Source organism: Myotis daubentonii, chromosome 21, assembly GCF_963259705.1.
Source record: "Myotis daubentonii chromosome 21, mMyoDau2.1, whole genome shotgun sequence".
NCBI classification, from domain to species: Eukaryota; Metazoa; Chordata; class Mammalia; order Chiroptera; family Vespertilionidae; genus Myotis; species Myotis daubentonii.
The window spans coordinates 11,178,622-11,319,253 of NC_081860.1; the positions used below are offsets into that span (position 1 = coordinate 11,178,622).

The 140,632-nt window shown below is 53.5% G+C and overlaps 3 protein-coding genes and 1 pseudogene across 8 annotated transcripts; 2 read left to right on the forward strand and 2 right to left on the reverse strand.

Annotated features, from left to right (window-relative positions):
• The first annotated feature begins 14,720 nt into the window (after nt 1-14,720).
• Nucleotides 14,721-33,126, forward strand: MFGE8 (milk fat globule EGF and factor V/VIII domain containing). Of its 4 annotated transcripts, none has more exons than XM_059678369.1 (9): nt 14,722-14,902; nt 17,668-17,790; nt 18,316-18,450; nt 21,049-21,230; nt 21,878-22,033; nt 23,523-23,667; nt 28,330-28,517; nt 32,070-32,225; nt 32,340-33,126. In XM_059678369.1, the coding sequence occupies exons 1-9, from the start codon at nt 14,830-14,832 to the stop codon at nt 32,475-32,477; spliced, it is 1,296 nt and encodes a 431-aa protein (XP_059534352.1). In that variant the 5' UTR covers nt 14,722-14,829; the 3' UTR covers nt 32,478-33,126. The 4 variants fall into 4 exon arrangements, with proteins under 4 accessions (XP_059534354.1, XP_059534355.1, XP_059534352.1 ...); XM_059678370.1 differs by having other exon boundaries at nt 28,333-28,517; XM_059678371.1 differs by lacking the exon at nt 17,668-17,790 and having other exon boundaries at nt 14,721-14,902.
• A 2,464-nt stretch (nt 33,127-35,590) lies between these two features.
• HAPLN3 (hyaluronan and proteoglycan link protein 3) lies at nt 35,591-44,370 on the forward strand. 3 transcript variants are annotated; one of them, XM_059678373.1, is made up of 6 exons: nt 35,591-35,871; nt 37,361-37,480; nt 37,692-37,842; nt 39,300-39,668; nt 41,252-41,554; nt 43,418-44,370. In XM_059678373.1, exons 3-6 carry the CDS (start codon nt 37,722-37,724, stop codon nt 43,705-43,707), a joined length of 1,083 nt encoding a protein of 360 aa, XP_059534356.1. In that variant the 5' UTR covers nt 35,591-35,871; nt 37,361-37,480; nt 37,692-37,721; the 3' UTR covers nt 43,708-44,370. The 3 variants fall into 3 exon arrangements, with proteins under 3 accessions (XP_059534356.1, XP_059534357.1, XP_059534358.1); XM_059678374.1 differs by lacking the exon at nt 37,361-37,480; XM_059678375.1 differs by lacking the exon at nt 37,361-37,480 and having other exon boundaries at nt 35,592-35,760.
• A 1,126-nt stretch (nt 44,371-45,496) lies between these two features.
• Nucleotides 45,497-107,295, reverse strand: ACAN (aggrecan). Its single transcript, XM_059678377.1, has 19 exons — nt 106,941-107,295; nt 81,240-81,316; nt 77,822-78,205; nt 76,210-76,384; nt 75,075-75,202; nt 73,964-74,257; nt 71,686-72,081; nt 70,699-70,873; nt 69,694-69,821; nt 68,617-68,910; nt 65,035-65,250; nt 63,290-63,992; nt 60,423-63,169; nt 54,556-54,669; nt 50,475-50,633; nt 49,530-49,612; nt 48,334-48,478; nt 47,005-47,187; nt 45,497-46,347 (listed from the first exon to the last, which is right to left on the reverse strand). Exons 2-19 carry the CDS (start codon nt 81,307-81,309, stop codon nt 46,271-46,273), a joined length of 6,471 nt encoding a protein of 2,156 aa, XP_059534360.1. The 5' UTR covers nt 81,310-81,316; nt 106,941-107,295; the 3' UTR covers nt 45,497-46,270.
• A 12,643-nt stretch (nt 107,296-119,938) lies between these two features.
• LOC132223156 (U6 spliceosomal RNA) lies at nt 119,939-120,029 on the reverse strand (annotated as a pseudogene).
• Nucleotides 120,030-140,632: the final 20,603 nt, after the last annotated feature.

Consider the following 140,632-nt stretch of genomic DNA (forward strand, 5'->3'; position numbering starts at 1 on the left):
AGCAGACAACGCGCGGGAAACCAGAGCTCCATCACAGAATAGGTAAGAAGCCCCTGTCCAGGTTCTCATTATTTCCAAAACTTGGGCCGTGGAGGAGTCCATCTCAGCGGGTCAGTTCCGCCTGGAGGTTCACGACAAATGAATCTTTCTTCTCGGGGTTCACAACAGAATAAGGTGACTTGAAGGTGAGGGTGCCCAAATGAAGCAGGGAGAGAACAGGCTACAGCCAAGCCTCCAATCAGAGAAATTTTGCTGGAAGAGCAGAAAGAGAGGGGCCTTAGGAGGGGGAGTGGCGGGGTGTGGGGGTGGGGGGAGTAGCCAGGGAAAGGTCAATGGGGGGAAAGGAGACATATGTAATACTTTAAACCAGCGGTTCTCAACCTGTGGGTCGCGACCCCTTTGGGGGGTCAAACGACCCTTTCACAGGGGTCGCCTAAGACCATCGGAAAACACATATATGATTACATATTGTTTTTGTGATTAATCACTATGCTTCAATTATGTTCAATTTGTCACAATGAAAATACATCCTGCATATCAGATATTTACATGACGATTCATAACAGTAGCAACATGACAGTGATGAAGTAGCAACGAAAATAATTTTATGGAAAAGCAAGCAGGAGGCTGTCATTCTAAGGCAGAGGGCTTTGGGGGACCCCCTCTTCCCACATTCATCAGGGAAGTTAGGCAACAAGAGGGCCTCCACTGGCTATGTTATGGGTTGGCTCAGCCAGATAGACCACCAACTCAGAATTTAAATTTAAGAGCCTTTATTAAGCTGGCCAGCTGACCACAGCGCCTATCTCCCCCTCTGGGAGCTTCGGAGCATGTGGCGGAGACCCAGGGTGCAGTATGATCCTTTATAGCAAAACCGTGTTAGAAAAAAATACAAAGCATTTCATTAGCTGTTCCTTAGAAGTTCACAGAAAGTTCATAAGCACAAAGGGGAGGTAAACGGAGTCACACCTGGCTGGAGCATATTATAACCATATTGTTTTTCTAAGACAATCTAGCAATTTTTCTCTGCCACGTTTCCTGACTCTAATACAATCGGTAACCCTTTCTAAAAATATATTTTATTGATTTTTCACAGAGAGGAAGGGAGAGAGATAGAGAGTTGGAAACATCAATGAGAGAAACATCGATCAGCTGCCTCCTGCACATCCCCCACTGGGGATGTGCCCGCAACCCAGGTACATGCCCTTGACCGGAATCGAACCTGGGACCTTTCAGTCCGCAGGCCGATGCTCTATCCACTGAGCCAAACCGGTTTCGGCTGGTAACCCTTTCTAGGCCGCAGTCGCTCCCCTCAACACATTCAGTAAGTTTCTCATGTTTCATTTCCTCCCCCTCACACAGCTACTTCAGGGAGGACATGGGTTTTCAGACTGAGACGCCCGCATTGGAAAGCATGAGTGTTGCCGCAGGAAGGCACAAGCAGAGATGCATGGAGTGTGAGGTATGCAATTCCAGGCGTTTGCACTGTCTCTGAGAGCCAGTGGTCTTAGCTAGAACCCCTCACGGTGCCCTTATCACCTCTGCCTCTTAGCCCCCGGATGAGGTCGCTGCCCTGCTGGGCTTCCAGTGCCTTCTGGTCATGTCACCTGGATGCACCTGTGGCATTCCGCACTAGGGCCTGGCAGATACTAAATGCCCAGCCCGAGTGAGGATGGAGAATTTCATGCATCTCGGTCCATTGCTAACTAGTTAATTGTTAACTCTCCTGTACTTTCCGGGGCCACTTTGCAAGTACAGGTAAGTCATCTGGATTCACTGTGGCTTGGAATTTGAGAGGTGTAATTTGTGGGTTTTTAAAAAAATATATTTTATTGATTTTTTACAGAGAGAAGGGGAGAGGGATAGAGAGTTAGAAACATCGATGAGAGAGAAACATCAGCGATCAGCTGCCTCCTGCACGCACCCTTACTGGGGATGGAGCCTGCAACCAAGGCATGTGCCCTGACCGGGAATTGAACCGGCGACCTCTGGGTTTCTGGGTCAACACTCAACCGCTGAGCCATGTATTTTTGTATACCTTCCCATTTTATTTCCTTTCCCATCCTAGGAGGACAGAGGCCTTCCAGCATAATAACATAGCAAAGTCATGCTCTCAGAGAGGTGATGAGACAGGCCAGCTGCCCTGCTGACTTTCCCCTTGATGAATCTGAAAGGCCTGAGCCTCTTTTTTTTTTTTTAAATATATTTTATTGATTTTTTACAGAGAGGAAGGGAGAGAGATAGAGAGCCAGAAACATCGATGAGAGAGAAACATCGATCAGCTGCCTCCTGCACATCTCCTACTGGGGATATGCCCGCAACCCAGGTACATGCCCTTGACCGGAATCGAACCCGGGACCCTTGAGTCCGCAGGCCGACGCTCTATCCACTGAGCCAAACCGGTTTCGGCATGAGCCTCTTTAAAAAAATAAATTATATATTTTTATTGATTTCAGAGAGGCAGGGAGAGAGTGAGAGAAACATCAATGATGAGAGAAAATCATTGATTGGCTGCCTCCTGCATACCACACACTGGGGATCGAGCCTGTAATCCGGGCATGTGCCCTGACTGGGAATCAAAGTGTGACCTCCTGGTTCATAAGTGGACGCTCAACCACTGAGCCACACAGGCCGGGCTAAAATTCTTAATAATTTTCAAGCAGAAGGACTGGCATTTTCATTTTGCACTGGTCCCCAGATAGGATGTGGGTCCCCGGTGCCCAACTGCAAACATGGGAGAGCCAGGTTGGGTCCCAGTTTGGAGGCCTCAGAACTCCATGGTCTGGCCCTAACCGGTTTGGCCCAGTGGATAGAGCGTCGGCCTGCGGACTGAAGGGTCCCAGGTTCGATTCTGGTCAAGGGCATGTACCTTGGTTGCCGGCACATCCCCAGTAGGGGGTGTGCAGGAAGCAGCTGATTGATGTTTCTCTCTCATCGATGTTTCTAACTCTCTATCCCTCTCTCTTCCTCTCTGTAAAAAATCAATAAAACATATTTAAAAAAAAAGAACTCCATGGTCTTTACAAATCCTAATATTTCCTCTTGGCCAGTAGGCGCTCCCAAGCTGACAAGCTCTGTGTTTGCACTTGCAGGCTCTTAGAAGGTGCCTGGAATACTTAAGGTCAAAGGGCAGGGCTACACTTGACAAGCTCAGGGGAGGGAGGCCTGCATGGTGGGCCTTACAAACACAGAGACTCAAAGTAACCACATAGGATGGTCTGAAATTAAAACTTTCGATCTTATTTTAAAATATATTTTTCTTGATTTCAGAGAGGAAGGGAGAGGGAGATAGAAACTTCATTGATGAGAGAGAATCATTGATTGGCTGCCTCCTGCATGCACCCTACTGGGGATCGAGCCTGCAACTTGGGCACGTGCCCTTGACCAGAATCGAACCAGGGACCCTTCAGTCTGCAGGCCAATGCTCTATCCACTAAGCCAAACCGGCTAGGGCTGAAATTAAAACTTTCTAACTAAGCCGAAACCGGTTTGGCTCAGTGGATAGAGCGTCGGCTTGCGGACTGAAGGGTCCCAGGTTCGATTCCAGTCAAGGGCATGTACCTGGGTTGCGGGCACATCCCCAGTAGGAGATGTGCAGGAGGCAGCTGATTGATGTTTCTCTCTCATCGATGTTTCTAGCTCTCTATCTCTCTCCCTTCCTCTCTGTAAAAAATCAATAAAATATATTTTTTAAAAAAACACACAAAAAAAACTTTCTAACTAAAAGCAAGTCATGCAGGTAGTCACCTCCTAGGCCAGTATTTTCCCTCATAAAGGTCGATCTTTTTTTTTTTCAAATATATATATTTTTCCAAATATATATATATATATATATATATATATATATATATATATATATATATTTTAATATATTTTATGAATTTTTTACAGAGAGGAAGGGAGAGAGATAGAGAGCTAGAAACATCGATGAGAGAGAAACATCGATCAGCTGCCTCCTCCACACCTCCTACTGGGGATGTGCCCGCAACCAAGGTACATGCCCTTGACTGGAATTGAACCTGGGACCTTTCAGTCTGCAGGCCGACGCTCTACCCACTGAGCCAAACCGGTTATGGCTCAAATATATGTTATTGATTTCAGAGAGGAAGGGAGAGGGTGAGAGAGCTAGAAATATCAATGATAAGAGAGAATCATTGATTGGCTGCCTCTGCAGGCCCCACACTGGGGATCCAGCCCTGCAGCCAGGGGATGTGACCTGACCAGGAATTGAACCAGTGACCTCTTGGTTCCTCCACACCAGGCTGGACCTAAAGGTTGATCTTTACCTTAACTGAGCCTATTGTCTTTTTGCATCTAAAATAACTGCCTGGGGAATGTTGAGGTCATTTCCTTTTTCCAGACCCCGCGGGGCAAAATCGCCCACCGGAGGAAAGACTACCAAGCCTCTCATTGTTATGTAGAAGAAGTATCTACTTGTTTTTTTACTTTTTATGCAACCCCCAATTCTTCTCACCACTCCCCCTTGCTCTCTCCCCCCTCCCAAATCTATCTCCAGTGGATATCCTGTAACCCCCTTCTGCTTTCTCTTTTGAGTATAATGTGTAAAATACGCCAGAGAATAGCAATCCGTTAAGATTTTGCTCCCCAGCAATGGTCAGTTTGGTTCAAATGAACTCATCAAGATTCTTACAGGTTTGGAAGTTTTTTTCGCTGGCGGTTCCTTCCTGCCCTTTGACCTTTCAGTAGTCGAGGCAGCGGGGCAGAAGTGAGGGAGGGTGTTAGGGTCACGGAAGGAGGAAGGTGACTCTAAGAGAGGGCACCTTCACGGAGCCTGTAGGTGCAAACACAGTCCTTCTGCCTTCTCCTGGATTATCTACCTATCTGTATGCATCAGCTTGCTCCCACATCTCAACTCTACATCCCCAAACACAAAGATCCCGCGAGAATGTCCGCTCCCCCTCCCCCAGCTAAACAGGGGCCGAGATGGAAAAAGACCCCCGCAGCTAAGAATTGCTAAGAATTTGATCTGGCCTTTACAAGCGGTCATTTCAAAGCTTCCGCCAGTTGTGTGTGTGTGTGTGTGTGTGTGTGTGTGTGTGTGTGTGTGTGTGGCTGAGAGTAGCAGCCTTGAAGGGTCTGGCTGGTTGGGACCCGGTCTGGTGCCTGGCAGGCCCTTGTGGCTGGGGGAGCAGGGTGTGAAGTATGAACTCTGTATCTGATTCAGCAACGCTGAGCTGGGTTATTGGAGAAATGAGGCTTTTCTGCAAGTCAGGAACCTTGCTGGGGAGACTTGGAAGTGTTGTGCCCAGATTTCAAAGTTCCCAAGACCCCCAGGGAGCCAGTCAGTCCGATGCAAAAGCAAAGAGTCATCAATTTCAAACCCGGGTTTGGCTCCCCTGCCACACTCACCGATGCAACGGTAAGCTCCAGTGGCCGAGAGAGAGAGAGAGAGAGAGAGAGAGAGAGAGAGAGAGAGAGAGAGAGAGAGGCCTGATGGGACAGGGGGTTTTAAAGGGGGGTGGAGTGAGGGCAGGAGAGGGGACTGCGGGCCCCGCTGATTGGCCAGGCGCGAGTCGGGTCATCTCTATGGCGCGCACGTCCCTTGATTGTCCTGGGCGTGGCCAGCAGGGGCCTGGGCTTCCGGGAAGAAGGCACTCTCCTGAGCACATGGCTGCCGCCCCCAAAATGGAGGACCCAGGGCAAGATGGAGGGTGCAGTCCTAGCCCCGCCCAGGGCGAGCTGAGCCCGGGCTCCAGGGGCCAGTCCGGTTGCTGGGGGTCCAGTAGATAGACCAGTTCCAGCCCAGGCAGGAAGTCCACGTCCTTCGTCTCGTTCCCGGGGGCGTCGGTGATCGCCTTCTCCTCCATCTCCTCGGGCGAGGGCACACGCCCCGCCCTGCCGCCGCTGCTGCCGCGTGGGTCCGGTCCGGGGGCGGCGGGCGGGTGGCAGCCTGCGCCGGGCTCCCGCCGTGGGCTGGGGAGTCGGTGCCCGAGGCCGCCAGCAGCGTGGTCAGGCCCCGAGACGACTCGCCCTTTCAGAAGGGTCTGGACTTGGTATGCCAAAGCTCCCTGGCCAAAGACCAGCACTGTCTGGCGGAAGCCCCCAGGGCAAGCATGTCAAACTCACAGCCCGCGGGCCACATGCTTATTTGGCCCGTGTTAGCCTTTGAGTTTGACATGCTTGCCCCAGAGCGTTAATCAGCATTCTAGATTCTAGAAAGACAGCTATGGACTCTAGAAACGAAATTCTTAAAAAAAAAACAACAACAAATACCTTCGCCCGGCCGGTGTGGCTCAGTGGTTGCGTGTCGACCTAAGGAGGCTAACAAGCTAATTCCAATGTAACCCTGATATTTGGGGGGCTGGCATTCAGAATCCATGCCAGCCAGCCCAGTGTACATTCTTGATAACCTGCAATTAAGTCATTACTTCTTTTCCAGAAACTGGTCTTGCAGAACCTGTTGCAGAGGCCATAAAACTGTGAACAAAGGGAGGGTTATTAACGCTGGCGCCAGGCCAAACCATCAGATATGGCCTGGAGACTCCCAACACCTGGGGGCTTTCTTGCAAGGCTGGAAAAAAGGATCAAAAGCATAATCCATATATATACATATTTTTAATATATTCCACTGATCCTTTACAGAGAGGAAGGGAGAGAGACAGAGAGCTAGAAACATTGATGAGAGAGAAACATCGATCAGCCGCCTCCTGCACATCTCCCACTGGGGATGTGCCCGCAACCCAGGTACATGCCCCCCACCGGAATCGAACCTGCGACCTTTCAGTCCGCAGGCCGACGCTCCATCCACTGAGCCAAACCGGCTTCGGCAAGCATAATCCATATTTGTGGGACAAAGACCACAGGGAGATATAAAGAGAAGCCCCCTGCATGTTACTTTACTCCGATTTGGAAAGCTTTTCCCTGAGTCCGCTGGCGTATTAAAGTGTCCCTCCTTTTCTTTAAAAGCGTCGCTTGGGTTTTCTTTGGTCTTCCGCAACAGACATGTGAACCAAGGGGTCACAATTTGATTCCCGGTCAGGGCACACGCCTGGGTTGCAGGCTGGATCCCCAGTAGGAGGCGTGCAGGAGGCAGCCGATCAGGGATTCTCATCATTGATCTTCCTATCTCTCTCGCCCTCTCCCTGTGGATGTGCTGAGGAAGGAGTGGATTCTGGCTGAAGGCCCCTGTCCCAGGGAATTCCTCTGCTGAGGTTGGTAGAACCTTGGGCAGCACAGCGGGGAGCAAGGCTGGGAAAGGAGATGTTAATGTTAAAAACTATTGAAACCTGTAAAGAATTTTTGTGAGTTTATTTGAGCCAAACTGTCGACCTATGCTGGGAAGCAGAAGCTCAATGGATTGAGATAATACTCCGGAGAATGGTGGGTTACATCTGTATTTGTACCTTGCAATCAAAGGAAAGGGACGTAGGTGGGTGACATGAAATCCACTAGTGATAGATTAAGGAAGTGGGAGAAAGCCAAGGGGGGGGAACCCCTGGGATTGGATAAAAAGGGAAATGATGGACAGATGCTTCTTTTACATAGATGGATAGAGGATAGTTTAACATAATTAACAATTGATAACAATAACCATGAGGGAATGTCGTGGTGCCCTTTGTTGGGCCCTGTGGGGTCCGGAAAAAGGGAAGTTACAAGTTACCCAGACATCTAGCAGATATGTTATCTTAGAGGCAAAAAGACAATGGGCTCAGTATAGGTCTAAATCAGCCGTGGGCAAACTACGGCCCGCGGGCTGGATCCGGCCCATTTGAAATGAATAAAACTATTGGAAAAAAAAAAGACCATACCCTTTTATGTAATGATGTTTACTTTGAATTTATATTAGTTCACACAAACACTCCATCCATGCTTTTGTTCCGGCCCTCTGGGTCCATTGTGGCCCTGGAGTCAAAAATTTGCCCACCCCTGGTCTAAATTGATCTTTGTCAGGGAAAATACTGGCCTAGGACATGACTACCCACTATAACCTGTTTGTAGTTAAATATTTAATTTTCAGACCATCCTTTGTGGTGACTTTAGGTCTCTGAGTTGGCAAGACCGCCATGCAGGCCTCCCCTGAGCTGGTCAGGTTAGCATGTGGCCCCTTTTGTCCACAGAGACCCCCCCAAGGGTCCCGTGAGAAGGGTTTCATGTCTTAGGGTCAAAAGGTTGGGAATGCTAGGTGAGGTCATTAGGGGCTCCAGGCCCTGCTCAGAACTGGAGGGTAAAACAAGATTTAGTACAAAGCATTGTTGGGAAGGAAGAATAAAAACATTTTCTCTACCCTCTTGGGTTCTGTATCTGAGCGCCTGTGAATTACATTTACAAAAGACAGATTAACAAGAGAGTAGACTTGATTTACACACAGGCTTGCTCAATGATGACTAACTCCAAGTTGGGGTGAGAATTAGGGGCTTATCTGTCTAATTTAGCCGGGGAAAGGGAAGGGAAATAAAAAGCTTCTATGGGCCCTGGCCGGTGTGGCTCACTGGGTAGAGCCTCGGCCTGCGGACTGAAGGGTCCAGGGTTCGATTCCGGTCAAAGGCACATACCTCGGTTGCAGGCTCCTCTCTGGCCTCGGCCCTGGTCGGGGCTCCTGTAGGAGGCAACCAATCGATATGTTCCTCTCGCATAGATATTTCTATCTGTCCCTCCCTCTCTCTTCTATTCTCTCTAAATAACAATGAAAAAATATCCTCGGGTGAGGATTAAAACAAACAAAAAGCTTTCTGTCTCCTTCAGGGCCATGAAACTACGGACCAGATTTATAGTAGGGTTACTCTCACTCCCTTTCCTGGGAGTAGACCCACCTCGAAGAGGGAATTGATGGCGATCCTAATTTCTCAGAAGTTTCTGTTTGTGGTCAGATAGGTAAGTTTCCAGAGGCTTCTTTTTGTATCTGTTGAATCTCAAATGTCTCCAGCTTAAAATCTTCTTTATACCAACTCTGGGCTTCTAAATGGGTCATCACACTACACAGTTTGGCAGATGCTCAGTGAATTTTTTTTTTAAAAGATATTTTTATTGATTTCAGAGAGGAGAAACATCAATGATGAGAGAGAATCATGGATCGGCTGCCTCCGGCACGCCCCACACCAGGGATCAAGCCCACAACCTGGGCATGTGCCCTTGATGGGATTCGAACCTGGGACCCTTCAGTCCTCAGGCCGACGCTCTATCCACTGAGCCACAGCGGCCAGGGCCCTTCTAGCTTCTTATTACCCTGCCTCACGCACGTCCAGCTGAGGGATGAGAAGAGGGGAGGAACTGGAGAGGCTGGTGCTGGCGATGGTGGTGCTGATGGGGTTAGCCCAGGGGTGGGCAAACTTTTTGACTTGAGGGCCACAATAGGGTCTTAAACTGTACCGGAGGGCCGGAACAAAAGCATGGATGGAGTGTTTGTGTGAACTAATATAAATTCAAAGTAAACATCATTACATAAAAGGGTACGGTCTTTTTTTTTTTTAGTTTTATTCATTTCAAACGGGCCGGATCCGGCCCGCGGGCCGTAGTTTGCCCACAGCTGGGTTAGCCACTGACCAGCTCTCCTGGCCTGGATTTTACTGACAGCTCGCCCGCCACCCTGCCCAGCCTGGGCCCTTGCCCCAGGCCTTCCTGAATTCCACTTCCAGGAAAGGACTTGATGTTCTTCTGGCAATGGCCTTGCTCTGGACTCAGGCGTGAGATGATGGAGTGTCCAGATGTCCAGCTGGCCCAGTTAGAAAGGCTTTGATCAGGGCCTTATAAAAATAGATCTTTCTAAGGCCTTTCTTTCACTTCCTCTCTACTCAGCAGAGCAAGTACCCATCCAACCCAGGTGTGGGCGTGTTTCTTGTCCGCAGCAGATGCAGGCTGCTAGAACCGCTCTGGGCCAGCGGCGAGGCCACTCCCCTTGGTGCCATTAACCCCCTGGGAAGGAAGAAAGGAGACAGACTCTGAAGGAAGAAAATAAAGGCGCCTGCTCGGCCGTTATGACTCAGTGGTTGAGTGTCTAACCATGAACCAGGTGGTCACGGTTCGATTCCCGGTCAGGGCATATGTTAGGGTCACTGAAGGAGGGACACAGGAGGCCAAAAGGGGTAAAGAATTATGCATTTATCAGGTCACCTGGAAAACCAGATGGGCTGAGCCCCAAAATGGCGCCAGCCCCCAAAGAAGGGGAGTCAGAGGTTTTTAAAGGACTCTAGGCAGGCTTTTTTTCTTTAAAAAAAAATACATTTTATTGATTTTTTACAGAGAGGAAGGGAGAGGGATAGAGAGTTAGAAATATCGATCAGCTGCCTCCTGCACTCTCCCTACTGGGGATGTGCCCGCAACCAAGGTACATGCCCTTGGCCGGAATCGAACCTGGGACCCTTGAGTCCCCAGGCCGACGCTCTTTCCACTGAGCCAAACCGGTTAGGGCAGGGGTCCTCAAACTACGGCCCGCGGGCCACATGCGGCCCGCCGAAAACCTTTGTTTTTTTACTTCAAAATAAGATATGTGCAGTGTGCATAGGAATTTGTTCATAGCTTTTTTTTTTTAACTATAGTCTGGCCCTCCAACGGGCTGAGGGACAGTGAACTGGCCCCCCTGTTTAAAAAGTTTGAGGACCCCTGGGTTAGGGCTCTAGACGGACTCTTGTCGGACGGAGAATTCTCTGTGCAGGTCTGGATCCTGGGAAGGTAGAGAGGGGAGAGGTAGTGGCCTTAGCAAGTGGAATGTGGTCTAAGTGAAGGTGGATGTCCGTTGTGAAGTGGCTTAAGGGTCAGTTCCCAGGGGAGGGGTATTGATTCAATTATTTGATCAGACCTAACACCGGGTTGCAGGCTCAATCCTCCGTAGGGGGCTTGCAGGAGGCAGCCGATCAAGGATTCTCTCTCATCATCGATGTTTCTATCTCTCTCTCCCTCTCCCTTTCTTTCTAAAATCAATAAAAATATATTTAAAAAAAAATAAAAAGAAGCCCTAACCAGTTTTGCTCAGTGGATAGAGCATCAGCCTGCTGACTGAAGGGTCCTGGGTTCAATTCCAGTCAAGGGCACATGCCCGGGTTGCGGGCTCGATCCCCAGTAGGGGGTGCTCAGGAGGCAGCAGATCAATGATTTTCTCTTATCATTGATGTTTCTCTCTCTCCCTCTCCCTTCCTCTCTGAAATCAATAAAAAATATATTTTAAAAAGATAAAAAGTAGGTCTAACTGGTTTGGCTCAGTGGATAGAGTGTGGGCCTGAAGGGTCCTGGGTTCAATTCCAGTGAAGCGCACATGCCCGGGTTGCGGGCTCCATCCCAGTAGGGGGTGTTCAGGAGGCAGCCGGTCAATGATTTTCTCTCATCATTGATGTTTCTCTCTCTCTCTCCCTCTCCCTTCCGCTCTGAAATCAATAACAAAAATATATTTTTAAAAAAGTAGAAAGTAAATAAAAAGAAAGGAGGGAGCCTGAGGAGCAGCTGGGCAGGGGTCATCAGACAGGTAAGACGTGAAGCGGGGGCTTGGATCCAGCTCTAATTCTTGTGCAGCGGCCGGTGGGTGAGAAGATACGTCTGGAAGCCGCTCAGCTGTGAAGAGGGGACCTTTGGCTGGTTCTGAGTGTCCGGCTTCAGGCGTCAGAGGAGGGGAAATTAGGGGGGGGTAGTCGCCAGAGACATCAGGGAGGACAGTGGTTAATTGAAGCCCCAGACGAAGCAAGAAAATTCCCATAAAGGGACCTCAGAATGCCACCCACCTTTCTGGTTTCAGCCAGAAAACACTTTTGCGTTTTTGAAACTGAGAGTGTATTTATTCCCCAGCACTAGCCCCTGGCCCTTGGCCTTCGGCTTGGCAACAAAAGCGGGTTGTTTGGTCCCTGGGCAGGGATGTTTGCTCACAGAGCATGGGTGCGCCGAGCAGCGGCTTTGGGAAGGAGGGTGTGTGTTTGCAGGCCGCGAGTGTCAAGGCCGCGAGTGTGGGGCCGCTGTGCTATTCTGCTCAAGCGCATGTGATGTCTGCGCTCCCAAATGCTGGAAAGCAGAGGGGGAGGGGCGGCCGGCAGCCTTTTCTCTCCTTTTTACATTGATGGAGTTGGACAGTGTTGACCAATAATTGTAAACCAGCCTCTTAGAGATAGTTTTTTTTTTAATATATATTTTATTGATTTTTTTACAGAGAGGAAGGGAGAGGGATAGAGAGTTAGAAACATCGATGAGAGAGAAACATCGATCAGCTGCCTCCTGCACACCTCCTACTGGGGATGTGCCCGCAACCAAGGTACACGCCCTTGACTGGAATCGAACCTGGGACCTTTCAGTATGCAGGCTGATGCTCTATCCACTGAGCCAAACCGGTTAGGGCGAGATAGTTTTTTTTTTTTTTTTTAAAGTATATATTTTTATTGATTTCAGAGAGGAAGAGAAAGATAGAAACATCAATGATGAGAGAGAACCATGGATCAGCTGCCTCCTGCAGGTCCCCTACTGGGGATTGAGCCCACAACCCAGGCATGTGCCCTTGACCAGAATCGAACCTGGGACCCTTCAGTCCGCAGGCCGACGCTCTATCCACTGAGCCAAACCGGCCAGCGCTGGAATAGTTCTTTCTACCACGGTGCACTCTGAGGACACTGGTGAAAGGCTTCCATCTCCAGAAATGAAACTGCAGGTAGAGTTATTTTTGTTGTCCAGCCCCGAGACCCTTTTCCGGTTGGCTGTTGGCTGTATTCCATAAAATGCTTGATTTCATGAACTCTGAGCAGGTGCTAGCAAACACTACACATTTGCAAGTAGCTGGCTGCAGCCAGCACATCAATATTTTCTGTGTTAATTGCCAGAGTGGCCGTGTAAGCATATTCTAGAAGGGGGATAAAACCAGTAACTGTAACAAGATGCAAATCAAACACATTCTTTTTTTTTTCTTTTTTTATTTATTTTTCACAGAGAAGAAGGGAGAGAGATAGAGAGCCAGAAACATTGATCAGCTGCCTCCTGCACATCTCCCACTGGAGATGTGCCGGCAACCCAGGTACATGCCCTTGACCGGAATCGAACCTGGGACCTTTCAGTCCCCAGGCTGATGCTCCATCCACTGAGCCAAACCGGTTTCGACTCAAACACATTCTTTAAAATATATATATATATATATATATATATATATATATATATGTATATATATATATATATATATATATATATATATATATATATATATATTGATTTCAGAGAGGAAGGGAGAGGGAGTTAGAAACAGTGGTGAGAATCATTGATCAGCTGCCTCTTGCACGCCCCTTACTGGGGATCGAGCCCAGAACCCGGGCATGTGCCCCTGATCGGAATCGAACCCGGGACCTTTCAGTCCGCAGGCCCGATGCTCTATCCATCGAGCCAAACCAGCTCGGTCTCCAACACATTCTTGTCCTCATCCTCTGCTTGGCTTACAAGTCTGGTGCGGAGAAAAAAAATCACGGCAAACTGCTAGTACCTGGCAAATTTTGTCCTGGACACGAATGGTGCGATCACAGACAATGGCCATCATTTCGCAGCAGCTTAGCTTTCGAAGCATTTTCTCACTGCGGGAAGAAGAGCTACTGAGTGTATGTTTCCTCACCCATCGTTTCCTTCCTCTTCTGCCGATGCTCTTCAAGGATGCAATGCATCGGAAACGGCCTGCGGGCGGCGCTGCGGGGACCGGAGGCCTGGTGCGTGGCGCCTCGCAGCAGCCAGGTGCCCGCGAGCCGAGCCGGGAGCGTGCGGGGGTGGCGGGGGGCGGGCGCCCGTGGCGCTCGGGGCAGCCTTAGGAGAGGAGCGAGGGAACGGGCCGTTGGGGCCGGTTCGCCGTGGGTAGGCGGCCGTGGAGGCAGCGCAGCGACCGCTCGTGTTTTCCTGGCGTGGAGGGGTGTGGGGGGGAGGTCAGGGGGAGGGGGGCGCAAGGGGAGGGGAAGGGAGGTTGGGAGAGGGCCGCCGCCTATCAACTCTATGTCAAAGGATGCTGCTAGGATGTGCTGTTTCCTTTGAATACACATCATGTGAGTTTCTTTTTTATTTATTCTTTTTCCGATATATTTTTATTGACTTCAGAGAGGAAGGGAGAGGGAGACAGAGATGGAAACCTCAACGATGAGGGAGAATCAGGGATGGGCTGCCTCCTGCACGCCCCCTACTGGGGACCCAGCCGGCAACCGGGGCACCTGCCCCTGACCGGAACCCAACCCGGACCTTGCAGTCCGCAGGCGGGGGCTCTATCCACTGAGCCACACCAGCCAGGGCCACCTGCGTAGGATGGATTCCTCCACGTGGAATTGCTAAGCCTCTTGGGCTCCGCGCCTGTCACTTTGACAGGGATTACCCGGTCGCTCCCTGGGGAAGCTGAACCAATTGGCACGCCCTCCGACAGTGCCTGCTGGGGCCTGTTCGCCACAGCCTGCTGCTGACAGGGGCTCCTCACCTCCTCCTTGCCATTGCCAATCTGATAAGTGAAGCTGGTATTCAGTGTGCTTGCAACTTTCCTTAGTATGATGCATAGGGTTTAGCTATTTAAGTCTAAAGTAAAAAAAAAAAAAATACAGCTAAAACCCAAACAACTCCATCTGCGCTCTGGCCTGTCCAGTCTATTTAGACCGGGCGCCAGGTCACACCAGCCCCAATCCAGAGGCCGGGCGGGCGTGGCCGGGCAGGAGATGGGAGGCGAGGACCCCTTGGGTTCCCCTCACCACCACCACCACCCCCATCCCGCCCTCACTCCCTGCTGCGGAGCTCCGCCCCGAGTCCGCCCCTGGCCGGCCTGGGCGGAGCTCGCGGGCCAGTGGGAGGTGCAGCGCTGCCTGATTTATTCCGGTCCTGGAGCAGGAGTGAGAGCCCGCGCTCTGTCTGCACGTCCCGATCTTCAGTCCGGCGCCGGGTCCCCCACTTGTGCGCAGCATGCCGGGCCCCCGCCTGCTGGCCGCGCTCTGCGGCGCGCTGCTCTGCGCCTCCGGCCTCTTCGCCGGCTCTGGTGAGTGATCGCGCCGCCCTCGCCCCTCCTCTCCGCTCGGAAGTTCGGCGCGGCGCCCTCCCTCCACCTCCACTGTTGACAAACTTGGGCTGGGAGCCTTCGCGGGGCCGAGGGGCGACCTCCCCCCGGCTGCGCCTCCGCTGGCGGCCGCGCTGCGCTCGGCCTCTCCCGGCGTCTCCGCACCGGGGAATTTTGGTCGGCGAGAGAGGCTGGGGCGCCGGGCGGTGGCTCGGGACACGGGGTGACAGCCCAGCCATCCCCGGGGAGGTGGCTGCAACACAACAAAGGAATCCGCTGTGGAGGGCCTCTCTTTCCCCATCTGTATCATGAGGCCATTGCACTGTGACCGCCCTGCGCGCGCGCCTTGCAACTGCAAGTTTCTCGGACTCCGGTCCTGATCAGTCTCCGGCCAACTAACTTCCCTCCCGGGCAGCGAACTCCCTCCCAAGCTCTGGCCGCAGGTCCGATCCTTGGAGATTTCCGCCCGCGCGCGCGCGCGCGCGTGGCGTGGCGCGGCGCTCACCAGCGATAAGAGGAGGGAGGGCGGGGAAGTGGGTGGGATGCCTGGGCTCTAGAGGATTCCCAGGCTGGGGAAGGCCTCGGAAAAGGGCTGCATCCTGCTGCGGCCGGCCAGGCTGGCTTCCTGTCCGGACTCCTTCCGTGGCCTTGGTCTGCTGTTGTATCTCCCCTGGTCCTCCTCCCCAGCCCAGGAGGCCTCCCTCCACCAAACGGGCCTCCCGCAGGCGGGTCCTGGGATGCCCTATCCCCTTGGCTGCGGGGCCCCGCAGTCCTCCTCCTCCAGGACCCGGGAAAGGAGGTGGGTGGGCAACCCCTTCAGGCGGGGCGCCCCCTCCATCACTTCCACGACTGACTGAAGCCAGGGGGTGGGCGGGTCACAGAAGAGGCCTGGCTCTGCCATCCGTGACAGTCTGACCCCTGACCCCGCGCCTGCGGCAAGAAGCCTTTGAGGGCATGCCAGGCTCCCACGCACTGGGGAGCTGGTGGCTCCCCTCAGTAACCCTTAGAGACCTGGGTCTTGTCCCTTCCCGTTCCTCTCAGTCCCCGCAGCCTGGAGAAATGTACCAAAAGGGCAGGACCCTGAAATCCCAAAGGTGGTTAAGTTAGTCGGGGTGGGGTGTGTGTGTGGGGGGGTGATCTGGCTTTTCCTGGGACGGGGAAGTCCCCAGGCTGCTGTGCCCCAGGTGAGTCAGTCTTGGGCCTCCAGGGGAAGGAGGCACCCTGTCCCCATCTTTTCCCTTTTCCCCCCCTGGACCACGTGGCCGGGCAGCCACCTGGGAGGGCGAGGAAGCGCAGTTGGACTTTGCTGGGACCGGAGCCCAGGACTCTGGCCATTACCAAGGCCCTGTCTGTGCCCGAGCCGCCAGCCGCCGCCCGCCAGGTCAGGGGAGGGGATTAACCTGCTATTTAAAGCCAGTGACTAATAGCGCGTGGGGAGCCGCCTAAGCTCCAGAGAAGGCCTGTGCAAAGGTGGAGTTCTGAGGGCTCCGTAGCTCATTAACGGTATTCCCTTCCCTGCAGCCCGGCCCGGCTCGCGGGGATTTTGGGGTTCCAGGAGGAGGGCCCTCCAGCCTGGCATGGCCAGACTTTCGGGGAGGAACAAATGTTTCTCGTGTCTTACCCGGAACAGGTGTGGGGCCCGGGGGAGCCCCCCGGGAACGCTAAGGTCAGAAGCCCCTCCTCCAGGCCTGGCTCACCCCGTTCACCAGGGTAATCGTGCACATCGGCCACCCAGGCAGGCCCCCAGCGGAGGCTGTGATGTCCTCACCAGCCCTCCTCCCGCGTCTGAGGTCCTGGTCCAGTGTGTCTCACATCCGCCTGCCCTCCTCACCCCCTCTGCCTTCCTTTCTCACCTGGAGGCCTGGGGCAGCGACCCCGATGCTCTCCTGGTCCCCTAGATCCCCGATCCTGTCACCTGTCCACCCAGCAGCCGGAGGGATCTTTGTGTCACTCCCAAGTGCCTCCCCAGCCCAGGCGAGGCCAGCCCAGCTCGGCAGATCACAGTTCCCTTCTCGGAATTGGAACCAGGGTCCCCATCCCCCTGTCCCAAGTGAGGATCTCTGGTTTGCTTATTTCCGGTGGGGCATGGTAGGGAGGCTGAAGGAAGGTGATGAGCCCTAGGTGTGCAAGTAGAAAAGTCTAAAGTTGCCATTCATACTGTCCCTTCCAGTCTGGTCCCAGCCCACCTGGTTAGCTGTCTTACTGGTCTCCCAGTGTACCCGGCTCTCTGTGCTTCTACCTTTTTGTTTTTTGTTTTAATAAATAGATTTTTATTGATTTCAGAGAGGAAGGGAGAAGGAGAGAGAGAGAAACATCAATGATGAGAATCATGGATCGGCTGCCTCCTGTATTGCCCCCCTTGGGGATTGAGCCTGCCACCCGGGCATGTGCCCTGACTGGGAATCGAACCATGACCTCCTGGTTCATAGCTCAGTGCTCAATCACTGAGCCATGCCAGCCGGGCCTGCCTTTCTTTAGCATGTCCTCTCCTCATTCCCCTGCTTGGTGCACCCCTCACCCCGTCTTTTAGAACCGCAGTCTCCCTGGCAGAAATCACTGGAAAGTGGCCCCTTGTGTAGGCTCACGGGGCCCGTCACCCCCATTCACTGGTCCCCTTGACGCCTTGAGGCCCGGGCTACGCCTGATTTCTCTGTCTCGGGGGCCCAGCACTTACGTACATGGTAGTGGGCCCCCCAAGCATTTACTGTGCGAAGGAATTTGTTCCTGAGCTGGAGCTGCCGCTGCAGGTGACTTCTGTGACTCCATCGAGTGCCTGAACGGTGGGACCTGCCTGTCACAGGACGAGCTCCCCTTCTATTGCCTCTGCCCAGAAGGCTTTACGGGGCCCATTTGCAACGAGACTGAGAAAGGTACCTGCCTCCCTCCACCTCCCCTCGCTCCCAGTCGCAGTCCAGGCTGCTGGGGTGAGCCGGTCCGCCTCCCTCCGCCTCCCCTCGCTCCCAGTCGCAGCCCAGGCTGCTGGGGTGAGCCGGGTCCGTGTTGCAGTGGGCAGTGTCCCCCACACCTGTCGGTTGTCAGGCAGCATTTCCCTGGAACCCGCCCCGTCCCCCGTCCCCAGTCCCCCGTCCCCGCGAGCCCCTTGCAAAAGCTGGGTGCTTCCTTGATTTGGGCTGATCCACCCACACAGGACCCTCCTTGGCCCCAGGCTGGCTCTGGCCCCACCAGGCAGGGTGTGGGGGGGGGAGGAAGGGAAGGCCTGGGAGAGGGAGGTGGGCAGTGGGCGGAGCTTAGGCAGAGGGTCCCTTTGGGCTAGGTCCAATGGTTGCTGTCTGTCTCTTTGCTGTCTGCCTCCGCCAACCCCCTGTCCACCCCCCCCCGTCCCCTCCCCCTCTTTCCTGATCACCTGCCCATCTGACCTGCCTCCTCCTACCCAGGTCCCTGTTTCCCAAACCCCTGCCGCAATGATGCCGAATGCCAGGCGCTTGATGAGGAGGCACTCCGTGGCGATGTCTTCCAACAGTATGTCTGTGAGTGCCAGCAAGGCTACACGGGCGTCCATTGTGAGAGCAGTGAGTATCTGGGGCCTGCCCCGTCGGGGGGAGCGGTGGGGGGGTGGTGGTGACCCTGAGCCACAGTCCTGGCAGCCAGGCCATGTCTGGTGTCATTAGCCCCTGTGTCAGGGCCTCCTCTGGGTAGATTGAGGGTAGGTCAGAGCCTATGTGAGGCCATAGGTTGGGGGCGGGGTTTGGTTGCTCCTCTCCTGGCTTCTTTCCTGGGGCTGCAGGCCAGGCCAGATGTCCCTGCAGGGGGAGTGAGGGGGGATGGTGGCCCCTGAATCGTGCGAGCGCCGTTTCCTGGGTCCCCATGAACCAGATAAAGAGCATCAGGGTTAAGTGTTGGGGGTTTTCTTTCTTTTTTGTTTTGTTTTTGTTTATAGACTTTTATTGATTTCAGAGGGGAAGGGAGAGGGAGAGAGGGATGGAAGCATCAATGATGAGAGAGAATGATTGATTGGCTGCCTCCTGCACACTCCCTGCTGGGGATCGAGCCCTGAACCCAGGCATGGGCCCTTGACCGGAACCCAACCTGGGACCCTTCAGTCTGCAGGCCGATGGTCTAACCACTGAGCAACCCGGCTCGGGCAAATGTTGGGGTTTTTCTACCAAGAGGGGAAAACAAACACATTTTTCATCTTTTGGAGCCCGGGAGGTCAGTCAATGAAGCTTGGGCCTCAGGGCCTGACAGCTCCTGGCCCATGTTTGACCTTCGGCCTCATTATGGAGGTGAGGAGGGCGGGGCCTGGGGAGGCTGGGCTGGCCCTTTACATCAGCGGTTCTCAACCTGTGGGTCGCGACCCCTTTGGCGGCCGAACGACCCTTTCCCAGGGGTCGCCTAAGACCATCCTGCCTATCAGATATTTACAGGACGATTCATCACAGTAGCAACATGACAGTGATGAAGCAGCCACGAAAATAATGTTATGGTTGGGTCACCACGTGAGGAACTGCATTTAAAGGGCCAGAAGGTTGAGAACCACTGCCTTACAGTCAGAGGCCCAGCATAGCCGGGCACATGCAGAAAGCCGGCCTGCTTGCTTACCCGGCAGAATGGCCCTGGGTGGGCCCAGCTGACACCGCCCGCCGTGGCTCTCCTGGCCTCCCTCCTGGTCAGGTGTGAAAAGTCCACGCCCAGGCCCAGGGGTGGGTGCGGGGGTGGGGCGGACTTCTGCAGTCCTTTGTGTCTGTCCCTGAGCATCCTGGGCAGGGGGCAGGAGGTGGTCCTCAGACAGACGAGGGGACACGGCCCTGTCGGGGGAGCCGGTTAAATGATGCCCTTCACCTCACAGGCATGGGCCCTGGGCTGAGGCCAATGTGTTTGACATCCTGGGTGCAGGAATGTGTGGGGAGTGTGTGTGTGTGGGGGTGAGGGGGGGCTCGCCACGCAGACAGCCGTGGGTGGGGGACAGGTGGGCCCACTAATTACTGTGCTGGGCGCCGAGGTAACCATGGGTGTGTGCCTGAGTTGGAATTACCCACCTAGCCTCCTGTGCCTTCTGGCCTGGGGTCTGCCCTAGACGGGTGGCACCTGGGCGAGGCAGGAGGCGTCTACAGAGGCCGAGCAGCCCCCCCCCCCCTTTTTTTTTTTGTTAATCCTCACCCGAGGCTATTTTTCCATTGATTTTAGAGAGAGTGGAAGAGAGAGGGAAAGACAGAAACATCGATGTGAGAGAAACACATGGATTGGTTGCCTCTTGCTTGTGCCCTGACCAGGGCCCGGGCCAGGGGAGGAGCCTGCAACCAAGGTACATGCCCTTGACTGGAATCGAACCCGGGACCTTTTGGTCCGCAGGCCGATGCTCTATCCATTGAGCTAAACCGGCTAGGGCTGCAGCCCCCCCTCCTTGTTATGTGCTATGTTTCCTGGGAGCCTACAAGGATCCCACAAGCCTCAAGAACGCATGTTTGAGCCCTTAAGGGGGCAGGCACATGGGGTGTGAGGATAGGCTCAGCCACTGGCGGCTCTGACCCTGGGGCCCCACTTTGAACCCCATTCTCCCTGCGTGAGCCTGGGGTGCGGCGGTGTAGGGCGGCCTGAACCTGGATTCTCTGCTGGGAGCCAGGAGAACGGCTCACCCCTTGACCACTTCGCTGGGGTGATGGTGAAGGCATGGGGCCTCGGCCAGGGGCGGTTGGGCAGGTGGCTGGGGCAGGACCAGCAGTTGGAAAGGGCAGAGGGTCCGAGAGAAATCAGAACGGCCTTCAGGTCCCACCAGAAAACTCGTGCCATATGGGGTTCTAGAAGACTCCACACGCATTTGCTTATGGGTGTGCTTATTGCTTTATGGGCAGCCCACTGCCATCTGAGGTGCCCCTTCTCCCAAAGCCGTCCTGGGGGGGCCAGGGGCGGGGCTGGGTGCAGTGGTCCTCCTGATAGGACCCTCCAGCTGTCAATCACGGCAGCCTCACGCGTACAGACCTGGGTGCTGTGCTTGCGTCCTCACCGCGCACTGCGCACCCTTTCCCGGTACCTCCTCTTGGGCCTCCTTGTCCCCTGTGGTCTCTGTTCTGGGTCGTTGGCAGAGGCCACGCCGTCTGCCTTCCTATTCTCTCGTCCTCTGGGTCCCGCCTGCGAGGGTGGCCACCCGACTGCCGTCTCCCTCCCTGCAGGGTGCGCCATGCCCCTGGGCATGGAGACAGGGGCCATCGCTGACCGGCAGATCTCCGCCTCGTCCGTGCACTGGGGCTTCATGGCTTTGCAGCGCTGGGCCCCGGAGCTGGCCCGCCTGCACCGCTCGGGCATCGTCAACGCCTGGACAGCCAGCAACTACGATCGGAAACCCTGGATCCAGGTATGGAAGCGGGGGGCTGGGGGGGGGGCATGATGGGAGGAGAAAAGGTGAGATGAGTGTGCCTGCATTTGGGGGTCACTGTGGGAGGGTTCATCAGGGGGTCCAGGTATCAAGGTAGCAGGTTCTTCCAGATCAGTGGTCGGCAAACTGCGGCTCGCGAGCCACATGCGGCTCTTTGGCCCCTGGAGTGTGGCTCTTCCACAAAAATACCGACTTCTGCGCATGGGCCACGAAGTTTCAATCGCGCTGTCCGTGTGCGCCCGCATGTGGTATTTTGTGGAAGAGCCACACTACAGGGGCCAAAGAGCCGCATGTGGCTCACGAGCCGCAGTTTGCCGACCACTGCTCCAGATGAAGTGCCTGTAATGGAGGGCAGCCTTGGGGGGCTTGGAGTAGGTGGGCGGGGGGAGGGGGAGCCGAGCCCAGGCTGTGGAGGGGCTGTTTGCACTGGATGAGGTCTCTGGGGGCCTTGTCCATCCTCTGGGCTTCCCAGAGCACTGGGTCCCCAGTCCTGAGAGGGTGGGACGAGAGAGACTCCATCCACCACTTATCCTGCTTGCACTGCCCCTGCTCTGGGTGGGGGGAGAGGAGGAGGTAGAAGGGACGCGGGAGTTTTAAGTGTCCCGTCCTGCCCACCCTGGGTCCAGGTGAACCTGCTACGGAGAATGCAGGTGTCGGGCGTGGTGACGCAGGGCGCCAGCCGCGCAGGCAGAGCCGAGTACGTGAAGGTGTTCAAGGTGGCGTACAGCCTCGATGGGAAAAAGTTCAGGTTCATCCAGGACGACGCGAACTCAGGAGACAAGGTGAGGAGGCCTGGGCCGTAAGGAGGGCTGTGGTCAGCACCCGGGGCCCCCACTGAGGCGAGGGTAGCCTGGGTGATTGGCCACGAGGGGACCGGGGTCTTCCAGGTCATCTTTGCTGCCAGAAATTGGAAACCCAGATTATTCCCATGTTTTGTGGTTACAAGTAAATCGCCTCACTTTATTTATTATCATTATTATTTTTTTTTCTTATCCTTTGGATATATACCCAGAAGTGGGATTGATGGAGCGTATGATAGTTCTATTTCTAATTTTTTTAAAGGTTTTTATTTTGGTGTTGTTGTTAATTCTCACTCAAGGATATTTGTCCATTGATATTTTAAAAAATATATATTTTATTGATTTCAGAGAGGAAGGGAGAGGGAGAGAGAAACATTAATGATGAGAGAGAATCATGGATCGGCTGCCTCCTGCACGCCCCACACTGGGGATGGAGCCCGCAACCCAGGCATGTGCCCTGACCGGGAATCGAACCATGACTTTCTGGTTCCACACCTGCTGGGCTCCATTGATTTTTTTTTTTTTTTTTTTTTTTTTAGAGAGAGTGGAAGGGAGTGGGAGAGACAGTGAGAGAGAAACATTGATGAGAGAGAGAGAGAGAGAGGCAGAGACACATTGATTGGTTGCCTCTGGGGCCAAGGATTGAGCCTGCAACCTAGGTACGTGCCCTTGACCAGAATGGAATCTGGGACCCTTCAGTCCATAGGCCGATGCTCTATCCACTGAGCCAAACCAGCCAGGGCAATAGCCCCACTTTATAGATGAGAATAGTGAGACTCAACAGTGACCTGTTGCGGGGGGTGGGGGGATGCTGGGGGGTAGGGGAGCTGGGGTGCACTCTGAGCCTTCAGCGCCACCACATACAGCCGTGCAGGTGTCAGGCTCAAGGATATCACTAGCAGGTGAGCCCATTCACCACGGGGACATATGTTTGTGTGCTTCCACCTGTGGGAAAACTGTTACAATAAAACGGCTTGAGAAAGGAGTGTCTTTTCCGAACTCGCACAGGCACCCTGTAGATTGATAGGTGGCCCTGTGTGCAAGACGGGGGTTCGTGCCCGGGCACCGGGATGACCAAGGAAGGTGCGACAAGGGGGATCTTGAGGGCGTGGCCAGGGGAAGGGCCGAGTCCCTGCTAAGCCCACCTGCCCACCCCCTAGGCCCTAGGAGGAAAGGGGCAATCCCAGGAAGGGGGCCTGCCCCCATTGACCGTCCCTCTACTCCAGCGGTTCTCAACCTTCTGGCCCTTTAAATACAGTTCCCCATGTTGTGACCCAGCCATAACATTATTTTCGTGGCTACTTCACAACTGTCATGTTGCTACTGTGATGAACCGTCAAGTAAATATCTGATATGCAGGATGGTCTTAGGCGATCCCTGGGAAAGGGTCGTTCGACCGCCAAAGGGGTCGCGACCCACAGGTTGAGAACCGCTGCTCTACTCTGTGTGTGTGTCTCTCTCTCTCTCCTAGGTATTTACGGGGAACGTGGACAACAATGGCCTGAAGGTCAACATGTTTGACGTCCCTCAAGAGTTGCAGTACGTGAGGCTGATGCCCGTTGGCTGCCACCGGGGCTGCACCCTGCGCTTTGAGCTCCTTGGCTGCGAGGTGAATGGTGAGTGCTGGCTGCTGGGGTCCGTCCCAGGGGCTGGCCTCTCTTCTCAGCCAAGCTGAGCTGGGCAGGGCTGCAGCAAGGCCCAAGGCCCCGGCTCACTCAGCAGAGGCACACGAGAGGGGTCACCCGGCCGTCAGCAGCCCTGCCCGGGTATGATCCTCTCTGTGCCAACCCATGGCATTCTGGTGGGGAGAGGACAAAAGAGACGCCACTTCCGTTCTCACAGTATTGTTACTGAATTCTGATTTGTCCACTGCTTGATTCCCAGTGCCTAGAACGGTGCCTGGATAAATACTTGATGAAGGAGTGAATGAATGAGGAAAGTGAGGCCCAGATAAATTGTTAGTGTTTTTTAAAAAATATATTCTTATTTATTTCAGAGAGGAAGAGAGAGGGAGAGAGAGTTAGAAACATCCATGATGAGAGAGAATCATGGATCGGCTGCCTCCTGCACGCCCCACACTGGGGATCGAGCCTGCAACCCGGGCCTGTGCCCTGACCGGGACTCGAACCGTGGCCTCCTGGTTCATAGGTCGATGCTCAACCACTGAGCCACGCCGGCTGGGCAAATTATTAGTATTTTTAAAAAATATATTCTTATTTATTTCAGAGAGGAAGAGAGAGGGAGAGAGAGTTAAAAATATCAATGATGAGAGAGAATCATGGACTGGCTGCCTCACTGCATGCCCTTGACTGGAATCCAACCAGGACCCTTCAGCCTGCAGGCTGATGCTCTATCCATTGAGCCAAATGGGCTAGGGCCCAGATAAATTATTTATCAGGGGCACACAGCTGGCAGGCATTAAAACTTGATCTAGATCCCTGGGTTTCTGGCATCTACCCATCCAGTACTTTTACTCTCCACACCCCCCGCCCCTCCCACCCTGCAAAAAACTCCAGTTTGTCTGCATTTAAGAGAAACAGAAGCTTCTAGGGTAGCTGGTGCTTCCTGCTGCCATTTCCAGAGACAGTCCCAGACAGAGGAATGGGGGACAAGAAAGGGACGGGTTTCCTCTGAGCCAGGAAAAAACCGCGCCATTGGGGGAGGTCAGGGTGCAGGGGGCTGGGCCGCCTAGCTTCCCTGTCTCAGCTCAGCTGTTTTCTCTGAGATCCAGGTAGCGGGTCCCGCTTTTTTGCAACCACAGTGCCACCTGCTGGCCACTGGCGGAACTGCAGGGCTTGTAAGGCCGATTGCCTTTCTCGTGTTACCCCAAGACCCACCCTTTGCGCCCCCTTTCCCTTCCGTGGCACTTCTTCCTGTGACCCCCATTTCAGATACCACCCAGTACCATTCAGAGCTGACGTCTGTGTGCCTGGCTGGGTTTAGTTTTTTGTTTTTTTTTTAAATATATTTTATTGATTTTTTACAGAGAGGAAGGGAGAGGGATAGAGAGTTAGAAACATCGATGAGAGAGAAACATCGACCAGCTGCCTCCTGCACACCCCCCACTGGGGATGTGCCCGCAACCAAGGTACATGCCCTTGACCGGAATCGAACCCGGGACCCTTCAGTCCGCAGGCCGACGCTCTATCCATGGAGCCAAACCGGCCAGGGCTAGTTTCTTTGTTGTTTTTTTTTAAAGTGTGAACTTAAGTCTGTGTTCCCAGGGCCACTTCCTTTTGAGCCTAATTGTGTAAGTGGGGAGTTAACGAATTGCCTTCTGGGTGCAAAAGGTGAAGGGATTAAGTTAAAAAGAAAACTAAACAAAACACTCCTCGACACAGACAACAGTATGGTGATTACCGGCGTGAGAGGGGGGTGGGCAGAGGGAGAGGAGGGTGAAGGGGGGATAGACGGGGATGGGAGGAGACTGGGCTGTGGTTGGTGAACATACAACACGATATGCAGATGCTGTGTTACAGGATCGTACACTTGCAACCTAATTTTATTAACCAGCGTCACCCCAACACATTCAATACAAATTATTTTTTTTTTAAAATATATTTTATTGATTTTTCACAGAGAGGAAGGGAGAGAGATAGAGAGTTAGAAACATCGATGAGAGAGAAACATCGATTAGCTGCCTCTTGCACATCTCCTACTGGGGATGTGCCCGCAACCCAGGTACATGCCCTTGACCGGAATCGAACCTGGGACCTTTCAGTCCGCAGGCCGACGCCCTATCCACTGAGCCAAACCGGTTTCGGCCATTCAATACAAATTAAAAGAGAAAAAGACGTTGCCTTCTGCCCAAAGGAAAGCTGGCCGTCGGTAAAGGGCAGAGGCAGTTTCTGGGGGTCCCGACTCTGGGTCCCGTCCTTGGAGTCCCTTCCTACTCACTGTTCTAGTCTGAAGCCTTAGGCCAGCGGTTCCCCGCGTGGGGCACACGCCCACAGGGGGGCAATCTGATTTTTAAGGGGGGGGCAATTCCAGAATGAGTTTTTTTTTAAAATATATTTTTATTGATTTTAGAGAGGAAGGGAGAGGGATAGAGAGATAGAAACATCAATGATGAGAGAGAGTCATTGATTGGCTGCCTCCTGCACACCCTCCCCCCCCCCCCATGGGGGATCAAGCCCACAACCCAGGCACGTGCCCTTGGCCGGAATCGAAACTGGGACCCTTCAGTCCGCAGGCCGACGCTCTATCCACTGAGCCAAACCAGCCAGGGCCGAGAATGAGTTATTAACAGTGAATGTTTTGCATTTCCTCTGGTTCTAGGGGCCTCATAGACAGTCTATAAATAGATATGGTGGCATATTTATGCATTTCAGTTCTCTATTCTATACTTTGAAACTGTATTTGCTGTTTTTTCCTATCACTTCCTATTACTATTTTTTTAAACAATTTCTTAGTGATTTCTTCCTCCGTCCTTCCACTGTCCTTTCGTTCTTTTATCTTTCTATCTCATGGATGCCATGTTCTTTGGAAGCTTGTTTAGACCAAGTTCATGGCCTTTGAGGCTTCCTCCACGTACATAGGAGCTCACTTTTTGAATAATAAGAATTACAGGTCCTGGGGGGCATAGGATGTTAGAGATGCTAAGGTGGGGCAGGGCCACAGAGAGGTTGGGAAGCACTGCCTTAGCGGTTTCAGTTGCCTGTTCGGTCCTGTCCCAGCCGGCTCCCTTCCAGGCCGAGACAGGCTGAGCCTGGCGAGCCGAACAAGCGAGGGTGCCCTGTCTCCTTCCCTGAGGGCTGGGCCATCTCCTTGCCCTGCCAGCCATTCCAGTCGGCTGGCTCTCCAGGCCCACTGCCCCCCCCTCCCCCCCAGTTACCCCAAGGGAGACCAGCTGTGGACTGGGGATCCCGCCAGATGTGAGACACACCCATCCCTCCCCTGGGAGCCTTCAGCTATTCTGAAGGCCACCTGAAGGTGCACGTGACTAGTAGAAAACAGCCCGGCACATGCCTGAGTGTTTGGGGCAGGCCTGATTGAAACCCAGGCCCCTTCCCGAGGCCCGCCCTCACAGGCCTGTCGGACAGTATGCCAGCTGTCGGGTGTGGAATCTTCTAGACCAGTGATGGCGGACCTTTTGAGCTCGGCGTGTCAGCATTTTGAAAAACCCCCACTTAACTCTGGTGCCGTGTCACATAGAGAAATTTTTTGATCTTTGCAACCCTAGTAAAACAAAGACTTCTATTTTTGATATTTATTTTATATATTTAAATGCCATTTAACAAAGAAAAATCCACCCAAAAAATGAGTTCGCGTGTCACCTCTGACACGCGTGTCATAGGTTTTCGCCATCACTGATCTAGACGCCGACAGAGGGTCTGCTGGGCAAGGATCAAGGTTGGTCCCTGAGCCCCAGGAGTTCTGACTTTCTCCGGCTGGCAGTCCTGTTCACGGCTCTGGGTGGGTGTGTGGATGGTGGAGACGATGTCACAGCGTGGCGTGGCAATCAGGGGTTTGTGTGTGTGGCTTAGCACAGTGTTTGTCTCTCGGCCTCAGTTTTCTCGCCTGTCAAATGGGGTGGCTAATATCTTCAGGTTTCTGTGTGGGAGATGAATTGACCGAAGTGAGCACTGAATCAGTGAGATGGCTGTTACTCGTGTCCTGGATGATCATCCCAGGACTCAGCAGTACTGTAGGAGTGATATAGGAAGTGCTGAGAGTCCAGAGGAGGGACAAGTCCTGCCCCAGTGAGGTGGTCAGGGCAGGCTTCTTGGAGGAGGTGTCTCACAGGCAGGCCTTGAAGGAGGGTGGGAAGTGGTGGGTCGATCAGGGCCTGCCCTGGTGCAGAGAAGGAAGAGTAGCAGGTGATCGGTGAAGGGCAAGTCGGGTAGGGGTGGGAGCTGAGGGCAGGTGGCTGAGGGAGGAGTGGGCGGGCGGGCAGTGAGAACGAAGGATGGTTAATTTAATTTTTAAAAATATTTTTATTGATTTCAGAGAGGAAGGGAGAGGGAGAGAAACATCAATGATGAGAGAGAATCATCGATCGGCTGCCTCCCGCACGCTCTATGCTGGGGACCGAGCCCGCACCCCAGCCAGACACACCGATTGGGAATTGAACCCTGACCTCCCAGTTCACAGGTCGATGCTCAACCACTGAGCCACACGGGCTGGGCAGGACGGTTGATTCTAAAAGGCAGGAGGAGCTGCTGTCCCAGAGGATGCCAGGGGCTGGTGGGATCCACACACTTCTCCCCACCTCGTTGCCTGGTGCTCACACCCCTGGGAGCCTGGGGACCCTAGCTCTACCATCCCCCCCTTGTTAGCAGGATGTGATGAACCCCTGGGAATGAAGGACAGAACCATCCCTGACAAGCAGATCACGGCCTCCAGCATCTACAGGACCTGGGGCCTGAGTTCCTTCAGCTGGTACCCCCACTACGCGCGGCTGGACCAGCAGGGCAAGTTCAACGCCTGGACCGCGGAGAAAAACTCTGCCTCCGAGTGGCTGCAGGTGGGCCCGGCTCTGGGGGGGAGGGGGGGGTGCGGAGGGGGCGCTGTCAGGTCTCTGGCGGCGGCCCAGGCTTCCGCTCCCCAAGAGGGAATTTCTGAAAAGTCTTGTTTGTTGGCTGTTTTCTCCTGCCATGTACCCCACCTCCCTCCTGATTCTGTACGATCAGCGGGAGAGCAGGGGAGCTCGCTGCTGCTTCAACGGAGGCCTGCAGCCCTGGGGTAGAAAGGATGTGTGTGTGTATATCTGTGTGTGTGTATCTGTGTGTGTATGTATCTCTGTGTGTGTCTGCGTATATCTGTGTGTGTGTCTGTGTATATCTGTGTGTATGTCTGTGTGTGTCTGTGTGTATGTCTGTGTGTGTCTGTGTGTATCTGTGTGTGTATGTATCTCTGTGTGTGTCTGAGTATATCTGTGTGTGTGTGTATCTGTGTGTATGTCTGTGTGTGTCTGTATATCTGTGTGTGTGTCTGTGTATATCTGTGTGTGTGTATCTGTGTGTGTGTCTGTGTATATCTCTGTGTGTATGTATCTCTGTGTGTGTCTGGGTATATCTGTGTGTGTGTGTATCTGTGTGTGTGTCTGTGTATCTGTGTATGTCTGTGTATATCTGTGTGTGTATGTATCTCTGTGTGTGTCTGTGTATATCTGTGTGTGTGTATCTGTGTGTGTATGTATCTCTGTGTGTGTCTGAGTATATCTGTGTGTGTGTGTATCTGTGTGTATGTCTGTGTGTGTCTGTATATCTGTGTGTGTGTCTGTGTATATCTGTGTGTGTGTATCTGTGTGTGTGTCTGTGTATATCTCTGTGTGTATGTATCTCTGTGTGTGTCTGGGTATATCTGTGTGTGTGTGTATCTGTGTGTATGTCTGTGTGTGTCTGTATATCTGTGTGTGTGTCTGTGTGTGTGTCTGTGTATATCTCTGTGTGTATGTATCTCTGTGTGTGTCTGGGTATATCTGTGTGTGTGTGTATCTGTGTGTGTGTCTGTGTATCTGTGTATGTCTGTGTATATCTGTGTGTGTGTGTATCTGTGTGTGTGTCTGTGTGTGTCTGTTTATCTGTGTATGTCTGTGTGTGTCTGTATATCTGTGTGTGTACCTGCGTGTGTGTATCTGTGTATATCTGTGTGTGTATCTGTGTATATCTGTGTGTGTCTGTGTATATCTCTGTGTGTGTGTGTCTGTGTATCTGTGTGTGTGTGTGTCTGTGTATCTCTGTGTGTGTATCTCTGTGTGTGTCTGTGTATCTCTGTGTGTGTATATCTGTGTGTGTGTATCTCTGTGTGTGTCTGAGTATATCTGTGTGTGTGTGTATCTGTGTGTATGTCTGTGTGTGTCTGTATATCTGTGTGTGTGTCTGTGTATATCTGTGTGTGTGTATCTGTGTGTGTGTCTGTGTATATCTCTGTGTGTATGTATCTCTGTGTGTGTCTGGGTATATCTGTGTGTGTGTGTATCTGTGTGTGTGTCTGTGTATCTGTGTATGTCTGTGTATATCTGTGTGTGTATGTATCTCTGTGTGTGTCTGTGTATATCTGTGTGTGTGTATCTGTGTGTGTATGTATCTCTGTGTGTGTCTGAGTATATCTGTGTGTGTGTGTATCTGTGTGTATGTCTGTGTGTGTCTGTATATCTGTGTGTGTGTCTGTGTATATCTGTGTGTGTGTATCTGTGTGTGTGTCTGTGTATATCTCTGTGTGTATGTATCTCTGTGTGTGTCTGGGTATATCTGTGTGTGTGTGTATCTGTGTGTATGTCTGTGTGTGTCTGTATATCTGTGTGTGTGTCTGTGTGTGTGTCTGTGTATATCTCTGTGTGTATGTATCTCTGTGTGTGTCTGGGTATATCTGTGTGTGTGTGTATCTGTGTGTGTGTCTGTGTATCTGTGTATGTCTGTGTATATCTGTGTGTGTGTGTATCTGTGTGTGTGTCTGTGTGTGTCTGTTTATCTGTGTATGTCTGTGTGTGTCTGTATATCTGTGTGTGTACCTGCGTGTGTGTATCTGTGTATATCTGTGTGTGTATCTGTGTATATCTGTGTGTGTCTGTGTATATCTCTGTGTGTGTGTGTCTGTGTATCTGTGTGTGTGTGTGTCTGTGTATCTCTGTGTGTGTATCTCTGTGTGTGTCTGTGTATCTCTGTGTGTGTATATCTGTGTGTGTATGTATCTCTGTGTGTGTCTGAGTATATCTGTGTGTGTGTGTATCTGTGTGTATGTCTGTGTGTGTCTGTATATCTGTGTGTGTGTCTGTGTGTGTGTCTGTGTATATCTCTGTGTGTATGTATCTCTGTGTGTGTCTGGGTATATCTGTGTGTGTGTGTATCTGTGTGTGTGTCTGTGTATCTGTGTATGTCTGTGTATATCTGTGTGTGTGTGTATCTGTGTGTGTGTCTGTGTGTGTCTGTTTATCTGTGTATGTCTGTGTGTGTCTGTATATCTGTGTGTGTACCTGCGTGTGTGTATCTGTGTATATCTGTGTGTGTATCTGTGTATATCTGTGTGTGTCTGTGTATATCTCTGTGTGTGTGTGTCTGTGTATCTGTGTGTGTGTGTGTCTGTGTATCTCTGTGTGTGTATCTCTGTGTGTGTCTGTGTATCTCTGTGTGTGTATATCTGTGTGTGTGTATCTCTGTGTATGTCTGTGTGTGTCTATATATCTCTCTGTGTGTGTGTCTGTGTATATCTCTGTGTGTCTGTGTATATCTCTGTGTGTCTGTGTATATATATGTGCGTGTCTGTCTATCTGTGTGTGTGTATATCTGTGTGTGTGTATATTTGTGTGTGTGTATATATCTCTGTGTGTGTATATCTGTGTGTGTGTATCTCTGTGTGTATGTCTGTGTGTGTCTATATATCTCTCTGTGTGTGTGTCTGTGTATATCTCTGTGTGTCTGTGTATATCTCTGTGTGTCTGTGTATATATATGTGCGTGTCTGTATATCTGTGTGTGTGTATATTTGTGTGTGTGTGTATATCTCTGTGTGTGTGTGTCTGTGTATATCTGTGTGTCTGTATAAGTGAGTGTATGTGTACGTGTCCCGGGAGCACTTCATGCTGAGGGGTTAGCCGGGGCCCCGACTCTGAAATGTGAGTTCCGTTGCAGTGAATTGCCTCATTGTGTCTGACAAAGTTGGTGGTACTTACTTTTTATTTTTTATATTTTTATTGATTTCTGAGAGGAATGGAGAGAGAGAGAGAGAGATAGAAACCTCAATGATGAGAGAGAATCATGGATCGGCTTCCTTCTGCACATCCCACACTGGGAATCGAGCCCGCAACCCGGGCACGTACCCTGACTGGGAATCAAACCGTGACCTCCCAGTTCATAGGTCGACGCTCAACCACTGAGCCACGCCGGCCGGGCATATTTATGCCCATTTTACAGATGAGGAAACTGAGGCTGTGAGGCCAACATCCTCCCTGACAAGCGGCTTTCCCCAAACTGCACTTCCTGTCTCAGCGTGTCTGCCTTTTCCCACTTTACCGGAAAGGGTGCAAGCGAAGACAATGTGGTTGATTTTATTTTGTGGTTTTTTTTCCCCCCCTGTAGATCGACTTGGGCTCTCAGAAACAGGTGACCGGCATCATCACGCAGGGGGCCCGAGACTTCGGCACCATCCAGTACGTGGCGGCCTACAAGGTGGCCCACAGTAACGATGGCCTGAAATGGACCGAGTATAAGGACCCGGGGGCTGAGGGCAGCAAGGTGAGTGTCAGCCGCCCGCCCCTGGCCACTCCACGGTGCGGTGCCCTGCGCGTTGGGCCTCTGAGGGGAGGGGGGCCAGCCCGGTGGCCTTCCTGACACCGTCTCTGTCTCTAGATCTTCCCAGGCAACTTTGACAATAATTCCCACAAGAGGAACGTGTTCGAGACGCCCTTCATGGCTCGCTTTGTGCGCGTCCTGCCCGTGGCCTGGCACAACCGCATCACCCTCCGGGTGGAGCTGCTGGGATGCTAGCTGATGGGACCGGATGGCCTGTTCTCCTGACCTCCTGTGGTCCTGCCGCCTCCTCCACCCACCGCCCGCCTGATTGTAGTGCCGTGGGGGGGCGGGGAGGGGGGGGGTGAAGATGTCAGTCACCTCTCCCTCCCTCTGTCCTCCTCACACCTCACCTCCCACACGCCCGCCCCACCTCCCACCTGCCTCTGGCGCCCAACCCTCATGCCAGGTGAGCCGCAGGCAATTCCTGGCCCTGCCAGGACTCCCTCTTCTACACTTGATCTTGCCAAAAGGCCGAGAACCATGTTCTTAGGCGCTGTGGGAGTTGAGCAGGTCTGGGATTCCAGCCTCTGTCGCCAATAGCCCGCCTCCCACCCCCCACATTCCCATGGCCCTGGAGGAAGGGCCCCCAGGCGCCAGGCTGGAATAACAGATGCCTGCTGCTCAGCCTGGAGCCATGATGCAGCCATTCCCGATGCCGCCACCAGCCCTCTGACACTCCCACCCACAACCTCCCTGGAGACCCCTCTTGACCCTTGAGCTGCAGCCTAGAAAGACAGCAGGGGCTGGGGTGGGTCCATGGACAGACGGGGAGGAGGTGGGCGGGCCTGGGCGGCCCCCCAAATGCACAGGCAACTTCCAAAATATATTTATGTCACTGCCTGGAGCTCTTGCTGCGTGGTTCTTCGTCCTCGTGCCGGTCCCCACCCTCAGCCTCAGTTTCCCCAGAGCCTCAGCGTGCTCCCCGCCTGCCCGACTCCGCGCTGCTTCCCAGCCAGAGGGAGGAGGAGGCTGCTGGGGGCCCACAGGGGGCCAGGACACTGCCAAGTGGGCACAGGGCCTCCTGGCTGAGCGCACTGGTTTCTGGGAGGCGCTGGCGCATCGGCTCCCTGGGCAGGGGCCATCAGGAAGTGGCCAGTGGGGGCAGCGCAGGCCAGCGCCTGGCGATCTGGGAAAGGGGCGGGCCACAGAGGAGGGAGGGACTGGGCTGGATGGAAACGGGGGGGTGGATGAAACCACCCTAGTTTTGGAGGCCTCGGGGCACAGGAGGAATTTTCCAGTGCAAAATTGGGGAGCCAGGCCGCGATCCACAGAGGAGGCGCCTCGCCCCTGGGCGGCAGGTCTGACCACACGGCTGCCAGAGGGAGGGTGTGGCTGTGCTGGGGCCTCACCAGGGAAATTCGTCTGGAAGTGGCTCCTTCCTCGGAACCGGCCTCGCTGGGGCTCGTTGGCTGGGCAGGGACAGAATAAGGGGCACAGGCCGAGGGCTCCAGATGAACGGGGTTGTGGGGCTCCCCTCTGCTGGGGGTCCCCTGGCCCACCCACTCCTTCCTGTGTCACTCTCGGATTGGGTTTGGGGCCATTGATTTCAGAGAAGAGGGAGGGGGAGAGAGACAATCATCAGTGATAAGAGAGAATCATGGATGGGCTGCCCCCTGCACACTCCCCACTGGGGATCGAGCCCGCAACCCGGGCATGTGCCCTGACCGGGAATCAAACCCTGACCTCCTGGTTCATGGGCCGACACTCAACTTCAGAGCCACCCCAGCTGGCCTGGAGCCAGTCTTTCCTCATGGTTGCTGGCCACGGGACTCCCTCCAGGGAGCATTTCCTGCCCCCAGCTCCCACCTGCTGCTCAGCCCTGCCCCTCCCGGGGGCATTAAACTCACTTTGCTGTCACCAAGCTGGCCTTCCCTGTGGTCCATCCCTCTCCCCACACCTGTGGCCGTCAGCACCCGGGCCTGTGGGCCTGCCTCTCCCAGGAGTCCGGTCTCCTTTATGGTCCTCCTTTATGTTTATGTTATTTATTTTTTTGTTATTCCTCACCTGAGGATATTTTTCCATTGACCTTTTAGAGAGAGTGGAAGGGAGAGGGAGAGACAGACAGAAACATCCACGTGAGAGAGACGCATCGAGTGGTTGCCTCCTCCTGCACCTGCCCCGACCGGGGGCCAGAGCCCGCAACCAAAGTACGTGCCCTTGACCGGAATCGAACCCGGGACCCTTCAGTTCACAGGCCGATGCTCTATCCACTGAGCCACACCGGCCAGGGCGGGTCCTTGTTTAAACGTAATGAAGTGATGAGGAGCCTCAGGTCTGAGGTTGGACAGCCTGGCCCCGAGGAACGATCAATAATGAAATCTCTGGGCCTTAGCAATAAGAGGGCCGACTCCATGGCCTCCTGGGGACTAAGGGAGGGGGGGGTACCCATGCAAAGTGGGGCCCATGGGAGGCCTCAGACCCTGGGCATCCTGGTCAGAGAAGCTTGCAAGAGTGTCCTGATCGGTACCCGTGTTCCACGTATCTCCCCTCCAACCCATCCTGCACACTGTGGTCAGCCATCTCTTCCTCACAGAGGAACCGTCAATGGCTCCCTTTTGCACATCAGGCCTGGCCCTCCCTCCGGTGCAGGCAGCCCCAGTCACTGCAGCTCTGCATCGGCCGTGCTCGTGCTCCCCGCCCTCGTGTGTAACACACACAGGCAGGCATGCACGCGTGTGCACCCAAGCGGGGTCTTGGCGTGTTTAGGAAGAGGCTCTGGGCTCGGAGACCCCGTGGCCCACCCCCGCAGTGGTTCTCAACCTTCCTAATGCCGCGACCCTTTAATACAGTTCCTCCTGTGGTGGCGACCCCCAATTTCATTGTTACCAGTTGAACATAATGAAAGCATATTGATTCATCACAAAAACAATATGTAATTGTATATGTGTTTTCCGATGGTCTTAGGCGACCCCTGTGAAAGGGTCCTTGGGCCCCCAAAGGGGTCGCGACCCCCAGGTTAAGAACCGCTGCGGGCGTAAAGGCTTTTCTGCTGAGCAAACTGTCAGCCCACGCCCCCTGCTGGTCGGGACAGGAAGGAAAACACCCTCCCGAAGGTGGGGGCGGCCATAGCCCAAGTGCAGAGGGCTGGGGAGGGGTCCCCCTCCCCGCTTAGTCGCACTGTTCGGGGTAAGCCAGAGCGTCCTCATGGGACCCCCCTCTACAAATGCTCCTCCACCCCCCACTCACCTGCCCCAAGGCCTCCGCTCCGGACACCCCTTCACAGCCCGGCCAGCAGCCCCGCCGCCTGGGGAGGTCCCCAGCGGCGTCTGGAGCGCAGGCCACCTCCTCCCTCTGGGCCCGGCCCTCGGAGGGAAAGGGGCGTGTATTCCTTTAAGGGGCAGGCCCGGCGGGAGCGCGGGGGTTTGCCCGCAGCCGCTTCCTTTCTGGCCGCTCCAGGTCCCCCGATCCGCCTGTGTCCTCGGACCCGGAGAGCCCGCACCCCGCGAGCGCGCGGGCCGTCGAGGAGCCGCGGGGGACGGTGCGTTCCTCCCTCGGGGCTCCGGGGCTCCCGCGGCCCCCACGCGTCCGGGGCCGGGGCCGGGCGGCTGGGCTGTGAACACGCGCGCGGGGCGCTCGGGGCGCCAGGGAGGTGAGAGCGCGCGGGGCGCAGGCCGGCTGCGAGGGACCCGCGTGCGCGCCCCGAAGGGGCACCATCAGGGCGCACCCCGGGGCCTCCGGGACCGCCGCCCGGGCCCAGCCCCCTCCCCGTGGGGGGCCGCCCGACTCCTTCCCACCCCGTCTTGTCGGGGCCCTGCAGCCGCCAGCACAGCGCACCACGCGCCGGGTCAGCCTCGGGGCATCTGCCCCACGCGCGGTGCGGGGCCACGGGAATCCGGGGGTGCGGGTGGAGACACCCCGCGGGCGGGCGGGCGGACCTGCAGCCCCAGGGCAAACGCCAAGGATGCCCGTGGGTTTCAGGCCTCACTTCCCTGGGGTTTCTGCCCTGAGACCCGAAAGGGCAGGGAGGGCGCAGGGGGGAGTCCTGGGTGGGAGATGCGGCGCTCAAGGGGGGGAATTCGGGGCTGGTGAGCGCCCAGGAAGGAAACAGCAGGGGCCTGGGAGTCACCCAGCTCGGTTACCAGCCTGTGACCCCGAGTGGACGGCGGTGGCCAGCGCTGACCCTCGGGCGTGCCCCTGCTCCCTGCCGCATGGGGAGGTGATGGAGAGGCGCCCCGGCTCCCCTCCCGGGCCCTGCACGGGCCCCAGGGCTGGGAAGGCTGGTAGGAATCACTCCCAGCCCCCACTTTCCCGGGCCGCAGGTCTCCAAGGCATTTGCAAGCCTTGTCTGAATTGAGGGGCCACCGAAGTCAGATTCCTCCCGGCGGCGGGATGCTGGAGACCCGCAGGGCAATGCTGCCCCCTGCTGGTGTCTGGGGGACTCGCACTCTGGTGGGCTCCATCTGCGTTCCAAGTCGGGGTTCAGGTTATTCTAGCCTGTGGAGGGGTCCCCAGGCGAGCAGTGCTGGGAAAAAGCCAAGGCTGGGCCGTCAGGAGACCTGAGTTTTTTCCCTGAGCTCTACCTGCTTCCCAAAGATAAAACCCTGGCCTCAGTTTCCCCAGCGGGAAAGAGGGAGGAGAAAGAGCCCCCAAGATAATGTAAGACGTCTCTTTGTCAACCGTTCACAGTAGTCATAATAACCAATATTTTGGGGCACTTCTCCCTGCCAGGCAGTATTCTAGTGCTCTGCCTTAATCTTCTTTTGTTGCTGTTGTTAATCCTCACCCGAGGATATTTTTCCATTGATTTTTATTTTTTATTTATTTTATTAAAGATATTTTTTAAACAGAGAAGAAGGGAGAGGGATAGAAAGTCAGAAACATCCATGAGAGAGAAACATCAAGCAGCCGCCTCCTGCACACCCCCTACTGGGGATGTGCCCGCAACCAAGGTACATGCCCTTGACCGGAATCGAACCCGGGACCATTCAGTCCGCAGGCCGATGCTCTATCCACTGAGCCAAACCAGCCAGGGCTTTCCATTGATTTTTAGAGAGTGGAAGGGAGAGGGAGAGACAGAGAGAAACATTGATGTGAGAGAAACACATCGATTGATTGCCTCCTGCACGCACCCCAACCAGGGCCGGGGCTAGAGAGGAGCCTGCAGCCAAGGAATGTGCCTTTGACTGGAACTGAACCCCGGACCCTCTGGTCCACAGGCCGACGCTCTATCCACCGAGCCAAACTGGCTAGGGCCCCAGGTGAGTTTCACAAACAAGGAAACCTGCCCGGAACCCCACAACCAATAAGACCCAGGCTCTGAGAACAGTGCTCAGTGCGTGGACAATGCTCCTCAAATACCTATTAAGCGGGAGAATGAGTGGGTGCTGGGACCCAGGGGTCCCGGCCCTCTGACGAGGGGCGCCTTTAACTGGCTTGCTTTTCTCTTCTTTCCCATTTGCCTGGCCACAGCCTTGCCCAGGACACGCTGGCGCTGCCGCCATGGGCCGCCTGCTGCTCTTGGTCCTGCTGCTCCCGCTGCCCTGCGTCCCCGGCCTGCCCTTCTACAACGGCTTCTACTACTCCAACAGTGCCCACGGCTGGGACCCGGGCCTCGGCGGAGGTGGGTGGCGTCCTGGGCCCGGCTTTTTGCTTTGAAGGATGAGCAAGACCTCCCCTGGGTTTGCTGGGAAGTGGAGGTTCCAGGCTGGGATGGAGGACTGGGTATGGAGCCGGCAGCCTGGGCCCTTGCAGCCGACCAGCGTTGTTTCTTTCTTTCTTTTATATAAAAAAAAATATTTTTATTGATTTCAGAGAGGAAAGGAGAGGGAGAGAGAGAGAGAGAAACATCAATGATGAGAGAGAATCATTGATGGGCTGTCTCCTGCCTGCCCCCTGCTGGGGATCGAGCCTGCAACCAGGGCATGTGCCCCGACTGGGAATCGAACCGTGGCCTCCTGGTTCATAGGTCAAGGCTCAACCACACAGCCGTGGTGGTTTGGCACCAGCCTCGTTTCTAAGACCAGCAGAAGAGACGGCTCAGTGACTCTGTGCTTGGAGCCCCTTACATGCACTTAAGGACAGTCTCTTCTGCTTTCTGTACTTTCCCAAAGTCCTGCCAATTTGTCAAGATCCAGCTTAAAAAAGGTGACCCCTCCGTCCAACTGCATGGCTCCGTGGTTGGGAATCAACCTATGAACCAGGAGGTCAGGGTTCGATTCCCGGTCAAAGCACAAGCCTGGGTTGCGGGCTCGATCCCCAGTAGGGGGCGTGCAGGAGGCAGCCAATTGGTGATTCTCTCTTATCATGGATGTTTCTCTGTTCCTCTCCCTTCCTCTATGAAAGCAATAAAAATACATTAAAAGAAAAAAGATTCAGTACTTACAATTGCAGTGAGGACTCATCTGGAAAATTCAGTCTAAACCAGCCGTGGGCAAACTACGGCCCGTTTGAAATGAATAAAACTAAAAAAAAAAAAAAAGACCGTACCCTTTTATATAATGATGTTTACTTTGAATTTATATTAGTTCACACAAACACTCCATCCATGCTTTTGTTCCGGCCCCCCGGTCCAGTTTAAGAACCCATTGTGGCCCTTGAGTCAAAAAGTTTGCCCACCCCTGGTCTAAACACACCCGCTTTCTCAAGATCCTTCATGGAATCAATCTGCACAGTTCATGTTGCCGTATAAGGCCACACTCGGGGATTAGGACCTGGATATTTTGGGGAGCCATTCCTTAGCCTACACACCCCTTTTCTCTGGAATTTATTGTGCTGCCCAAGCACTACTTGAATGAGGTTTATGGAAACTTCTGAATCATCACAAACTTAGGGGCTTACGATGCTTATTTTGTTCGTGATTCCACGGGTTGGCAGTTTGGCCTGGATCACTCATGTGCCTGCAAAGCCACAGTGGCTACGGGGAGGGGTGCAGCACTCTGGCTATTCTCGCCATGTGCCACGGAGGGGGGCGGGGTAAGGAGGGGCGGCGGGAGCTGGGACGAGGGTGGGGTGGCCCTTGTGGGGGTTACAGATGATCTGCAGCGGGTCCCCCTCTGCGCCCATCCACCTCTCCCCCAGGCCTCTTCAGCGGCGTGAAGCTGGTGGTGGAGACGCCCGAGGACGCCCTGCTGTCCCACCGGGGGGCCAACGTGACCCTGCCCTGCCGGTACCGCTACGAGCCGGCCCTGGCCTCCCACGGGCCCGTGCGCATCAAGTGGTGGAAGCTGTCGGAGAACGGGGCCCCGGAGCAGGACGTGCTGGTGGCCGTCGGGCCCAGGCACCGCTCCTTCGGGGACTACCGGGGCCGCGTGCACCTGCGGCCCGAGGGGGAGCGGGACGTGTCGCTGGAGATCCGGGACCTGCGGCTGGAGGACTCGGGGCGCTACCGCTGTGAGGTCATCGACGGGCTGGAGGACGAGAGCGGTGTGGTGGAGCTGGAGCTGCGGGGTGAGACCTCCAGTGGGGCTGCGTAATGCGGGGGGAGGGGGGTGAGGGCACTTGAGAAAAAAGCCGGAACTTGGTGCTTTAGGCAGATAAACATTTTTATTTTTTTAAATTTTATTTTATTTCATTTTTTAAAAAATATATTTTATTGATTTTTTACAGAGAGGAAGGGGGAGGGATAGAGAGTTAGAAACATCGATGAGAGAGAAACATCGATCAGCTGCCTCCTGCACACCTCCTACTGGGGTTGTGCCCGCAACGAAGGTACATGCCCTTGACCAGAATCGAACCTGGGACCCTTGAGTCCTTAGGCCGACGCTCTATCCACTGAGCCAAACTGGTTAGGGCAACATTTTTTAAAAAATATATTTTTATTGATATAGAGCAGTGGTTCTCAACCTTCCTAATGCCGCAACCCTTGAATACAGTTCCTCATGTTGTGGTGACCCCCAACCCTAAAATTATTTTCGTTGCTACTTCATCACTGTCATGTTGCTACTGTTATGAATCGTCATGTAAATATCTGATATGCAGGATGTATTTTCAGTGTTACAAACTGAACATAATTAAAGCATAGTGATGAATCACAAAAACAATATGTAATGACATATGTGTTTTCCGATGGTCTTAGGCGACCCCTGTGAAAGGGTCGTTCGACCCCCAAAGGGGTGGCGACCCACAGGTTGGCGACCCACAGGTTGAGAACCGCTGGTATAGAGGAAGGGAGAGGAAGAGAGAAACGTCAAGGATGAGAGAGAATCATGGATCGGCTGCCTCCTGCATGACCCCTACTGGGGATCGAGCCCACAACCCGGGCATGTGCCCTTGACCAGAATCAAAACCGGGACCTTTCAATCCGTAGGCCGACGCTCTACCCACTGAGCCAAACCAGCTAGGGCCAGATAAACATTTTTTAGAAAAATAGATTTTTATTGATTTCAGAGAGGAAGCGAGAGAGAGACATAGAAACATCAATGATGAGAGAGAATCATGGATCATCTGCCTCCTGCACGCCCCCTACTGGGGATCGAGCCCACAACCCGGGCATGTGCCCTGACTGGGAAGCGAACCCTGACCTCCTGCAGGGTTCATAGGTCAACGCTCAACCACTGAGCCATATCGGCCGGGCTAGGCGCCTGATTTTTTAAAAAGTCACTTTGGAGCAAAAAGGGTAGGCAATTACTATTCTTATTAGTAGTAAATCAATCAAAATTATATGTCCTTTGTCAGATCAGTAAAAAATAGAACCTAGTTTTCGGTGTGCCGCAGAAATTTAGTAACTAGTTTATGTGTGCCAGGAGACGGAAAAGGTTGTCAGTGGCTGCTTTAACACACAGTAGGTGCGTGCGGAGAGCCGCTGTTTGCCGGCTGGCTCTGGAAGGAGCTGTCATGTAGCATCTGCCTTGGGCTTGGACAACGACAGGAGGGGACAGCTTTGCTGAGCTTTTCCGAGGGACTGTGTGTGTCCTGGGGGGTGGGGGTGGGGCATCTGTCCCCATGGAGGTGTGGGGGCAGGGGACTGGGTCTCTCTCCAGTGGGCCCGGCCCACCCTCCAAACCCTCCTCCCTCCCTCCCTCCCTCCCCAGGTGTGGTGTTTCCCTACCAGTCCCCCCAGGGGCCCTACCAGCTCAACTTCCAGGAGGCGCAGCAGGCCTGCGAGGCCCAGGAGGCGGCCGTGGCCTCCTTCGAGCAGCTGTTCCGGGCCTGGGAGGAGGGCCTGCACTGGTGCAACGCGGGCTGGCTGCAGGACGCCTCGGTGCAGTACCCCATCACGCTGGCCCGGGGGCCCTGCGGCGGCCTGGGCCTGGCGCCCGGCGTGCGCAGCTACGGGCCCCGTCACCGCCGCCTGCACCGCTATGACGTGTTCTGCTTCGCCGCTGCCCTCAGGGGTGAGTGGGGTGGCCCAGCACAGCCTGTGGGTGGCGGGGAGCAGGGGCACCTCCGCCTGGCGAGAATGGCCACGGTGCTGCACCCCTCCCCGTAGCCACTGTGGCTTTGCAGGCACGTGAGTGATCCAGGCCGAACTGCCAACCCGTGGAATCACAAGCAAAGTAAACATCTTAAGTCCCTAAGTTTGTGATGATTCAGAAGTTTCCTTGAACCTCATTCAAGTAGTGCTTGGGCAGCAACATAGATTCTGGGAGAAAGGGGGTGTGCGGGCTAAGGAATGGCTCCCCAAAACATCCAGGTCCTAACCCCTGAGTGTGGCCTCATATGGCAACATCAACTTTGCAGATGTGACTACATGAAGGATCTTGAGAAAGGGGGTGTGTGTAGACGGGATTTTCCAGACGAGTCCTAATTGTAATTGCAAGTACTGTATCTTTTTAAAAATTTTAATTGATTTCAGAGAGGATGGGAGAGGAAGAGAGAAAGATAGAAACATCAATGATGAGAGGGAATCACTGATCGGCTGCCTCCTGCGTGTCCCCCACAGGGGACGGAGCCTGCAACCTGGGCATGTGCCCTTGACCGAAATTGAACCCGGGACCCTTCAGTCCGCAGGCCGACACTCCATCCACTAAGCCAAACCAGTTAGGGCAGTACTGTATCTTTTTTTTAAAAAAAGTATTTTTATTGCCCTAGCCCGGTGGTCGGCAAACCGCGGCTCTCGAGCCACATGCGGCTCTTTGGCCTCTTGAGTGTGGCTCTTCCACAAAATACCACGTGAGGGCAGGCACGTACAGTGCAATTGAAACTTCGCGGTCCATGCGCAGAAGTTGGTATTTTGTAGAAGAGTCACACTCAAGGGGCCAAAGAGCCACATGTGGCTTGCGAACCACGGTTTGCCAAGCCGCAGTTTGCCAGCCACTGCCCTAGCCTGTTTGGCTCAGTGGATAGAGCATAGGCCTGCTGACTGAAGGGTCCTGGGTTCGATTCCGGTCAAGGTCATATGCCCAGGTTGTGGGCTCGATCCCCAGTGGGGGTCGTGCAGGAGGCAGCCGATCCATGATTCTCTCTCATCATTGATGTTTCTCTCTCTCCCTCTCCCTTCCTCTATATCAATAAAAATATATTTAAAAATGTATTGTTATTGATTTCAGAGAGAAAGGGAGAGAAAAAGAGAGAGAGAAACATCGATGATGAGAGTTTGAGGGCTTTGATGCAGCCGTTCACGCCAATCATTTGTTTATTTATTCATCAAGCACTGCCTGAGTTCCCACAACGGGCTGGGGCCTGGACTAGGCTCTGGGCATCACAGAGTGGTTTGTTTCATGGGAAGACAGCTGACTCAGCGCCATACCCCAGGCATCTAGAAAAGTGCCTGGCACATAGTAGGTGCTCACTAAACAACTGAGCCAGCGAGAGACTCTGAGTAGTCCAGCCCAGGTGGGGTGCCCACCCAGGGTGCAGTTAGGGGAGCGTTGGGGGAGTATAGATATGACAGGAGGGACCCCAGCCCATAGCAGGTGGGGTGAAGCTCTCAGAGAGAGTGAGGACTGGACAGGTGCCCCCCAAAATGTCTAAGTAGATGCCCACAGCAACCGAGGTACAAGCCCTTGACTGGAGCCGAATCCAGGACCCTTCGGTGTGCAGGCTGACGCTCTAACCACTCAGCAACCGGCTAGGACATTGCCAATTTACAGATGAGGAAACTGAGGCACAGAGTGGTCAGAGCCCATGGAGGCTCCCTGGGCTCAGAGAGTAGACAGATCTCTGGGGTCTGGGTAGTGATGTCTGGACTGGTGGGCGGTGCTGCAGGTCCGGCTGTCTCCTCCGCTGCCCGGCCCTCACACCCCACTTTCCCACAGGGCGGGTGTACTACCTGGAGCACCCCGAGAAGCTGACACTCTCAGAGGCCAAGGCGGCCTGCCGGGAAGACGGCGCCCAGATCGCCAAGGTGGGCCAGCTCTTTGCCGCCTGGAAGTTCCGCGGCCTGGACCGCTGCGATGCCGGCTGGCTGGCAGATGGCAGCGCCCGCTACCCCGTGGCTCACCCACGCCCCACCTGCGGGCCCCTGGAGCCCGGGGTCCGGAGCTTCGGCTTCCCAGACCCGCAGAGCCGCAAGTATGGCGTCTACTGTTACCGTCCTCCTCGCTAGAGCCGGCCACAGCTCTGTGCCTGCCTGGCCCTTCCCCCCAACCCCTCACGGCTGTATTTACTAAATGGATCATGTTCCCTATTGCTTTTATACTTCTCAACTTAAATAAAAAAAAATATATATTTTTATTGATTTCAGAGAGGAAGAGAGAGAGAGAGAGAGAAACATGAATGATGAGAGAATCATGGATCGGCTGCCTCCTGCACGCCCCCTACTGGGGACCCAGCCTGCAACCCGGGCATGTGCCCCGACCGGGAATCGAACCAGTGACCTCCTGGTTCCTCGGTCAACACTCAACCAACTGAGCCACACTGGCTGGGCGCAACTTAAATTAAAAAAAAAAAAAAATTACTGTTTTTGTAAAGCCAACAGATCCCCAATCCTCCCTTTGCTCAGGTGGATACCCCAAGGCTCCTGTACCCCTTTTCTCTGGGACATTTGAGGTCCGTGGCTCATGAGGACTCTGATGCCCAGAGTGGGCAGTGACACGGGGACCAGGGCATGGTGGCTGCCGCTCTCCCTCTGCCTCAGCCTGGGGGTTGGGGGGGGCACCCAGGGGCTCTGAGCTGGGCTTTGACCCTTGCAGCCTCCTGTCCCTGTGAGGGGCTAGGGCTGGACGGGGCCCCAGGCTCTTGAGTGAGGTCCCAGGGAAGGGAGCGATGTCCCCCCCCATTTCCCCCCAATTTGGGGTGTGTGTGTGTTTTAAATATATTTTATTGATTTTTTTACAGAGAGGAAGGGAGAGGGATAGAGAGTTAGAAACATCGATGAGAGAGTAACATCGATCAGCTGCCTCCTGCACACCTCCTACTGGGGATGTGCCCGCACACCCAGGTACATGCCCTTGACCGGACTCGAACCCGGGACCTTTCAGTCCGCAGGCCGACGCTCTATCCACTGAGCCAAACCGGTTGGGGCTGGTGTGTGTGTGTTTTTTGGGACAATGAATGGTGCTGACCCCTTCCTCCAGCCCAACCCTCCTCTGTCTTGCTCTGCATCACGGTCTACGCATTCCACCAACCGGCTCCTCCATGGGAGCAAAGTGTGACATCGAAGGACCAACTATGGGCCCGGCCGGTGTGGCTCAGCGGTTGAGCGTCAGCCTATGAACCAGGAGGTCACGGTTCGATTCCCTATCAGGGCACATGCCCGGGTTGGGGACTTGATCCCCTGTGGGGGGCGTGCAGGAGGCAGCCGGTCCATGATTCTCTCTCATCATGGATGTTTTTCTCTCTCCCTCTCCCTTCCTCTCTGAAACCAATAAAAAATAAAAATAAATAAAAATAAATCATTTAAAAAGAAAAATAGGACCCTCTCTCTCTCTCTCTCTCTCTCTCTCTCTCCATCCACTCACCTGTACTCTTGGAAAATTAAAGCACAGCAGGGCGACTGTCCCAGGCTCTCTGAACAGATAGGATTCCCACCCATTTGGGGTTATTTATTTTTAAAAAATATATTTTATTGATTTTTTTTATAGAGAGGAAGGGAGAGGGATAGAGAGTGAGAAACATCGTCGAGAGAAACATCGATCAGCTGCCTCCTGCACACTCCCTACTGGGGATGTGCCCGCAACCAAGGTACATGCCCTTGACCGGAACCGAATCTGGGACCCTTCAGTCCTCAGGCCGACGCTCTATCCACTGAACCACACTGGCTAGGGCCCATTTGGGGTTATTTGATCAAAACCTGTCCCCACGACCACCCGTCCTAAGGCCCCCTTCCGTAGACCCTAGACCACGGTTATCTCTTTAAATTTAAAAAAAAAAAAAAAGAAGGGAAAAGAAATAGATCTCTTCCAATGTCTTTATTATTATAATTATCATAATCTTCAATTTTCAAAAATATAAATAGGTGCGCGGAACCCTGGTGCCTGCACGGTCCCGGTGGGGTGGGGGAGGGAGGGGGAGGGGCGGGGGTGCTCCCACTGGGAAGGAGGTGCCCCCACCCAGCCCTGCCGAGAGAGATGACACCTGCTAGGGTGGCAGACCGGGTGAGGGGACGCCGGCCGGACGGACAGAAGAGGGACCCTTGGAGGGAACCTGACCCCCACGCAGCGGAAGGCTCCTGGTGGGCTCCCCGCAGGTACATTCAACTGTGGCTCCGGGTTCTTCATGCCCTGGGCCTCTGCCCCTCCAGCTCCCCCTGCCCCTCCTCCCTCCTCCCTAACTCTCCCTGGAGGTCAAAGAACCAACGATTGCACTGCTCTTGGATAAAGTCAGCAAACAAAAAATAATCTTCTTTATTTAACTTAACCCCTCCCTGCTCCCTGTCCCTGCACTGGTCCCCGGAAAGGCACAACGGGAGGATAAAGACATGTCCACGGGTTACAATACGTCTGCTTTGCTTTGGCATTTTTTTGGGGGGGCGGGGGGAGTCAAATGCGTTTTTTTTTGGCCGTTTGGGGGTGGGTGGGTGGGGTGCATACACACTGTGGGATTTCCTTTCTTCCTTCTTTAATGGGATTCCTTATATGGCAGAAAGCGACAAGAGGACACCGTCGGAGGGGGCGCGTCAGCCTGCAAGGCTCTGGGCTCAGCATCCTGGGCGCGGCCTGGGGCTCCTCTCAGTGGGCCGTGCCGGGGTGGCTCCTCCGTGGGGCCCGGGAGCTCCGCTTCTGTAGTCTGCGCTTGTAGGTGGCGGCTGGGGGAAGGGAGAGGGGACAGTCTTGGTGAACCCCGGGGTGGGGGGAGGAGCGGGGGAAGGGGCCCAGCCCAGCCCCTCCCTGGCCTGCCTGCCCACTCCCTGCAGAAACCCAGGCTAGTGAAGGCAGCCTGAGGTTTTCTCCACTTTCTGAGTTTTCTTTTTCTTTTTTTAAAAAATATATGTTTATTGATTTCAGAGAGAAAGGGAGAGGGAGAAAGAGATAGAAACATCAATGATGAGAGAGCATCATGGATTGGCTGCCTCCTGCACGCCCCCTACTGGGGATCGAGCCCACAACCTGGGCATGTGCCCTGACTGGGAATCGAACCCGGTACCCTTCAGTCTGCAGGCCGATGCTCTACCCACTGAGCCAAACCAGCTAGGGCCCTTCTGAGTTTCCTTGAACCAACTTGGGCTAAGGGGCTTTGGCTGGGGTTGAAAAGGGGAGCAGGCTGCCTGCTTTCTCCTCTGTCCCTGGGGCTGGGGGGCGAGGGGGGTCAGGGACAGGTGACCTTGCCCACAGATGGTGCTGCCCGTGAGGGTGTGGGGTCCCCAGGAGAGGGCCAGCACCTTGGTGCTCCGGGGCCAGGAAGGGGGACCCGGGGGTGGGCTGCAGCGCGGTGCCCAGCCGGGGGCGGGAGGGGCGGTGCTCACGGTCTGTGCAGGTGATCCGAGGCTCCTCCCAGTGCCCGCTGGGCAGGCACCGGATGGTGGGCAGGTGGCGCTGGACGAAGCCCTCGGCGCACTGATACCGCACCAGCGCGTTGATCTCGTAGCGGTCCTTCTTCTGGCCGAACGTCCTGGCGTGCTCCACCACAGGGGGCTCTCCGCAGGCCACTGGGGGGCAAGCACCCGTCAGAGGGGGACCTCAGGGGGGCTCTGGTTTTTGTTAAATCTTTATTGTTGGAAGTATTACATATGTCCCCCTTTCCCCCCATCGACCCCCTCCCCCACACTCCTCAGGGCCCCATTGTCTGTGTCCATGGGTTATGCATCTATGCATCCAAATTTTTTGATTGATTACCTCCCACCCATCCTCCCTCCCTCGCCTTCCCTCTGAGATTCCGCCCTCTGTTCCATGCTTCCATGTCTCTGGATCCCCTCGGTTCATCAGTTTATTTTACTAATTAGATTCCTCGCACGTGTGAGATCATGGGAAACTTGGCTGTCTCTGACTGGCTTGTTTCACTTAGCGTGATACCCTCCAGGTCTTAGGGGGGGCTCTGGCGAAGACCCCCACCCACGATGAGCCAGCGTGGTCCCCTCTGGCTGTGACGAGACAGCCTGGAGCCCACGGCACACGGCAGGGGTGGAGCCCGCACACCCAGCCTCAAACCCGGAATTGACCCTCTCTGCTAAGGGTGTTTTCATGCAGCGCTCAGAATCTGGCCACCCTCTGGGCTTCCCCGGTGGTTTAGAGCGAGCAGGGAGGGAATAAAAGGAGGGTCTTCAGGGGACGAGGAGAAGACGGAGGGTGGGAGAAAGGGAGAGGAAGAGGGTGAGAGCCGGCAGATCGGCTGGAGCTGTTCATGAAATCATCCGAAACGTTCCCTAGCAGTGGACTCGCTCCTGCCGTTGGCTCTGGGAGGCTGATGCGGGGAGTGGCCCCCAGGACAGTTCCAATCGGGCTGGTGGCGATGAGGTGACAGCAGCAGCCAAGACACAAGGAACCTAAAGTCTTTTTGTTGTTGTTAATCCTCACCCGAGGATATTTTCCCATTGATTTTTAGAGAGAGTGGGAGGGAGGGGGAGACACACAGAGAGAGAAACATCGATGTGAGAGAGACACATCGATTGGCTGCCTCCTAAACGCGCCTCGACCAGTCCTGGGGATGGAGGCACCGAGGTCCGTGCCCTTGACCGGAATCGAACCCTGGACCCTTCCGTCTGCAGGCTGACGCTCTATCCACGGAGCCAAACCGGCCAGGGCTGGACCCTGAAGTCCTGCTTCCTCCCGCCCGGGCCCTCCCAGGCCTGGCTTACCTGTGCCCTTCTTACACGTGAAGGGCAGGTGGTAATTGCAGGGCACGTCGTTCCACTCGCCCTTCTCGTGCCAGATCATCACCACGCAGTCCTCTCCGGAGGCAAAGAAGTTGTCGGGCTGGTTGGGGCGCCAGTTCTCAAATTGCTGTGGGTGGGAGCGGGGCAGGGGTGAGGCGGGCACAGGAGCCATGTGGCTTGTCTGGCCTGACCCCTACTTTCTCTCCCATCAGGCCCCAGCGGCCTCTCCTCTCTCTCTCTCTCTTCTTGTTAATCCTCACCCGAGGATATTTTTTCCATTGATTTTTAGAGAGAGTGGAAGGGAGGGGGAGACACAGAGAGAGAAACATTGATGTGAGAGGGACACATCGATTGGTTGCCTCCTGCACGTGTACCAACCAGGGCCCACACCACCTAGGAAGAGCCTGCAACCAAGGTACATGCCCTTGACTGGAATCGAACCCAGGACCCTTTGGTCCACAGGCTGACGCTCCATCCACTGAGCCAAACTGGCTAGGGCTTTAAATAAAAAAAAAAAAAAATATATATATATATTGATTTCAGAGAGGAAGGGAGAGGGAGAGAGGGACAGAAACATCAATGAGAGAATCATGGATCCGCTGCCTCCTGCATGCCCCCTCCTGGGGTTCAAGCCCGCAACCCGGCATGTGCCCTGACCGGGGATCGAACTGTGACCCCCTGGTTCATAGGTTGATGCTCAACCACTGAGCCACGCCAGCCGGGCCGGGAAGCCTTCTGGGACGCCTGAGCAACTTGAGCTCCTAGAGACAGAGCATTTACTATGTGTGTTGTTCATTAGGCGACTATGGCGCTGTCTGTCTGTCTGTGTCCTTGAGTCCACGCCAGCCCTTCGTGGGCCCAGGCGCCCTCTAAAGCTTCCGTACGTCTCTCAGGGTGGTTTGCCTTCATTCATTCATTGCGTCCTCCTTCCCCTCCTTCCCTCACGGGGTCATTCGCTCACCGTGTCCAGCCCTGGGCTGGTGTTGGAAGGCGAGATGAGAGAGACACCAACTCCCCCCCGCCCCTCCCCTCCCCCCCCTCCCCTGCCCTGAGTGCCTGGAGCGGCAGCTGCTCTGGATGTGGCTGGAATGTCTCTCTCTGGCGTCTCTATGCCCCTCCTCGGGGTCGCCCACTCTGCCCGCGACCCCACTCTTGCCGGGGCCCCTGGCAGAGCTCACCAGGGAGTGTCCATCTGACCAGCGGAAGTCGCCTTCGATGCTCCTGTCGTTCAGGCCGATCCACTGGTAGTTCTGAGCATTGTCTGCGGAGAGGACGCGGGTGTTGGGGGGGGACACCCCGGGGATGTCTCAGACACTGGAGCTCACAGAGGCGGAGGGGACAGGTGGGTGGCGGGAGGGGGGTGCGCTCCGAGGAGCACGCCACCTGCTTCTGAGGTCCGGGCAGGGGCACATGCGTGATGGGAGTGCCTGCGCCCACTGCCCCCAGCTGGCACGGGCTGGTGACAGCCACGGGGTTACTCTGGGGCTGACTTATTATTATTATATATTTTCTTGATTTTTTACGGAGAGGAAAGGAGAGGCATAGAGAGTTAGAAACATCGATGGGAGAGAAACATCGATCAGCTGCCTCCTGCACACCCCCCACTGGGGATGTGCCCGCAACCAAGGTACATGCCCTTGACCAGGAATCGAACCTGGGACCCTTCAGTCCGCAGGCTGACGCACTATCCACTGAGCCAAACTGGTTAGGGCTGATTTTTTTTTTAAAGTATATATTTATTGATTTCCAAGAGGAAGGGAGAGAGAGACAGAAACATCAATGATGAGAGAGAATCATTGATCGGCTGCCTCCTGCATGCCCCCTACTGGGGATCGAGCCCACAACCTGGGCATGTGCCCTTGACCAGAATAGAACCTGGGACCCTTCAGTCCGCAGGCCGATGCGCTATCCACTGAGCAACACCGGCCAGGGCAGGGGGCTCATTCTGATAGATGCTGGGCTGTCCTGGGTGCAGCAGGAGCCACTGGCCCCAAAGACCCCTCTCTTCTCTCTCAGGCTGGGGGAAGCCCTTCCCGCCCTCCCTGCCCCACCCCTGCAGCCTCGCCGGGTCCCAGTCTGCCGGCTTCCGGTTCCCCTCCGCCCTGAGACCCCACCGCACTCACTGTTGACGAACTCCTGCTCCTCAGGGGTGAGGATGCTGCTCAGGTGGGACTGGTGCTTCCGGCAGCGGCTCTCGGCGTCCACCCAGCTCTCGCGCTCCGGGAAGTGGCGGTAGCAGTGGCCCTGGAACTTGGTCCAGCCCTCCTCGCACAGCGCCTGGTCTGCAACACAGGTGGGGAGGGGGTGGCTTGACGGGAGGGGCCGAGGCAGCCAGCCTCGTGGTACTGACTCCTTGTGTTGGCCCTGCCTTCCATGTCACCCCCTCCAACGAGGGGGAGGCCCAGCTGGGTGGGGCTCAGGGTGGAAGCCAGGGAGGCCTGGCCCTGGCCCCTGGATGCAGGTTCCCACCCTCCAAGAAAAGCCCGGGACCCTTCCCTCTTTCGCCCCCCCCCTCCGTCTCCCCAGCTTCTCTCCTGTCTCTGCCTGCTCTGGGGGAGGTGGGAAGGTGGGAGGCGGGAAGCTTTGAGGCTCTGAGGGTCTCTAGGGGGAGAGGGGGTTGCGGGGAGGGTGTGAAGGCGGCAGCAGCAGGAGGCAGAGTTGGGGGCAGGAAGGACCCTGGGGTGGGGACAGAGGAGCAGAAATAAGTCTGCTTTGGGTCCAAAGAGGACGCAGAGCTGCAAGTCCGTCCGTCTGTCCATCTGTCCGAGCTGGCTCTAGTTCAGTGCACCGTGTCTCCCTCTTAAAGGGCCAAGCAGCCAAGACGGGGGTCCTGGCTTTTGATTTTCTCTCTCGGTGGCAGGTGAGGAGCGGGGAGGAGTGTCCCTCCCCACAAAGCTCTATGGGTCCCGGGTTCTGAGTTCGGAGGAGGGGCTGGGCATGGGGCTCCTGGTGCAGGAGTGGAGCTCCTGGGGCAGCCTGGGGGGATGGCCAGGCCGGGTGGGGGGCACTGACGCTGGCTCTCAGGCATGGGTGGGAGGGCCCTGATGTGTGTGTCCTCCCAACTCTGCCTCCGGCCATCACAGCGGCAGCTTGCAATGGGCCCGGGTGGGAGCACGCTCCCTCGGAAACGGGCGGCTGCTGCACGTGAGGGCTCCCCCTTCGGCTCCGAGAGCCCAGCCCGCTGTTAAACATTTGCGGGCACAGCGCTGGGCGGAGGGAATTCTGAGACCCCTTCTTTCCTTCTGCCCGGGGGGGCCCGCCAGGCGCAGGTGCCCCAGGGCCCTGGGCAGCCTCCCAGGGGGAGAGGACCAGTTGGGAGGGGAAGGAACTCGGGCTGGAGGGGTGCAGGCGTGGCCGATGGGAGGAGCGGGGAGAGCGGGAGGCCAGCAGGCTGAGAGGAAAGAGGCAGAGCAGGCAGGGGGGCCGAGGAGGGTGGGCAATGCCTTCGGGCAAAGGTCTGGAAAGCAGGCGGGAGGCCTCAGAGCTGGTGCGGCACCCAGGCCACCCGGGGGCTGGCTGTGCGGTCCATTCTTGGGTCACCTCAGTGTCTGAGGGCCCAGCTGGAGCAGGCAGCTGCTGCGGGAGAGGCAGGGCCATGCATGCAGGATGGAGGCCTGGGGCGGGGAGGGGGGGGGGGAGGGAGAGGAGGGAGTAGCCACAGCATTCCAGGGGAGCTGGGAGTGGGAGAAGCAGGGGGACCAGGGCCCAGGCAGGAGGGCCTGGGGGTGATGAGAGCTCAGGATGGGACGGGAGAGGAGATGCAGCCCTGCTTAGCTGGGTGCCCATGCCCAGGGCCCAGCGGGGCGGCTCTGGCTCCATCCAATGTCCCGCCTCCATGCCCACAGGACATCCCCACTCCCAGCCTGGTGCCCGGGAGCTGTGGTCCGTACGGACCTTCCAGACCCTTCTCTCCCATGACAAATATGTTGGCATCCTGTGGAGAAAATGCTTATACCTCTGTCCTCCCACCCCAGCCAGGACCCCATGCACCGAAGTCCTGGGGACTTGGGGTGAGAGTGGAGGATGGGAGGCTGCAGGGAGGAGGAGGAGGAGGAGGAGGAGGAGCACTTGGGCCCTTGCTTGCAGGCGCCTGAAGTTCCCCAGCCAGCCTGTGACCTTGGCAATGCCTCCAGGAACATTCGATCCTCCTGCCTCCCACACTGCTTAGGACCAAAGGGGGACTGCCCAGGAGTTCCCACTGCTTTCTGCAAGTTTCTGGGATGTTCAGCCTGAGACTGCATTACAAGTCGTTTTTGCCTGGCTGGTGTGGCTCAGTGGTTGGGCGTCGACCTATGAACCGGGAGGTTACTGCTCGATTCCCGGTCAAGGGCACGTGCCCGGGTTGCAGGCTTAATCCCCAGTAGGGGGCGTGCAGGAGGCAGCCGATCCATGATTCTTTCTCATCATTGGTGTTTCTTTCTCTCCCTCTCCTTTCCTCTCTGAAATCAATAAAAATATATTAGAAAAGATGGTTTTGCCCTAACCGGTTTGGCTCAGTGGATAGAGCGTCGGCCTGCGGACTGAAAGGTCCCGGGTTCGATTCTGGTCAAGGGCATGTACCTGGGTTGTGGGCACATCCCCAGTAGGAGGTGTGCAGGAGGCAGCTGATGGATGTTTCTCTCTCATCGATATTTCTAACTCTCTATATCTCTCCCTTCCTCTCTGTAAAAAATCAATAAAAGATATTTAAAAAATAAAATAAAATTAAAAAGATGGTTTTAAGCCCTTGAACACTTCCAGTTCTCTATGGGCTGTTGCTACTAGCAACCGTAATTCTTATCTCCCCCACTCTGAGCTGGGATGGCCCTGAGAGCCAGGACATGAGGGAGCGGGGGGCTCGGCCTGGCATGCGCCGCTGCCCTGGGAGAGCCTGGCACACAGCTGCCCTGCAGAGCCTGGCTCAGGTGCAGCAGCAGAGGGACAGGCAAGGCCCAAGAGAAGAAACTCAGCCCTTGCCCCTTGCACTGAGGCCCTGTTCTCTCTAGCCAGCCCTCTGCCTTGCACGGGGGAGGGAGAAAGGAAGTGTGGGCCGGAGTGGCATGGTCATGGCATCGGTCACCCTGGTGAAGAGGAGAGGGTGACATGCAGCCGTCCCTGCTCATGCATGACCGGGGCATGCGGGTGACGCGGGAGCTCTCAGGCAGGCAAACCGCAGCTCTGGCCAGAGGAGAAGGGGAAGGCAGCTTGGGCTGGGAGGCACAGTGGCTCCCAGTGCCACGGAGGGGCCGCCGAGGTCCCACGGGCCACAAGCAGCAGACGCACGCTCATGCCCGTGCCCACGCGAGGAAGGTCCCTGGCTGTCAACCCAAGTGAGAGTCAGTTACTCCCGCCCACGGCTTCCTTCAAGGCCAAGGCGCGGAGTCGGCTCTGTCCTCTTAGTCTGACGCGTGCACCGCCCTTGACGGTGGCATCATCCATGGGCCTGGAGGCCCTGAGGAGGTTAGCGTTTTATTTACTTATTATTTATTTAAAACGTATTTTTATTGCTTTCAGAGAGGAAGGGAGAGGGGGAGAGAGAGAAACATCAACGATGAGAGAGAATCATCAATTGGCTGCCTCCTGCATGGCGCCTACCGGGGATCGAGCCTGCAACCCGGGCATGTGTCCCTGCCCGGAATGGAACCTGGGACCCTTCAGTCCGCAGGCTGACGCTCTATCCACTGAGCCAAACCAACTAGGGAAAGATTAGCGTTTTAAAGGTCTCCCAGAGCCCAGCCAGCGTGGCTCAGTGGTTGAGTGTTGACCTATAAACCAGGAGGTCACGGTTCGATTCCCGGTCAGGGCACATGCCCAGGGTGGCAGGCTTGATCCCTAGTGTGGGGCGTGCAGGAGGCAGCCGATGAATGACTCTCTCTCACCACTGATGTTTCTCTCTCTCTCTCCCCCTTCCTCTCTGAAATAAAAATATATTAAAATAAAATATAGGTCACCCAGAGCCCCACATTCCAAAGTGACAGCTGGCTCAGCCTGCACGTCTCCCCTATTCTTAGATCAGCCACTGCCCCGGAAGTGGGACAGCAACAGAAGGAGTGGCGGTGAGTCGGGTGGACTTCTTGCTATGCCTCCGGGGTGGACTTCTCTCTGGATGGACCGCGGGGGGCCCCGGCCAGGGCCCGGAGCCTATGGTTAGCAGGGGAGGGTGAGGGAGGAGGAGGGGGTGCAGCGGTTAGCAACATTAGCTGAAGCCGAGACGGCCGGCCGTACCGATCTCACACAGGTCCCCTCGGTAGCTGGGAAGGCATAAGCATGTGAAAGAGTCGATGGCGTCCACGCAGGTGGCTCCATTCACACAAGGGCTTGAGAGGCACTCATCAATGTCTGCAAGAAACCAAGGGCCACCATTAGGACGCCCGCCGGCGACGCGGCTTCGCGAGCACTGGGGCCTCTTTCCGGGTGGCCGGCCCTGCGGCTCTCCTGAGCCCTGGGAGGGGTGGCTGGGTTTCCTGAGAACTGTTGCTGCTGCTGCTGCTGCCGCCGCCGCCAAACTGGAGCTGAGCCGAAGATGCAGCGAAGGGTCTCCTGGATGCATGTGGTTCTTGATTGGCAAGCTGAGTGAGCGTGGAGCCGATTTCCAAGTGCATGAGAGAGTTGGTGCTTTGAAAGCCAAATGCCTACTGGGGAGAGTGAGCGCGGAGTACCTCCAAGATGCTTTCTCTTGAGACTATTTCAGAAAGCCGTGGGGCCCGGCAGGCGTGGCTCAGTGGTTGAGCGTCGACCTATGAACGAGGAGGTCACGGTTCGATTCCTGGTCAGGGCACATGCCCTGGTTGTGGGCTCGATCTCCAGTGGGGGGCATGCAGGAGGCAGCCGATCCATGATTCTCTCTCATCATTGATGTTTCTCTCTCTCTCTCCCTCTCCCTTTCCTAAAATTAATTAAAAAAAAAAAAAAAGCCATGGGGGTCTGACCTGGCGTTGAGCAAGGACGTTGAAGGTCAAGTTCTTGACGCTTGGCTAAGCTCTTCCTTTTTCCTCTCTTCCTCTGTAGCTGTGCGCCAGGGGCGGAAGGCAAGGCCATGCAACGCTTGAGTGAATAAAAAGGTCTGCAGAGTAGGAAACGATGAAAAAATGGCAGGATGGGACGTGTGCGTGGGAACCACGAACATCTGTGGGTTGCGGACACCGTTCTTGTCTTCAGTAAATAAGTTTTTGGAGCATCTTCTGAAGATGAAGCCAGCATTGTTCTCTTGGGGTGGGGTGGGGGGGGGGGAGAGCCAGAAACCCAGCCCAACCCTCCCGTAGGCAATCTTGTTTGTGTCTAAGGGTTCCGACGACGTGGACAACTCCAGTGAGTCACAACTTCAGAGGGGGTCCCTCCTGGCCGGTGGGAGACCCACGTTTGAAGCCGGTCGGGGAGGCATTTAGTAGGTGGCCGCCCGCCAACACCAGCCGGTGGGACACAGGCAGGCCGCCATCAGCCTCTCCTTCCCAGGCCCTCTCTTCCCTTCCGTTCTTCCGGTTCAAGATGTTCTTTCTGACCCCACTTCTTCGCAGGACTTGAATCGGTACGTCGCTGGCCTTTGCCTCGTGGTTTTCTCCAAGGTGAGCACTGCATCTCCTAATCTCGTCTGTCTGTCTCTTCCTGCTGGTTCTTTCCTGGGCGACTTCCCCTGGGAGCATGTTGCAAGGGACTGCGAAGCTCCTCTTCCCAGGAGATCAATGAAAGTCTGCGATGAATGGGTTCCGCGGGCTCAGGGGGCACCTGGAAACGTGGTTCGGCCTGGGTATGTGCGTCTGTGCTCCAACCTTCAGGACCCGACGTGTCTAGGGGGGGCCTCTCACAAGGGCAGACGACGCCTGACAGCCAGTCCTCCGATTAGAAGGCAAACGCACTTTCTTCTGGATCCTTCTCCCTGCCGTCCAGACGAGGGTTGGGTCTGTGAGGCCAATGGGTGGCCTGCGGGCGTCTGCCTCTTCCCGCGAACTTCTTAACTTCACGTCGGGGGGAGTGCAGGCCGCGGACTAGGCACCGACAGTTCCGAGTCTGGAACTGTTCCAAGCAAAACCCAAATGCATGAGGGACGGACTGCAATCCCAGCATGCACTTGGGTTCCCAGCAGCAGCAGGAGCAGCAATAGGTCAGGCTGGTGGGCCGGCGGAAGCTGGGGGCGACCCCTCTCCTCTGTCCAGTAGCGGCGTCATTGCGGGAGACGGGGAGCACTGGGCGAGGGGGGGGGGATGAAGCAAATGTAGGCGCTAAAGCAGTTGTACAGAGCGGGGTGGGGGGGGCAGGGGGGGCCTGTGGGCGGAGGAGCCAGATGTCAGCCCCGGGGCCTGTGCCCAGACCAGGAGGAGAGGGCGGGAGGGGCAGAGGCCCTGGGGAGGTCCGGCCAGGTGGCTTCCAGGTGTTCCGGCAGCTTCTATCACCACCCCCCCCCCACTCCCCCGCGACACTCCCACATGGCCTGAGGTTTCAGGGAGCAGTTTTGTTTTGTATTCTGTGTGTGGCCAGGACACAACACCTGAGAAAGTGGGGGGGGGGGGGTGGGCGAGGAGGGGGCTGTACAACTCAAGGAGCTGGTTCCAGGGCTCAGAGGGTCTTGTGCAAGGCCCCTGGGTTCACACACGAGGAGGGAAGGAAGGGCAACCGTCCTGGAGTCCAGACAGCCTGTGGGTGTCTCGGGGGGTTCAGGGAGGCTGCGAGTCAGCACCCCGAGCAGGAGGAAGAGGGCTGATGGCCCCGGGCGGGGCTCTTTACGGCCGCCCTGGCCCTGCATGGCCACCTCATTCTGTGAAGGGCAGTTAGGACACTGCTCATCTTCTGGAACCATGAGAAGGAGTGGGGCTGGCCCCGCTGTGACCGAGCGCAGAGAGGGGACCCCAGACAAGGTGGCGGCAGGTGGGGACGGGGAGGGCTGTGGGCAACGGGCAGATGACATGAAGGAAGAGAGGGACCCACGATGTCTCAGGAATCTCCCCTGAGCCACATGCTACGTCTCACACACATGATCCCCCCAACAGGCCCGTGGCAGGAAGGTCACTGCGCCATGTGACCAGGTAAGGGAACAGGTGAAGTGACCAAGCTACTCACAAAGCTGTCTGGGAAGAAAGCCTTTTTAAAAGACATGGTCAGAGACCAGCCAGTGTGGCTTAGCGGGTAGAGCATCGACCTATGAACCAGGAGGTCACGGGTCGATTCCCGGTCAGGGCACATGCCCGGGTGGTGGGCTCCATCCCCAGTCGGGGGCGTGGAGGAGGCAGCCCATCCATGATTCTCTCTCATCATTGATGTTTCTATCTCTCTCTCCTTCTCTCTCTCTCTCTCCTCTCCTGTCCTCTCTGAAATCAATTGAAAAAAAATATATAAAAAAGACGTGATTACAGAAAGGCTGTCCTTATATGAGGTTAGTTAAGGTCCACTGTCACCTATTTCTAATGTCAGGGGCTCGGGGACGCGCGCTGTGACTTCTGATACCAGGGTCACACTTTTGCTTTCAGTATCAGGTTGGGGAAGGGGCTGCTAAGAATGAGCTGCTGGATCACACCTGACCTGAAGCCAGCCGTGAATCCCGGAGCTCGGGGACAAGCTCTGCGTCATTTCCTGCAGGGCATGACGGGGACCCAAACCCCACCCAGACCCACGCATGCAGGGACTTTCGTCGGAGAGGTCTGCCCTCCATGATGCACAATAGCCCTTCTGAGGTCCCTGCAGGGACCGCGGGGCGTGACCGGCGATCCCCAACACACACCCTCCTTCAGCATTTCTTTGAAGTCTCAACTTTTATCTTCAAAATTCAAGCACATGTCCTAGCTGGTTTGGCTCAGCGGATAGAGCATTGGACTGAGGACTGAAGGGTCCCGGGTTCGATTCCGGTCAAGGGCACATGCCCGGGTTGCAAGCCCCATCCCCAGTGTGAGGCATGCAGGAGGCAGCCAGTTAATGATTCTCTCGCATCATTGATGTTTTTCTCTCTCTCCCTCCCTCTCCCTTCCTCTCTAAAATCAATAAAAATATATTTTAATAGGAAAAAAACAATTCAAGTATATTTCGCATTCCACACCTCAAACCACCATCAGCTACACTAACTACTTCTCTGTTTCGTTACTCAGCTTGACTTTTTCCTCCTAAACCGCCTGTAGAACAGATGCCCTAGAACAGTGATGGCGACCCTTTTGAGCTCGGCGTGTCAGCATTTTGAAAAACCCTAACTTAACTCTGGTGCCGTGTCACATATAGAAAGGTTTTGATATTTGCAACCATAGTAAAACAAAGAGTTATATTTTTGATATTTATTTTATATATTTAAATGCCATTTAACAAAGAAAAATCAACCAAAAAAATGAGTTCGCGTGTCACCTCTGACACACGTGTCATAGGTTTGCCATCACTGCCCTAGAAAGACGTGGCTTCTAGTCCCAGGTAGTCTGAGCAGCCTGAGCCCCAGGTGATCTCAGTGGTCCCCACCCTCCCCTGCCTGCATTCCCCGCGCCATGAGGGTCTTACCTACATCGCAGTGCTCGCTAGTGTGGCCAGGGGGGCACAGGCATAGCACGTGTCCCTCCGTCTCCTGGCAGGTCCCAGGGCCACAGGGATCCTCGCCGCAGGACCTGGCTCGGGCTGCACCCCCCGGGGAGAGGCCAAGCACCCAGCAGCCGGCCGCCTGGGGTGCGGCGCAGCCTCCCAGACCCTCAGGTTGGGGCACGAGGTCCCGTAAGCTCACGAGGCTGATTTGGGGTCAGCGTGTTTCTGGGGCGCCTCCTGGACTCCTGGCCCTGGTACCCGGGGCCTGGGCACACAGCGATGTGCAAGGGACCCCAGAACAAAAGTGGGGGGCAGGCTCAGCTGCTGGTGCCCGGTGCTGGGATGCTGCTGAGGTGCGACAGTCACTACAGTCCAGAGGAGTCCCTTGGACTGGGGTCGGGGTGGCGACCCCGGGGCTCAAGTCAGGACTCAGCCCAAATGACACCTCGTCATTCCTTAAATTGTGCTGGTTTGAACCCTGCACAGAAGTAAATATTTGGGGATAAAGGCCACCAGGAGGTTCATTCTCTCATCCTACACTCACTCATGGGAAGGGGCCAGGAGCGCAATTTCCAGCACTATCCAAGCACGTCAAACTTGCTTTAACGAGGCCTGCGGCCCGCCAGCCGCGAGTTTGACATGCTTGACCCATAGTCATCGTCCCCTCTTTCTGTGCCAAAGAGAAATAATCAGGTTCACACATCAATGTTCTCAAGATGTAACTTCACTCTAATGGTAACCATCGCTAATCCTTTTTTGTCGTTGTTAATCCTCACCGGAGGATATTTTCCCATTGATTTTTAGAGAGAGTAGGAGGGAGAGAGAGAGACACACACACAGAGAGAAACATCGATGTGAGAGAGACACATCAATTGGTTGCCTCTGCACATGCTCCAACCAGGGCCGGAGATCAAGCCTGCAACCATCGAGGTACATGCCCTTGACCAGAAGTGAACCTGGGACCCTTCAGTCCGCAGGCCGGCGCGCTATCCACTGAGCCAAACTGGCCAGGGCATAACCACTGATCTCTACGAGTGTGTCCTGTGTGCCTACGCTGATGCTCAGCGCTCGTTTTATACCGACAGTCTTCGGGTTACGTCGTACGTCGTTTCGTGGTTACGTCGCCATCTCCCATTTACTTATATAAAAAAAAGTTCCGTCATTTCGACGTCTGTACATATCTGCTTTATGTTTCTTCTTATTTATTTACCACCAGTAAAGGTCAAGAATTGTTATCTTTCTTAAAAAAATTTTTTTTTTAACTGTTTCACTTCATGACTGCTGTGTCTGTGCTCCCTGTGAGCGACGAAGGTGCTTATGTAGGTGGGTTCCGACTTACGACGAAAATCGCGTTACGTCGCGCCGTAGGAACGGATCTCCAACGTGACCCGAGCGAGGACCTGCTGTATATATTTACATGCTGTTTAATCTTCCCTGGTCCTATTCCCATTTCCCGGGGGAGGCTCAGAGAGGTTAAGAAACTTGCCTGAGGCTGCACAGCTCCTCTCTGGGGGAACTGTGCTCAGAGACTTGAATCTACACCGCCCCCCACTCTGCTACCATCTGAACTAGCCGCACACATGGGAAGGAAAAAGAGATGTCAGCCGTACCTGCAGTGGTGGCCTCCGATCCTTCGGTCCCTTCTGCCGGAGCTGGGATGGAAGCAGCGTCCGTTGGGAAGACGGCTGTTTCGGCCGTTCGGGCCTCTTCTCCCGAGTGCCCGGGGCTTGAGGACTCCACTTCCAGATTCGCCTCTGCAGGGCCCTGCGGCTGCTGGGTCCATTCAAACTCCGGGACGCTGGTGCCCACGACAACACCCAGCCCCGAGGCGTGACCAGACGGGTCCCCGCTGATCCCCGGCCCGTCTCCAGAAGCCCCGGGAGTGGCCGAAGGCCAGCCCCAGGTCTCCGTGGCCACATCGTACGTGGTGGCCGACTCTCCACTCATTCCCGACGGGGTGGAGCCCTCCGTGGGCCCTTCCTGGAAGGTGGAGGGGCGGCCGCTCACTCCCAGGTCCGAGGCTCCCTCCAGGTCAGCTTCGGGGAAGGCGGCGGTGGTTTCCCCCAGATCAGGGGTCCCCGACGCCACCCCGCTGGCCTCAGGAGAGGCAGACGTTTCGCTGCTGGATTCTGGGACCGATGACGCCTCGACCCCAGACCCGGGGACGCTTGGCGTGGCTCCACCGAGGTCCCCCGATGTAGAGGCTTCTCCGCTGGACTCAAAAACCTGGGGGGTGTGTGTCAAAGGGGGTCTCTGGCCGAGTTCCTGGGAAACGGTTGGTTCCGTGACACCCTCCACGAATTCGGAAGTGATCAGAGTGACGTCGGGCAGTCCCGAGGCCTCCCCGCCGGTGCCCGTGGCTGCAGAAGACGCCCCACTGGCATCCGTGGAGCCGTAAAAGTCCCCGCTGAAATACGGGGTGCTCGAAGGCTCGCCGCTGAGCTCCCCCAGCCCGGACTGCAGCCCGCTGAGGTCCGACAGTCCAGAATGGTCTCCGGACACGTCCGGCGCTCCGGAATGGGCGCCGCTGAGTTCTAGAATGCCCGAAGGCCCCTCCCCTGCTTCTTGGGCCGTTGGAGGCTGGGTTACAGATTCCACCAAAGTCCTGTCGACGAGCGAGACGGTGGGGGGGCCCCGTGGGAGTCCACTGCCGTCGTAGGCTCCGGAGGGCAGGCCGCTCCCCACCTCGGCGCCGGAGGCCTCCCCGCTGACCTCGGCGTCTCCGCTGGGCAGGCCGCTGAACTCTGGAGGCTGCGACGGAAACCCGCTGGAGGCAATGGCCCCGGACGGCTGTCCGCTCACGTCCACCGTCCCCGAGGTGCCCGAGAGATCCGTCTCCCCAGAAGGGAGGCCGCTGAGCTCCACGGACCCCAAGCCTTCTTCTTCTTCCCTAAACGGAGTTGGGGTCACCTCCACGAAGGTGCTGTCCACGAACGTAACGCCGGAAGCGTCGCCGCTGCCGCTCGAGGTGCCAGAAACCAGGTCGGGGATCCCCGAGGGGGCCCCGCTGAACCCGGGCCACCCCGAGGCCTGCCCACTGAGGTCAGGGACCCCAGACGTTTCTCCACTCGGGTCGGTCATGCCAAACGGGCGGCCGCTGCCAAGAAGGTCTCCAGAAGCTTCTCCGCTGACACCCGGCTGTCCGGAGGACTGTCCACTGAGCTCGGCCATTCCAGACGTCTCCTCCGGAAACCCCGACGGCTGCCCGCTGAGCTCAAAGAGTCCGGATGTCCCCCCGCCGAGGTCAGGGAATCCTGATGGCTGCCCGCTGACACCGAAGAATCCAGATGTCTCCCCGCTGATGTCGGGGGAACCAGATGGCTGGCCACTGAGTTCAGCTCCCGAAGGGAACCCGCTCGCGCCCCCGCTCACGTCCGACTCGCCGAAGGGCAGCCCGGATACCTCGCCAGCGCCGCTCACGCCGACGGTGCCCCGTCCCTCCAGCTCGCTCGCCGTGGCGGCTGTGACCACTTCCACCAGCGTGGTATCCACCAGGGAGACCGTCGGGAGCCCCGAGGGAAGCCCGCTGAAGTCCGGCGAGCCGGAGGATGGGCCGCTGCCGAGGTCCGTGCCAGAATACTCACCGCTGAATCCGGAGGGAAGGCCACTGGCTTCCGGAGCTTGCCCGCTTCCGAGAGTTCCAGAAGGTATCCCGCCCAGGCCCGCGTCTCCAGAAGCTGACCCGATCAAGTCTTCTTTTCCAGAAGGCAACCCGCTGAGGTCCTCGGGTCCAGAACCAGAGGTCTCCAGACCCTCTCCTCCAGAAGGAAGTCCACCCAGGTCCTCTACTCCAGAGGCAGAAGTTTCTGGAAGACCCTCTCCTCCAGAAGGAAGTCCACCGAGGTCCTCTACTCCAGAGGCAGAAGTTTCTGGAAGACCCTCTCCTCCAGAAGGAAGTCCCCCGAGGTCCTCTATTCCAGAGGCAGAACCTTCTGGATGAGTCTCACCTCCAGAAGGAAGTCTACTCAGGTCTACTCCAGAGGTAGACGTCTCCAGATGAGTCTCACCTCCAGAAGGAAGTCCACCCAGGTCCTCTATTCCAGAGGCAGAACCTTCTGGATGAGTCTCACCTCCAGAAGGAAGTCCACCGAGGTCTACTCCAGAGGTAGACGTCTCCAGATGAGTCTCACCTCCAGAAGGAAGTCCACCCAGGTCCTCTATTCCAGAGGCAGAACCTTCTGGATGAGTCTCACCTCCAGAAGGAAGTCCACTCAGGTCTACTCCAGAGGTAGAACTTTCTGGATGAGTCTCACCTCCAGAAGGAAGTCCACCCAGGTCTACTCCAGAGGTAGACGTCTCCAGATGAGTCTCACCTCCAGAAGTAAGTCCACTGAGGTCCTCTATTCCAGAGGCAGAACTTTCTGGATGACTCTCACCTCCAGAAGGAAGTCCCCTGAAGTCTACTCCAGAGGTAGACGTCTCCAGATGACTCTCACCTCCAGAAGGAAGTCCACCCAGGTCTACTCCAGAGGTAGACGTCTCCAGATGACTCTCACCTCCAGAAGGAAGTCCACCCAGGTCTACTCCAGAGGTAGACGTCTCCAGATGACTCTCACCTCCAGAAGGAAGTCCACCGAGGTCTACTCCAGAGGTAGACGTCTCTAGATGACTCTCATCTCCACTAGGAAGTCCACCCAGGTCCTCTACTCCAGAGGCAGAACCTTCTGGATGAGTCTCACCTCCAGAAGGAAGTCCACCCAGGTCCTCTACCCCGGAGGCAGAGCCTTCTAGACCCTCACCCCCAGAGGGCAGCCCCCCAACGTGAGAAGTGTTGGACCACGTAATTCTATCTTCTTCCCCCGAGGCCAGTCCACTTCCCACGGGCAGGCCTGAGCCCGCTGCCGAGGTGACACCACTGGAGTCAAGGTCTTCCGAGGGCTGCCCACTGGCGTCCGGGTGTCCTGAAGCTTCTCCGCTGGCTGAGAAGTCACCACTGACTTCCGGTGCCCCGGATGCCTCCCCGGAGCCGGGCAGCTCCATCCCACTGGGCACTGGGGGTGAAGGTGTGAACAGCGGCTCCTGGGAGGGGGCTGGCTCCTCTGAGGGGGCTGGCTCCTTCGAGGGGGATGGCTCTTCTGAGGGGGATGGCTCCTCCGAGGCCAAGGGCACTTCTGTGGCAGAAGGGCCTTCTGTGCTCTCCTCTGTGGCTGTGCTCGTGGGAGGCCATGTAGGAGGGACCCCTGGAGGACGAGAGGAAGAAAGACAAGGGGGGGATTTAGTAACTCTGCCCATTTTAAGCTCATGCAGAGAAGCCCAATTCCATTCCCTTCACAGTAACATTCTTCTTTGCCCCGGCTGGTTTGGCTCAGTGGGTAGAGGGTCGGCCTGCGGACCGAAGGGTCCCGGGTTCGATTCCGGTCAAGGGCACGTGCCCGAGTGGCAGGCTTGATCCCTAGTGTGGGGCATGCAGGAGGCAGCCGATCCGTGATTTTCATCACTGATATTTCCATCTCTCTCTCCCCCTCTCCCTAACTCTCTGAAATCAATAAATATATTTTAAAAAAATTTTGTTTTATTTCAAGAGCTCAGAGATGTGTTCAGACATTTTCTAATGGAAGCTTGCACAGTGTCGCTGGAAAGAAAGGAGAAAGGGAGGGAAAGAGGGAGACCAAGAAACTCCCCAGCACCCTCAGGCTGTGCTTTGTGGGATTTTAGGGGGTGCCATCCACACAACCCACTGGGTGTGGGGGCCTGGCTTTGTGAGATTTGCAGCAGTTCTCAACCTGTGGGTCGCGAACCATGAAAACACATCCTACATATCAGATATTTACATTACGATTCATCACAGTAGCAACATTACAGGTATGAAGTAGCAATGAAAATAATGTTATGGTTGGGGGTCACCACAACATGAGGAACTGTATTAAAGGGTCGCGGCATTAGGAAGGTTGAGAACCTTCCTAATTTAGGGGGTGCCATCCACACAACCCACTATGTGTGGGGGCCTGGCTTTCCCGGAGGGCAATCAAGGTCGCCCTTCAAGTACTTGCCCATCCTCATCTCATCATATCTAAACCCATGGTTCTCCAAGTGCGGTGCCTGGACCAGAAGTACCAGCGTCACCGGACAGCTTGGTAGAAAAGCCAATTCTCAGACCCCACCCCAGCCCCACGGAATCAGACTCGGGGGCGGGCCCGGCACCCCCACGATGCTGCTGCTCGATGGGGTGTGAGAATCATTCCTCTGAACCCAGCCCCCCGAGGCCGGGAAGGCCACACAGACCTGGCAGCGGCCAGGTGCCCGCGGGGGAGTAGGCCCGTTCCCATTCCGTGTGGTTTTCCGGCTCCACGGTGAAGTCGGGGACCGCAGTGGTCTCCTCCCCCGAGGGGACAGCAGCCACGCCAGGTCCCACTTGGGGGGTGATCCAGTCCTCCACGTCTGAGGGGGGTGTGGGCGTGCCACCTCGATCTTCTCCGGGAGAGGGCACAGCCGAGACACCTAGAAGAGATGTGGTGGTGAGGGTTCCTTCTCACCAGTGCCCCACCCCAGCTGGCCCTTCTCGAGGGCAACCAGGGGAGTCTGAGGTGAGCCAGGCCTGTGCACACGCCTTTTTGGGCCTCGACACCCCCATCTCCATCTAGCAATCCAGAGAGATCGCTTTAAAAAACACATATTTTCTATTGATTTCAGAGAGGAAAGGAGAGGGAGAGAGAGATAGGAACATCCATGATGAGAGAGAATCATTGATTGGCTGCCTCCTGCACGATCTAGGATCGAGCCTGCAACCCCGGGCGTGTGCCGTGACCGGGAATTGAACCATGACCTCCTGGTTCATAGGTCAATGTTCAACCACTGAGCCCCTGTGGCTGGGCCAGAGAGATCATTTTTGACCTCCTCAATTAATAAGAGCCGTTTTGCAGCAACTACACTCTCAATATGCACATACCACTGGCACTTTATTTCAGGGTGGTATGGGGTATCTCTCCTACAGAATTTATTATACACTAGAGGCCTGGTGCACGATTTGTGCACTGGTGCAGTCCAGTGGGCACGCCCTGATTGGGCCAATTGGGCTGGGCTGGCCAGGGGGAGGGGCCCCGGGCAGTTGGTGGGCCAGCCCCGCCCCCTGGTCGAACTTGGGTTGAATTCCTGGTTGATGGGATAATTTGCATATTACCCTTTTATTATATAGGATGCCAGGCATGGGTTAAAGGTGTTACGCATACCAGAGCATTTTATCCCATAATCACCATAAGAGAGAGATGCTATATGTCACTTACAGATGAGGAAACTAAGACACAGAATTAAGTGACTTGCCCAGAGTCAGTGGCTTTTAAGTGGCAGAAGTTTGAACCCAACCACGTATCTGGCAGCATGCCCTCAGTGTCATGGGTCAATCAAAAGCATGAATTGCTGCCCGGCTGGCGTGGCTCAGTGGTTGAGTGTCCACCTATGAACCAGGGGGGTCACGGTTCGATTCCCGGTCAGGGCACATGCCTGAGTTGTGGGCTCGATCCCCAGTAGAGGGTGTGCAGGAGGCAGCCGATCAATGATTCTCTCTCATCATTGATGTTTCTAGCTCTCTCTCCCTCTCCCTCTCTGAAATCAATGAAAACATATTAAAAAAAACATAAGTTGTTGATATTTAGTCAATAGAATAATTTGACTAAACTCATCATGAATATACTTTCAAGCAGGAGAGAATTTGATTTGTGTACAAATTATTTATGACAGCAAAGCTACCATTTATTGAGCATTTACTATGTCCCAGGCACTCTGTCAAGTGTTTTCTGTGCACTATCTCAGTTAATCCTCAGCCATATCATGATTTTATAGATGAAACAGAGAAACTGAGAAGTTAAGTGACTTGCCCAGAGTCACACAGCTACTAAGCAGCAGAACCATAATTAAAATTCAGGTCTGGCCAGAACCGGTTTGGCTCAGTGGATAGAGCGTCGGCCTGCGGACTCAAGAGTCCCGGGTTCGATTCTGGTCAGGGGCATGTCCTTGGTTGCAGGCACATCCCCAGTGGGGGGCGTGCAGGAGGCAGCTGATCAATGTTTCTCTCTCATTGATGTTTCCGGCTCTCTATCCCTCTGTCTTCCTCTCTGTAAAAAATCAATAAAATATATTAAAAACAAATAAAATTCAGGTCTGCCTGAATTCAGAGCCCAGGTTCTTACTGACTTCTCTCTCCTTATTTCTGGGAAACCTTAGAGCAAGCATGTCAAACTCGTGGCCCTCGGGCCGCATGCGGCCGACAGCAAATATTTTTGCGGCCTAGTCAATAGGACGGTATATAAGAAACGTTTTAATATAAGGTTTGTAACTTAATTTTTACAATATCCCGTTATACGTAATTATTAATAATGAACTACAACGTTCACTAACGAGTGATTACTATCAGAGTGTTGCATTCATTTCCCTCATGTGCCTTACACGCAGGCGCACCATTTCTCTCCACTAATACCAGCAGCGAATAGTTTAGCAGCCGATGGCCACGTCATTAGTCTTGTACTGATTTGTTTGGTGTGCGCAACAGGAAATATTTTGCTTTCGGAGAACAATAAAAATAGGTTTATTTGCGTTACACTTATTCATCTGTGCAGTTATTCAGTGTCTGGTACGTTAATGTTCAAGAAAAAATATTAATTTTTATTAAAATGTTCTATTATTTTATGTTAACAATGACTCATTTGTTTCAGCCCTTTGTATTCAGCATGTCTCTATCGAAATAAACCTACGTTTCTATGAAAATGGAAGCTTTTGCTGTTTTGTGGCCCACGTACACATAAACCATGTTTATCTGGCCCGTGTGAGCCTGTGAGTTTGACATGCTTGCCTTAGCACAGTGGTTCTCAACCTTCCTAATGCCGCGACCCTTTCATACAGTTCCTCATGTTGTGGTGACCCCTAATTTCATTGTTACAAATTGAACATAATTAACACTAGAAAGACAGAAATTTAGTATATACCTATATTGCCCAAAAGCAGTCAAAATGACTGCATCGTGAAAGAATAATATCGGAGCACTCTTCACTTATGTTCCTTAGCTTTTCCAATAACTCACTTCTATTCGACATTTCTTTCATGAATTTAGGGTGCAAAAGAAATACAATAAACAACTTATTAGAACAAGTATCACTGCATAAAGATTCGAATAACAAGTACTAGTTTAGCTAATTGAGCAACTGCAACTTATCAAGTATTGACAATTTATCATGTACTTGTATGTTATCATGTGACGGTAATCGAAAAAAAAAAAGAAAACTGTTATTTCAATACAGAGCCGACCTGGTCATATAAGAAATTTACTCAATTCAATAATAAGAGTCATAATTTCCCCAAGCAGTCAAAATGACTGCTTTTGGGCAATATAGGTATAACACATATATATATACCGGAAATGAAGGAGGGGGAGGTAACTACAGTTGTTAATAAACGCATTCATATGTTGTAAAAAAAAGTCACAAAATTCTAAGACATTGTGTCCTTATATACATAATTGTTTTTCTAATTGAAATTAAAAAACAGTCAAAATGACTTCCTTGGGCAATCTAGTGTTAAAGCATAGTGATGAATCACAAAAACAGTATGTAATTACATTATGTTTTCCCGATGGTCTTAGGCGACCCCGGTGAAAGGGTCGTTCGACCCCCAGGTTGAGAACCGCTGCAGGATGCATTTGCCTTGGGGTCAAAGCCCAAGGTCATGCTAGCTCCACAGCTGCCCCTCCCCCAGACAGACTGCCGTTTTCTTGTTTAGATGGACAGGGGGAGTGGACAGGGGCCAGGAGGGCTCAGCCCCGGGGCGTCACCCCCCCCAGGCAGAAGTGGGGGCTGGAGGAGCGGGGAGAACACCTACCGCGGAAGCAGAAGGCGTGGTGCCGGGACAGTGGGTCCAGGAGGCCTGTCTGGTTGGGGTAGAGGTAGACGGTCCTCACGCCTGGCTTGTCCCCGCCACAGGCCGGCCGAGGGGTGACGATGGGGTAGCGGAGGCTGCTGTCGGCCAGCCAGCCGGCGTAGCACTTGTCCAGGCCGAGGCTCCAGGCGGCGTAGAGCTGGCCGGTGGAGGCGAGCGTGGCGTTGTGGGATTCACAGAACGCCAGGGCTTCCTGGAAGGTGAACTGCTCGGGGCGCGTGACGAAGAACACCTCCCCTGGGAGCAGAGGCAGGGGCCAGGGTGACCCTTCACGCCCACAGCCAGGGCGGGCCCTGCTCACCCACGGGCGGGGCTCCCTCTGCCCACACCCGCCCCGCAGCAGGGGCGGGACACCTGCCATGGCAGGCACCGGTTAAACACCCCGTCCAGTCCAAATTTTTGACCACTCCCCCCTTAGATCTCCCGGGACACTGGGGAACAGGGTGACCACTGGGGTGTCCTAGGAGTTGGGGACTTTCAGTGCTGAAACCGGCAAAGTTGCAGCCAAACTGGGAAGGGTTGGCCACTTACATTCCCTCCGGGCCTCCTTCCTAGCTTGCTTATGCATGTATTTTTTTAAAATATATCTTTATCGATTTCAGAGAGGAAGGGAGAGGGAGAGATAGAAACATCCATGATGAGAGAGAATCATGGATCGGCTGCCTCCTGCACGCCCCTGACTGGGGATCAAGCCCACAACCCGGGCATGTGCCCTTGACCGGATCGAACCCGGGACCCTTCAGTCCGCACAGGCTGACGCTCTATCCACTGAGCCACACCAGCCAGGGTCTTTTTTTTTGTTGTTATTTTTTTCACTGCAGGACTTCTCAGAGCCTTTGATTTGGTCGTGGGCATTGGGACTCTCCAGGAGGCAGATGGTAGGTAGATATTTTAAAAAATGGATTTATTTATCCACAAATGTGGGGGTGGGGGGGTGATGGCTTTCCCCCTCCTTTTTTGTGTCTCCCCAACAGCCCCTCTGCCCATCTGGGGCCCAAAATGTGAGAACGAGGCCTGTACCTTCGAGCTTGTCCACGTAGCAGTAGACATCATAGGTTTCTGACGGTGGGCGCACACCGTAGGTCCGGACCCCCGGGCTGCTGTCCTTGTCACCCACACACGGGGTCCTGGGGCTCACAATGGGGTATCTGCAAAGGAGGGTGCGAGGGGCAGATGAGGGCCTGTTCAGGGTTGGGGGCTGCTGGGTGAGGCTGGCTGGGGACTTGGGCAGGGAGGGTCTTTGGAGGGATTCAAACCATGAAGAAGCCCCTTATACTAGGTGCAAGGTTTAGGGACCTCTGGCGGATTCCTGGCTTCAGAGGGAGCCCACTGCATGGAATAGCATTGGGTCAAGCTGGAAGGGACTGGGGGGCTTGAGGATGGGGGAAATGACCTAGGACAGAGGTCGGCAAACTGCAGGTCACGAGCCACATGTGGCTCTTTGGCCCCTTGGGTGTGGCTCTTCCACAAAATACCGACTTCTGCGCATGGGCCACAAAGTTTCGATCACACTGTACATGCGCGCCCGCACGTGGTATTTTGTGGAAGAGCCACCCTCAAGGGGCCAAAGAGCCGCATGTGGCTCGCGAGCCGCGGTTTGCCGACCACTGACCTAGGACTTTAAAAAAAATATATTTTTGATTTCAGAGAGGAAGGGAGAGGGAGAGAGACATAGAAACATCAATGATGAGAGTGAATCACTGATCAGCTGCCTCCTGCACGCCCCCTACTGGGGATCAAGCCTGCAACCCAGGCATGTGCCCCGACCAGGAGGAATCGAACCCAGGACCCTTCAGTCCCCAGGCTGATGCTGACCTAGGACTTAATGCCACCCTCTCTGAATATGCTTCGATCCTGGGGGGAGTCATTAAGGGAGCAGCCAGGAGTCACTGATTAATTAATTAAGTAACCTGCCGTGAAGCAGGTGCCCTCTCTGCCCTGGGTGCAGGGCCAGGCTCTGGCTCCCCTAGCCTGACCTCTGCAGGTGGGGTAGGGGCTGGGAGGGGAGCCCGGCCGGGCCTTCACCTGACGGTCTGGTCCTGCAGCCAGCCGGCGTCACACTGCTCATAGCCTGCTTCGTAGGCGGCCTGGAGCTGCTCGGGAGAGGCGATGACCGCCCCGGTGCGCAGGCAGGCCTGCTGTGCCTCCTCGAAGGTCAGCGAGTAGCGGGCAGAGCCGGGGCGGTAGTGAAACACGACCCCTGGGCGGGGAGGACAGGGAGAGAGGGAGAGACAGAGCGGGCTCAGGGCGTGGGCCGGGTGCCACAACGCCGGTGCCCACGGTGCCTGGTTCTCAAGGCTTTGTGGGCGTGGAGGGAACCCTGGCTTCTTGAGGAAGGGCCTCCCTTCACCCCTGCCTTCCTTCCCTCCTTCCGATCCTATGCCCAGGCCATGTGGACAGTGAAATTCAAATTCTATTTTATTTTTATTTAAAAAAATATTTTTATTGATTTCAGAGAGGAAGGGAGAGGGAGAGAGAGAAACCTCAATGATGAGAGAAAATCATTGATCGGCTGCCTCCTGCACGCCCCCTACTGGGGATTGAGTCCTCAACCCGGGCATGTGCCCTTGAATCGAACCCAGGGCCCTTCAGTCCACAGGCTAATGCTCTATCCCCTGAGCCAAACCGGCTAGGGCTGGCCTATTTCTTTCTTTCTTTTTTAAAATATATTTTATTGATTTTTAACAGAGAGGAAGGGAGAGGGATAGAGAGTTAGAAACATCGATGAGAGAGAAACATGGATCAGCTGCCTCCTGCACATCTCCTACTGGGGATGTGCCCACAACCCAGTTACATGCCCTTGGCTGGAATCGAACCTGGGACCTTGCAGTCCGCAGGCTGATGTTCTATCCACTGAGCCAAACCAGTTTTGGCCTATTTCTTTATCTGACACATAAGAAGGACCGAATCATAGAGGAGAGGCTTGTCCCAGGTCCCGTTGAAGGCAGACACCCCCAGGCCAAGTTCTTTCCACCTGGCCCCCCTCCAGCCCCCTGAGGAGTGGGCACTTACCCCCTGGCAATCGCGGCTGCCCGGGGACCTGGGTTTCACCCGGGGCTGCGGTCACCTGCACCACCAGGTCCTCGCCGGTAAAGGGGCCCAGGCCAGGCGTGGACGCCCCGGGAATGGCCCAGGGCCTGGTGGCCTCTCCAGTCCCGTTCTCAGCCTCAGGCAAGGCGGTGGCCTCGATGTCGGGGGCCAAGGTGAGGGGTTCCTCGGGCTCCAGGGCCGTGGGGGAGCCGCCGAAAATGGGCTTCACTGTGAGGATCACGTTGCCGCGGGCTTCGCCCTCCGTCATGTTCCGGGGCAAGGGCAGCTCCACGTCGGGCCAGGTCACCGTCTGCACGGTGATGTCCTCCTCGCCACCCACCCCGAAGAAGTTTTCTGGGATATCGATAAAGTCTTCACCTGGGCACAGGGACAAAGGCAAGCGTTAGCCGCTCATCCTGGGCCTGAGAGGTGGGAGGTGAGCGTCGGCGCCACCTCCTTCTCCGCTAGGGAAGGCAAGCACCCACTGTGTGCCTGGCACCTTGCTGGGCCCATTTTGGGGTCCTTGTCTATGTGACTACTCATGACTAGAGGCCCAGTGCACGAATTCGTGCACAGGTAGGGTCCCTCAGCCTGGCCCGCGATCAGGGCCCATGGGGGTCAGTGGGTTGGGGAGGGTGGTGGGAGGTTGGCTGTCAGCCAGGGAGGGATCCCAGGAGGGCTCCAGGGCATGTCTGGCCCTCTCACCCAGTCCTGATTGGCAGGATCCCAGCAGCAAGCTACCCTACAGGTTGGAGCATCTGCCCCCTAGTGGTCAGTGCACATCATAGCCACTGGTTGAGCTGTTGACCAAACGGTCAGACACTTAGCATATTACGCTTTCATTATAGAGGATAGGAGGCCAACAGTTTCCAGATTGCGAAAGAATGCAAAGCTGTCATAGCACAAGATATTAACCAATCATCTCACAGCTCCAGCATCTCTTCCGGGTCAATGCCAGCCGCCTGCTCACCTACTGGCTGAGCACCTTGCTGACCAGCCAATGGGGACAACGTAAATCTGCTACAAAGGGAAACTGGGAAATCTCGCGGAAGATGCGGGAGCTCGTGAAAAAGGGATGAGACACGGAGAACGACTGCTTCTGGCAGCAACGAGCCAGCTAATCATTCATGAAGAGACCACCCATGAGCGTGCGGCGACTTCGAGAAGGGTGGTCAGGATATGGAAAGGTCGAGAGAGGCTTTGGGGGAGACCCTAACCATTTTTGCAAGACTAATGCTTTTCATGGAAGACTGGGCTGTGGAAGGCAACACGAAAAGAGCTATGTCACTGTTGCCATAAAATGGATGCAACTCTGTATTATTCATTTTTTTCTGTCCCTCCAAGAATTAGCGTTTAGTGGTAATTACCTAGATTATGTACAATATAAGATAAAAAAATTTTTGTCTAAATTTTCTTTTGAAAAAAAAAAAGATTTTTTTTTTCAAAAGATATTTTATTGTTTTTTTTACAGAGAGGAAGGGAGAGGGATAGAGAGCCAGAAACATCGATGAGAGAGAAACATCGATCAGCCGCCTCCTGCACACTCCCTACTGGGGATGTGCTCGCAACCCAGGTACATGCCCTTGACCGGAATCGAACCTGGGACCCTTGAGTCCACAGGCCGGCACTCTATCCACTGAACCAAACTGGTTAGGGCTTGTCTCAATTTTCAAAATATAGCGCCTGCCAAACTTTCCCCCACTCTTTTTTGTTGACACAATCCATTTATTTTTCCCCTTTTTATTGAATTTATTGAGGGAGATACTGGATCCCCCCCCACTTTTCAGTAACACGTTGACACTCCTTTTAAGTGAATCCCATTGCAAAGGCAGATAACAGTGCCCCCCGGTGGGGACACGGTCTCAATGTCAGGCCCCACCACCTTCCATGTGGTGCCACCATCTCCCCATTAGACGGATGAGAAAACTGAGGCTCAAGGCCTTGGCTTTCCCACAGTGGCACAGTAGCAGGTGGCAGAGCTGAGATTCAAACCTGAGGAAACGCAGACTCTAAAACCCATGCTTTTAACCCATTCTGGGCTCATGAGACAGGCCGGATACCCCGCAGCCTCTAGCCACTGTACCTTCGCTCTCCTAGGAGCCCGTGGAAATGGGCGCTGCTAAACCATGAGGTTCAGGTGCCCAGTGACCCCTTGAAGGGGTAAAAACCAACCCCCCTGTTCCCAGATCTCTTCCTCTGGGCCCCGCTTTTGCTGGCATGACCCCCCCTCCCGGCCCTCGGCCCCCAGCCCCCGCCGCACCTGTGTAGCAGATGGCGTCGTAGCGGGATGAGGGGTCGGGGTAGCCCGTCTGGTTGGCGTGCAGGTACACGGTCCTCACGCCCAGGAGGTTGCCGCCACAGTTGGGCCTGGCCTTGGAGATGGGGTAGCGCACGCTGCGGTCGGCCAGCCAGCCGGCGCTGCACATGTCCATGCCGCCCTGCCAGGCCAGGTACAGCTGGCCTGTGGTGGCCAGCCGGGCGCCCAGCCGTCGGCACTCGTTGGCAGCCTCCTGGAAGGTGAACTTCTCTGGAGACGTCGAATAGAAGACCTCGCCTGTGAAGGACACAGAGGCAGGGTGAGGACCTCCCTCCCACCCCTGGCCCATGGCCCCAGGGCAGTCCACGTGGTGCCTCCAGGTCTTCAGAGCATCCTTTTATTTTTTTTTTAAAATATATTTTATTGATTTTTTACAGAGAGGAAGGGAGAGATAGAGAGTTAGAAACATCGATGAGAGAGAAACATCGATCAGCTGCCTCCTGCACATCTCCCACTGGGGATGTGCCCGCAACCCAGGTACATGCCCTTGACCGGAATCGAACCCGGGACCCTTCAGTCCACAGGCCGACGCTCTATCCACTAAGCCAAACCAGTTTTGGCCCCTTTTTTTTTTTTAAATACATTTTTTATTGATTCAGAGAGGAAGGGAAAGGGAGAGAGAGATAGAAACATAAATGATGAGAGAGAATCATGGATGGGCTGCCTCCTGCACGCCCTACATTGGGGATGGAGCCCACAACCCAGGCATGTGCCCTGACTGGGAATCGAACCGTGATCTCCTGGTTCATAGGTGGACGCTCAACCACTGAGCCACGCCGGACAGTGGTGGCTGGTCAGAGCAGCGAGGGGCCTGGCTGGGAGGGGAAGTCCCAGGTGAGGGATCAGCGACAACCACTCTTTGGCTCAGGGGTGGCACCAGTTAGCAGGAGCCTGGGGTGACTGAGGCCTGGAGTCCCCCTTCTCCCCTCCCCCTTCCTCTATTCCCCATGGCAGAGGGGGTCAAGTGGGGGGTGCCCTGGGTGAGACCCCGAGTGTCAGCAGGGTGGAGGGGGGACAGGATGGGGGCCCCTGGGAAGGGGGCAGGCGGCCTCACCCTCCATCTCCTCGGCGAAGCAGTACACGTCATACGTCTCGTTGGTGTCGCGGATGCCATAGGTTCTCACGCCGGGAAACTCGTCCTTGTCCCCGTAGCAGCCTTCCCGGGGAACGTGGATGGGGTACCTGCCAGGAGCCCAAAGTGGGGTGATTCACTAGGGGACAGAGGGGGGCTGTGCCCTTGTAGGCTCCTCCCGTGAGGGAGGGAGTGGTGACTCATTGAGGCGTGCGCCCGTGTCCGCCCTGGATGTGTGGACTATTTGTTTTTATAGGTTTTTCGTCCGCTTAACCGAACTGTGTATTTTCATAGCTATTGGTGATTAGGTTCAGCCCCTTTACTGAATACTTGTGGACACCAAACACATTCTATCAGGGGCCTGCAAACCTTTTCTGTAAAAGGCCAGAGAGCAAATATTTTAAATTAAAAAAAAAGTTATTTCATTTTATTATTTTTTTAAAATATATTTTTATCAATTTCAGAGAGGAAGAGAGAGGGAGAGAGACATAGAAACATCAATGATGAGAGAGAATCATTGATTGGCTGCCTCCTGCATGCCCCACACTGGGGATCGAGCCCGCAACCCGGGGCACGTGCCCTTGACCGGAATCGAACCCGGGACCCGTCAGTCCGCAGGCTGACGCTCTGGCCACTGAGCCAAAGCAGCCAGGGCATAAAAAAATACTTTGATTGATTTTAGAGAGAGAGGAAGGGAGAAAGACAGAAACATCGACTGGTTGCCTCCTGCACGCCCCCTACTGGGGATCAAGCCAGCAACCTGGGCATGTGTCCTGACCAGCAATCGAGCCGGTGACCTCTCGGTTCATGCATGGTTCAGTGCTCCACACTGAGCCACACCGGCTGGGCCAAACAGTTTAAGTTTTGGGGGGGATGACGATGTGCATGTCATTTGCCTGGAGAGAATGCTGCTATAGGACAGAGCTGCTCGCAGCCACTCCCTCCGTGCAGGACACAATAACGAAGACCCAGGGCTGATCATGGGCTGCTTGCTGTAGACTTGGCCAAGGCACCCCCACTCCCTCGGCTGGTCATGGTGTTGCACCGGCACCAGCTCGGGGCTGGCCGCTGTTCCAGGCCATCGTCCACCCCACTCCGCCGGCCGCCGGGGGCTCACCTGACAGTCTGGTCGGCCAGCCAGCCAGCGTCGCACTGGTGGAAGCCGTCCTCGTAGGCGGCCTGCAGCTGCTCGGGCGTGGCGATGATGGCGCTGTTCTGCAGGCAGGCCCGCTGCGCCCTGTCGAAGTCCAGGGTGTAGCGCGTGGAGATGGCTCTGTAATGGAACACGATGCCTGCGGGACAGACGGGGGCCGGAGAGCAGGTCAGGCACAGCTTCCCCCGGAACCGAAGCCCTCCAGGACGGCCGTGGTCACAGGGGCCTCACAGTCAGCTGGTCGAGCCTCTAGCTCAGTGATCGGCAAACTGCGCCTCGCGAGCCACGTGCGGCTCTTTGGCCCCTGGAGTGTGGCTCTTCCACAAAATACCACGTGCGGGCGCGCACGTACAGTGCGATTGAAACTTCGTGGCCCGTGTGCAGAAGTCGGTATTTTGTGGAAGAGCCACACTCAAGGGGCCAAAGAGCCGCATGTGGCTCGCAAGCCGCAGTTTGCCGGCCACTGCTCTAGCTGATGCGTCACTCCCCTTTCCACATGTGGTCTTTCTGCCTCTGCTGGGACTCCCCCAGCCACGGGGAACTCACTACCTCACACCTATGAACACTTACGAAAATTCTGATCATCAGAAAGTTCTTTGTTTACAATTTTTATTTTATTTTATTCTTTAAAAGTATTTTTTTATGTAACTTTAATTTCTGAGGGAAAATACTTTTTTTCCTTTCAACTCCCATAACAAAATACAGAGCTATCAGATACCCCTTAAAAAACACCTATAATATACATATATTTCTATAGCATTATATCATATAGATGATACATATGCAAAAATGTGAAGACTTTATAGAAAGGGATCATCTAAAAGGCACTGCACAATGGAGTTAAGATCACTTACATTTTATGGACACATACACACTTTAGTCTGCTTAAGCTGACTAGTGAAGTCATCTAGAAGGTTCTTTATATGAAACTATAAAAGCTGTCTTCTTATATCCCCCACCCCCTCGCCCCACATTTGCTTTGGGGAAAAGGCCCTTAGGGCCCAGCTACCCTCAGCCCAGCAGATTCCTGGTGGGAACCCTGTGTGTGACACCCCCCGGGAGTGGACTGTCTTTGACTGGGCCTCCCAACAGGAAAAACCTGGTGCCAATCAAAGCCAACCAAGGACACGACCATGCTTCCTGGGCCACGGAGAGACAGGGCACCTGGGCGTCTTCAACCCTTTCTTTGGCTTCTGGGACTGAGAGTGGGGGTTTGGGGGGGAGGTGGGGGAGGAAAAAAGACAGCTGGATGAAGAGCCAGGAGGCTGCTCCGGCTCACGTCCAGGGAGACATGAAGCAAGTCTCTCAGCCTCAGTTAGCCTGTCTGTACAATGGGTATGCTCCCACGGCCCACGGAATCGCAGGATCGCGGCAAAGCACCACTTCCATGAGACGGTAGCCAGGAAGTAGCGACTCCCCTCCAAGTCCAGTTGACTGAGGTGCAAACGGGCGGGGGGAGGAGCTGGGGTTTGAGAGCCACCCTGTCTGGGTCCACACGGGGAGGACAGTATTTGGTTCTTTTTGCAGGTGAACCAGGATCCCTGGGAGGGAGCCTGGGGGAAGGGGGGACTCTCACCTTTCACCATGACCTCCACAGTGGCCTCGCTGTCCTCGATGCCATGTATGACCTCACAGCGGTAGATCCCGGAGTCGTTGGAGCGCAGGTTCTGAATTTCCAAGGTGGCGTCGCTGGGAATGGCCGGGTAGTTGGGCAGCGAGACCTTGTCCTGGTAGGCGCTGTTGACCCGCACCTGCCCGTCCGTGGCCACCAGCAGCACCATCTCCTTCTCCTTGGAGACGCGGCTCCATTTGATTCTCGGGGTGAGGGGGGCGGTGGCGGGGGCGGTGGTCACGGGGTGCATGGGGTCAATGAAGTAGCAGGGGATGGTGAGGGAGGTCCCCAGGAGGGCCCGCAGAGGGGACGGCTCGGGGATGCTGACACTCAGCGAGTTGTCAGGGTCTGTGGGGGAGACAGGCCGGTTAGTGCCCCGAGAGGACCACCCAGCCTCCCCTGGCAGAACCCAGTGAGCCCGCGTGTCCGTGTTGGGACACACCTGTGCCATATGGGACTCCCAGAAATCCTTGCAACACCCCTCCCAGAGCAGCATTCCTCAAGACCCCTGGTGTCTGCACCTCAGGACAGGATCCATGGAGCCAGAAAAGGGGGTGCCGAGGAGGGCACGGGGGGACTTCAGGGTCAAGACCACGTCTCTGGCCCTGGCTGGTTTGGCCCAGTGGACAGAGCGTCGGACTGTGGACCAAAGGGTCCCAGGTTCGATTCCCGTCAAGGGCACGTGCCCGGGTTGCGGGCTTGATCCCCAGTGTGGGGCGTGCAGGAGGCAGCTGATCCATGATTCTCTCTCATCATTGATGTTTCTCTCTCTCTCCCTTCCTCTCTGAAATCAACAAAAATATATTAAAAAAAAAAAAAGGACCACCTCTCTGTTTCTCAAACTAAGGTGCCTTAGGGGATGCCAAGCCACCAGATAAACAGGAACCAACTTCCTGGAGTGACAGCTTGACTCCAAGACTTGGGGAAAAGTTATCTGGGGGTAGAAACATCGTTATGGGGAAGAAAAAAAAAATCCACAAAACTTCAGAGATGTGCCTCCCAGGATGAGGTCAGCCTCAGGCTTTATCCCGGCTTTGCCGGCGGACAAGTCATTCTCTTCTGCTGTTGGGGAAGCATCAGAGAAGATCAGACATTTAGGTCTGCAAAGAGGCAGGCGGGCGTAGGGGTGAGATATGACCGGACTCCATAAAAAAATCATAGAGCCCTGGACAGTGGGGCTCAGACAGTTGAGCACCATCCCATGTAGCGAGAGGTCGCCGGTTCGATTCCCAGGCAGGGTACAGGCCCGGGTTTCGGGCTCCATCCCCAGTAACGGGCGTGCAGGAGGCAGCGGATTCTCTCTCATCTCTCTCTCTCTCTCTCTCTCTCTGCCCAAAATCAAGAAAAACATATTTTAAAAAAATCATAGAGAGATTTCATAGGGAAGCTGCTGTGGTTCGCCCAATCCTGTTAGAAGTAAAGGTCTCCCTGGAACAGGACAGAAAACAGCTTTCGGGATAACGGCCCCTTTCATGCCGAATTGGAGCTTCAGGGGAGCTTTTCCCCGGGACAGGCTGCAGGTTGAACATAAACATGCTTCAGATGCTTGTGGGTGACAGGCACATGCCAGGGCCAGGCACGGGGCAGCCAGGAATGTCCGGGGTCCAGCCCTAACCTTTGCATGTCCTGGGGAGTCACCACCAGGCCCCTCCGCACAAAACTCCCTTTGAATGCTCCACAGCACAGCGTGGTTTGAGAGGGGAAAGGCCAGGGGGGGGGGGGCGGAGGGAGAGTGGTGCCAGCGCTGCACTTTTTAAAGCTCTCAACCGCCCCCGGGCAACGGGCGTGTGCCTGTGTGGGCACTCCCCCCGCCGAGGGTTCCAGCCAGGGGCTGCGTACCCGTGGGTCTCAGGGCAAGAGGACACGGGGAGACCCTCAGTCTAAATATTTAAGAGTTACAAATCAAGCGGACAGATTGCACAATAGAATATTACGTTCTAGCTTCCTGTGGGGCAGGGGACACCTTTCACAGCGAAAGCCGGGTTCCACTGCAGACTTCCCAGCCTCACACCCCAGCTCTGTCTACACCCCACGCACCAGCTACCCCTTAACCTCTCCCTTGAGCCTCAGGGTGGCTCACTCACACCAAGGGCGTGATCCCCGACAGAGGAGAGACCCAAGTGGTCCCGGAAGTGGCTTGGGTCCACGTGGGCAGGGAATTCTGGGCATCCTGGTACCGAGGGCGTGGCCTACGGGGGGCATCGATCTGGATGACCATGTGTCGATGGCCGGACGGACTCCTCATCCTTTAGGGAGCACTGGGGCTGGGGCAGGGTCATGGGAAGGGGTCACGGGGAGGAGCTCTAAAGTGCATGGCCCAGCCCCTGGCCGGTGAGGCTCAGTGGATAGAGCGTCGGCCTGCAGACCACAGGGTCCCGGGTTCGATTCCGGTCAAGGGCATGCACCTCGGTGGCAGGCTCCTCCCCGGTCCGGGCCCTGGTCAGGGCTCGTGCAGGAGGCAACCCATCGATGCGTTTCTCTCACGTCGATGTCTCTCTCCCACTCTCTCTAAAACAGTGGTTCTCAACCTTCCTAATGCCGCGACCCTTTCATACAGCTCCTCACGCTGTGGTGACCCCCAACCATAAAATTATTTTCGTGGCTACTGCATCACTGTCATGTTGCTCCTGTGATGAATCGTCATGTAAATATCTGATATGCAGGATGGATTTAGGCGACCCCTGTGAAAGGGGTTGAGAACCGCTGCTCTAAAAGATCAAGGTGAGGACTCACAACAACAAAATAAATAAAAAATGAAGAGCAGAGGCCAGTCTGGCGGGGTCTACGCGAGATCCATCTCACTTTGGGGGGAGCCGGTTCCGGGGTCAGTGGACACTTTGTTGACGTGGCTCAGGGCTTGATGATCAGAAACCGACCAGGAACCTGCCACACGCAAGAGACCAGGCGGGGGCGGGGGGGCGGTTTGCCAAGAAAGACAAAGACCTGTGTGATCACCCGGGGCTTCTCCCTGACTGTTTCTCAGGCAGTTTTCTCTGCTGCTCCAGCCAACCCTTCCCTGGCAGCCTTTTCTCTTTGGGCTCCTCTATGCCTGGCCCCGATCCCAAGCTCAGTGTGCAAACCGTTCTAGGTGAGACCCCTGGAGGGGGTCCTGGGAAGGTGGGCACCTGCCTAGCCGCCCCTCCCCGCCTGCTCCCCCATCAGCTGTCCATCCCAGAGGGCACCTGGACGCATGCATGTGCTCACATGTACAGATGCTCTGTCACCGCGGTTAGGCTCAATTTCCACAGGAAAGGGGGAGGGCGGGGGAAAAGGCCAGGACACAGGAGGTTCTATCCCCGGGACCAGCAGCACCGGGTTCAGGACCCAGAGCCCAGGCTCCGGTCCCGCTGGATGCATGAGATCGGCGTGGGAATGTCCTCACCTGAGACTTCTATGGAGACGGTGGCGGCGATGACCCGCAGAGTCACAAACACAAGGAGTAAAGTGGTCATAGTTCACCTGGAAGAGGGGAGGCGGAAGTGTTATTTGGGGGGTTCAGACGCAGGGAGGCCCAGGAGGGTCCCTTGACAAACGACCCAGGATGATCAACTTCACATGTGCCCGAGGCTGCTTGCCGGTCACTCCCTGGCATGGACCTGCATTGATTGCACCTGCCCCGCCCTCCTCTCCAGTCCGTGGACTGTTGGTCTTGGTTTAAGACGTGTTTGCATCACATGCCCTGGCTGGTGTGGCTCAGTGGATAGAGCGTCGGCCTGCGGACTGAAGGGTCCCAGGATCGATTCCAGTCAAGGGCACATGCCCTGGTTGTGGGCTCGATCCCTGGTAGGCGGCGTGCAGGAGGCAGCTGATCAGTGATTCTCTCCCATTATTGATGTTTCTCTCTCCCTCTCTCTTCCTCTCTAAAATCAATAAAAATATATTTTAAAAAAAGACATGTTTGCATCACAGATAATCCACAAGGAAGAGGGAGATGGCGGGTCTGCAACGAAAGACAAGGATGGAGTAAACACTCAGCTGAGCCTGTGGCACCCTGCACCCCCCCCACCCCCTTGAATCTAATGGCCCCGTAAGAATCTAATGGCCCAGTAGGTGTCGCTGTTGGCTCAGCCACTATCCTCTGGGGCTGAGTGGATTCCCATCCAGCTAGGGTTCCCCCATCCCAGGAATATATGGGGAGCAGTGGGCGGAGCCCAGGACTCTGAGGGACCCTCTTGAGTGTCGACCTGTCTGACCTGTTTTTTTTTTTTTTTTTTTTTTTTTTAGTTTTTCAAAATATATTTTTATTGGTTTCAGAGGAAGGGAGAGGAAGGTAGAGGTAGAAACATCAATGATGAGAGAGAATCGGCTACTGGGGATCGAGGCTGCAACCAAGGTACATGCCATTGGCTGGAATAGAATCCGGAACCCTTCAGTCTGCGGGCTGACGCTCTATCCACTGAGCTAAACCGGTTAGGGCTTAAAAAATTTATTTATTGATCTCAGAGAGGAAGGGAGAGGGAGAGAGAGACAGAAACATCCATGATGAGAGAGAATCATTGATTTGTTGTCTCCTGCATGCCCCCTACTGGGGATCGAGCCTGCAACCTGGGCACGTGCCCTGACTGGGAATCAAACCGTGACCTCCTGGTTCATAGGTCCACGCTAACCACTGAGCCACCAGCCAGGCGGGTCTGTCATTTGAGTGATCTTCCCTTCATGCTCTGGGTTCCACGGGGGGTTTGGGGGGCGGCACTGAGATGAATGTGGGAGGTGTGTCTCCCTCACACGGCAGGAAGTCTGGAAAACCCCCAAGGCCTAAGAAACAGCCCCTCGCCTCTCCTGGGGGCTTTATCCCTTAGATCAGTGGTTCTCAACCTGTGGGTCGCGACCCCTTTGGCGGTCGAACGACCCTTTCACAGGGGTCGCCTAAGACCATCCTGAACATCAGATATTTACATGACGATTCATCACAGTAGCAACATGACAGTGATGAAGTAGCCACGACAATAATTTTATGGTTGGGTCACAACATGAGGAACTGTATTTAAAGGGCCAGAAGGTTGAGAACCACTGCCTTAGATGCTGCCCTCAAAAAAAACCAAACACACACAAAAAAACCTGGGGCTCCTCTGGCTCCGTGAGGGGTTGCAGTGGTCTCCTCCAGGCCCAGTGGGACCAGTCACGGCTGGGAAATGGCCCCCCCGGGGGCTCCAAGGGTAGGGCGTCCCCTCCACTCCGGGGAGGGGGCGAGACGTGTGGCTCCCGCCTTCCCCAGGCCTCAGGGATCCGCGTCCAGACACAAGGCCCGCCTGTCCGTCCTCCCTCGGAACACCCTTCCCTGGGCCGTAGCGAGTATGTTTTCGGAGCTACGTTTCCTCCCTGCCTCCGAACAAGCCGGGCATTGTCCGCGATGCCGTGGTTCTCTGGGGGGCTTGGGCCGGCCCTGAGCTCCTCCCCGGTCTCCTGGACCAGCAATGAAAAGGGTGGGGATTTAGGGGGGTGCGGGGGGGGGGAGGTGGGTGGGTGTGGAGTGGGCCGTAAAACTAATTTTATTTATTTATTTTTTAAAGACAAACTTTGGGATCGAAATATCGCCGACAAATAGGCTCCCGGGTTTGTGTGTTTTCTCTTCGCTGCAAAGAAAATAGGGAGACATTCCATTCTGTCTGGGTTCCAAGAGTCCGGGCCTCACTCGGGCTTTTATGGGAGGCGGGGACCCTGCCAGGCCACCAACGGGCAGGCCATTCTCCCAGGGAGGTGGGGAGGGGATGGCGTACCTGGGGCGGAGGAGGGGGGAGAGGGGGCGCCGGAAATGAAGCGAAGGAAGGGCTTGGGGGTCAGGAAGTCAGAATGCTGCTGCATGAAGGCTGGTATATGAGTGAGAGAGAGAGAGAGAGAGAGAGAGAGAGAGAGAGAGAGAGAGAGAGAACCATAGTTAGAAACAGGGAAACCCTTCCCCTCGTCAGTAGACTCTGTGCCATAATTGCCAACCTGGCCCGAGCCTTGGCCTCTACTCCATCAAATTATGGGATTGGCCCTGGCCCGTTTGGCTCAGTGGATAGAGCGTCGGCCCGTGGACTGAAGGGTCCCGGGTTCAATTCTGGTCAAGGGCACGGACCTCGGTGGCAGGCCCCATCTCTGGCCCTGGTCCAGGCGTGTGTGGGAGGCAACCAATAGATGTCTCTCTTTCACATCGATGTTTCTCTCTCTCTCCCCCTCCCTTCTACTATCTCTAAAAAAAAAAATCAATGGAAAAACAAGCAAATAAACAAAGAAATGTATTTATTGTGGATTGTTAAAAATTATGGGACTGAATGGGCGGCTTACCCTCTCGCCTCGAACCCCTCAAAGGGCAAGGGAGACCTCCAGACCTAGTTTTGGCTCAGCCACTCACAGCTTTATTTTTTAAATATATTTTTATTGATTTTGGAGAGAAAAGGAGAGGGAGAGAGAGAGATAGAAACATCAGTGATGAGAGAATCATTGACCGGCTGCCTCCTGCACGCCCCCACGCCCCCGGGGAATGAGCCCGCAACCCAGGCATGTGCCTTGACTGGGAATCGAACCAGGAATCAAACCATGACCTCCTGGTTCATCTGTCAATGCTCAGCCACTGAGCCGTGCCGGTGGGGCCACTCACTGCTGTAATAACACCGGCACCAGCCCCCAAAGGCTGAGTGAGATGCTGGGCCAGGCAGGGGCCCTCTCTGAGGGTAGGGACTGAGTCTGGCTCGGTCCCCAGCATGGGGTCTGGCGCTCAGCAGGCATCCCTCAATGCCGGGTTCCTCCCGCTCCCTGATGGCAGGCCTGGGGGAGCCTCGCCTCTCAGAAGGTGGGGATCATCGGGAGAGAGGTGAGCAGTTGTCCGGAGGTGAGCTTCTTGTCCTGGGGTGAGGGCTGGACTAGGTTCTTTTTAAAAATATATATTTTATTGATTTTTTTACAGAGAAGAAGGGAGAGGGATAGAGAATTAGAAACATCAATGAGAGAGAGAAACATCCATCAGCTGCCTCCTGCACACCCCCCATTGGGGATGTGCCTGCAACCAAGGTACATGCCCTTGACCGGAATCGAACCTGGGACCCTTCAGTCCGCAGGCCGACGCTCTATCCACTGAGCCAAACCGCCTAGGGCCGGACTAGGTTCTTTCCATAAAGAAGCAAACTGCCTTTGTTTCAGAAACATCACCAAATGTCGGGGAAGCAGTGAGCATTAATCACCATAGCCCCCAATCCCTTTCTCCTGCTGCATTCACCTGTGTTTTAAGGAGGTGTCTCCTGCTGGTGTCCCGTTTGCTTTTCCCACATTAACACAGTGGATCAAATGTCTTTTTTTTATTTTTTAAATCCTCAACCGAGGATATTTTTCCATTGACTTTTAGGGAGGGTAGAAGAGAGAGGGAAAGACAGAGAGAAACATCGATGTGAGAGAAACACATCCATTGGTTGCCTCCTACACGAGTCCCTACCAGGACCCGGGCCAGGGAGGAGCCTGCAACCGAGGTACGTGCCCTTGACCGAAATTGAACCCGGGACCCTTTGGTCCGCAGGCCGACGCTCTATCCACTGAACCACACCGGCCAGGGCTAAACGGCTTTTTCTCTGTTCCTTCAGAAGCGATGACTATGGGGTTTTACCGTCACGATCTCCCTGCTAGGGATCCTATCCATGTGGCCGAGGTCTCAGCCTCTGATTGAGAGAAAGGTGTTCATTCCTTCCCAGGGTGGCCCATACCGTGGCTGGGCAGCTCTCACTGTGCTCAAGGTTTTCCAAGATGGCCCGGCCGGCGTGGGTCAGTGGCTGAGCGTCCACCTATGAACCAGGAGGTCACAGTTCAATTCCTGATCAGGGCACATGCCCGGGTTGTGGGCTCCATCCCCAGTAGGAGGCAGCTGATCCATGATTCCCTCTCATCACTGATGTTTCTATCTCTCTCTCTCCCTCTCCCTTGTTCTCTGAATCCCTAAACAGATATTTTAAAATATTAATAAAATAAAATAAAATAAAATAAAACAGGCCCTGGAGAGCCGGTACAAACCAGCCGCCACACACCTCTGGTGCTGGGGACCTGGGAAGGGAGGATCCTGGTTGTCCCATCACGAGGCTGCACATGGACCGTGACCTTCCCACAGTCACATGCGGGGCTGGTGCGCTGGCACGAATCAATATAGCCGTGCAGAGCGTCACGAGCAAGCGGTATACTTGTATCTCTAGCTGAGATGTATTTAATGCAGCACAAGAAGGGGCGACCTCAGCCCAGATGGTGTGGCTCAGTGGTAAGCTGCATGGTGTGGCTCACCGTACACTGCTGGGAGGAACTAGCACTAAGTAAAGAAACAGCCTGGGGGAAGGGCCCTGGGTACCCCTCTTTTTCTGCCCGATGCAGCCTCACTTCCCAGTGGCCGTGTTGTCCTACACGAGTCCCAGGGGTCACTGAAGCTGACCCTGAAACCAAGGCCGGTTTGCTAGTCTCAGAGCCGGGCAGGGCAGGGCAGGGCGGGGCCATGTTCGTCTCCACATGACGCACGGGCCCGGCAGTGCAGACGCAGCCAATGTTTGCTGGGAAGAGAACTGAAGCGCCCCCCTGCCCTGACCCTGCAGGGCTCCTGTGTCCTTAGCAGGTCCTGCCTCTGGGTTCTGACTGCTTCTACCACTGATTGTTGTTTTTTTTTAATATATATTTTCATTGATTTCAGAGAGGAAGGGAGAGGGAGAGAGAGATAGACACATCCATGATGAGAGCGAATCATCGATCGGCTGCCTCTTGCATGCCCCCTACTGGGGATTAAGCCCGTAACCTGGTCATGTGCCCTTGACCAGAATCGAACCCGGGACCCTTCAGTGTGCAGAAGGATGCTCTATCCACTGAGCCAAACCGGCGGTTCTCAACCTTCTGGCCCTTTAAATACAGTTCCTCATGTTGGGACCCAGCCATAAAATTATTTTCATTGCTACTCCATAACTGTAATGTTGCTACTGTGATGAATCGTCATGTAAACATCTGATATGCAGGATGGTATTAGGCGACCTCTGTGAAAGGGTCGTTCGACCGCCAAAGGGGTCGCGACCCACAGGTTGAGAACCGCTGTGCTAGGGCATCTACGGCCTATTGTTTAATATAAGCTAGCTTCACCAGGTGGACATGACCTCCTTACAGCTGAAAGTTAAGCCTTAAGTTGAAGAAAAAACAACAACAAACCCTTCTGTGTTCATTTACATTGAACAAGAACTTGCCAGGAACAACAAAAAATGGTATTAGCCATCTATGCATTGATGAGTGGGTGGATCTTGGAATTGGCCGACCAGTAAGATTTGCCAGTCACCAGTGGCTCTGTGTCCGTGACTTCAGTTTTGGGGGCAGGGATTGGAAAGGACCAGGGTCACCCATTCCCCCAGAGTCAGCCCTCAGCACCATCGCTTCTTCGCAGGTCACGCTCCCAAACGCGCCTTTCCTCTGGTCTCTCAGAGACAAGACCATCCTACATCTGTGCATGAGAGCCGTGGCCTACGCACCCGAGATGGGGTTTGAAATCCAGCACAGGGAAGGGCACCCGGAATCCCACCAAGGGCACAGCTGGCCAGAGTGGCGCCAACTGCACCTGCTAATTTCCCACGTGTTCTCAGCAGGCGTGGGGGGATGGTGTGGAAAGGGGGAGCCAGGCAGCGGATTCCAATCCTCTCTCTGTCCTAACTCACAGGGATACGCATGGAAGCCCTCAGTTTTCCCATCTGTAAACTGGAACCACAATGCAAGCTTCGCCCCCCAAGAAAAGAGTGAAGGTCAGGTCTGTGGATGCCAATCCTCTTTTTCTATCTCCTCCCCCTTTCTCTTCTCTCTCCCTTCCTCCTCTGATCACCCCCTTCTCTCTGTGTCTGTTTTCATATAATCGATTTCCTTACTCCTATTTTATTAATTGCTCCTAGATCTAATTTTTAAAAAATATGTTTTTATTGATTTTTTTTTAGCGAGAGAGCGGAAGGAAGAGGGAGAAAGAGAGAGAAACATCAATGAAAGATAAAAAGGGATTAGGTGCCTCCTGCATGCCCCCTACTGAGGATGGAGCCCGAAACCAGGGCATGTGCCCTGACAGGGATTCGAACTGGTGACCTCTTGGTTCATGGGTCGACACTCAACCACTGAGCCACACCAGTCAGGCTAATTGCTCCTAGATCTAATTTATTATTTTATTTTTTTAAAATATATTTTTATTGATTTTTTACAGAGAGGAAGGGAGAGAGATAGAGAGTCAGAAACATCGATGAGAGAGAAACATCGACCAGCTGCCTTCTGCACACCTCCCACTGGGGATGTGCCCGCAACCAAGGTACATGCCCTTGACCAGAATCGAACCTGGGACCTTTCAGTCCGCAGGCCGACGCTCTATCCACTGAGCCAAACCGGTCTTGGCTAGATCTAATTTATTTATTTAAAAATTATTTACTTATTTATTTGCTAGTTCTTTATCATTGAAAGTATTACATATGTCTCCTTTTCCCCCCATTGACCTCTCCCAGCTGGCTCCAGCACCCCAGCACAGGCCTCACCCCGCAATTGTCCCAATCCATGGGTTATGTATACACATGCCTACAAGTCCTTTGGTTGATCTCGTACCCACCCCCGCTCCTGCCTTCCCTCTGAGGTTTGACCGTCTGTTCGACACTTCTGTGTCTCCTCGATCTAATTTAAATGCTTCCCCCATGGATGGTCATTTGCTCTACAAGAATAGCAAACAACCAGCACCCCCACCTTGGTTAACCTAGGGCTCACTTTGGCATCTGCCCCCCAAGTCTGTGTGTACACAGCCCGTGGGCTCAAACAAAATCGAGGCCTGGAAGGTAAGATCCTAATGATACCCCCTGACCTCTCCAGGGACACCAGGCCTGTCCCTCTCAGAGCATCTCTGTTGTCACTGAGTGGGGACAGCCACCCCCTCTCTACCCTTTGGCAACAATGAGCATCTATCTTACCACCAGAATCAACTTAATACAGTGATTTCATGGACCAGGAGTGGGCAGGATGGGCAGAGCAGGGAGCAGTGGGTAACTCCAGAGTCAGCGTCCAGGGGCAACACAGACGCAGAGCCACGCTGGCCCCTGAGGAAGGATGCAGGTCCAAGGAGCTGGGAGTGAGGTGAGTCCAGGAGCTGGGAAGACGGGCTGACCATGGGTAGCGCTTCCTCAGGGTGTGGTGGCTGTAGCCATCCCTGGCTGGAAGCATCTGCCTGGATGCAGGTGAACACTTGTTAGAATTCAGCTCAAGTCTGGCTGGCGTGGCTCAGTGGTTGAGCGCCGACCTATGAACCTGGAGGTCACAGGTTCGATTCCCAGTCAGGGTATATGCCTGGGTTGCGGGATTGATCCCCAGTGTGGGGTGTGCAGGAGGCAGCTGATCCATGATTCTCTCTCATCACTGATGTTTCTAGCTCTCTCTCCCTCTCCCTTCCTGTCTGAAATAAATAAACTCAATAAAAATATTTTTTTTAAAAAAGAATTCAGCCCTATCTGGTTTGGCTCAGTGGATAGAGTGTTGGCCTGTGAACTGAAGGGTCCTGGGTTCGATTCCGGCCAAAGGGCATGTACCTTGGTTGCGGGCACAACCCCAGTAGGGGGTGTGCAGGAGGCAGCTGATGGATGTTTCTCTCTCATTGATGTTTGTAACTTTTTTTTTTTAAAATATATTTTATTGATTTTTTACAGAGAGGAAGGGAGAGAGATAGAGAGCTAGAAACATTGATGAGAGAGAAACATCGATCAGCCGCCTCCCGCACACCCCCTACTGGGGATGTGCCCACAACCAAGGTACATGCCCTCGACCGGAATCGAACCCGGGACCCTTCAGTCCACAGGCCGACGCTCTATCCACTGAGCCAAACCGGTTATGGCGATGTTTGTAACTCTTTATCTCTCTCCCTTCCTCTCTGTAAAAAATCAATAAAAATATCTTAAAAAAATAAAAAAGAATTCAGCTCAATATCACCAGCCTTTCACCACGAATCCCACCTCTCCCTTCCCTCCATGGCAAATTCCCAGGAAAGCCAGTTTAGAGTGGAGAGATGCGGCCTGGCCAGTGTGGCTCAGTGGTTGAGCGTTGACCTATATGAACCAGGAGGTCATGGTTCGATTCCCGGTTGGGGCTTATGCCAGGGTGGCAGGCTCAATCCCCAGTGTGGGGCGTGCAGGAGGCAGCCGATCCATCATTCTCTCTCATCATGGATGTTTCTAGTTCTCTCTCCCTCTCCCTTCCTCTCTAAAATCAAGAAAAAAATATTAAAATAAAAATAAGTGGAGGGCTACGTGGCACGATGAATGGCTCCTGAGTCACTCACCGGGGACGTTAGCTCTGCCCTGTTCTCTTCGTGGAAAAAACCCTGGTACTGGGACCGGCCCCTTCCTGTTCCCAGCCATCCGTTCCAGCCCGGGCACTTGGAGATTTTCTCGCATTAATTTCAGACGTTGTGTAAATATTGGACCTGGGTATTTGGAAACGGGTGTCTTTCAGCCCAAACTTTCCATCAGGCGCAAGCACCTTTCCTGGGGCGGGGATCTTGGGCCAAGAGCCGAGCTCTCCTACTCGGCGCTGACCGCGGGCCTAGCCGGGCAGAGAGCTTCTTTCTGCAGGGATTTGGGAAGGGGCTAGGGGCCCAGAGGGACTCCTCGGTGGCCTCCCTGGGTGGGAATTGAGCCCAGGCTTCAAAAATGACCTCTGGCGCCCTGGCCCTTTTGGCTCAGTGGATAGAGCATCGGCCTGCAGACTGGAGGGTCCCAGGTTCGATTCCGGTCAAGGGCATGTACCTTGGTTGCGGGCACATCCCCAATAGGGGGTGTGCAGGAGGCAGCTGATTGATGTTTCTCTCTCATTGATGTTTCTAACTCTCTATGCCTCTCCCTTCCTCTCTGTAAAAAAAAAAATCAATAAAAAAAATGACCTTTGGTGCCCTAGCTGGTTTGGCTCAGTGGATAGAGCGCCGGCCCGCAGACTGAAGGGTCCCGGGTTCGATTCCGACCAAGGGCATGTACCTCAGTCTGGGGAGAGGGGTTGATTGGGGAGGAGGCAACCAATCTATGTGTTTTTCTCACATCGATGTTTCTCTCTCTCTCTGCCCCTCCCTTCCACTCTCCCTAAAATAAATTTAAAAACAAAACAAAACAGCCTTTGGCAAAGGTTTCTGGGAGTCAAGAGTCCTGGTGGAAACCACCGTTTGCCAGAAAGGGCCATCGGGTGCTCAGGGTCACAGCTGAATTCCTGGGCCAAGTGGACGAGCCAGGTGCCTGGGATGCAACTGAGAACCAACAAGGGGTGACTGGCCCAATCTCTTACACTTTTGGGGCAGATGGTCAGGTTCTTGGAGTTTAGTCTAGGGCAGGGGTGGGGAACCTATTTTCTGCCAAGGGCCATTAGGCTATTTATAACATCATTTGTGGGTCAAACAATATTATCAAGTTAAAAATTAGCCTGCTATATTTGGTCAAACATTTCATTAACTCACTCCTAATGCCTTTCCAGGACCAGACCAAACGATTTCGAGGGCCTTACATAGCCCACGGGCCAGATGATCCCCACCCCTGGTCTAGGGCCAGTCAAAAGTAACAAAGAAAATGGGTTATTTGGAGTTAAACCTATTTCTTTTTAATATATTTTTATTGATTTCAGAGAGGAAAGGAGAGGGAGAGAGAGAGAAACATCAATGAGGAGAGAGAATCATCGATCGGGTGCCCCCTGCACGCCCCTTACTGGAGATCGAGCCTCCTGGTTCATAGGTCAACACTCAACCACCGAACCACACCCGCCAGGCAATACTGGGCAGTTTTTAGAGGAAGTAGTGTGATGGGTGCTCATGGATAAGGGAGGCCAGGGATGAACAGGCCAACGCACACGAGTGGGTGCAGTCTCCTCGCGGAGGCCGACAGATGCTACGGGCAGTGGGTGCTCCTGCTGTGATGAGGGGGGTGCACGTGCTCGGGACAGGGCACCAGGGGGGCTTCCTGGAGGAGGTGTCAGCTGGCAGCGACAGTGGAGAAGCGGTTTCCTCCAGCCACATACCTCGCGTCATTCCCTGAAGCCAGGAGAGTTTCCCCATCGCCTCGAAAACAAAGCCAGGCTCCTTCGCCTAATCGTGGGGGCCCCTCAGAATCTGGCCCAGCTCTGTGTCTGCCTTTATTGGATCCTACACCGGTTGGACCTGCTCCTTTCTCCCTGCCTCTGTTCATGCGACCCCTTCCTCCTAGAATGCCCAGCATGTCTCTGTCTGCCGAGGCTCAGATCAAATGCCACCCCCTCTTCGAAGCTCTCCCAAGGGCCCCCAGCAGGAGCGATCCTACATCCTCTCGGCTTCGGGAATCCTGTCATGGACAGAGGCCCTCCCTCTTGTGTTGGAGGATTTAGTCACCCATCTCAGCGCCTGTCCCACACCGTGGGCTTCTCCTGATGACAGGCAGTCATTCCTTCCCCACGAAGGCCAGAAGAGAGAGCCCAACAGGGGAGGCCGCGTCCCTGCAGGGTGGCCACGGGGTGAAGAGGTCGTGCCCACCGTCCACTAAGCCGGCACTGAGCCGTCCCGGGCAGGACAAGCTGACCCGAGAGAGCAGGGAGGGGGCCATGTCACCTCCAAGCCCCACCTCTGGCTCAGTCATCTGTGGGACTCACAGAGCTCAGCAAAGCTGCTCCGCTCACCGCTACAGTTCATTACAGTAAAGGGACGCAGCTCAAAATCTGCAAAGGAACGAGGCGCGTAGGGCAGGTCCGAGGGATTCCGGGCCGGGAGCCCCCGGTTCTACTTTCCCAGGGGAGCCCTGAGGACAGCGCTTACTGGTGTGACAGCGCACACAGAGGACTGCCCATCGGGGAAGCTCGCCTGAGCCTTGCAGGCCAGAGTTTTCACGGGGGAGGGGTGGGGGTGGGGGGGAGGGTTACTCACACAGACGTGGCTGACCGCCTCCAGTGCCTCCAGAGGTCAGGTTCCTACCACATGACCCAAGACCCACCCCTCACATGACACTGTTACACAGACCACCCAGCGTGGCCCAGGGCCCCCCAGGTATTAAATAAGGGCTTAGAAGTGACCTCTGGAAGCCGGACCCAGCTCCCATCGGCTCTCAAAGAGGAGCCTGACCCACAAGTTGCTGAGTGGATGTTCTCCGTGACGTCTTTCCCAGATCTGGGATCAGGACATGCAAACGAGGGTCAAAAGCATGAGGTTTGAGCCCGGCCAGTGTGGCTCAGCGGTTGAGCATCCACCTATGAACCAGGAGGTCACGGTTCGATTCCCGGTCAGGGCACATGCCCGGGTTGTGGGCCCGATCCCCAGTGGGGGGTGTGCAGGAGACAACCAATCAATGATGATTCTCTCTCACCATTGATGTTTCTATCTCTCCCTCTCCCTTCCTCTCTGAAATCAATAAAAATATATTTAAAAAAAAAGAATCAACCAATGAATGCATACATGAGTGGAACAACAAATCAATGTTTCTCTCTCTCTCTCTCAAATCAATCAATAAAAAAATAGTGGTAGCCCTAACCGGTTTGGCTCAGTGGATAGAGTGTCGGCCTGCGGACTGAAAGGTCCCAGGTTCGATTCCAGTCAAGGGCATGTACCTTGGTTGCGGGCACATCCCCAGTAGGGGGTGTGCAGGAGGCAGCTGGTCGATGTTTCTCTCTCATTGATGTTTGTAACTCACTATCCCTCTCCCTTCCTCTATGTAAAAAACCAATAAAATATAAAAAAAATAGTGGTAAAATAGACATAACAATATTTACCATCTTATTCCACCCTTGGTTAGCATAAACAGTGACGTAGGGGAGAGAATATATCATTTATTTAATTTGTGTCCCTGACAGAACTTGCTGTATATCTCACAGATGAGGCGTGGGGCTGAGACACAGTAGTAAGTCCACAAAGGGGGTTATGAGTTCAACTGTGTCCCTCACAACAGACGCGTTGAAGCCCTAGCCCCCAGCACCCGTGCCTGGGACCTTAGTGGGAAAAAGGGCTTTCGCAGACGTAATCAAGTGAAGATGAGGCCGTGAGGAGGGGCCCTTAGCTCAGCCTGACCGGCGTCCCTGGGAGAGGGGAAGACAGCCCCGTGAACACATGGACGTGGGGAGAACGCGGGGTGAGGATGGAGGCAGAGGTCAGAGTGAGGCGGCGGCAGCCAGGGGCGCCGAAGACTGACAGCCGCTCCCAGATGCCAGAAGAGACCGAGCTCGATAGAACCCGAGGGGTAGAACTCGAGGTTCCCAAAGTGGTAGACCTTAAGAATAGACATTCATTCCTCAAAGCAGTTGCTCCTCCATGAGGACCCAGTGAAGCACCAGGGGCTATGAAGGGGAGCTGGGCTTGCTGTCCTGGATTATGTGGGGCATCTCTATGTGACCATTCGATCTCGTTGCAGAAATTATTTTTGTATTTATTTATTTACTGACCCAGGGCGCCCCATTTTTAAAAAAATATAATTTTTATTGATTTCAGAGAGGAAGGGAAAGGCAGAGGGAAAGTTAGAAACATCCATGATGAGAGAGAATCATGGATCGGCTGCCTCCTGCATGCCCCCCCACTGGGGATCGAGCCCGCAACCTGGGCATGTGCCCTGACTGGGAATCGTACCGTGACCTCCTGGTTCATAGGTTGACACCCAACCACTGGGCCACACTGGCCGGGCAAAGGTGCCCCATATTTGAATATAAATCCCATTCAATCAAATTCCCAGGGAAAAAGAAAATCGAATCTCAAGATTAAATCTATTTGCAAAGTAAAGTCCAAAGATGTGTCAACCCAAAGGACGCAACATCTGAAATGAAATGAGCTTTGGAAGCCCTGGCCGGGGGCCTCAGCTGGTAAGAGAGCTGCCATGCCATGCCAAGGTATGGGTTCCATTCCCAGGCTGGGCACACACAAGAATCAAGCAATGAATGCATAAATAAGTGGAACAACAAAATTGATGTTTCTCTCTCTTTCTCTCTCTTCTTCTTCTCTTCCTCTCTCTCTCTCTCTCAAAATCAATCAGTAATAATCATAAAAAAGAGAGAGAATGACAAGCTACAAAGAAAATGCAATAAAATGCTGCTGGGCCATGGGCGTTGGGTGTTTATCTTCTTTAAAATTGGGTGGTCAAGAAAGGCCTTCCCCAGGAGGTGACATTTGAACTTTTTAAAAAAATATGTTTTGATTGATTTTAGAGAGAGGAAGGAAGAGGGAAAGAGAGATAGGAATATCCATGACGAAAGAGAATCATCGATCAGCTGCGTCCCAGGAGGTGACATCTGGACCTGAAGGGCCAGAGCGAGCCAGCCATGCGGAGTCCTGTGGGAAGAGCATCCTGGCCGGGGAGGCCCTGAGGCGGTGGGAATGCAGTGGAAAGCCAGTGGCTGAGGGTGGTGGGGGAGGGGAGGGTGGACTGTGGGTGCCCAGGGCAGGGGAGACCAGCTCCTGAGGGCTATGGGCCAACAAAGGGGACAAAGGAGATGGGGCTTTATTCTAAGAGTCCAGGACCTCATCTCTGCAGTCCCAGAGGGCTGAGAAGGGAGATGCAAATGACCTTCATTGACTGCGGTATGCCATAAGCTGGTCATTCTACACAGTTCGTACTTGCAGTGAGAAAGGACAGTGGGACTTAGTTACCATTTCCCAGCCACCAAACTGGTGCCAGAACCTCACCTGGTGTATACAAGTCTTATTAACCCCTGTGGGGGACCCTCCTCCCCCCGGCCCGGCACCCCTGAGGCCCCTTTATGTTACAGGAATCAACCAATGAGTGCATAAATGAGTGGAACAACAAATCAATGTTTCTTATTCTTTCTTAAATCAATCAATAAAAAAAATTGTGGTAAAATAGACATAACAACATTTACCATCTTTTTAAAAAATATATATATTTAATTGATTTTAGAGAGGAAGGGAGAGGGAGAGGAGAATCATTGATCGGCTGCCTCCTGCACACCCCACACTTGGGGATGCAGCCCACAACCCCGGGCATGTGCCCTGACCGGGAAATCGAACCGTGACCTCCTGGTTCATAGGTCGACGCTCAACCACTGAGCCACGCCGGCAGGACAAAATGTACCCTCTTAATCCATGACAGGTGAAGTGACCAGAGAGAAGAGTGGGTGGGAAGACCTAGCTGGGCCAAGGGGGCTGGGGCTCTAAGCCAGGGCTAGGACCTTCCCTGGCTAACGAAGTGGCTTCTACCCCAACCTTGGCTCTACCTAGCTCTCCTCGCCCTCAGGAGTGGGTGTGAAGATGATCTAAGCCAGCGGTTCTCAACCTGTGGGTCGCGACCCTTTTGGCGGTCGAACGACCCTTTCACAGGGGTCGCCTCAGACCATCCCGCATATCAGATATTTACATGACGATTCATCACAGTAGCAACATGACAGTGATGAAGTAGCCACGACAATAATGTTATGGTTGGGTCACAACATGAGGAACTGTATTTAAAGGGCCAGAAGGTTGAGAACCGCTGATCTAAGCGATCGGGTTCCCCATGGCATGGGGACCTGTTCTGCTAAAACATTAATGCAGCAAGTGACAGCAGAAGCCGCTGCAGGGTGGGCTCAGGAAGCGATGGAATCCCCGAGTGAGGCTGCCTGAGGGAGAATGGATGGCCCAAGGGGAGGGATGAAGGAAGTCCCAGGCTGACTGGGTTCACCTCGGGTGGGGGTGATGCCCTGGATGTAGTAGAGAGGAGGGGGCACAGAGACAAGCGTAGACAGGGCACACAGCTCCGAGGGCAGCCTTCGCCCCATAGTGTGCTATTCATAGGGACTTCCAGGGACCAGCGTAAAAAGAGAATATGGGGTCAGGCCCCAGGCCTTCTGCAGGGTGTGGAGGGTTGTGTGGTGGTGGTGGTAGTGGGGTGCAGCCAGGCTTGGAGAGAGAACTTGTCCAGAGGCAGGACTCAGGTGAGTCCCCACCCCCATAAACCACACTGAGTGCTCCACCTCTCCCCACTAAAAAACCATCCAGGAGCCCAGCCGGTGTGGCTCAGTGGTTGAGCATCAGCCTATGAACCTGGAGGTCATGGTTCGATCCCCAGTCAGGGCACATGCCCAGGTTGTGGGCTTGATCCCCAGTAGGGGGTGTGCAGGAGGCAGCCGATCAATGATTCTCTCTTATCACTGACTAGAGGCCTGGTGCACAAAATTCATTCACGGGTAGGGTCCCTAGGCCTGGCCAGCGATTAGGGCCGATTGGGGCCTTCTGGCTGCCTGCCTGGGCCTTCCTTTGATCCGAGTTGCTCCCTGGTGGTCAGCACGTGTCATAGCAAATGATCAAACTCTTGGCCTCCTGGTTGAACTCCTGTGGGGACACTTTGCATATTAGCCTTTTATATATATAGATTACATATATTGATGTTTCTATCTCTCCCTCTCCCTTTCTCTCTGAAATCAATAAAATATAATTTAAAAAAAACTTGAAAAAAGCAATCCAGGAAACAATGGAACACATGGGGTCAGGCCCCAGGCCCTCTGCATCCAGCAGGCCAACCTTGAAAGGGAAGGTGGCAGGTCGGAGGTGGAAAAGGTGCGGCTGGGCCCAGCCTTGCACTGGGAGGGAGAGGGCTTGCTGGGGCAGTGACTGTGCTTGCGATGTGGGGTTTTAAGCCCTTCCTGGTGGGGTCCCTCTTCCCCTGAAGGGCTCACGGGCCCTGGTGCAGAGCCTCCTTCCTGCTGCAGGATCAGGCCTGGCTGATTGCCTCGATCAGCACCTCCATAGGCTCAGGGAGGCCCTCACTCTGCTCTAGGAAGGAGAGTCCCCTTGTCAAGTTCAGTGTGAGACGCCAGATGGAGATGTAGCTATCCATCAGCATCCTGAGACGCCCTGTGGGAAAGGGACCCGTTTTATTCCGTTTAACCCTTGGGGATGAGACCCTTTTGTCATGTCCTGCCTATGGATCCTGTCTTTTCGAGGAATGTCGTGTGGCACCCACGTTGGGGAACCCTGGCCTGGCTTCATCTGCCTCTTGGGACAAGTGCACTTGAATCCAGGGTCAAGGACAAGTCTATGAAGGAAGCAGGAGCCTTGACCTCCTCACTCGCTGAAAAGGACACACGGGTGGCGGCGGCTGCAGTTCTGCTTGCAGAGAAAAGCGGCGAGTGACCCCCAGAGGCAAGGCTGGAGGGAGGGGCTTAGAACCAATCGCACCCAGAGGAACAGCTTTGGGCTTTCAACGAGGGGTTCAGAAACTGAACTGCATCTGAAACACCTGGGGTGCTTCGAATGCCGAGTCCCACCCCTGCCCCCAATCGAGCACCCTGGGGGGCACATTTGGGCTCAGGCACCCCTGTTTTTCAAAAGCTCCTCACATGCTTCTGGTTCTAGGGACTGAAGGGAACCTGTTTAGACGGCCTCTAGGCCCCCTTTTCAGTCTCTGAAAGCTAACAAACATCCACTGGATCCCCGAGTCACCCTAAAATCCAGGTGTTCCCCTGAGCCGCCCAGATAGGAGGTCAAAGTGACGGGATTGGATGGTGGAGGAAGGGAGCACCTGGTTGGGGAAGGAAGTGATGGTGGGAGGTCAGACCAAGGTCTAGGTTTTGCTGGTTAAAAGGCCCAGAGTGGAGGCTGGGACAAGGAAGCCCTAGTTTTCTGAGGGAGATAGACGCTTGGACGTTTTTCTTATAAAGGGATTTCTTATCCAAATCATCCCTGAAACCAGCAAGGAACTGGAAGGAACAGAGCGGGAAGGTGGCCCGGGGGGGGGCGGGGGGGACAGGGGGTGGCCCCAGGAAAAAAATCTGCCCACAGGTGTTCTGATGGGATGGCATCGTTATCTAGTGCGTCCTTTTAAAAAATATATTTTTATTGATTTCAGAGAGGAAGGGAGAGGGAGAGAAACATCAATGATGAGAGAGAATCATGGATCGGCTGCCTCCTGCCTCCCCCGCTGGGGATCAAGCTCGCAACCCAGGCATGTGCCCTGACCGGGAATTGAACCCTGACCTCCTGGTTCATAGATCAACGCTCAACCACTGAGCCACACTGGCCAGGCCTGCTGCCTCCTTTTACTGCTCTGAATGTGACCCTTTCTGCTCCAATGCTTCATGATTCTAAGAAAATTAGAATCAATTTCCCAAATCCACCCCTCTGGCTAGTGGCTTTCAGTTAGGCCTTAATTTATTGTGACTTCAACTCCATGTGATGGAGCAATGGGCCCATTTTACAGATGGGAAAATGGAGGCACTTGAGGATGTGCCTCCATTGAGACAAGTCTCTGGGTTCCTGATCCTGATTTGGTCCTCTTTTCAGCAGCTTGGCCTTCCTTGGTTCTGATCTCCTACCTGTACCTCTTACTCCCCAGGGATCCCACCTTGGGGCTGTCATAACCTAATTGCTGTGTCTGCAGTGACCTGTAGAGGGTGCTGTAACCTGGCCTGGGCATACAGTGGGAACAGAGGTTCTGGCTTCTGGTTTGCTTGTGCTGGAGGAGGGGCAACGTGGAGAACTGCCCATCTGGGTATTGTTGGAACTCTCCTTGTCAAGAATAGAAAGGAATGTATGGTGTGATGGTCCATTCGTTTGTCCATTCATTTGGTCATTCACTCATTCATGACAGAAGAAGCTACCAGAGAAACCATTCATTCATTCATTCATTCTGTATGCCACATACTGGATAAGGTATAGGGCACACAAGATACAAAAGGTCCCTGCTTAGTTTTCATGGATGCCCCCACAAGGCACCTTCCCGGACAATAATTTCCTACTGGATCTAGACCTGTGAGGGCTCACCTTAGCACAGCAGTTCTCAACCTGTGGGTCGCGACCCCTTTGGGGGTCGAATGACCCTTTCACAGGGGTCGCCCAAGACCATCGGAAAACACATCTATAATTACATATTGTTCTTGTGATGAATCACTATGCTTTCATTATGTTCAATTTGTAACAATGAAATTAGGGGTCACCACAACATGAGGAACTGTATTAAAGGGTCGCGGCATTAGGAAGGTTGAGAACCACTGCCTTAGCACCTCCCTCTTACTGCGAAGGAACCCAAGGCTCAGAGAAGTGAAGCAATTTCCCCCAAGTCACACAGCCGTCAGTGCCCCGTTCATGCGGCTCCAAGCCCGGTGCTCCTCCCAGGGCACGCACGTTGAGCAAACCCTTCCCCCTCTTCTCACCCCTTGCTGGGAGCTGTGTGTAGGAGGAGATGCTGACCTGCACCCGCCCAAACAGATGGCATTACTATGGCAACCATGCCCCAAACAGCAGCCTTCTTTGGCCTCGTCATCGCATGTGATCACACCTGCTGATGCTGTAATTTTCCACCGCGAGACCTTGAAAAGCTTCAAAAATAATAATACCTGCTCTTTTATGGTAGCTTTTGCTTTGTCTTGAACCTTCTCAATCATCCCATGAGCCCCATTTTGTACATGAAGAGCCTGAGGTGTAGAGAGGGTAAGGGACTTGCCCAAGAGCTCCCAGCTGGGATTTCAGCCTCTATCTGGGCTGCCAGAGTCCAAGTTCTTCCTACTTGACCATTGTCATGTCAGCTTTTTTCTTTTTTTTTTAAAAAAAAACATTTTTATTGATTTTAGAGAGGAAGGGAGAGGGAGAAAGAGAGAGAGAGAAACATCAATGATGAGAGAGAATCATTGATTGGCTGCCTTCTGCATGCACCTACTGGGGATCCCAGCCCATAACCCCGGCATGTGCCCTTGATCAGAATCACACCCGGGCGCTGCTGAGAGTCCTATCCACTGAACCAACCCAGCCAGGGCAGCTTTTTTCTTTCTTTTCAGGTGGTCCCCTCTTCGCTGCGTGGCCTGGCCCAATAACTAAATGAAAGTTTGAAGCAGGATTTCTCAACTTGGCACTATTGATATTTGGGGCCAAATGATTCTCTAGAGTTGGGGCGGAAGGTGCTGTCCCATGCATTAAAAATATTGAGCAGCAACAACAACAAAAAATAAATAAAATAAATAAAAAATAAAAATATTTAGCAGCATCCCTGGTTTCTGCCCACAAGATGCCAGTAGTATCGCCCCTCGCCCCTGGTGACAATAAAAATATCTCTACACGTGGCCAAATGTTCCTTGAGTGGGAGGAATAGCTCCCCAGTTGAGAATCAGTGCTTTATAGAAATGAGGGGTCAGGGTCAAGTTGATTACAGCCTGTCCCATGAGAGTGGGAACAGCTAAAGGGCAGGAAGAGTGAATTGCTGTATTCACTGCTGTGTTATCCACACCTAGTACAGTGCCTGGCATGTAGCAAGTGTCGCTGACAGTTGAATGAATGAATGAATGAATGAATGAATGGTTTCCATGGACATGGTATGTTTCAGGACGAGGGCCTGAAGGCCTCGGTTCTCATTCAGATCCTCACCGACCTGCTCTGGGCTGGCATGAATCATGCACCTTCTCCTCTCTGGGTCTTGATCCCCTTCGAGCTCTCTTAAATGAGAGTCATCACAGCTCCTGATGGCCGTGGACATCTGTGGCCTGGGAATGGCCATGTTGTACCCCAGAGGCCCAGAGTTTAGGGGCTGAAAAGGGGCTGCCTCCCAGGCCAGACATGGCAGACCTGCCCAGTCCCAACTTTCTCCTTGCTCTTGCCCTTCAAGGCAAGTCACTTGGCCCTAGCAGGTTTGGCTCAGTGGATAGAGCATCGGCCTGGGGACTGAAGGGTCCCGGGGTTCGATTCCGGTCAAAGGCACATGCCCGGGTTGCGGGCTCCATCCCCACCCAGTAGGGGGCGTGCAGGAGGCAGCCGATCAATGGTTCTCTCTCATCATTGATGTTTCTCTCTCTCTCTTCCTCTCTGACATCAATAGAAAAAAAAAAAAACGGCAATGACCGGGAGACAGGCACTCCCCAGAAAAGCAACCCTATGTAGGAGAGGTGGCTTCTTTTTTGGGTGTGTGTGTGTCTTAAAAACATGTAACCTCAAAGGTAACCAAATATCCAAATCGCGATGGCCAGCACCGCACACCCCGAATTCACCTATTCATGAGCCTCACAAAAAAGCTTCTTTGGGATACACTGTAAGGCCATTGAGAGGGAGAAAAGTCACCTCTCACAGGCCCAGGCTAGCCCGCAGGGCCCGCCCTCCCCGCACACACACACTCACACACACACACACACACACACACACACACACACACACACTCTCAGCTGCTTACAAGGAGGCTCTGAGTTTTTAAAAGTAAACTCCACCGTTTCCGTTCTTGCCCTGGATTCAACTTTTGAAGAAAGGAAGCGTTTTACCGTTCCCTACACATTCCTCCCCCCCCCCCCCCTCGCTGGCCCTCCCCTTGCTCCACCTCTCCCAAAGCCCCTTCTCTACAATCTCCACCCAGCTTCGACCATGCCCAGGGGTCCAGACCCCCTCGCAGGGATGGGGGTGTCCTGTGGGGTCCAGGTCTGGGGGATGGAGAGCAACCACCCCCAGGGGAGATGCCACTGAGATAGCATTCAGTGAAACTCCCAGCAGCGCCCAGAGCATGGCCAAGGATAGCCCGTGAGCCTGTCCCCTCCACGCCTCCTCCTTCTTCCCTGCTTCTGTGTCCTCTCCCTCCAGCTCCCCTTTCACTCCCACCCGCAGCTTCCACCCCTCACTGCCTTCCCTCCCAGTCCCAGTGTTGGGACTGTGCCTGCCACCTGGACCCCGGAGACAGGAATTTCTCAGAGACAAACATCACCGGCATCAAGGTCTTTTAAACTTTCTTGACCACAGTGAGAAATACATTATACAAATATCAAGTCTGCATATATCTGTGTAGAGTATATACCTATCCTATATAATAAAACCCTAATATGCAAATTGACCAAACGGCTGAACGACCGGTCGCTTTGACACGCACTGACCAGCAGGGGGAGCGCTGATCAGCCAGAAGCCGGGCTCATGGCTGGTGAGCGCAGCAGCGGTGGCGGGAGCCTCTCCTGCCTCTGCTGCAGGCGGGCGGTAAGTCCCGGACTGTGAGAGGGATGTCTGACTGCCGGCGGACAGACATCCCCCAAGGGGTCCCGGACTGCAAGAGAGCACAGGCTGGGCTGAGGGACAACCCCCCTCCCAGTGCACGAATGTCGTGCACCGGGCCTCTAGTATATTATAAACACACATACATTCACATAGGACTGTAAAATATATAACAAAAATAAGAGTTTCCAGCCCTAGCCAGTTTGGCTCAGTGGACAGAATGTTAGCCTGCAGACCAAAGGGTCCCAGGTTCGATCCCGGTCAAGGGCACGTACCTTGGTTGCAGGCTCCTCCCCAACTGGGGCCCTGGTCGGGGCTCGAGCAGGAGGCAACCAATTGATGTGTTTCCCTCACATCGATGTTTCCCTCTGTCTTTCCTTCTCTCTTTCCCGCTCTCTGAAGGATCAATGGAAAAATATCCTCGTGAGGATTAACAAACAAACAAACAAAAAAGAGTTTCCAGAAACAATATTTATCCTTATATGGGTAGCACTATGAGATTATGCTCTCCTGTGTTGTAAACCCCCACTAAATTGGTTTCACAACCTACAATGGGACAAATCTGGTGTTAGAAGTTACTGGGGGAGCCCTAACCGGTTTGGCTCAGTGGATAGAGTGTCAGCCTGCGGACTGAATGGTCCCAGGTTCGATTCCGGTCAAGGGCATGTACCTTGGTTGCGGGCACATGCCCAATGAGGGTTGTGCAGGAGGCAGCTGATCGATGTTTCTCTCTCATTGATGTTTCTAACTCTCTATCCCTTTCCCTTCCTCTTTGTAAAAAATCAATATATTTTTTTTAAAAAGAAGTTACTGGGGGAGCAGAGATGGTCTAAAACACCCCCCCCCCCAATCAGGGCCCTGCGGGCTTCCCCTGACGCAGCTGTGGTCATACTAGTGCCCAACAAGAAGGGCCCTGGAAGGGACCAGGTCCTAGCAGGCATCATTAAAAAAAATCCACACCAACAGTTAGGACACACAGTCTTTTAATGGGAGAATATTCAAAATTGGCACTATCCTGAATTTACGGTTTGTAACCGCTAGGAGAGGAACCGTTAGAAGACAGGAATTAAGATTTGTGGTTCCTGCTGAGTGCCGGACAAGGCACCCACATTATGTCTTTCAATCCTCCGTTTTCCTTCCCCCCCTTTTTTTAAAAAAAATATTTTTATTGATTTCAGAGAGGAAGGGAGAGGGAGGGAGAGATAGAAACATCAATGATGAGAGAGAATCATTGACCAGCTGCCTCCTGCACACCCCCTACTGGGGATCGAGCCCGCAACCCAGGCCTATGCCCTTGACCAGAATCAAACCCGCGACCCTTTAGTCCGCAGGCCGACCCTCCACCCACTGAGCCAAGCCGGCCAGGGCTCCTCCCCTTTTTAGAGAAGGGGAAACTGAGTCAGATGTAGCTAGGTAACATCATCAAAGTCATGTAGCAGGTAAGTGGCCCAGCTGGGATTCTAACCTGAAGCTGACCTGCCTGGGTCAGCTCCTCTCCCCCAATCCAGGGAGGCGAGTTCTCTCTTGGAGCCCCCTCTCTGACTGGGCAGTTGGACCGGCTGTTCTGGGCATGTGAGGACAGAGATCACCCCATTTTAGCATGCAGGGGTGTGGGCTGCCTGGGACGGTGTGTGTGTGTGTGTGTGTGTGTGTGTGTGTGTGTGTGTGAGAGAGAGAGAGAGAGAGAGAGAGAGAGAGAGAGAGAGAGAGAGACATAGTGAGCAGGGGCAAAATAGGGGGTCAGGTGTGGCTCACACCAAATAGTTTGGATCTCACCGCTCAAGCACACAGAGATTGCCACCAAATAAGTAATAATATTTCCATCACTCCCCACCCGAATCTTAAATCCTCACCTAAGGATACTTTTTTCATTAATTTTTAGAGAGTGGGAGAGAGGGAAAGACAGAGAGAAATAACAACTTGAGAGAAACACATCGATTAGTTGCCTCCTTGCACGTGCCCCAACCCAGGGCCCTGGGCCAGGGAGGAGCCTGCAAGTGAGGTACGTGCCCTTGACCGGAATGGAACCCGGGACCCTTTGGGTCAGCAGGCTGTCGCTCTATCCGCTGAGCCAAACCGGCCAGAGCCATCCCCCAATTCTTTACTCCTGTATTGACCAGAGGGCTTTTAAATACTAAAGAGTCCCAATGTAAGTATGACTTTCATTGAAAATTCTAGGAAAAGAAAATCTTTTAAATAATCATAAATATCAAACAATTATTGAGCACTATGTTAAGTGTTTTGCGTGGGGTCATGTCACAGCTACTGTGGGCCAGCACCGTGCAAGGCCTGGCTCCTAGGTGGCGCTCAGTAGATACGGGAGAATGAATGAACCTACCAGTGTCCCTCTAGAAGAGCGGTTCTCAACCTGTGGGTCGCGACCCCTTTGGGGGGTCGAATGACCCTTTCACAGGGGTCGCCTAAGACCATCGGAAAACACATAGATAATTACATACTGTTTTTGTGATGAATCACTATGCTTTCATTATGTTCAATTTGTAACGACGAAATTGGGGGTCACCACAACATGAGGAACTGTATTAAAGGGTCGCGGCATTAGGAAGGTTGAGAACCACCGCTCGAGAAGCTGCCTATAAAACCATCTCATTTAAACACAACTCAATGCAACTGGAGGAATCCCCACATTTCTCTGAGAGATATTTTCTTCCTTTTGATCATCCCTTCATCCGACACTTTTTAAACTTGAGAGATCTTTTGATCCGTAATTTTTTTCTTTCAGGTTAGAAACATTGTCCCCCATCTCACTCCACTACTCCCGTTCCAGCAAGCGTTTGAGCTTCCTCCCTCATTGCCCTTCCATTCGTGGGCAGTCTCTTCCCCGGCTCAGTGATTCACAGGCCAACACGCCTATAGGGGCGTTCACGGGGCTTCCCAAACCCCTCACCCAGGGGCACAGGCAGCCCGATTGTTCCTTCTCCTTGGCAACCTAGAGAGCAAGGAAAGGAGAGAAGGATTCCAGCCCAGACTGCTGCACTCTCAAATCAGGACTGCCCCTAAGCCACGGGGCGACTGTCACCCAGTCATCGCACATTTCTGGGTTCACTTTCCCTCATCAGGAGACAGATGGGTGCGTTTCCAAGGTCCCGGATCCCTCACACTGTGGGACACCCACCCCCCGCAGCGTCCAGGACCAGAAACCCCACCCTCAACCAATTCAGCTTTGCACTTCCCTTCTTTCCCCCCTGCCAGCCACCCCAACAGGACTGGAATTTACCCATCCACCCAAATTCGGGGACCTGGGAGGAAACGCTAGAAGGATCCCATCAGAATCCCGCTCACGAGGGCGAGGAGGAGAACGATGGAAAAGTTTGGGTTGCATCCTACCTCCCAACAGGAGACAAGCCCACCGCCAGTTTGCTGTGGCCTAGAATGGGGGTGGCGTTGACATTGACCGCCACCCACCCGGCGCCAAAGTTAGCCCAGGGTCCCTGCTCCGCCAGAGATGGAAACACTGCCTTGGGCCCTGTGTTCTCATCTCCCCTCCTCTTCCTGCCGAAATGCACCTTCTTGGGGGCAGCTTTGGCCACTCACAGGTTCGGCCAATTCCTCCCCGCTTTCCAGGTGCCCTGTGGCTCCCGGATTAGGCGAAGTGGCCAAGGAAGTGGGGCAGAAGGGTTCTAGCCGCCTCTCTTAGGCACCTGCTGTATACCTGACCCACCACCCCGGCCCCCTCGTGCATCCCCCAGCCACGTGCGGGGGAGCCCTCTCCCCACCTACGGCGCACGCGCAGGGTCAGGGGCGAAGCCACGTGCCAGGGAGACCCCCTTCCCACTGACGGCGCACGCGCAGGGTCGGGGGCGAAGCCACGTGCCAGGGAGCCCCCTCCCCACTGAGGGTGCGCACGCAGGGTCGGGGCAAAGCCACGCAGCGCCCGCAAGTAACCGCGAGAGTTGACCCCGCGCTTCCCAGTCCGCGAAGCCGGCTCCGCCAGCGATGGCTCCTCTCAGACCCGGGACTAAACACCCGGGACTTGGCGCCCAAGCTCCGTGTTCACGCTCTCTGAACTCTGGGGGCCCGGGGACCAGCGCCCCTCCTCGCGCGCCCCTCCGCCCCACTCGCGCCGAGTCTGCACCCGCCGGAAAGTTTGCTCGACGCCGCAGCGGTGAGGTGGCCGCCCCCGCGCCCCCGGTCCCTGCGGGGAGACTGAGGCAGCGCCGCCGCGAGCGCGGAGCGGCGTCCCGGGCGAGCCCCTCTCCGAGGGCCGGAGACCGTTACCTTGAAGAGTTGGGCTTCCTTCTGCGAGAACTTGGGTCCCGTACACCTGGCGCCGCAGCGGGGCTCCTGGGCCCGGAGGCCCGGGCTCGGGCTCGCGGGGCGGCGCGGCGGGGAGACGCTCTGCGCGGGCGCCGCGCTCCGGCTCCTGCCCGCGTCCTGCCCGCAGGTCCCTCAGGCGGCGGCGCGGCGGCGGCTGGCGGCGGAGTCCCGGTCGGCCGAGGGAAGAAGGGACACGGAAAGGTGCCCGGAGTCCCGTGGCCCCGCGTCAGAAGCTGCCGGCGAGGTGCGGAGAGAGACTGGAGCGGCGCGCGCGTCCTCCGCTCTGCGAGCCCGTCAGGAGCGGCGGGGAGGTAGGTAGGTGGGCGGGCGGGCGGGCATGGCGCGCCGCGACACATATACCCGGGGCGGGAGGGCGGGGAGGGGGCGCGCGCCCGGGGAAACCCCACCCCCGGGGACCCGGCGGGGGAGGGGCGGGCGGAGGCGGCTGGCGCGCGCTGGACCCCGGCTCCGGGCAGGCGGGCGCGTCGCTGGGGAAGCCGCCGGGCGCGCAGGGCGCGGGAGGAGCGCTCCCGCCGCGGCGCCGAGCCGCAGCTCCCGGCCCGCAGGAGGCAGGCGGCGCGGGAAGGGCCGAGGGCCGGTGTCTGCAATGCGGTCGGGCAGCTCCGCAGTCGGAGGGACCCGGGAGGGCTGCACCCGCACCGCTGCCCCGGCGGCCGGCCGGGGTTCCCGGGCGTCCCGCGCGCGGTCTGCCGGCTGCAGCCGGGCAGACGCGGGCCCCTACTCGCGGGCCCCGGTTTGCAGGGACCCCGCTGAAAGTTTGGGAGATGGGGGGCGCCGCCTGGCAGCGGAGAGCGGCGAGAGGAGGAGGTTAGGCGGCCGCGGGAGGTGTCCCGGGGTGGGAACCTCAGGGCTTCAGCCCCCGGGAGAGACCAAGGACACCTCCAAGGAAGCAGGGATTCTCCAGTACAAGGGGAGCTCCGGAGACCACCCTCCTAATTTTGTTTCCGGGCAAAAGAAGAAAAGAACCAACAGCTTTTGAGCGCCTTCTGTGAGCTGGTTGCTTCATGTACATGAATATCTCACTTACTTTTCCCAAAGAGCTCAATGAGGTCAATATATTATAACTAGAGGCCCGATGCATGAAATTCGTGCAAGAGTAAGCCTTCCTTCCCCCGGCTGCTGGCACCGGCTTCCCTATGGCTGCCTGCAAGCACCTGAGATAGGCTTCCCTCGCAGCCCCGGCTTCGTCCGGAAGGTCGTCTGGAAGGACGTCCGGTCTAGTTAGCATATTATGCTTTTATTGTTATAGATTGTTATAGATGCCCCCTCTTCCAAGATGTGGGAACTGAAGCTCAGAGAGTGATGGTGTTACTTACTCAAGGGGGGGGGGGGGGCGATTTCCAAACCCAAGGTCATGCTCTCTGTGCACCGCAGGCTGCTGGCTGAGCCGCAGCACTTTTGGGGGGACCCAGGCCGGCTGGTGGTTTTCAGGGTCCCTGTGGAGGAAGCTGGTGGTGCCCAAGATTTAGTGGCCTTGTTCAGTGTGGTAGAAACTGCTTGACCCCCTCATTGGGTGAGAAACGATGAAGGACAAGAATTGCGTTCTCTGTGGGCTGTGCACTACAGAGAGAATACACCAAGTTTTTCCTTGATGAAAAGGATCTGCAGTGCCTCAGTTTCCCCACGGTGACTTCTCTGGAATTGTGTGGATATTTTACTGGCCAGCTCTGCTAGGGGGCAGGACTCACCCTGGCTCAGTACCCCCCCTCCCCCCAACCGCACCCACCTTCCCTGCACAGGGCAGTGAGGCCTGGGGAGGGCATGGTGCCTACTTCACCTGCCAGGCCCTGGAACTGTGGCTCAGGTGTTCCATTGGTTGGCAGTTCTTGGCTCCACCCCTTTCCTACCTGAGTCTGTTGTTTCTCCTGTCAGGTCTCAAACTTGCAGTGCTGACATGATCAAGCTATAATAATAAAAGCACAGTATGCTAATTAGACCGGGCGTCCTTCCGGACGACCTTCGGATGAAGCCGGGGCTGCGAGGGCTGAGCCCCTTGCACAAATTTTATGCATTGGGCCTCTAGTAGTGACTAAAAGTCCCTTTGGAGGAAACAAGAGTCTTCCCTCTCAGACAAAGAAATGGGAGGAAATCTTATTAGTTCCTGATCCCAATGCTTTGCCCAGGGGAAATGTTCATTCTAGAAAAATAGAATCCTTAACATCCCAACAGGAGGGGTCATGGATTCTCATGCTAGTATGTGCCTGATGCTCTACATGAGAGCAAACCATGGCGTCTGTAAAATGGGATCATATCTGACATACATCCCAGGACATGGGGGATTAGTGAAGGACATTTTTAAAAATTTATTTTTATTTTTTTTAAATATACTTTATCGTTTTTTTACAGAGAGGAAGGGAGAAGGGTAGAGAGCCAGAAACATTGATGAGAGAGAAACATCAATCAGCCGCCTCCTGCACACCCCCTTCTGGGGATGTGCCCACAACCAAGGTACATGCCCTTGACCGGAATCGAACCTGGGACCTTTCAGTCCGCAGGCGGACACTCCATCCACTGAGCCAAACCGGTCAGGGCTAGTGAAGGACATTTAATTCAAGGACAAGAGATTAGTTAGGTAATTGATCTTTGTAATGAAGGGGATGAATGTTTATCGACCACCCATCTAATTTTGTAATGGGGCTAAGAAATACATAACGGGCACCTGTTCTGTGCCAGACACTGCTTGATGCCATTTCCTAGCAGGTGGGTTTTATTCCCATTACACACACTAAGAAAGTGAGTCTGGGAGGCCTCCCAGGTAGTGGTTGAGTGCAGCCAGGTAGACATGACTCCACACCACCTGCCCTTACAGAAAACCCAGGATGAGTGAAAAGTGTTTGGACACTTCAAAGACCAAGTTCAGAGAATCAGTGCGGCACACCCCATCTCCTGAGGAGGTTCCTTGCAAATCGGGTGTGGCGGCCTCAACTGCAGATCCAGGCAGAACACCTGGGAACCCCATCCAGCCGTGGCGGTGGGCCCACTGGGGCAGCTGTGCGGGTGCAGCCCTCCCAGGGCCCTCCGACCGGGTAACATTCTTGGGTGGCACCTGGATGCCACCCTATTCAATGCAGGCAGGAGTCTTGTTTCTTATGTGGAATTTCTTTTTCTTTTAAAAAAATATATTTCTTTATTGATTTCAGAGAGGAAGGGAGAGGGAGAGATAGAAACATCAATGATGAGAGAGAATCATTGATCAGCTGCCTCCTGCACGCCCCCCACTGGGGATGGAGCTCACAACCCTGGCATGTGCCCTTGGCCAGAATTGAACCTGAGACCTTTCAGTCCGCAGGCCGACGCTCTATCCACTGAGCCAAACCGGCTAGGGCCTTATGTGGAATTTCTGATGCTGGCCATCCCTCCTCTGCTCAAAGATTTTACAGTTGCCTAATGCCTTTTCCAAGCTGCCTGACTCGATTTGCTTTCATGGGTAACTTCTAACCTCTTTCTGCTCAGCGTGTGGTCTGCAGGTGAGCAGTGTCATCTGGGAACTTGTTCACAATGCAGAACCTCACGCCCACCCCAGACCTGTCAACTCAGAAACTGCCTTATAATAAGATCCGCCAGGTGTTGCCTATGCCTGCTGAAGTTTGAGAAGCACGGTGCTGGCATCACTCAGCAGGTTCAACCCCTTCTGTCACCAAATTGCGGAAAAGCGGACCTCAGAGCTGGGAAGGGTTCTTAGAGGATAGTGAGAACAACTCTTTCTATAGCATGTCATCCTCTCCCTGACTGGAGAATATCCAGCTCTACTTGGACATGCCCATGGGTTTGACTCCCTTCTGAGGCTGCGTTCCATTTTCATGTGGTTCTGTTTAGGCAGCTCTCAGCTTTGGTAGAAGCTCCTTGCCACCTCCTTGCTGTGTCCTCCCCTGGCTTGTCCTGGAAAAATTGTTTTTTTCTAATCCAAGTGTGGGACTTTATCTTTGCACCTCTTAAAAATTACCCTCATACATTCAACTCGCCACTCCTGACCATCTTGGATCCCGATGCTATCACTACTAGAGGCCCAGTGCACAAAATTTGTGCACAGGTAGGGTCCCTAAGTGGTTGCCAGCTGGGGGCGCCTCCCTTCCCCCTGGGGCCACCGCCGGCCCCGCCCCCTGGTCCAACTCCTGGTCAAGGGGACAATTTGCATATTAGGCTTTTATTATATAGCATATGTGTTTGCTATTCCTCTCAGCAGCAGACCTTTTATCAAACTGACTAGTGTGTTGCTTCTATGTCTTCACTCAGCCTGGGGCTGAGTTCTGTGAGCAGGGTGGTAGAGACAGCCTTCCCAGGGTGCATGGCTCCATATTTTAGTCATTATGCTGAGGTAACACATCACCCCAAAACGTAGTGGCTGAACATGAGTCATTTACTATATCTCATGGTTTTTCTGGGTCAAGAATTTGGGAGTTTGGTCAGCCCGTTGTGGCTTGGGTTAGCTCATGGGGTTGCATTCAGATGTCAGCGACAGCTTCAGTCAGCTGAAGGATTAACTGTGGCTTGAGGATCCAGGTCTCAGGGAACTCACTCACATGGCTGGCAAGTTGGTGTTGGCCGCTGGCCAGTGGCCTCAGTCCTCCACACGGGCCTGCCAGGGGAGCCGCCTCATGACGTGGTGCTGGCTACGGCCACAGCGAGTGATACAAGAGGCCAAGTAGAAGCTACTGTGCTTTCATGGCCTAGCGTTGGAAATCACACACTGTCACCTTCACTAGATGCTATTGGTCATATACAGCCAGCCCTGGATGAGTGTGGGAGGCGACATACAAGGCCATCAGCGGAGGGAGATGGCTGGGGAGCATCTTGGAGGCCGACTTCCATATGGCACTAAACCGACGCTTAGAGGAAGGATGGCCAGTCTCCCAGTCCATCTAATTGTGTCACCACAGTGTGCTTGTTACGGTCCCTTAGGTGGGACACCATGTAAGTGACTTGCTAAGCTTAGTGGAAGGTATTTGCAGAATTCCTCGGAGCATCCATCCAATACCCCTGTATACGCAAGAAGTCTAGCCTGCTCTCTGGGACAACCCTTCTCTCCAAATTTTTTTAAAACTTTATTTATTGTCTAAAGTTTTATATATGTCTCCCTTTTCCCCCAATTGACCCCCCCTCCCCCAGCCATTCACACCTGGGCAAGCCCCCACTGCCCCAGTGTCTGTGTCCATTGGTTATGCTAATTTGCATGCGTACAAGTCCTTTGATTGCTCTCTAAACCCCTACCATTTGTCTCTGGATCTATTCTTGTTCATCAAATGATGTTGATCATTATATCCCACATAGGAGTGAGATCATGTGATATTTATCTTTCTTTGGCTGGCTGATTTCGCTTAGCATAATGCTCTCCAGTTCCATCCATGCTGTTGCAAATGGTAAAAGTTCCTTCTTTTTTTTATAGCGGCATAGTATTCCATTGTGTAGATGTACAACAGTTTTTAATCCACTCATCTGCTGATGGGCACTTAGGCTGTTTTCAAATCTTAGCTCTTGCAAATTGTGCTGCTATGAACATAGGGGTGCACATATCCTTTCTGATTGGTGTTTCTGGTTTCTTGGGATATAGCCCTAGAAGTGTCTCCCAATTTTTATAGAACAGCATTTATTTAGTCTAAGAAGGTTCTCATGTCACCCTTCTGTGTCTCTTGTCACAGTGGAATGCTTGCAGACCCTTCAGGTCTTCCCTCTCACCATGTGGGCATTTGAATCCTACCGATGTGGCCAAAAATTGTTGGGTTTCAGAGCTATATCACACTTTCAGTTGATGTCGAAACTTACGCACAATTCAAGCCATCAGGTTGTTTTCATGACGGCCACCAAGAAAGGCCTTCCTGTCCCTCTCAAGCAATGAAAGATTTGAGCAGGGGGAGGATCCCTCTGTATTCAGTAGCGTGGGAAGTGAACCCCGGTTCTGGCACGGGGACCTTGGGCCAGTGTCTTGGGTCTTGGTTTTCTCACCTGTAAAATGGAGCAATCCGTGGAATGGCTGTGGGAATCGGAGTAAGAGATGGATGTCAGCACCTGGCAAATGATCTGGCTCGAGATGATTAATTGCCTTCCCTCCCCCTTCCACCGCCGTTTGTTGTCTCGGAGCGAGTACATTTTCTTCCGTGTGCTGCTTTCTGGGTTTGTAAAAGAAGCTAAAAATACTCACCTCGTATGAGTGTGGCGATGATAAATACTATATGTAATGTGTGTGGAGAACATTGTGGGCCTCTCTGGTAGCGAAGGGCCATAGAAACAGAATAAAGAAAAGCCTTCTTCTTGCAAAACTGGGCCAGGGAGTGGAGCCTTCTGGGCACGAGTGGAACATTTGAAAAGTGCAGTTTTATTAGCTTAACACTATGCTGGTGACAAACTCAGAGGGAAATGTTCTAATAATAAAGAACGTGGGATAAGTTAATGAAACACTTACAATTCTCCTAGGTCTGTGTGGAATAATGACGTACGCTAATAGGAAGGTACTGTGTCACTTGATAGGTCAAATTTCAGGAAACTCTCATTTCTTTTCTTTCTTTTTTAAAAAATATATTTCATTGAGTTTTTACAGAGAGGAAGGAAGAGGGATAGAGAGAAACATCGATGAGAGAGAAACATCGATCAGCTGCCTCCTGCACACCCCGCACTAGGGATGTGCCCGCAACCAAGGTACATGCCCTTGACCGGAATCGAACCTGGGACCCTGCAGTCTGCAGGCCGACGCTCCATCCACTGAGCCAAACCGGTCAGGGCAAAACTCCCATTTCTTAAAGATGCAGTTTGACTTTCCCCTCTGAGTTCACAGCAGATTCCATTGTCAGTACAACCCTGCCATGTATGAAAGGAAAGATTATGGTAAGCACTTTATTCATGAGTGTTTTTATCACTGAGAATACGGTGGGAATGATGGTGAGTGGGGTGTTACTGGGTTGATGTATATAATCAGCAGCATCACCATCATCACCACTATCACTGTCACCACCATCACAATCACCACCACCACCACTACCACTGCCACCGCCACCATCACCACCATCGCTACCACCATCACCATTACTACCACCATCATCACCATCACCACCACCACCACCACCATCATCATTACCCCCATTACCACCACCACCATCATCACTACCACCATTACCACCACCACCACTACCATCACTACCACCATTACCACCACCACCACTACCACCACCACCACCACCACCACCACCACCACCATCACCACCACCATTACCACCACCACCACCACCATCACCACCACCACCATCACCACCACCATCATCACCACCACCACCATCACCACCACCACCACCACCACCACCACCACCATCACCACCATCACCATCACCACCATCACCACCACCACCACCACCATCACCACCACCACCACCACCATCACCACCACCACCACCATCACCACCACCACCATCACCACCACCACCACCACCACCACCATCACCATCACCATCACCACCACCATCACCATCACCACCACCATCACCATCACCATCACCACCACCATCACCACCACCACCACCACCACCATCACCACCACCACCACCATCACCACCACCATCACCATCACCACCACCATCACCACCACCACCACCACCACCACCACCACCACCACCACCATCACCACCACCACCACCATCACCACCACCACCACCATCACTACCACCACCACCATCACCATCATCACCACCACCATCACCACCACCATCACCATCACCATCACCACCACCATCACCATCACCACCACCATCACCATCACCATCACCACCACCATCACCACCACCATCACCACCATCACCACCACCACCACCATCACCACCATCACCATCACCACCACCACCACCTGTAACATTTCCCAAGCAGGTGTGGAGTAAGAGGAGGGCAGAGGATGCTTCCCAGGCGTCCAAGTCCCTGAGGTTCCTGGGAACCTGCTCACCTCCCTCCCCGACCTTGAATCTTAAGTAGCTGCTTCCCATAACCCGGCCCAGCTGTCCCTCCTCCGCCCCCTGCTGTAGTCCAGCCAGCGGAGTCTTTTGGGATTGAGCACCCACCCTTGTCACATACGCTGGATGTTTTTTATTTTCTTTGAGTGATAAACATTGGATCATTCTGAAAATTTTTCATCCCATATTTTTACACAATGTAGTCTACGTAGACAACACATATGTACAAAATGAACAAATATGTTCTCCCTCAAATGCTTGCTAGAGATGAAGTACAAGATGGATAGACAGCAACTTGGTCATTTGAACATGACTCGCTAAGACATGGCACGACTTTTCACCATAAAACTTGGCCCTTGTTTGATAGCACAGTGGTGGGAAACAGTGATCTTGACATTTTACTTCTTGCTCTTGATCTATTTGGTTTCTTTATGTGTATTCCTTTAAGGGGAGAAAACCCAAACTATAAAAGGGAAATAAGCAGTGTTTAACTAGGTTATCTTTTGTTCTCAGGGCATTTACTTGTTCGTATTCTCATCTTGAAATTGTCATAGAAATAGGCATTATCAAAATGCTGGAGAGTGCCCTGTTTAGTCTCAAAATCTCAGGTTTAAAAAAGTGGAATGTCAGTTTCCTTTGGGCTATTCTTTGGCCGTATTTGCTTGTTTGCTTATTACTGTATAATATACATGCCATAGAATTGATCATCTTATCATTTTAAGTATACAGCTTAGTGTTATTAGGTACATTCACATTGTATCTGGCTTCTTTCAGTCACACTAGAGCAGCCGTGGGCAAACTACGGCCTGCGGGCCGGATCCGGCCCGTTTGAAATGAATAAAACTAAAAAAAAAAAAGACCGTACCCTTTTATGTAATGATGTTTACTTTGAATTTATATTAGTTCACACAAACACTCCATCCATGCTTTTGTTCCGGCCCTCTGGTCCAGTTTAAGAACCCATTGTGGCCCTCGAGTCAAAAAGTTTGCCCACCCCTGGGCTAGAGAGTATATGCCCCACATAAAGGGTAGCTACTTCCCAGATCCAACTGAATGTCGCCATTTAGGAATGCAGGCCCATTGCTGCCGGATCATGTAGTAGTAGTAGTAATAGTAATAGTAATTGTTATTGTTTTCCTTGAGAAGCCAAATATCTGGATTTTTATGTAAGACCAGACGATGACTAATTAAAAAATTTAAAATCTAGGGTGTGCCCACACATTCAGGATAAGCAAAACGCATCTTCGCGTGGAGGGATAAACCATGGTGAATGAATAGAAAGGACGTTTGCAAGGAAGAATCAAAGACACTGGGTCTTATTGAGGCGGGAGAGGAACGAACCAGTGATGGCCTCCGACTTCCGAACCTGGATGGCTGGGAGATGGGGAGTCCCTGTGGCCGTCACAGCCGGGAAGGGGAGAAGAGACATCCGATTTTGTTGTAGACAAATCTGGGTTTTCAGAAGTGGAGGGACGTCCTCGGGGAGGAGGCCAGCAGGCAGACAGAAACGTGGGCCTGGGGCCTGAGGAGATGCTCAGCCTGAGTTCCCACACATCTGGTTTTTGTATAAGAACAGGGAACATTAAATCCTATTCAAAAAAATGCCACCGTCCTCTTTAATTGCACACTCTAATTAAGGGAGAAAATAGAGGGGCAGAAAAGGTGGAGGAAGAGGCTGCTGGATACAGGGATACTAAGAAACAGAGAGAGACCCAGAAATGCAGGAAGGGAATGCCAGAGACCCTGACACACCCACAGAAGAGAGATGCATATCAGGGGGTTCTAGAGAAAAATAAATATAGACAGATGTGAAGCGATGAACTTGAGCTGGCGTTTAACTCTGTGGCAACAGCCTCTTGTGGGTTTTAGGACGTTGTGCCAATAAATACTAATGATTTTTTAAAACTTGCATGTTTGCAGCTATAGGCACAAATGAGGCTCGTTGCTTCTTGGCAATTACCCCTCAGCCCCAGGAAATGAGATAAACAGCAACGCTCATCTTCTAGACACAGGCCCCATCTCACCACTGAACTCCGCCCTCAGGTGCGATTTAGATCCCAGATCGAGTCAGAAATCCAGCCCCCTCAGAGTCACCCCAGCATTCTCGAGGACTCGTGGCTCGATAAGGACCAAGTGTAGTTCGGGCTAGAACGTTCTCTCCAGAGCTGTGTCAGAGCCAGTTTAAGCTTCGGAGGATGAAGGGGGCGAGGAGAAAGGCATGATGAAATCCGTTCACCTTTGGGGCGTGTGGGTTATGCCATTGTTGCTCTTTCTGACTCTCCATTTTCTGCAGTTGAAAGAATAGGACCATCCATTCTCACTGTAGTGTGTGTCGAGAGTAAAATGCTCAGCCAGTTTCTGAGTTGTGTGTCAAAGACATAGTAGCTATCCAAGGAATACTTCCAGTTTAATTAGCAAACAGAACATTGACACATTAGAGTGACTTAAAGCCTTAACAAGCAAAGATGTATATGTGAGAGAAAAATTTAAAGAAATATATTGATTGATTTTGAGAGAGAGAGAGAGAGAGAGAGAGAGAGAGAGAGAAACACTGACTTGTTGTTTCTCTTATTTGTTCATGCATTGGTTCATTCTTGTGTGTGCCCTAGCCGGGGATTGAACCTGCAACCCTGGTGTATTGAGACGATGATGTAACCAACTGAGTTGCCCGGCCAGGGACTATCTGAGAAAATGAATACTCAGTAAAACTCATTGATCAAGAGGTGATAGATGACAGATGCATAGCAGAGAAGGGCTAGAATTGAGTGGGACTAAGCAGGCACGACTAAGGGGATAAGGGAAGACTAGGAATTAATTGGGGGGAATGAATAAAGAGACATTTACACTGGAGGGCAAAAGGGTTTTCTCCCCACGGCACCCCCAAATCTGGGAGCCGGTTCTCCCCTGTGCCCAGGGGCGCTGGGGCCCACTGCCGGTCCCAGTCTCACACCCGTGCGTTTTCTCCCCATCCCCGGCCCCTCCGCAGGCCTCGGTTGGAAACCGTGGCTTTTCCAGAGTCAAAAGCCAGAGCACAAGGCACCTATTCACCCTGCCGGGTTTGAAATTCTCCTCCGAAATTCCTCTAACGGCAGGCAAACGCCTTCTCGCCAGTACACTGTGCATCTTTTCAAATTTCAGACATAAACAGCAGCGTGGCCCCACCTGGCAACCCCCTCTCGCTCCCCTGATAAAAATAGAAAGGGCCGAGGTGGGGAGGGCCAGGGGCACAGTGGGGGGCTTGTGGATGAGCTGTTTGGCATGGGTGTTCCTCACCCTCTCTGCCTATTTTGAGGAGGGGTGTCTCTCCGGGGAGCGTCGAGCTGGATTCTCAAGGGGGTTTGTCATCCCTGGCACCTTGGCCCCTGCCATTCCGGGCCCAGGACACAGCTCTGCGGTTGTGTGTTTAACTCGGTGTCCCGGGGAGAAACACGTTTACCTGCGGTCGTTGGCTTGGGCGTGGGTGTCCAAACTCTGGCGGCGGCGGGGGATGGAAAAAGCGGTGGGGGAGCCGCTCATTTGCAGAGGCCATGGGGCGTGAAGACGTTCGCGGGTCACCCGGTTGCACATGGCGGAGTCCTGGGTGTGGCGTGAGTTGAAATCGAGACGGGCGCCATCCCCCCCCCCCCCCCCCCCCCCCCCCCGTGCGCAGGTGAAGGGTCTTTGGAGGCAACGAGGTGTTACTGGTGAAGGAGCAGGGGTGAGCGAGAAGGACGGGGTCCAACTGGCAAGTCCACTGAGTATGGGCCTGTGAGACCAGCTGGGGTTCCAGAGGCACCATCCACCGGCGATGTGACCCCGGGCCTCAGTTTCCCCCTCAGTAAACGCGGGTCCTGCTGCTGCTTTGCTAACAGCCACCCGGTGCCTTCTGGTCGCACCCAGAACACCCGACTCCCTCACCTCCACCTCCTCCTCTTCCCGCGGGCTCCCTTCCGCTTACCCTTTGAGCTCCATCTCATCTTCAGTTTGCACCTTAATGATCAGAGCGGCCTGTCCCTGAGCACCCCAACTTCTCCGTCTTCCTCTGTCTCTATTACAGCACCTTGTTCCTTTCCTCCCTAGCCCGGTCCACAGCCTGCTGGTGTGTAGTTTTATCTGTTTACTTGTGTACTGTCCACCTCCCTCTCTCACCAGACTGTGAGCTTCTCTCTCTCTCTGCATCCCTACCCTCAACATTACAGTCCTTGGGAAATGCAATATAGAGGGTAGGGACGCCATGTCCAGTTAGCCTGTGATCTTCTGGAAAGAGGGGAGGGCAGCCTCCTCCTTCTGACTCTTCCTCACCAGCTGTGCAGGACCCAGAGGCCCCACTTACGACATGTTTTGGGCCTGAGTCCCCGTGGCTTCCTCATGGCGTTATTCCTCGCCTCCTGGGACCAGATCTTGGAGGCCGCTGAGCTTTCCGAACATGGCCGTGGCCCCGCAGATACAAACGTTCTATCCTGGGACCCCTCGCAGGCTTACCTGCTCGTCTTGTTAGTGGGGAGCTCTGATCGCTCCCCAACGATGATACAAGTGAAGAATGGAGCGTCTCGTGTGGCGAGAGCAAGGACGCAGGGAGGCGTTCCAGGAGCCCACAGGTTCCAGTGACCCCAGTTCATGACAAGTGATACACAAAGAGCCTGCACCCGAGGTACATGCCCTTCACCAAAATCGGTCAGTCTTCTAAATTTTAGTTATTTAAATGTGTGGATAGAGGTACCTCCCTGTGGTTTCAGTTTGCATTTCCCTAATGACTATAACGTTGAACATTTTTTGTTGTCTGTATCAGCCATTTATACGTACAACACCCTAATATTAGCGGAAGATCAGCAAATACAACGAGTCACTTTATTTCTCGAACTATCTAAATAGGAACCGAATTGTATTTAGTGTAAAGTGTAGATCAGTCAGGCGGAAGGTTGTCGACTTACTGACATCCTCCATTTTTATTTTCTTCACTTTTAAGGGTTAAAAACCAAACATAATTCCTCTAATGTTATTGCACAGTTCCTAGCAGCCGAAGTCTTGTCATTGGGAAATACCGAACGCCTCATGAATTCGCATGTCAGCATTGCATAGGGGCTGTGCTAATCTCTGTATCATTCGAGTTTTACTGTATGTACACTGTTAGCCTTTTTTAAATTTTATTTTTAAAGTTTTTAAACTAGGTTTTTATTGGGAGAGGAAAGGAGAGGGGGAGGGAGAGAGAAACATTGATGTGAAGCATTAGGGATCGAGCCCTCAACCCAGGCATGTGCCCTGACGGGGAATCGAACCGTGACCTTCTGGTTCATAGGTCAACACTCAACCACCGAGCCACGCTGGCCGGGCCCAAAAGGCCAGATTTAACAGGTTTGGAGTAAGGCCTCCCCTCCCCCCAAGGTCTTCCCGCAACTAAGGGCTGGTGATTCTTTGCTTAAGAACAGTGGATACATCCCCTCCTTTTCATTCATGTGTTCATTAGACACCAAACAACTGAGTCTTCTAGCGAACAATGAGGTGCACATCTTGAGCAATTGTTTGCTGGAGGCAGAGATGCCCAAACCGGCCATGAGTGGGTACAGCCCCATGTGTGGGTACAGCCCCATGTGTGGGTACAGCCCCATGAGTGGGTACAGCCCCATGTGTGGGTACAGCCCCATGTGTGGGTACAGCCCCATGAGTGGGTACAGCCCCATGTGTGGGTGCAGATGGGGGTCTACAGAGCCTGTGGGAAGAGTGGGTGCATCTGGTGGTCCTGGGTGCCACTGTAGATGCTGCAGTTTGGGGACCTCTCTTTGTCCTACAGTGACACCCCCCCCCCCATGCCGGTTAGAGTCCGAACAAGAGGCTCCTTCTTGAGCTTACGACGTCATGTCACGTTCCCCATGGACGAGGACTCTCTGGCTTTGTCTTGGGGCGGCCACGTCACGCTGTCTCCACACGCCCTGCCCTAGTGGAAAGTTCCGGTCTCTGGAGGTGCAGAGGCAAGGCCACTCCGTTGGCCCCTGTTGGCGCCCCGTGACCGCCAAGCTGTCCGCCTCACTTGGGCTAGGTCCACCCTGCCCTGTTTGTTTGCCGTCTGGGTTGCTCCTCTTCGTCAGACGGACTGTCCCTCCTGCCCAAGTTTCACACCACACCTGAGGCCCTTGGCCTTCCTCCCCTGCCCTCCCCACACCCAAGCAGGGCTCCTGGGGAGGTTGTGCAGCCCGATGGCTCAAGATGTGCAAACCCAGCTAAACGGGCAGGGCAGCCAGGCCCCGGCGACGCTGACCACGCTTGATGCGGTGTCCTCCTGGCCTGCGCGAGAGCCTTGCAGGTCTGCAGGGCAGGAGGACCTGTGTGTCCTTCTCCAGAGCGGGCAGGACGGCTGCCCCTGGACCTGGATACGCTCTGCGTGTTGTGGGGAGGCAGCTGTGCTGGGTCTGGAATGGCTCGAAAGCGGTGGTTCGCAGCTCTGGCTGCCCCCAAGGGTCACCTGCAGGACTTGGAGAGCACCTGGTGCCCAGGCTGCATCCAGACCAGTTCAACCAACATCTCTGGAGGTGGAAACTGGGCAGCGGTATTTTTAAAAATTTTTTAAATATATATATTTTTATTGATTTCAGACAGGAAGGGAGACGGAGAGAGAGGGGGAGAGAGAAACATCAATGATGAGAGAGAATTATGGATTGGCCACCTCCTGCACGCCCCCTACTGGGGATCGAGCCGGCAACCTGGGCATGTGCCCTTGACCGGAATGGAACCCAGGACCCTTGAGTCCACAGGCCAATGCTCTATCCACTGAGCCAAACTGGCTAGGGCAGCAGCGGTATTTTTTAAGTTCCCCAGGTGATTCGTGCATACTCCTATGTGTGAAAGCTGCTGCCCTAAAGAGACCAATACACCTTAGCCAGTTTGGCTCAGTGGATAGAGCGTTGGCCTGCTGACCAAAGGGTCCCGGGTTTGATTCTGGTCAAGGGCATGTACCTTGGTTGCAGGCTTGATCCCCAGCCCTGGGCGTGTGCAGGAGGCAGCCAAATCGATGTGTCTCTCTCACTTTGATGTTTCTACCTCTCTGTCTCTCTCCCTCCCTTCCACGCTCTCTAAAAATCAGTGGAAAAATATCCTCAAAATATCCAACAAAAAGGGACCAATAACCAGTGAGACGAGGTGAGGCCGAGCGCGAGGGTCTGCAACGAACCTGATTCACCTCTCTGGCCAACGCTCTCTGTTCTGTTTTGTTTTTGATGAAAATTATGGGGGTATCACCCCTCTTTCTTGAAATTGCTATTCCGGGCTTGATTCATACTCTCCCAGTGTCCAGTTCTAAGATCACCTTGTGGGTGTAAGACAGACTTTCTCTGGCTGGGGAACAGGGTGCGGAGGATGGAGGAGGGTTTTCCCGGCTGTGGCCTTAGTCACCAGCATGCTGCTGTGAAGTCTCGGGCGGTGATGACGGGCGGGGCAGGGCGGTAAGTTGGACTGAGACTCAGGGGAGCTGGTTCGCCGGGTGGCAGCACTCTCTAGTTTCACCTGTGCCCACCTCACCCACTCACAACCTCATTCTCACCTTGAGCTTGTCATTCCCACAGGTCCCGGAATCAGGCGTCCTGCTCTCAGGCCCCAGGGGCCTCTCCTCCCGTCTACCTTCAGCCCATCTCTACACACCCTCTGGGATCTCCGCCTTTTCCCGCTCCGTCCCTCTTACTCAGCCTGTCATTTCGGCAAACGCTTATGCCAGCCCACTACACTCCTGCGCCCTCACACCATGTTTCACAGAGAAAATGGAAGCCTTCACTGAAATTCTGCAACTCCCAAACCCACCGGCATCCCCTCTCATCCTCTCCTGGGCCTTCTCAATGTTATTGAGGCGCCTCCCTCCCCGTCTTCTCACCTGGGGCACCCATGCCTTCCCCCCACATCTTCTCACGACCTCACACTGCTGATCCCTTCTCTCTTCTGTAGAAGTAGCTCTGGCGGGTTTCACCTGTAGCTCCCGCGTTTCCAAATCTGGTGAATTTTGCGGTCTTCCTGACCTCTCGGCAGCATGGGGCATAGTTGACCACACCCCGCCCTTGGCTGTCTCCAGCTTTCCTTCTGCATCTATGCTCTCTGCCTCTCTACCCCCGTCTCCTTTGTAGAGTTATTCTTTGTTCAGGAACCGTTAACTGTAGACATCCCTAGACTAGGGAGCCAATAACGTTCTTCAACGCTCTGAATATTTCAGCACCGCTTGGGTGGGTTGCCAGTGATGCATTAGTGCGGTGGTTCTCAACCTTCCTCATGCTGCGACCCTTTCATACAGTTCCTCATGTTGTGGTGACCTCCAGTTTCATTGTTACAAATTGAACATAATGAAAGCATAGTGATTCATCACAAAAACAATATGTAATTATAGATGTGTTTTCCGATGGTCTTAGGCGACCCCTGTGAAAAGGTCGTTCAACCTCCAAAGGGGCCGCGACCCACAGGTTGAGAACCGCTGCGTTAGTGTGATTCTGGACAGATACAAGCAGCACGGCGGCCCAGCCACGCCGGCGCATCCCTCCACGTTCAGGGCAGGAGCACAGTTCTGCCGATGAGAGCTCAGCGCAGTTGTCATGGCTGCAGCCGAGTCTTTCACGTGACAAGTGGCCGTATCACGGGGAGTGGCGGCGGCGCTGCTACCTCTCTTACTGAGTGTCCGTCCCTCCAGCAGTGTCAGCTCTACGAGACACGGTTAGTCTCTCAGGGAAGGCAGCCTGATGACTTTGTCAGGTGCGTGTCTGTGGCTTTCTCATTTTTAGTTTGAGGAGCTGTAGCAACCGATTTTTTGGCTTTTTAAGAGCTTTTAATATGTACATTTTAAAATATTTATTTATTTATTTATTTATTTATTTTTGTTAATCGTCATCCGAGGATATATTTTTTTTCCATTGATTTTTAGGGAGAGTGGAAGAGGGAGGCAAAGGCAGAGAGAAACATCGATGTGAGAGAGACACATCAATTGGTTACCTCCTGCAGGTGTCCCAGCCAGGACATGGGTCAGGGAGGAGCCTGCAACCGAGGTACATGCCCTTGACCGGAATCGAACCCGGGACCCTTTGGTCCGCAGGCCGACGCTCTATCCACTGAGCCAAACCAGCTAGGGCATAATGTGTACATTTTATTTTTAAAATATATTTTATTGACTTTAGAGAGGAAGGGAGAGGGGGAAAGAGATAGAAACATCAATGATGAGAGAGAATCATTGATTGGCTGCCTCCCGCACACCCCTTACTGGGGATCGAGCCCGCAACCCCGGCATGTGCCCTTGGCCAGAATCGAACCTGGGACCCTTCAGTCTGCAGGCTGACGCTCTATCCATTTAGCCAAACCAGCTAGGGCAGGGGTGGGCAAACTTTTTGACTCGAGGGCCACAATGGGTTCTTAAACTGGACCGGAGGGCCGGAACAAAAGCATGGATGGAGTGTTTGTGTGAACTAATATAAATTCAAAGTAAACAGCATTACATAAAAGGGTACGGTCTTTTTTTTTTTTTAGTTTTATTCATTTCAAACGTAGTTTGCCCACGGCTGAGCTAGGGCATAATGTGTACCTTTTAAACAGTTGGCTCCTTTTCCTTTAAGAAAGCGCTAGTTAAATGGCCCCATCAAGGGCTGGCAGGGGCGAAACAAGTGCAAAGGGCACAGGATTTAAGGGGGCGCTCACTTCGCCACCCTGAGAGTGAACGCCGCCTTAAATTGGCCCCCTGGATGCCTCCCTTGTCTCCCACTAGTCCTCTGCCTGGGCGCCGTACACCATAGAAACATTTTTTTCCCATAAGACACAATAAGGTAAATAGTTTCTATAAATCCACGAATAAACGAAGAGAGAGACCTGGGCTCTTCAATCCATAGCAGTTGGCAGTGTGGCTCGTTTAAATCGAACTGTGGCCTAAGTACAGAGTGAACACTGCACTTTGAAGACTTAACTGCGTAACAAAAGAACGTAAGGATGTTTTACATTGATCAGATATTAAAATGATGATACTATTCAGTTAAGTAAAATGTACTATTTAATTTAGTTCCACCTATTTCTTTTTACTTTTGAAAAAAAAAATGTTGCCACTAAATTTTTAAAATTTCATAATGTAGTTCACACCCTATTTCTGTTCCACAGAAATCAAGTGGAAGACCTTGAGTTTGGCTGGGAATAGCTTCACCATGAAAGGAGATAAACTGTCCTTTAATCTGTAGCCAGTGCAATTTCAATCACGCGGGGTGTGTGTGTGTGTGTGTTGTGTGCATGTAACTTAGAAAAATCTGTATATATAAAAGCCTAAACGACCGTTATGACTGAACTACTGGAACAACGGGTCGACCAGTCGCTATGATGCTCACTGACCACCAAGGGACAGATGCTCAACACAGGAGCTGCCCCCTGGTGGTCAGTGCGCTCCCATAGCCAAACCCCCCATGGCCCCTCCCCCCTGCCACCTGCCCCCCCCATAAGGCCCTGATTGGGGGGTCAGCCGGCCAACCTCCCGGGGTCCCTCCCTCTGGCCGGCCGGCCCCCCTGATAGGCCTCAACAACCTGCCAGGCCAAGAGACCCCACCTGTGCATGAATTTGTGCACCGGGCCTCTAGTGGTAAAATAAAAGTCTCTGAGATGGGCAGTGTACAGAGGTGAAACCTGAATGCCTAAGAACTTTTTGAAGAGGTACTTTACCTCAATAGACATAAGAAAAGTAATTAAACCAAAAACTCATAGCATTTTATCCTCAAATACTGGCAATTGTTAGCAAGTTGGGTAACATCAAGTGCTGGTAAGATGGCGAGGAACGGGATCCCCGTGTCCTGTTGGTGAAAGCGTGAAGGGGTTACGGGCATTCTGGAAACCAGTTGGAGGTATGGGGTGGAACCAGGTGAGTATCTTGCAGGTCAGCCCAAATCCCAGACCTAGAAGCCCAAGAATTTCTTGCAAAGATCCATGAAAGGATATGTACATGGGTGCCTGTCACTACATTATTGTGGTTGAAAGGAGGAGGAGGCACCCACGTGGCCATCACCAGGCAAACGGACCCGTGTTGTGGGGGTGAGTGTGGGACTGCTGTGCAGGGTCCTGTATAGAAGGGCTGTATGGCAACATGGAGACACCTTCCAAAAAAGTTAGAAATACGTTGAACCTTTCACAGGAGCACGGATACAGGGTATCTCCCCAACATGTATACACACTTTAACAGCTGGTAGCTCAACTTTGAAAATGAATTGTATTTTAATAAACACTGCCTTTACAATTATTCAAAATGTGTGTATACATTTTGAGGGGCACCCTATATAAGTGAAAATCACAGCCCTAGCAGGTGTGGCTCAGTGGATAGAGCACTGGCCTGTGGACTGAAGGGTCCTGGGTTCGATTCCAGTCAAGGGCACATGCCTGGATTGTGGACTCGATCCCTAGCAGGAGGCAGCCGATCCATGATTCTCTTTCATCATTGATGTTTCTCTCTCTCTTTCGCTCTCCCTTCCTCTCTGAAATCAGTAAAAATATATTTTAAAAAAAGAAAATCACATATACTCCCCTTAATACAGTGGTTCTCAACCTTCCTAATGCCGCGACCCTTTAATATAGTTCCTCATGTTGTGGTGACCCCCAATTTCATTGTTACAAATCGAACACAATGAAAGCATCGTGATTAATCACAAAACAATATGTAATTATATATGTGTTTTCTGATGGTCTTAGGCGACCCCTGTGAAAGGGTCATTCGACCCCCAAAGTGGTCACGACCCACAGGTTGAGAACCACTGCCTTCATAGTTTCTCAAAGGAACATGTATGTCGAAGAACGTGTATTAAACACATTTGCGTGTGGTTGTCAATGTGAACGAACAGGAGTGGATTGGGGAGGGAGAGGAAGAGGAGGAGGAGAAGGGGGCCGTGTATGAACAATGCTTTGTATGACCTGTCCTTTGGGGGGACCTGAAATCCAAACATAAAAATAGAATAAAATAAAAGGATAGAGATGTCCTGATCAGTTTGGCTCAGTAGCGTCGGCCTGTGGACTGAAGAGTCCCAGGTTCGATTCCGGTCAAGGGCATGTACCTTGGTTGCGGGTACATCCCCAGTAGGAGATGTGCAGGAGGCAGCTGATGGATGTTTCTCTCTCATCGATGTTTCTAACTCTCTATCCCTCTCCCTTCCTCTCTGTGAAAAATCAATAAAATATATTAAAAAAAAAAAAGATAGAGATTTCACCAAGGTGCCAACATACTTGACTGGATCCAGAACATAGTTCCCTTGTCTTCTGGGGAGACTCCTGAGTACCCCACTTTTTTTTCTTCTTCTCACAAAGAGGTGCTTGCCTGTGGCCTCACAGGGTACCAGGCGTGTGTGAGGCCCTGTGAGCCTGCGTGGGGAGGACAGAACAGACTGAAACCCACTCTCCCCCCCCCCCCCCGCCCGAGGGGGTGGCCCGCTTCCCTGGTCCGGGCCGGGAGGCACCTCGGCCAGGCGGGCCGCTTGCGAGACACAGCGGGGTCTCTGTGCAGGCCCGAGGTAGCCCAACAGGAGCGGGGCGCTCCTCCCGGGCCGGGGAGAATGGGCTTCTCTGTGTGCGCTTGTTTGCTTTGGTTTTGGGCTAAAAAAAAAATGATTTCACACATAATTAGGGCTGTGGCAGCGAGATTGTGTTCGAGGTGCTTTTACTGGAAATATCAAGAGGAGGGACAAGGGAGGGCTGTGTTCCTCTCCCCGCCGCTGGGGCTGGAGGGAGGAGGAGGAGCCCAGCAGCTCCAGGGGCCGGGACAACAGGCAGTGTTCAGGCCAGGGGAGCCGCTCTCAGGCAGCCCGGCCCAGCTGTGCGGGGCTGAGGTTAGCTGTGGAGGTGGGCAGTGTGTGGGGTGTGCATTGGGGGAGGGGGGTGGGGGAGAGGGAGAGGTGGGGACTGCTACCCACGCCTCCCTCCCCTTCTCCCTGTCTCCAGGCGTCCTCAGAGAAAGAAGAGTTGGGGCGGGGGGAGCAGGTAAAGGGTGAAGGAGGAGGCAAGGGGGAGACGTGCAGGCCACAGGGGAGGCTGAGGGCTGAGGGATGCGACGTGGCAGGAGGGAGCCAGCGCACACGTCCACCCATGTCTGTGCGGGGAGCTGGCCCTCGGGAGCAGCCCTCGGCCGGGCCTTGGGGGGACCCGGTTCTAGTCCTGACTCTGGATGTATCCTGGCAGGTCTCTGGGCCTCTCTGGGCCTCATGTTAGAGTCCATGAGACTCGGGCTGTAACAGCAGCCTTTGCAGAATGATACAGTCCAGTGGTCGGCAAACCGCGGCTCGCGAGCCACATGCGGCTCTTTGGCCCCTTGAGTGTGGCTCTTCCACAAAACACCACGTGCGGGCGCGCACGTACAGTGCGAAGTTGACTTAAAACTTTAAAGTTTATGAAGTTAATTTTAGGGAACGCTGTGGAGTGAAAGAAGATGTAGTGTCGAGGATGGAGAAAGGTGTGTGGAGATGGTGTGGACATACAGAGAGGATGAACGGAAGGAGATGGACGAAACAAGTATACAAGCGAGTGTGGATGGGAGAGTTGGAAGGGGTCAGCCTCAGCGAACGTACCTCCATCAGACTGAGGACGTTTTTAGCAAAGGCCGGCTTAGGAGGACCCTAATTAAGTTAATAACAATGTACCTACCTGTATAGTTTCAGTTTAAAGAATTTGGCTCTCAAAAGAAATTTCGATCCTTGTACTGTTGATATTTGGCTCTGTTGACTAACATCGGGGGAAAAAAATAAAAGGTTTGGGGCGCACCAAATACTCTCTCTTCCTCTTGGAGATGCACAGTGCACATTGTATGTGAAAAGGCCGCAGTAAAATCAAAACTCTGTTTTCCTTGGAATTTGGGTAGCGAAATGCGTTCCAAAACATTTAATTACAGGAACAAACCTCCCCCTCCCCTTTTTTGCATAATATCTATTAACACCTTGTGTGTTCCCGGGCGACGGCTGCATAAGAAACCATCCAGAACTCAGTGGCATTAAACAAACATGCTCACAGATTCGCTGGGTCAGACATCCGAACAGGACACAGAGGGGATGGTTTGTCTCCACGGCAAGCTGTTCGGGGCCTCATCTGAAAAGACTTGAAGACTAGGTGGGAGGTGGGGGGCGGCGAGGCGGGGAGGGGGGAGCTCTTTAAGGCTGGAAGCAGTCTTCACGCACGTGCCCGGCAGGTGATGCTGGGTGTGGTTGGGGCCTTAGCTGGGCTGTGAGCTGGCACATCTCCGTGTGGCCTGTCCTTGTGCCTTAGGTTTAGCAGCCTGTGGGTCGTCGGAGTCTTTACCTGGTGGCTCAGGGCTCCAAGGCTGGGTTCCAAGACACCCAGGGAGAAGCTATTATTGGCCTTTTAAAAAAATGTATATTTTTTTTTATTGATTTCAGAGAGGAAGGGAGAGAAATAGAGATGGAAACATCAATGATGAAAGAGAATCATGGATCGGCTGCCTCCTGCACGCCCCACACTGGGGATCGGGCCTGCAACCCGCCCCAACCGGGAATCAAACAGCGACCTCCTGGTTCCTAGGTCAACCGCTCAACCGCTGAGCCACGCCGGATGGGCTGTTATTGGCCTTTTATGACTTAGCTTTGGGTGTCAAAGTCACATGAAGGAGAGCACGTGGGATGGGAGAGATTGTCGTCATTGTTGGACGATACAGTCTGCCACACTCTGAGAAATGGCGTGGTAAGGCTCTGAGGGCGTCTGAAATCTGACATTCCACCAGGACTGCATCCTCTGGGTCCCACACCCCTATTGTCTTTCTCACACTCAGACCCAAACGGCCACTTCCAAGCACCTCCATGCTGCCCCTGGCCTTGCTCCTCCCCGGCCATGCGACCCCCTGCCCCTGTAGAACATCACAGGCTATAGAAACCCAGTAGGACCTGCCATCTCTTTGTTGCTCAGATTCTGAAATCTCTTTGGGTTGACTGTTCCTTTCTTTCTAGGATTGACCAACCTCTTGTCGAAGGTCCGCCTCCTCTCTGCTTTGGGGAGGCCATCTTTCCCTGGCCACCCCTTTGTACTTTACCCAGGTTTCCCCACTTCTAAATGCATGTTCTTTCCCACAGAATTCTCTTGTTCTGAATCCATCAATTCAGATACAGCCTTAGTGATCAGCATCCTTTATGCCGGTTAATTACTTGAGAGAGACTACTGAGCACACGAGAAATCGTCTTCGAGTTGAAGGATGAATAGAGCAGCGGTCGCCCACCTTTCGGACCTCACGGGCCACCGGTAGTCCACGGACCATGATTGGCGACTGCTGGGATAGAGGTTAGCTAGGTGACGGGGAGGCGGTGAAGGGGAGCAACTTCCAAGTGTAGGGAAAGATGCTGAGGTAACAAGGAAGAAGGCGAACTCCAGGCGTTTCCACACGGTCTCAGGTTCGGGGGTGGAGGACTATGGTGCAGAGATGTGAGATGCAGCTCTCGGAATAAACCATTCGGGGTCTTGCGACATGATATTATACATACAAAACCCTAGAGATTCCATCAAAAAGCTACTAGACTTAATACATGAATTTGGCAATGTAGCAGGATACAAAATTAACCCCAAGAAATCTGAGGCATTTCTATACACCAATAGTGAACTTTCAGAAAGAGAGATTATAAAAACAATCCCGTTTACCATTGCACCAAAAAAATTAAGCTACCTAGGAATAAACTTAACTAAAGAGGTAAAAGACCTCTACTCAGAAAACTACAGGACGTTGAAAAAAGACATAGAGGAAGACATAAACAGATGGAAGAACATACCGTGTTCATGGATTGGTAGAATCAACATCATTAAAATGTCCATACTACCCAAAGCAATCTATAATTTCAACGCACTTCCCATTAAAATACCAACAGCATACTTCAGAGATCTAGAACGAACTTTCCAAAAATTCATCTGGAAAAAAAGAAGACCCCGAATAGCTGCAGCAATCCTGAAAAAGAACAAAGTAGGTGGGATCTCAATACCAGATATCAAGTTGTATTACAAAGCCACTGTTCTCAAAACTGCCTGGTACTGGCACAAGAATAGGCATACAGATCAATGGAATAGAATAGAGAGCCCAGAAATCGGCCCGAACCAATATGCTCAATTAATATTTGACAAAGGAGGCAAGAACATACAATGGAGCCAAGATAGTCTCTTCAATAAATGGTGTTGGGAAAATTGGACAGATATATGCAAGAAAATGAAACTAGACCACCAACTTACACCATATACAAAAATAAACTCAAAATGGATAAAGGACTTAAATGTACGACAGGATACCATAAAAATTCTAGAAGAATCCAAAGGCAAGAAAATTTCAGACATATGCCGAAGCAATTTCTTCACTGATACAGCTCCTAGGGCACTTGAAACTAAAGAAAAAATGAACAAATGGGACTACATCAAAATAAAAAGCTTCTGCACAGCAAAAGAAACCATCAACAAAACAACGAGAAAACCCACTGTGTGGGAAAACATATTTGCCAATGACATATCTGATAAGGGCCTAATCTCCAAAATTTATAGGGAACTCATACAACTTAACAAAAGGAAGATAAACAATCCAATCAAAAAATGGGCAAAGGACCTAAATAGACACCTTTCAAAAGAGGACATTCAGAAAGCCAAGAGACATATGAAAACATGCTCAAAGTCGCTAATCATCCGAGAGATGCAAATCAAAACAGCAATGAGGTACCATCTCACACCTGTCAGACTGGCTATCATCAACAAATCAACAAACGACAAGTGCTGGAGAGGTTGTGGAGAAAAAGGAACACTTGTGCACTGCTGGTGGGAATGCAGACTGGTGCAGCCACTATGGAAGACAGTATGGAATTTCCTCAAAAAACTGAAAATGGAACTCCCATTTGACCCTGTGATCCCACTTCTAGGAATATATCCCAAGAAACCAGAAACACCAATCAGAAAGGATATATGCACCCCTATGTTCATAGCAGCACAATTCACCACAGCTAAGATCTGGAAACAGCCTAAGTGCCCATCAGTAGATGAATGGATTAGAAAACTGTGGTACATCTACACGATGGAATACTATGCTGCTGTAAAAAGGAAGGAACTCTTACCATTTGCAACGTCATGGATGGAACTGGAGAGCATTATGCTAAGTGAAATAAGCCAGTCAATAAAGGAAAAATACCACATGATCTCACTCATTCATGGACAATAGAGACCATTATAAACTTTTGAACAATAATAGATACAGAGGCAGAGCTGCCTCAAACAGATTGTCAAACTGCACGGGGAAGGCCGGGGTGGGTTGGGGGGCAGGAGGTAGGGGGGTAAGAGATCAACTAAAGGACTTGTATGCATGCATATAAGCATAACCAATGGACATAAGACACTGGGTGATAGGGGAGGCTAGGGGACTGTCTAGGGCGGGGGGATAAAATGGATACATATGTAATACCCTTTGTAATACTTTAAGCAATAAAAAAACAAACAAACAAAAAAAAAAACAAAAAACCATTCGGGGTCTTGGTTGAAGACTTGGGTCGAATCGTTCTCTCTGAAGCTCTTGGGTTTTATCCTAAGAATAACCAGAAGGAGAGTTTCAGAGAGGAACGGGACTTGATGATGATTTCCAGTTTGAAAAGACACCTCTGTCATAGCTGGCGAGTGGACACGGTGTGAAGAGAGACCGCTGGGAGGTGATCTTGGTGTTGACACAGAGATGGAAACTCACCTTGTCATCCCCGGGGATGGATGGCCTGGGGCAGATAAGTCGCAGACAGGGCCTGGCATTGGCGACGGCACTGTGCTTTCTCCGTCAGAGGGAACCCTGGGGAAGGGCCAGGGTCAGCTACCTCTGAGCCGGTTGTCAAGGAGGCGGTTGGATATAAGGGCCTGGGATTCAGGGAAAAGGCCCAGACCAAATACCTAAGCAGCGCAGTGAGCACCTTGTCAAGGGTGAACAAAAGCTGTGGAGAGGACGGCTTTGCCCAGGGGAAGGGTACAGAGAGAGGAGAAAGGACCGGAGAGTGAGGAGGTTCCCTGTGATTCGTAAGAATTCTAAGTTAACACCTTCTCAGCTTCAGAACCTTTACAAGCCCTGGCCGCTTTGGCTCAGTGGATAGAGCATCGGCCTGCGGACTGAAGGGTTCCGGGTTCGATTCTGGTCAAGGGCACATGCCTGGGTTGCAGGCTCGATCCCCAGTAGGGGATGTGCAGGAGGCAGCTGATCAATGATTCTCTCTCACCATTGATGTTTCTCTCCCTCTCCCTTTGTGTGTGTGTGTGTGTCTCTCTCTCAAATCAATAATAAAAACATATTAAGACAAGTAAAAACATCCATCCAAAAACAAAAAAAAACAAACAGAAATGAGGATTTAGTAGCTCCAACCCTCCCAACAAATTTAATAGTCAACTCTCAATATTCTGTTTTAACCCCGGGTCCTTCCTGCCCCCTGTTTGTTTATGTACCAATTTATTTTATCGGTATGGGCTCTTGAGTTCCTATTTTTCCCAAGGATTTCTAATTCATGACTGTGCTTAATTAATTACTTTGTTGCTCTAGGCTTAGTCAGTGGCTGTCCCTTCAAGCTGGTCCTTATGATTTGTGCCCATCCTTTTTTGAGCACTTACTTCCTGGCGTAGCAAGATGTTCCCGGCTAATCTCGTAGCCAACCAGGCCCCAGGACTGGGACCGTATTTTTCTGTAACCAGTTAACTGCCACGCGTCCAAAACAGAAACCATCCCCACTGCTTCCATATGCGCTGGAATATTTACCAATTTAAGTTACCACGATTTTCTTTACAAGCCCAGAGCTGTCACCAACAAGTCTGATCTTAAATTTGGGCAGCCAGAGTTGATGTGCGAGGTTTGCGGCTATAGATGCGCGTGACGTACAACGGGTTAAGGCACCTTGGTTCCTTTTAGTGAAGAGACCAAACCCTAAGCACTAGGTGCTCATTGCTACTGGGTTGCCTTTGCTTCTTGGAATTGTGGCATATCTAAAGGGTGTCCCAGAATTCACACAAGATTTGAATTTTGCGTGAGCATTAACAACAACAACAAAAAATAAAAGGCTAATTTTACTTGGTTTATTGAATCAGATTCTAATATCTGTTGCCCTTTGATTTCAATCCCTTCAATTTGATAAGCATTACCAAGTACCAATGATGGCCCAGGAGCAGGGACAATGAAGACCAATGAAGACCACAACAGCTTTGCGTATGTGCCAGCAAAGCCGTGGAGGCCATTGACCCGATGTGCTATTCCATACATAACCCTATACTGTATCCTTTATGAAGTAATAAAACATTTACAATTTTTAATTATAAACCTGTGTTTTCTATCAAAATTACTTCTTGTGTGAATTTTGGGACACCCTTTATAATAATAAAAGGGTAATATGCTAATTAGACTGGATGTATTCCAGACGTCCTTCCTGACGAAGCCGGGGCTGGAGGGAAGCCAGCCCAGGTCCTGGTGCCATTGCTGGCAGCTGGGGAAAGGAAGGCCTACTCTTGCACGAATCTTCGTGCGTCGGGCCTCTAGTTTAACATAAAAATACAAAATAGTAGAATTATGCTCTCCACCAAGAATGATGGGGTTATAAGATCGTATTCTCTCATAGTGCTCTGTGGTTTTGTCCGGGGGCATTGAAGCTATGGTCCTCTTCCATCCATCCTGGCAGCGGGTATCTGAGCCTCATTGGGGGAGAATTTCACAGGTCTTCGTTTGAAGCACGTTGTGGTTGTAAAGACCAACCCAGAGGACCCTTGTTGCTGCACCCGAGTTCCCCATGCCAGCCACCTCCTGATGACAGGGTCAGCATTTGAATAGCATGGGTTACACAAGTCCCCCTTCAGCCGCAAATGCCCCGTATTGTTTACCCAAGAACAAGCTCCTCTCTGTGACCTTGTCGCCCCGGCCCGGAGCTGACCAGACACGCTGACCTTCCCCATCTGGTCTCCCAACAGTAGGTCTTTCTTTGGCTCCTTTGAGCTTCTCCCTTTGCCTGTAAACAGTTGTAAAACACACGGCCCCTCCTGAGCTCAGCCCAGTCCGCGCTGGAGAACAGCTCAGATGGGCTTTGATGCTGAAGGTGACCCAAGTCTAGTGTTTGGAGAGAAAACGTTCATGTGTCATCTTGTTATGATTACAGCCTAGATACAGTTTGTAAAGCTGCGGCCTCATTCTCTGACCCGCAGCGCCCTGGCCCTCGGAAGCCTACACATCTTCTGTAGGTTTTCCCCAGGGGAGTGGGCCCCTATGCCCCGGGCTGCCCTGCAGGTCTTACCACTGGGTAGAGGTTGGGTATTGGGTTTTGAGGAATGAGGCGTTGGGGCTCGGGAGGTAGGTATTAAAGCAGCCAGTTACAAGGGGCATCTTTGAGTCAATCAAGAAGTCTTTATTGCCCTAGCTGGATTTGCTCAGTGGATAGAACGTCGGCCTGCGGACTGAAGGGTCCGGGGTTCAATTCTGGTCAAGGGCACATGCCCAGGTTGTGGGCTCAATCCCCATTAGGGGGCGTGCAGGAAGCAGCTGATCAGTGATTCTCTCTCATTATTGATGTTTCTATCTCCTTCTCCCTCCCTCCCTGAAATATACCGTATTTTTCCGTGTATAAGACACTATTTTTTTCTAAAATCATTAGACTGAAAACCAAGGGGCATCTTACACATGGAAGTCAGCCAAGAAGGAGCTGCAAGGGTGCGTAGCTGCCCATACCTTGTCAAACAGGCTTCCTCCAATCACAAGCCTTATTGTTACTGACGTCAGCTGATGCCGCTATTGGAGGTGGAGGTGGAGAGTGTAGATACAACAGGGACCGAGTGTTCTGAGTCCATAAAGGTGTCAAAAAGTAAAAAGATAAATGCTGGTAAGTGATTGCCTTACTCTGCAAAATTCAAACTGAATGTAATGAGCTATGCAATAGAGCATGGAGATAGAGCTGCAGAGAGACAATTTGGACCTCCTCCCATTGAGTGTAGGATCAGACAGCGGAGAAAACAGGAAGAACAACTTCTTAAGATGCCCAAAAAGAAGAAGGCCTTAAAAGGAAAACCAGCAAAATGTTTAAAATATTGATTTCTTAATTTTGGGTTGGAAAAGTGGGGGGCACCTTATACACGGACAAATATGGTATATATATAAAAGAAGCTTTTATTGAGTTACAGCCCTGTGCTGGGAGTAGTGGGAGACAGACTAAGTCCAATTCCAGCCTTAAGGAGCCTTTATTTTATGGGGAAACATGCCCACCAACTGGAATATAATGGGCTGTAGCTTCAGCATACGGAGCAATTGCTCTGTCAATCCGAAGAAGAGAGAAGCTTCATTGACTAGGAGGGGCCTTCCTGGAGGGGGTGGCATGCCCATGGGATCCTGAGGGTGAGGGGAGGACAGAAAGAATGGAGAGGTGAGGTTGAAGGTGGGCTTGGGGAGGCAAGACTCACCTGCATAGACCTGGCTCTTCCCTGAAGGCTCCGTGGCTGGTTTCGGCTGAGGCCGCGAAGGCCGGTGTTAAACGCTGTGGGGGACACAGCAGCCAGATGGCTGTGGGAACCGGCTTCTCTTCATTGTGGGCACTTGCTGGCACCTGGGACAGGGCCTGTGCTCTGGGTGTGCCCACTGCTCAAGGCAGCGATCTTCAAGGCCAAAGCCAGGAGCCCCGAGAAAGCAGTGGCCAGCACTCACCTCTCTGTCGGGCCGGCCTCAGGAGAGGAGCTCTCACATGGACTGAGGGAGCGCAGTCCAGGAGGACATTTCTCCAGGGGGTAAATTTCCAGCCGATCCGGGGCGCGGAGTCATTGCTCAGCCTGTGGAGGGTCGCTACTCTGCTGTACAAACAACTTGTCTTCAGTCCGGTTTTGGAGCAGGGCCCCGTCTAGGACCAGATGCTGGGAATATGACTGTGTTTCTTCTCAACCGTGCTCCCACCTCAGGGCCTTTGCACCTGCTGGTTCCTCTTCCCAGGTCACTGTCTCACCAAATACACACAGATACACACAGCCTCCCTCCCTCCTCCCCTCCAGGTCCTTGCTCATCTGTTACCTTCTCCGCGAGGCTTCCCTGAGTCCCCTGTCCACGCTGCCCATTCCCGCGCTGACATTTCTTCTCCCTCTCTCTGTTTTTCCATTGCACTGAGCGACACTAGGCCAAGCATGTCAAACTCAAAGGCTAACCCGGGCCCAATAAACAAGGTTTAAGTGTATGTGGCCCGCAAAACAACAAAGGCTTCCATTTTCATAGAAACGTAGTTTTATTTTGATAGAGACACGCTGAACACAGGGCTGAGATAAACGAGTCATCATTAACATAAAATAATAGAACATTTGAATACAAATTAATATTTTTTCTTGAACATTAAGGTACCAGACACCGAATAACTGCACAAATGAATAAGCGTCATGCAAATAAACCTATTTTTTCTTGTTCTTTGAAAGCAAAATATTTCCTGTGGCGCACACCAAACAAATCAATCCAGGACGAATGACATGGCCGTCAGCTGCTAAAATATTCGCTGCTAGTATCAGTGGAGAGAAATGGTGTGCCTGCATGTAAAACACGAAAGGAAATGAATGCAACAGGATTATAGTAATAAGTCATTAGCGAATGTTGTAGTTCGTTATTAATAACTACAGGCCTGATGCACGAAATTTGTGCAAGAGTAGGCCTTCCTTCCCCCGGCTGCCGGCACCGGCTTCCCTCTGGCACCCGGGACCTGGGGTTCCCTCGCAGCCCCAGCTTTGTCCAGAAGGTCGTCTGGAAGGACATCTGGTCTAATTAGCATATTACACTTCCATTATTATAGATTATGTATAACAGGATACTGTAAATTAAGTTACTAAATTTTTATTAAAATGTTTCTCACATACCATTATATTTGCTGGTCCACAAAAATATTCGTTGTGGGCCACCTGTGGCCTGCGAGTTAGACATGCTGCAGTAGACACTCTTCCTTCCCCCGTTACACGCATCAGAATGTAAGCTCCATGAGGGAAAGCTCTGCTTTGCAAGAGGTGCCACATGCTGTGTCTACTGGAATAGGGAAAGGGTCATGGGGTACAACGAAGTGCAAGATTTAAAGGAAAAAACACACACTGTAGTTAACATTTGAAAATACCACAGTGGCAATATGCTCATCCCCTAGTAAAATTTCTTTTAAAAATATTTTTATTAATTTCAGAGAGGAAGGGAGAGGAAGAGAGAGATAGAAACATCAGTGATGAGAGAGAATCATTGATTGGCTGCCTTCTACACGCCCCCGACCGGGGATTGAGCCCACAGCCCGTGTATGTGTCCTGACTGGGAAAATCGAACCCATACCTCCTGGTTCATAGGTCCATGCTCAGCCACTGAGCCACACCGGCCGGGCTCCCTAGTAAAAGTTCTTGATTCTATTGATTATAAATTGTGACAACATGGGTTGTGATGAGTCAATCAGCCTGGAGGCAGAATGCTTGAGTTTGAATCCTGGCTCTACTACTTAATTGCTGTGTGACCTGGGACAAGTTACCTACCCTCTCTGTGCCTCATTTTTCTCACGTGTAAAATGCAAATAATAAGAACTGGATTGAGTTGTTATAAGGATTTTTTTTTTCATTTTTCCACCCTTTAGTTTTAAGGATTAAATAACTAAATATATGGAAAGCTGGGAGAACGCAATGAGCTCATAATAAGTGCTCAATTAACATGATTATTGTGGGGCATCAGGCCCTTGGGCTCAGTTGGAGACTTGGAAACCTGCTTGGGAAGATGGTTCACAGCCTGGTGGAGGTTTGAAGTGCTGTCCTGATCGTGTCTGGCTTAGTGCCTCCCCGGGCCTCTGCGTTTATCTCTGAATAGCTGCCATCAGGAGATGAAAGCTTCCACTTTTTTCCGTCCTGTAACAGGTAGTGAGGTCTGGCATGGAAAATAAAGTCCCTCTGGGGACGTACAACTTCACATTCGCCAGCGTTTACATGACGGAAGATGAAGTATTCATAATGAGAAATCAAATTGATTTGCTTTCAGAAAGCATAAGCCAGAGAACGCTAAATAGAATGAAGGCGGACGTAAAATCGATATCCTAGAGACAGCCTGCACTCTGGCGGCCAGCCACGGAGTTCTTCCTGTATCGAGTGGAACGGGCGGCCTGGGCTGGGACGGGGGAGGGATTGGCCCAGGACCGCATTGCTGGAGGCAGACCTGGATCCAGAACCAGGTGATCCGCTTCCTAGTCGTGCTCCGACTCCATCCAGCCACCCGGTTCTCCAGGGTGCTCCTTCTCGGGAAGGAGGCCCTTTCCTCGGAATCCCCCTGGGCTTACTCTCCTGACACACGGATTCCGAAGGAACTCTGAGGTCTCCTTATCTTCCTGCAGCAGAGCCTGTGGCCCGGCTTAGCCTGACTCAGGAACCGCAGCCCTGGGGCAACTCACTTCACTTTTGTAAACATTAAATGACGAGAGGCCCGGTGCATGAAATTGTGCACCGGTGGGGTCCCTCGGTCTGGCCGGCGATCAGGGCCGATAAGGGCCATCTCGCCAGTACCCATGAAGCCAATTGGGGCCAGCCGGCGGGGGTGGGGTGGGGGAGGGACTGCGGGAGGTTGGCTGGTCGCAGCAGGTTGACTGGCTGTGGGAGCGCACTGACCACAAGGGGGCGGCTCCTGCATTGAGCGTCTGCCCCCTGGTGGTCAGTACGTCTCATAGCTATCAGCCGGTCATCCGGTCGTCTGGTCGTAACGGTCGCTTAGGCTTTTATATACATAGATTTCCCTTTTGGAAAATGCCTAATGCAGCCTGACCTGCTGACTTCAAGGTGCAGTAAGGATTGGGATGTGATAATGTATGTCAGAGTGCATAGAATGTGAATGAACAACAGCAAAAACGAAAAGAGAGAGAGGGAGGGATGGAGGGAGGGAGAGGTAGGGAAAGAAGGAAGGAAAGAAGGAAGGTCATATAAACGCTTACATTTCTTTGGTAACTTTTCTTTTCTGAGTTTTATGCAATGTTATGTAACGACGTGAAGACCTTTTATTCTCAGGCACTGCTGAGGCGGACATAGGAAAGTAAAGAATGAGGAGGGACGAAGGGATTGTTGACATTTGGGTTACATTACATTTAAAAATAACTTTTATTTTTTGGTACTATAGAGAAACCCATATTTGGTGGCATGAGTAGATTTTTTAGGACAAATTTAGCATGCTGCAATCTGCAAATAACTTCTAATTCGTTAGTTGCATCCGTATTTTTGTACCAGCGAAGTGGGGCTGATTTACGTCTGCTTTTAAAGGAACCATTTAGAGCAATGTTGCTTCCAGTCTCGTTGAAACAACAAGCTTGAGAATTTTTAGATTCGCAAAAAAGCTATTTTCTGAGGGTGGTGAGATTCTAAATGTAACCCTCGTGTAAAAATACAGAAATGTCATTCCCAGTCACGAAATAAAGCTGCTAATAGGTCAAAGACCACATTCAAATGAAGCTGTTAATAAATATTTCAGTAAATTAAAAAAATCCACTTATTTGCTCAGCAGAGACTGATGGAGTTCAGTGGTTCGCCATGTCTCCTGCTGGGTGCTGGGTGCTTAGTATTGTCAGACTGCACCTCTCTGTCCTTGGGGCTTTGTAGAGGGCATTCTTGCCAGGGGTGAAGCTTGAACCCAAGAGTGATAAGTTGCTGTGTTCCTGCAACATGGCAGCTGAGTCTCACCTGTTCTGTGGCATGGCTGGGTGATGGCTTGTTGAGAAAGAAGCCTGTAAATTTTTTAAAAATATATATTTTCATTGATTTCAGAGAGAAAGGAAGAGGGAGGGAGGGAGGGAG

Bases quoted from the DNA above. Each gene is read 5' to 3' on its own strand.
- MFGE8 (XM_059678369.1), top strand. From the start codon at position 14,830: ATGCCGGGCCCCCGCCTGCTGGCCGCGCTCTGCGGCGCGCTGCTCTGC. The intron at 14,903-17,667 runs GTGAGTGATCGC...CTGCCGCTGCAG, and splicing joins CGGCCTCTTCGCCGGCTCTG to GTGACTTCTGTGACTCCATC. The intron at 32,226-32,339 runs GTGAGTGTCAGC...CTCTGTCTCTAG, and splicing joins CGGGGGCTGAGGGCAGCAAG to ATCTTCCCAGGCAACTTTGA.
- HAPLN3 (XM_059678373.1), top strand. From the start codon at position 37,722: ATGGGCCGCCTGCTGCTCTTGGTCCTGCTGCTCCCGCTGCCCTGCGTC. The intron at 39,669-41,251 runs GTGAGACCTCCA...CTCCCTCCCCAG, and splicing joins GGTGGAGCTGGAGCTGCGGG to GTGTGGTGTTTCCCTACCAG. The intron at 41,555-43,417 runs GTGAGTGGGGTG...ACTTTCCCACAG, and splicing joins CTTCGCCGCTGCCCTCAGGG to GGCGGGTGTACTACCTGGAG.
- ACAN (XM_059678377.1), bottom strand. From the start codon at position 81,309: ATGACCACTTTACTCCTTGTGTTTGTGACTCTGCGGGTCATCGCCGCC. The intron at 69,822-70,698 runs GTGAAGGCCCGG...CCTCCTTTGCAG, and splicing joins CTGCAGGACCAGACCGTCAG to ATACCCCATTGTGAGCCCCA. The intron at 63,993-65,034 runs GTCTGTGTGGCC...CTCGTCCTCCAG, and splicing joins GGGCACCTGGCCGCTGCCAG to GGGTCCCTCCTACATGGCCT.